This window comes from Cnephaeus nilssonii (assembly GCF_951640355.1).
Source record: "Cnephaeus nilssonii genome assembly, chromosome: 4".
NCBI lineage: Eukaryota > Metazoa > Chordata > Mammalia > Chiroptera > Vespertilionidae > Cnephaeus > Cnephaeus nilssonii.
This window is the reverse complement of record NC_137075.1, coordinates 3664254-3793764: the sequence shown is the minus strand read 5'-3', so window position 1 is coordinate 3793764 and position 129511 is coordinate 3664254. Positions and strand designations below refer to the sequence as shown.

Below are 129511 nucleotides of genomic sequence, written 5' to 3'. Positions count from 1 at the left end.
GTTTACTTCTTGAGAGAGTTAATAAAATAAATCCTGTCTTTAGAAGCCCCATAATACTGGTTATCAGCTGCTGGATAAAGAGGTTCTGGGCCTGAGTGACTTCTACAGCCAGTCCAGACTGCAGCGTCCAGGGAATAGGGTTAATGTTCAGGTGAAATTTTTTTTATCATTTGTATCTTTACACTTTTGTTTTGCTATATAGTTTCTTTTAATCTGGAAAAGTGAAAATAAGATTTTTCTTTCAGCATGTTCAAGTTCATGCCCCAATCTCATTATCACAGAATATGCTAATACACAGTGTGGAAAGTATAAAAATGGGGAGAAAACCCATAGTCACACCTGTAAGTGTTAATTTTTTTTTCCATTTCTTTTTTTTTTTTTAATTTAAATTCTTTATTCTTTAAAGTATTACATAAGTCTCCTTTTTCCCCCATTAACCTCTCCCCAGCCGCCCCCACTCCCCAGCACATGCCCTCACCCCTTCCCTCCCGCCCCCCCATCTGTGTCCATTGGTTATGCTCATATACATACATACAAGTCCTTTGGTTGATCTCTTACCCCCTCTCCCCCGACCTTTCCTCATAGGTTGGACAGTCTGTTCGATGCATCTTTGACTCTGGTTCTGTTTTTGTTCATCAGTTTATGTTGTACATTATATTCCACAAATGAGTGATATTTATCTTTCTCTGATTGGCTTATTTCGCTTAGCATAATACTCTCCAGTTCCATCCATGTTGTTGCAAACGGTAGGAATTCCTCCTTTTCTTACAGCAGCGTAGTATTCCGATGTGTAGGTGTACCATAGTTTTCTAACAGTTGAAATTTTGATGTCTTTTCTCCTAAAACCATTGTAAGGGAATGTTAGTAAATGTTTGGGTAAGATTTTAACAAATAACCTTTTATAAAAGGCTGACTCTACCAAAAAGTTCCCTTCCCCCTATTTTAATAAGTATAAAAGTGAAATAAAGTAAAACAGCATCATGCAACTATTTAATGTGTAGTTAGTAAGCAATAGTTAGGTTTGATACCTCTGCGTGGCAGTTCTTTTCCTCTCATAGTATAACGTCCCAGTCTCCTCTCTTTTTCCTCCAGATTCCTCCAGTGATGAATATCAACATAGTCCTGACCTCATAAATCCTAGAGACTGGGAGGCATTGGGGGGTGGGGGTGGGGGCAGGGGCGGGGTATTAAACAGATTAATCACAGATATAAAAATGTCATGGCAGATTTTAAAAGTTCTGTGAATATACTTATGGTACTGTGAGAAATGGAATGCTATTTAAGTTGAAGCCTAAAGGATTGGGAGTGTTTATATAGGGCTAAAAGGTAATTTCATTTGATTATACTAAAGACTTTTATTTCAAACAAATAAAAAATTGAGAGCTATTTCCCTGGGTGTGGGGAAGGGATTAGGGCAAGGATTTTCCCGTGGTTGGGCCAATACCCTCATGTACTAGAGGGGTTGTGTAACTCTTCCTGGCCCCTATGATTGAGAATCTCAGCAAGTGCAGGACCCTATGCCATATCCCACCTACCAAGGGGAACTCCAGCTAGGAGTCAGTACCTGGAAAAAGACAGGCAACAGCATGGCCAAAGGCAAACCACAGGCTCAAATCCTAAGTACTAGGAACCCACTTTTTCCCCCTTCCTGAGACCCAGAACAGATTAAGAAGATGACCTTTGGAGCTCTGGCCGGTTTTCTCAGTGGTTAGTGTCGTCCCAGGGACCAAAGGGTCGTGGGTTCAATTTCTGGTTAAGGGCATGCATCTCTGTTGCAGGTTCAGTCTCTGGACCTGGTTGAGGCATGTGTGGGAGATGACCAATCCATGTGTCTGTCTGTTTGTCTGTCTCTCTCTCTCTCCCCCTCCCTCCCTCTCCCCCCAGCCCCCCCCCCCCTTCCTCCCACTCTCTAAAAATGAATGGAAAAAATAGCCTCAGGTGAGGATTAACAACAACAAAAGAGATGGCCTCTCTCAGATCCTGGTGAGAAGAAAGGCCCAATGTCCTCACATTTATCACCTCTGTTCTCAGGAGGGCACTAAATCCTGGAGTCTCTCAGGCACCAATGGAGGCAGGGAAACCCCAGCAAGTCTGGGTGGATGGGTGGGTAGATTAGGTTTCTTTAACAAGGGCCCTCCACGAGGGTCCCCTGAATGCCTGTCAATACAGGGCCTGAGAAAGGACGGTGTCACATGATGTTTGGTGCTGATAGACTGCAAGCTACTCTGTACCAGTAGCTGGAGCTGCTGCTGTCAAGCTCATATGGAATCTCTCTGAGGTTATGGATGGTGCTGGAGCCTTGGAAGCAAGGAAGCTGAGAACTTTGCTGCATGATTTCCATTATTTGTACCACTTTGTCCTTGTGTTTTCAAGCAGCAGTCAGCCCCTGCAGCATCCGCAGTTGAATATGTCACCATTTAGGCTGCCTGTGTCTATAAACTCTGTGTAGCTTAAAGGCTGACATCACAAAGCTCAGGTTTCAGGGAGTGCTGGACAGGATGAAGCCAAAGTTGATGTGAATGATGGGGCCTTCTGCGTCCAAAAGGATGTTCCCATTGTGTCTCTTTGACTTGCAGCAGGTAGTCAGCTCAACTTTGCACGAAATTGTGCTGGGCACTAAGGAATGCCTCAGTGGTGTAACTGCCATGCTCCTGCAGGAAGAAATCTGGCAAGGAGGGCTGTCTTTTCTTTGCCTGGTAGATGAGCATTGCTGACCACTAGTCCAATCATGCTACTGTCCACTGAAATCACAGAATCTTGTGTGGCTTGATCCACAGGGGCATTTGCCCCTGTTCCCAAATGGACTGCAGTTGCTTCAACAGCTGGAAGGTCAACAGATCATCTCCCACACTTGACAGTGACTGATAGAACTCCCAGTTAGGGAGATGGCCATAGCGGAAGCCCTCTCTGATCACCTCACTTTTTCCTGCCAGGGCTTTATGAGAGCAACTGTATGTTAACATAAAAAAACCATTGAAACCTGAAAAGAATTTTTGTGAGTTTATTTGAGCCAAACTGTCAACATATGCTGGGAAGCAGAACCTCAACGAATTGAGATAATGCTCCGGAGAATGGCGGGTTACATCTGTATTTATACATTGCAATCAAAGGAGGGACATAGGTGGGTTACATGAAATTCATTGGTGATAGATTAAGGAGGTGGGATAAAGCAAAGCGGTGGGAAACCCCTGGGATTGGATAAAAAGTAAAATTATGGACACATACTTAGATGGGTGCAGGAACAATTAACATGATAAGGAATTTGTGGGATCTGTGCTGGTGCCCAGGCACATTAGATTGTGCCCCAGGGGCTCCAGAAAAGGGGAAGTTACAAGTTACCCAGAGATTTCAAAGGGTATGTTATCATAGATGCAAAAAGACAGATAGGCTCAGTTAAGGTAAAGGTTGACCTTGTCAGTGAAGATACTGGCCTAGGATGTAACTATCCACCATAACTGCTTTTAGTTAAAGTTTAATTTCAGACCATCCTTTGTGGTTACTTTAGGTCTCTGAGTTTGCAAGACTACCATGCAGGCCTCCCCTGAGCAGGTCAGGTCAGCATGTGGCCCCTTTCGTCCACATGTAGAAGGGTCTTATGGGTCTCATTTGAAGGCGGGGGGTGTAAGCCAGCTGTTCTGAAAGGCACTGTCGTATGTACCCTGCTGCAATGAACACCGGCTCCTTGCTGTATTGGATGGTGATACTGTACACGGAAAACACTATCTCAGCTGTTGGTGTGCGTTCTGGGAGCTCCACCTGCAGCTCTCCTATGTTGTCTACTAACCAGGCCTCATTATTCTTTTTCTTTTTTAAAATATATTTTTATTGTTTCAGAGAGGAAGGGAGAGAGAGACAGAAACATCAATGATGAAAATCATTGATCAGCTGCCTCCTGCACAGCCCCTACTGAGAATCAAGCCCAAAACCTGGGCATCTGCCCTGACCAGGAATCTAACCATGACCTCCTGGTTCATAGGTCTACACTCAACCACCAAGCCACACACACTGCCAGGGCTCATCATTCTTTTTTTGTTTTGTTTTGTTAATCTCACCTGAGCATATATTTCCCCCTTTGATATTTAGAGAAAGTGGAAGTGGGGGAGAGATAGAAACATCAATGTGAAAGAGAGAGATCGATTGGTTGCCTCCTGCACATGCCCCAGTCGGAGACTGAGCCTGCAACCCAGGTATGTGCCCTTAACTGGAATCAAACCCTTGACCCTTCTGTCTGAGGGCCAGCACTCTAACCACTGAGCAACCAGTTAGAGCAGGCCTCATCATTCTTGTCATAGTGGGGAACAGTGTTGAAACTGCCTGTCTCCTGCTCATGGGAGATACCGAATTTGGGCAGTTTTCTACAGACTGTGTTCCGGATTCAGTTCTCAGGACTTGGTGGGGACATGGGTGGTGTTGAAGTTTTTGCATTCAAGGACTTCCACATAGTTCAGGTAGGGAGTCTTGTCCTTGGAACTGACAGGATATGCACCATGTGGTGGCCAAAGCTGGTAATGGGCAGCGCCACTCAGGGAGCTTACAGCTGAGCAGGGAGAGCTCTGAGATGAGCCACTGCGTTTTCTGCTCTTTGGAGGAAGGGGCGGGGTTAGGGTGGCGATTGCCATCAGGAATTTGATGAATTCTCAATCAGGAGTCGGTCTGAAAAGCTCATCCTCATTCTCCACTTTGGGTTTGCTGGCATTCATTTCAGATTGCTGCTGACACTTATGCTGGTGGTGGCATCTGACTTAAGACACCAGTGAGCTCTGTTAGAGGGAGACAGCCCTGCCTGTGTCAGGGACTGGACTCAAGGAAGGCGGCTCTCTCAGTGAGCCGGCTTCAGCTCGTCTGAGATCAGCTCCCGTAGCTTGGTCGCACAGGAGTGTTGTTGAGTGGAAATGTGCATATCTGAAGAGTAGGCCCCAAGCAATAGGGCACACTGGAGAGAAATGTTAATGCTCTAACAGCAACAGTGGACTATGTAGGGCTTCATGGCATCATCCATGTCCTCATCCATGTGGATATACATGTTAAGCAACTGGGGCAAATGGAAGTCCATGTCCCTTCAACATCACTCATCATCAGAGCAATGCAAATTAAAACCACAATGAGATATCACTTCACACCTGTCAGAATGGCTACCATCAATAAATCCACAACGGGCAAGTGTTGATGTGGAGAAAAGGGAACCCTTGTGTACTGTTGGTGGGAATGCAGATTGGTGCAGCCACTATGGAAAACAGTATGGAAGGTTCTCAAATTAAAAATGGAACTGCCTTATGACCCAGTAATTCCATTTGTCGGTGTATATCTGAAGAAACCCAAAACACAAAAGAGTATATGCACCCCTATGTTCATTGTAGCACTATTTACAACTAGAGGCCTGGTGCATGAAATTCATGCACCAGAGCAGGGGAGGGGTGTACCTCAGCCTAGCCTGCATCCTCTTGCAATCCAGGACCCCTCAGGGGATGTCAGGCCTAAAACGGCAGTCGGACATCCCTCTCGCAATCTAGGATGCTGCATGCACCATTGATCATACTTTTCGTACAGGATAAAGGCATCTTGCTGTTGTATGGGCAGCTACATTTTTTTGCCCTGATTATAAAAAGTAGTACATAACATGATCCTTCTGAGGCAGTGGTACCATTTCCATCTAGTGGGTGGAAAAACTGAATCAGAAGTTAAGTAGTTGGCTTTGTCACACAGTTATAAGTGTCAGAATCAGGATGACCACAAAATGTGCAAGTCAGAGTCCATGCATGTCATTGCTGCATCATCCTGTTTTTTCAGTTAGAGTAGCCTTGTCAGGTTTTAATTTTTAAATCTAAGAGACTGTTCCCAATATATAGGGTAGAGTCCCTAGACCTGGCTGGCGATCAGGGCCATCTGGGGCGGCTGGCGGACAGGGCGATCTGGTGGGGCCCCTCACCCGCTGGCACCCACCCTGGCTGCCAGCCTGGCGCCGCCCACTGGCCGGCCCCGCCCCCCGATTACCTCTACCAGTCGCCTCCCTATTGGGGTGGGGGCAGACACAACGCAGGAGCTGCCCCCTGGTGGTCAGTGCGCGTCATAGTGACCGGTTGTTCTGCCGGTCATTCGGCCGTTCGGTCGATTTGCATATTAGGGTTTTATTATATAGGACAGCCAAGATATGGAAGCATTCCAAGTGTCCATCAATAGACCAATGGCCCATCAATAGACGAGTGACTATAGAACAGTACATACACTGAGTGGCCAGATTATTATGCTCTCTGAACGCATAATAATCTGGCCACTCAGTATATATATATATGTTTGTGTGTGTGTGTATTGGCGGCCTGGTGCATGAATTCGTGCATGGGTGGGGTCCTGCCAGCCTGGTCAGGGGGAGGGGACATGGCGGTTGGCCGGCCTGCCTGCTGGTCGAACTCCTGGTCGAGGGGACAATTTGCATATTAGCCTTTTATTATATAGGATATACACTGAGTGGCCAGATTATTATGCATTCAGAGATCATAACAATCTGGCTACTCGGTGTATATGCAATGGAATATTACTTGGCCATAAAAAAGAATGAAATCTTACCATTTGTGACAGTATAGGTGAACCTAGAAAGTATTATGCTAAGAGAAAAAAGTCAGAAAAAGACAAGTACCATGTGATTTCACTTATATGTGGACAATATAAAATTGAAACACTGATAGCACAGGAAGTGGACTAGTGGTTGCCAGAGGGGAGGGGAATTGGGGACCTGGGTGAAAGAGGTGAAGGGATTAAGAGGTACAAATTGATAGTTGCAAAATAGTCATGGGGATATAAAGTATAGCATGGAGAATCTATATATATAAAAGCCTAAGCGACTGTTACGACCCGTCACTATGATGCGTACTGACCACCAGGGGGCAGGCGCTCAATACAGGAGCTGCCCCCTGGTGGTCAGTGCACTCCCACAGCCAACCTCCTGCAGTCCCTCCCCCTGGACTGGGCAAGATGGCCCCGATCACCGGCCAGGCTGAGGGACCCCACCCGTGCACAAATCTGTGCATCAGGTCTCTAGTATAGTCAATATTGTGAAAACTATTGTTATTTCAATAACATTGTAATTGAAATATCGGGGGAGAAGCACTTTGTAAAGTATATGATTGTCTAACCACTGTTATGTGCACCAGGAACCAATACAAAATAGTGAAAGTAAACTGTAATTGAAAAAAAAAAAGTTCACATTCTAATTGTGAAAGCAGATGAGCCAGTTGTTGATGTAGGCTTGTAGTCTGGGCTCCTTGGAGTTATCCTACATAATAAAAAGGCAATATGCAAATTGCATCACTCCGCTACGCCCACGATTGGGCCGGCTGGAGGCGCGGGGGGCGGGACTCAGGGTGGCCGATTGGCTGGCGGTAGGAGCGGGGGGGCGGGGACTCGCGAGTCCCCGACTCCCGCTCCTCCCACCGGCCGTTAGGCCAACGCTGCGGAAGGACCCATGGGGCCGGCGGAAGACGCTGGTGGTGGCCGATTGCGTGGCTGCTGGCAGCAGTTTTCCGCCAGCACCAGTTTTCCTCTGGCCACCTGCCGATCGGAGCGCCTCCCGGATCGGAGTTCCTCTCAGGGTAGCCGATCGCGCTGGCGGGAGGCGCTCTGATCGGCGGGTGGCCAGAGGAAAACTGGTGCTGGCGGAAAACTGCTGCCGGCAGCCAGGTGAAAGTCTATTGCACGAAACTTCGTGCAACGGGTTTCTAGTACAGCTATAAAACGGCCATGGACATGTCAGAGTTTTGACTTAGTCTTAGCAGCCAAGATGTTTTGCTGCTGCCTTCTTGCTCTCTTGGCTGGTTGGAGGCCGCAATGGCCCCCATCTCTCTTCCTCCTCTCTTATCTGGGCAGATATATCATTCAGGCAGTAGATCTCACTGTGCACACCATCTGCATTAACCAACTCCAGTGGGATGCCTCTGCTAGAGATAGCCATACCTTCATGCAAAAAGCTTGACCCTCTCCAGCACCTCCTGGCAGGCCTTTTGGCCACTTCAGGTTCAGTTACAATAGGTCTCTGCCCCTCTCCATGATGAGGCTTAGCAAGGAGCCCCCCTTGTTCCCTTGTGGGCCAGGAGTGGGCTCAGCAGTGGGCCTCAGGGGGCAGGCTCCACTACCATATTCCCATAGCCACAGCCAGACTTCGAGCTTAAAAACTCCACAGGACCAACCCCCCTTGAGCAGGTGCTGGTGGTTTGGGTCGCGCTGCCAACACTGCCACCTTAGTGCAGTATTATAAATTCTTATAAACTCAACACTCCACTCTTCATCTGTATCCTCAGTAACCCCAACTCCAAATACTTTGAATCAAATCTCAGGCATCATGTCATTTCATCTGTAAATAAATATACTGGAATATCTAAAAAATACACACACACACACACACACACACACACACACACACACACACTCACCCATGATAAAGACTTAAACTTTAAAAAATAATCCTCAGCCCTGACTGGTTTGGCTAAGTGGATAGAGCGTCAGCCTGTGGACTGAAGGGTCCCAGGTTCGATTCCGGTCAAGGGCATGTGCCTTGGTTGCGGGCACATACCCAATAGGAGGTGTGCAGGAGGCAGCTGATTTATGTTTCTCTCTCATCGATGTTTCTAACTCTCTACCCCTCTCCCTTCCTCTCTGTAAAAAATCAATAAAATATATTAAAAATAAATAAATAAAATAAAAAAGAATCCTCACCTGAGGATATGTTTAAAGAGAGGAAGGGAGGGAGATGATAGATAGATGATGATAGATAGATAGATAGATAGATAGATAGATAGATAGATAGATAGATAGATAGATATAGATAGATATATGATAGATAGATAGATGATAGATACATCAATTGGCTGCCTCCCACATGCACCCCAACCAGGGATGAAAACTGCAATCTAGGTATGTGCCTTGACTGGGAATCTAGTCCACAATCATTTGGTGCACGGGACAAAGCTCCAACCAACTGAACCACCCGAGCATGGCTAAACTTTTTTTAAAGGAAGTTTTGGTTGTGGTCTTTTTTCCTTCAAATAAAAATATCTGCTGGAGGCTAATTACAGCAGGTCATAAATGCAAGAAGTTCATCAAAAGGTTGGTGGACCTTGAGCCTTCAGCAAGGGCTGAAGATACGTATTATTGCCTACTGGAATGGCCAAAAGCATTTCCCCAAACCTGAAAAAGATGCATAAATGATTGCTTGCTGGCCAACAGCTGAACAGCCGAAGGCATTTCCTCTAACCTGACAATGCCTACTGTATACCAAACTTACCTTTGATATGTATATCTACTTTGCTATAGGGCAAAATGTGGGAATAAAAAGAGCCCTGGGTCCGGAGATAGAGAGAACTTGGTTACTAAAGCTAAGCCCTTCTCTGGCTCCCCCATGGGTTACAAATTTATATTATATTTATACTCTCTTTATTAATTTACACACAGCCCTTCGCAGATTCCTGAATGCTTCTAAATGCTGGATATCACCCTGGCATTAAATATCTTTACTAGTTTCTTTTCCATTATAAAGAATATATGCTCATCACCCTGGCATTAAATATCTTTACTAGTTTCTTTTCCATTATAAAGAATATATGCTCATCCTACCTAATAATAGACAAATATGCAAATTGCCCGTACCTTCGCTATGCCCACGATTGGCCAGGAGGCGCGGGGGGGCGGGACTCAGGGTGGCCGGCGGGGCCGATTGGGCCAGCGGAACGCTGAGCTTGCGTCGCCAGTGGCAGCTCAAGCTCAGCGTCTGCGCCATGGCTGTACTGTGGCACAGAAGGGGCCTCTGGGGCAGCGAGCCCATGTCCCGCTGCGGACCATCAAAAGCGGGGGAGCTGGGTGCCTGTCCGCTCAGGCACCAGGCCTTTCAGAAGCCTTCGCCACACCGGAGGCTTCTGAAAGGCCTGGTGCACCAGCGGACAGGCACCCAGCTCCCACGTGATCGAAAGCGAAAGTGTGTAGGGGACTCTACACGTGCATGATTCAATCATGCACTGGGCCTCTAGTCCTATATAATAAAAGGCTAATATGCAAATAGACCAAACGGCGGACCAACTGAACAACCAGTTGCTATGATGTGCACTGACCACCAGGGGGTGCATGTGGTATGTGGCAGATGTCAACAGCAGGCGGCAGAGCATGGAACATGGAGGGTGTTGGCTGCGGTGGGATGGTGGAGCAGGTGAACGGGGGTGCCTAACCAAGGTGGGGTGCTGGTCACTGTCATCGGGGCGAGCCTCTAGCAGTTACTGAAAATTCTTTGCTTTCACATGCCGTGGTCCCACTGGGTGCTCACACCTGCTGTCGGCACCGGCCCCGGCCCTAGCTCCGCTCACACCCGCTGCCGGTGCCCAGCAGTGGCAAGAGTGGGGCTGCAGGCAGACAGGAGACTGGGGGCCACGGTGGGAGGGGTTGGGTGGGGGCATGGAGGATGGGCTGAGACCCGCCCCTGTGTCCACCTCAGCCCCACGACCCACAGTTCCTTCCAGGGTGCATGAATTCGTGCACTGGGCTCCTAGTGAAATAATAAAAGAAAGTACAAGAATAAACACTTGAAATTTCACCACCAATTTATAATCAAGACTATTATTTTGGTGACCATATTTCTAAATGTTTGTTGTGCACATTTAAGTACTTTGCATATAGTTTTACAAACCTGTTTTTCTCCCCTCTGCTTGGTCAAGGCTATTATTTTCTACTAGAGGCTGGGTGCACAAAATTCGTGCACGGGGAGGGGGGTGTGTCCCTCAGCCCAGCCTGCACCCTCTCCAATCTGAGACCCCTCGAGGGATGTCTGACTGCCCGTTTAGGCCCAATCCCGGTAGAATAGGGCCTAAATGGGCAGTCGGACATCCCTCTCACAATCCAGGACTGCTGGCTCCCAACTGCTCACCTGGCTGCCTTCCTGATTGCCCATAACCACTTCTGCCTGCCAGCCTGATCACCCCCTAACCACTCCCCTGCCAGCCTGATTGATGCCTAACTGCTCCCCTGCCAGCCTGGTCACCCCTAACTGCCCTCCCCTGCAGGCCTGGTCCCCACCAACTGCTCTCCCCTGCAGGCCTGGGTTCCCCACCCCAACTGCCCTTCCTTGCAGGCCCAGTCGCCCCCAACTTCCCTCCTCTGCCGGCCTGGTCACCCCTAACTGCCCTCCCCTGCAGGCTTGATCACCCCCAACTGCCCTTCCTTGCAGGCCTGGTCCCTCCCAGCTGCTCTCCCCTGCAGGCCTGGGTACCCCCCCAACTGACCTTCTTTGCAGGCCCAGTCACCCCCAACTTCCCTCCTCTGCCCGCCTGGTCACCCCTAACTGCCCTCCCCTGCTGGCCTGATCGCCCACAACTGCCCTCCCTTGCAGGCCTGGTCCCTCCCAACTGCCCTCCCCTGCTGGCCATCTTGTTGTGGCCTTGTTGTGTCCACATGGGGGTAGGATCTTTGACCACATGGGGGCAGCCATCTTGTGTGTTGGAGTGATGGTTAATCTGCATATTACTCTTTTTTTTAATATGTTTTATTAATTTATTACAGAGAGGGATAGAGAGCCAGAAACATCGATGAGAGAGAAACACCGATCAGCTGCCCCCCGCACACCCCCAACAGGGGTGCGCCCGCAACCAAGGTACACGCCCCTGACCGGAATCGAACCTGGGACCCTTGAGTCCGCAGGCCGACGCTCCATCCACTGAGCCAATCCGGTTTCGGCTGCATATTACTCTTTTATTAGATAGGATAGAGGCCTGATGCATGGGTGGGGGCCAGCTGGTTTGCCCTGAAGGGTGTCCCGGATCAGGGTGGGGGTTCCCTTGGGGCGTGGGGTGACCTGGGAGAGGGGCCTGTGGTGGTTTGCAGGCCGGCCACACCCCCCGAAGACCCAAGCGGAGGCCCTGGTATCTGGGGTTTATTTATCTTCTACAATTGAAACTTTGTAGCCTGGAGCGGAGCCAAGCCTTCTGCTTGCTCCGTGGCGGCAGCCATTTCTGTTGGAATTTATTTATTTTCTATAATTGAAACTTTGTAGCCTTGAGTAGAGGCCTGGGCCTGCCAGGTTGTGTGGAAAGCTTGGCTTCCTCCATCGCCAGGGAAACCCAAGCCTCCCTCCATGGCCGCAGCCATCTTGGTTGGGGTTAATTTGCATACTTGCTCCTGATTGGCTTGTGGGTGTAGTGGAGTGATGGTTAATTTGCATGTTACTCTTTTATTAGATAGGACTAGAGGCCCGGTGCACGAAATTCGTGCACAGGGGGTGGGGAATGTCCCTCAGCCCAGCCTGCACCCTCTCCAATCTGAGACCCCTCAAGGGATGTCCAACTGCTCATTTAGGCCCGATCCCAATTAGGTTAATTTGCATACTCGATAGGATCGGGCCTAAACAGGCAGTGGGACATCCCTCTCACAATCCAGGACTGCTGGCTCCCAACTGCTCATCTGCCTGCCTTCCTGATTGCCCATAACCGCTTCTGCCTGCCAGCCTGATCACCCCTAACCACTCCCTGCTAGCCTGATTGATGCCTAACTGCTTCCCTGCCAGCCTGTTTGCCCCTAACTGCCTTCCCCTTCAGGCCTGGTGCCCCCTAACTGCTCTTCCCTGTGGGCCTGGTCCCACCTAACTGCCCTCCCCTGCAGGCCTGGTCCCCCTCTACTGCTCTTCCCTGCAGGCCTGGGTACCCCCCAACTGCCCTTTCCTGCAGGCCTGGTTACCCCCAACTTCCCTCCTCTGCCCGCCTGGTCACCCCTAACTGCCCTCCCCTGCTGGCCTGATCACCCACAACTGCCCTCCCTTGCAGGCCTGGTCCCTCCCAACTGCCCTCCCCGGCTGGCCATCTTGTGGTGGCCTTTTTGTGTCCACATGGGGGCAGGATCTTTGACCACAAGGTGGCAGCCATCTTGTGTGTTGGAGTAATGGTTAATCTGCATATTACTCTTTTATTAGATAGGATAGAGGCCTGGTGCATGGGTGGGGGCCAGCTGGTTTGCCCTGAAGGGTGTCCTGGATCAGGGTGGGGGTTCTCTTGGGGTGTGGGGTGGCCTGGGCGAGGGGCCTGTGGTGGTTTGCAGGCCAGCCACGCCCCCCGAAGACCCAAGCGGAGGTCCTGGTATCTGGGGTTTATTTATCTTCTATAATTGAAACTTTGTAGCTTGGAGCAGAGCCAAGCCTTCTGCTTGCTCCATGGTGGCAGCCATTTCTGTTGGGATTTATGTATCTTCTATAATTGAAATTTTGTAGCCTGGAGTGGAGGCCTAGGCCGGCCAGGGCTGCAGAAGCTTGGCTTCCTCCATCACCGGGGGCAACCCTAGCCTCCTGCCCTTCCAGCTCCGTGGCTGCCGCCATTTCTGTTTGGATCTATAATTGAAACTTTGTAGCATTGAGTGGAGGCCTAGGCCAGCAAGGGCAGGCGGAAAGCTTGGCTTCCTCCATCACCGGGGAAACCCAAGCCTCCCTCCTGCTCTGTGGCTGCAGCCATCTTGGTTGGGTTTATTTGCATATTTTCTCCTGATTGGCTTGTGGGCGTGGCTTGTGGGTGTAGGGGAGGTAGAGTCAATTTGCATATTACTCTTTTATTAGATCGGATGTTGACAAATGTAAGTCTCCTGCTCTTTAATGGGGCATAGTATTCCATGGTGTGGATATTTCAGTTTGGGTGATGGCTTTTGTAATGATTTGTTTAGTAAGGTAAAATTTCCATGGATTCAAATATGCAAAACTTAAGTGCACAGCTTGAATTCTTACATTTGTAATCTATGGAATCATGAATGGAGAACTTTTAAAAGCCTTTTGTGTGTGTGTGTGTGTGTGTGTGTGTGTGTGTGTGTGTGTGTGTGTGTGAAGATTAAATAAAATTAAGTGAAGTTGTCAGCATACAGCAATGTTCAACAAATGTTAGTTTTTCTGCCATGAATTAAGGGAGTACAAGGCCAAATTATAGGAGGTGGAGAAATTATCTTAGGCAATGAGGGAGGAGGACTCCTGAAGAATGATTAAGTCCCAAGAGAGTGATGGGAAAGATGGTGAGGGTTGAATGAGATTTGGCATTTCTTTTACATGCTGGAGATTTTTACTACGTAACTAGATAGAACTGATAGCTGGAAAATGTTACTGTTTCCTTTGCATCTTAAGTTCTGTTGAGATTTCTAAATTTAGTTTTTACCTAAGTCATTTGTGCTTTTAGAAACAGATGGGTATTATAATTAGTTTTTTGTAAATGCTAACCTTTAAACTCATTAGTTTTTTACAGCAACACCTGAGACTGCAGAAATAAGTGCTGCCTTTTAAATCACATGATATATCTCCTATATCTCTAAGGTAAGGGTTGCAAACTATGGCCCCTGGGCCAAATCTAGCTCACCACCTGTTTTTGTACAGCTGGCAAGCTAAGAATTGTTTTTATATTTTTAATTTATATTTTAAACATCAATAAACAATATTTCATGACATGGGATAACCATATGAAATTCAGAATTTCTTGTCCATATATAAAGTTTTATTGGAACACCAGCTACACATTCATTTGCATATTATCTATGGCTGCTTGTTATTTATTTCTTTATTTTTAATAAATCTTTATTGTTCATATTATTACACTTGTTCCTGTTTTTTCTCCCCATAGCTCCCCTCCACCAGGTTCTCACCCCACCCTCTGCCCTTACCACCCCCCACTGTCCTCATCCATAGGTGTAAGATTTCTGTGCAATCTCTTCCCGCACCCCCACACCCCTTTCCCCCCGAGAATTGTCAGTCCACTCCCTTTCTATGCCCCTGATTCTATTCTATTCACCAGTTTATTCTGTTCCTCAGATTTTTTATTCACTTGATTTTTAGATTCACTTGTTGATAGATATGTATTTGTTGTCACTTTGTTGTTCATAATTTTTATCTTTACCTTTTTCTTCTTCTTCCTCTTATTAAAAATACCCTTCAGCATTTCATATAATACTGGTTTGGTGGTGATGAACTCCTTTAGCTTTTTCTTATCTGTGAAGCTCTTTATCTGACCTTCATTCTAAATGATAGCTTTGCTGGGTAGAGTAATCTTGGTTGTAGGTTCTTACTATTCATCACTTTGAATATTGCTTGCCACTACCTTCTGGCCTGCAAAATTTCTGTTGAGAAATCAGCTGACAGTCGTATGGGTACTCCCTTGTAGGTAACTAACTGTTTTTCTCTTGCTGCTTTTAATATTCTCTCTTTGTCTTTTGCCCTTGGCATTTTAATTATGATGTGTCTTGGTGTGGTCCTCTTTGGATTCCTTTTGTTAGGGGTTCTCTGCACTTCCTGGACTTGTAAGTCTATTTCTTTCACCAGGTGGGGGAAGTTTGCTGTCATTATTTCTTCAAATAGGTTTTCAATATCTTGCTCACTCTCTCTCTTTTTCTGGCACCCCCATAATTCGGATATTGGTACACTTGAAGTTGTCCCAGAGGCTCCTTACACTATCTTCATATTTTTGGATACTTTTTTCTTTTCTGGTTGGGTGTTTTTTGCTCCTTCGTATTTCAAATCTTTGACTTGATTCTTGGGATTCTCTAGTCTGCTGTTGGATCTCTGTATATTATTCTTTATTTCAGTCAGTGTATGCTTAATTTCTAATTGGTCCTTTTTCATATCCTTGAGGGTCTCACTAAATTTCTTGGAGGTTTCTAGAAGATTCTTGAGTAACCTTATAACTGTGGTTTTGAACTCTATATCCAGTAGTTTGCTTTCCTCCATTTCTTTCATTTGTGACCTGTTTCTTTGTCTCCACATTTTGGCTGCTTCCCTGTGTTGATAGAATGGCTTTGTGTGCTAGGTGTCCTATAGGGCCCAGTGGCTCAGCCTCTCTAATTACTTGAGGTGGACACTCTTGGTGCACCCCTTTGTGGGCTGTGTGCACAGTCTTGTTGTAGTTAAGCTTTGATTGCTGTTGGTATCACTGGGAGGAATTGACCACCAGGCCAGTTGTGTCTACAATGGGAGAACATCTGTGCTGGAGACACCCTTATGGGGAAGGGCTTGCTTCAGTGGGACTTTGGCGCTCACTGAGTCTGCCCCAAGTTTGTCTCTTATGGATGTGAAGAGTTGTAATCTGGATGGTCTCACTCTGACCACTAAGTACACTGGCTCTTGGATCTCCAAGGAGGTGCAAAGTCAGCCACTGCCTAAGGCCACCCAGCAGGAGCTACAGAGAGATCTGCAAATTCCTCCTCTTTGTTTGGGGTTTGGGGATGCCCAGATGAGGCCCAGCTGTGAAGCAATGCAAGCTGCTGTCCAGCCTTGGGCCTTCTTTTGGAGGCTCTGGGGCTCTCTGACCCAGCTGCAGATTGTTAGGTTTTAGATTGCAAAAGGCCAGGCCATTCATATGCAAAAGCCTCTGTGCACAGCTTGGGTGGGGTTGTAGATTGGGTGGGGCGGGATCTCAGGGAATCACCAGGGTGGAACAAACAGCAATGGCTGCCTGTCAGCCCTGCCCGAAGAGGTCCCGGGTCTCTGTGTCTCTCAGCACCATGCAGGAACAATGATTGCTACAAGCACCTCTGAGAGAAAGCCGCCCTCATGTTCCGGCCCGATGCCAGACAGTCCAGTTTCTCCCCATATGAGTCTGGGTCCCCAGAGTCTCACCCGGAACTGGAATTCAGAGCAGTCAGGAGCTTGTATCTTCCTCCCAATTGAAAAAAGACAACAGTGTACCCAGTTGTCAGCCCATTTCCGTGTGCGCCTCCGTACCTCCGCACTTCCGCACCTCCTCCCAGTCTCAGTGTGCTTTTCTCTTTCCTTCTAGTTGTATAACTCCCACTCAGCCAGCCTTCCCGTGGTTCCGGATGATATCCATTTTGTCTTTTAGTTGTAGTTTTGATGTGGCTGTACGAGGCAGCAAGTTTAGGTGTTTACCTATGCTGCCATCTTTGATTTTCTATGGCTGCTTTTTAAAAATTATAAAGTACACATAAAATTTACTATCTTAAAATTTAAGTGTACAACTCAGTGGCATTAAGTACGTTCACATTGTTGTGCAATATCTATGGCTGCTTTTGCACTACAATGGCAGAGTCAAGTACTTGGAACAGAAACTGCATGGTCCACAAAGTCAAAAATATTTTTAACCTAGCCATGTATATAAGTTTCCCAACCTCTAATCTTAAATAATAGAAATCATTCTTAGAGCAAGCAAACATCTAAACCACAAGTCAATTACTAAGAGGCAAAGATGACTAGATAAATCTACTGATAAATTTCTTACTCCCATCAAATGCCTATGCATTCTCCACCACCCCACCTCATCCCCTATCCCTGCCATTAAATCAGGTTCGATTGACTCCTTTGCTGTGCTAGAGAAAACAGGTACATCTTTTTGCTTGATGGATTCTAGCTCTACCTAAAGTAAGTAGATAGTAAATATTGTTTGCAATTTTAAAAGGATCCTTCCACAGATCGATAATGGCTTCTCCCCTAACAGAATGGGGTCTCTAGCTTTTTCTTTCCCTATTCTTTATTTTGAACAATTTCAGGCCAATTAATGTTTTGCTATATTTGTTTTATACCTAGTGTATATACACACTTTTCCCCCTCAACTATTTGAAAGTAAGTTGCAGACATGACACTTTATCCCTAAATACTTAAGTAGACATCTAAAAATAAGAACTTTCTCTTTCTGTATAACCACAATTCTGTTAATATGCTTCAGGAAGTTTGGCATAAAATATATACATCTTATTATTTTATTTTGTCTTATTCACCTTTTAAAAAAATCTTTATTGTTGAGAGTATTACAGATGTCCCCCTTTATTTGCCCCATTGCCCCTCTCCACTTGGTTCCTGCCCCGTCCCAGGCCTTCACTACCCTATAGTCTGTGTCCATAGGTAGTACATATCCTATATAATAAAAGCATACTATGCAAATTGTCCCCTTAACCGGGAGTTTATCCTGGTGTTCAACCAGGGGGTGGGACCAGCTGGGGACAGGGAGGGAGGCCCTGGCGGCGGCAGACAGCAGCCGCTAGTGACCCTATCAGTGCACGAATTTTGTGCACTGGGCCTCTAGTATGCATATAAGATCTTTGGTTAATCTCTTCCCACTCCCCACCCTCATTCCTCTGAGATTCATCAGTCTGTTTCCATGTATCTGATTCTATTTTATTCATCAGTTTATTTTGTTCATTAGATTTCTTGTTCAATTTTTTTATTTTTAGATTCAATTGTTGATAGATATGTATTTATTTCCATTTTATTGTTCATACTTTTTATCGTTTTTTATTTTCTAGTCTTTTTTCTCCTTCTTCCTCTTCTTAAAGAATACCCTTCCACATTTCATGTAATACTGGTTTGGTGATGAACTCCTTTAGCTTTTCTTGTCTGTGAAGCTCTTTATCTGACCGTCAATTCTAAATGAGAGCTTTGCTGGGTAGAGTAATCTTGGTTGCAGGTCCTTGCTATTCATCACTTAGAATATTTCTTGCCATTCCCTTCTGGCCTGCAAAATTTCTGTTGAGAAATCAGCTGACAGTCGTATGGGTGCTCCCTTGTAGGTAACTAACTCCTTTTCTCTTGCTGTTTTTAATATTCTCTCTTTGTCTTTGACCTTTGGTATTTTAATTATGATGTGTCTTTGTGTGGACCTCTTTGGGTTCCTCTTGTTTGGGACTGTCTGTGCTTCCTGGACTTTTAAGTCTATTTCTTTCACCAGGTAAGGGAAGTTTTCTGTCATTATTTCTTCAAATTGATTTTCAATATCTTGGTCTCTCTCTTCTCCTTCAAATGTTGGTACATTTGAAGTTGCCCCAGAAGCTCCTTACATTATCTTCATTTTTTAAATTCTTGTTTCTTTTTACTCTTCTGATTGGGTGTCTTTTCCTTCTCATATTTCAAATCATTGATTTGATTTTCAAAATCCTCTAGTCTACTGTTGAATCCCAGTAAATTATTCTCTGTTTCAGTTAGTGTATGCTTAATTTCTGACTGGACCTTTTTCGTGTTTTTGATGTTCTCACTAAGATCCTTGAAAGTCTCTCTAAGTCCCTTGACACTCTCATTAATTCCCCTGAGGCTTTCATTAAATTCCTTGAAACTCTCATTGAGGTCCTTGAATAACCTTATAACTATTGTTTTGAACTCTGTATCCAGTAGTTTGCTTGCTTCTATTTCTTTCATTTGTGACATATTTCTTTGTCTCCACATTTTGGCTGCTTCCCTGCATTTGTTATGTCTCCTGGTATTGGTAGAGTGGCCTTGTGTAGTACGTGTCCTGTAGGGCCCAGTGGCTAAGCCTCCCCAGTCACCTGACCTGAGTACTCTAGGTGTGCCCCTTTGTGGGCTGTATGCACAGTCTTGTTGTAGCTAAGTTTTGATTGCTGTTGGTGTCACTTGGGAGGAATTGTCCTGCAGGCCATTTGGCTGTGAGGACCAGCTGTGCCTGGAATGGAAGAGCTGCTGAGCAGAAGAAACCCCTATGAAGTAGGACTTGCTTCAAGGGGACTTTGGTGCTCACTGAGTCTGCCCCTTGAGTGTGTTGCTTGTGGATGGTGTAGAGTTGTAATCTGCTATGATCTAAAGCTGTTCACTGGGTGCACCGGCCCTGGGGCCTCCAGGGAGATGCAAAGTCAGTCACTGCTTGGGGCCATGTGGCAGGAGCTACAGAGTGATCTGCAGATGGCTGCTACTTGTATTGGGATAGGAAGTGCCCAGGTGAAGCCCAGCTGTGAGGCAAGGCAGGCTGCTGCTAGTGCTGGATCTTGGGCATTTTATTGCTAGATTTGGGACATGCTGATGAAAACTCAGATATGGCTTCCAGTTAGCCTTGCAACAGGGGAGGTCCCAGCACAGGAACAATGACCCCTGTGAACACCCCGTTTGGGAGAAAGCCACCTCTGAGGTCCTACCCTGATGTCAGACAGTCCAGTTCCTTCCCGTATGTCTCTGGATTCCCCCAAAGATTCCACCTGGCATTGGAGCTGAGAGGAAGTGAGACAGTGTAAGTTTGTGTTTGATCCTTTAAGAGGAACAAATTGGACTCCAACAGCCTCCATGTCACTCAGCCACAATCCCCACTGCTTTTTACAGCCCAAATTTATGGGGACTTCTCTTCCCAGCTCTGGAACCCTGGGGTAGGAGTCTGGGTGTGGGTGCTACCCCCTGTTTCTCAAGGGAGGCCTTGGAGATATCCTTCCTGAATAAAAATCCCACATGTGTGTGTCGAACCAACTTGTTCCATGCCTCCGCCCCTCCTACCTGTCTCAATGTGCTTTCTTCTTTACTTCTCTAATTGTAGGACTGCCATTCAGCCAGATTTCAGGTGGTTCTTAATGATGGTTGTTCTGAATTTTACTTATAATTTTGATATGATTGTGGGAGGCAGTGTGTACAAGCATTTACCTATGCTGCCATCTATTTATCCCCTTTTATTTTTCTGAAGAGTCCAAGCCAGTGGTGGTATAACATGCCCTACAATCTGCTTCTGCCTGATAGTTTTATCATGATTAAAATCCATTTAAACATTTTTGGCAAGTATATTACATAGATTTAAAATTCCAATTATATCCCCTCAAGATGTCAGTATGCCCTAGCATCTTTTTATTACATCTACCTATCAGTTTATGGAAGGCAACATAATGTAGCAATAAGGTGGGGAATTGGGGTTTAAATTCAGACCTGTGTTCAAATCCCAATCTACAACCCACATAAGTATGGGTAAATTACCTATCCTTCCTGTGCATTGGTTGTATTATCTGAAAATGGAGCTACCTTGCAGGGTTATAATGAGAATGAAAGATTAATAAGATTAGATTGTAATTATTATAATCATTTTTATAATTGTGGTGCTTGGGGAAATGGTATAAGTCTAGCAATTCATAACCAACATTGTTAGCTGCCACCACAATTTTTCCTCATTGTTTAACTAGATGCCATAGGGTTTATCCTTAGCAGCACATGGAGTCCATTTTCATATTTTGCAAAGGCATTTTTCATTTTGTTCAGTTTTGCATTATTTTCCTTACACTGGGAAAGTGATATGATCTGTGCCAGGCTTGAGTCTCCACTACTGTAGACATTTTAATTCAAAAAGTGTTTTCTTAGAGCAAATGTTATGCTCTAGAAGTAGATTCTGTGCATTTCTCTCTGAAATTTTGGAGGATACTATTTTTATTAGAGTGCTAGGGCTGCCATAACAGAATACCACAGACTAGGTGGCTTAAAGAACAGAAATGTATTTTCTCACAGTTCTAGAGGCTGGAAGTCTAAGATCAAGGCACCAGCAGGATTGGTTTCTGATGCATTCAGTTTGCCTGTCTTGCAGATAGCTGCCTTTTAAAATTTTTTTTATTGTAGAAAGTATTACAGATGATCCCTTTTTCCCCCTGTGGATCCTCCTCCACCCCTCCCCTACTCCCTCCCCAGGCTTTCCCCACACTTTATTTTGTCCATGGGCTATGCATATATGCATATAAGTTCTTTGGTTTATCTCTTCCTGCCCCCTACCCCTGTCCCTCTGAAATATGTCACTCTGTTGCATGCTTCAATGTCTCTGGATCTCTTTAGTTCATCTATTTATTTTGTTCATTAGATTCCACATATAAGTGAGATCATGTGATACTTGTCTTTCTCTGATTGGCTTATCTTGCTTAGCATAAAACTCTCCAGGTCCCTCCATGCTAGCTTAAATGGTAAGAGACCCTTCTTTTTTACAGCTGCACAGTATTCCATTGTGTAAATGTACCACAGTTTTTTATTCCATTTATCTACTGATGGGCACTTAGCTATTGTAAACAATGCTGTTATAAACATAGGGGTGCATATGTCCTTTCTGAATGCTGTTTTGGGATATCATAGAATATCCTATCTAATAAAGAGTGAATATGCTAATTGACCCTCACGCCATCACAAAGATGCCATGCCCACAGCCAATAAGAAGGGATTATGCTAATTGACTGCCCCGCCCTCAAAGATGGCAGCACCCACAGCCACAAGATGGCATCACCCAGTCCCCTCAGCCCCGCTGGGGTGGCTCCATGCACCTGCCTCTGGAGTCCCCCAGTCCCCTCAGCCCCCCAGGGCTGGCCCAAGGTACAGGCAAGCCTCAGGTGGCAGCTGCCCAGCTGCCCAGGGCCGGCCCAAGGTGCAGGCAAGCCTCAAATGGTGGCTGCCCAGCCACCCAGGGCCGCCCGAGGCTCAGGTAACCAGGGATGGCTGAGGCTTGTGCTACCAGCAGTGGCAGCAGCAGAGGTGTGATGGGGCATCGCCTTCCCCTGATCGCCGGGTTGCCTCCCACCCCTGAGGGCTCCCGGACTGTGAGGGGGGAAGGTTGGGCTGAGGGAACCCCCTCCAGTGCATCAATTTTCATGCACCGGGCCTCTAGTATTCCTAGAAGTGGGATCACTGGGTCAAATCCCAGTTCCATTTTTTATTTTGGGGGGAAACTCCATACTGTTTTCCATTAGTAGTTGTACCAGTTTGCATTCCCACCAGCAGTGCACTAAGGTTCCCTTTTCTCCACATCCTCGCCAGCACTTGTTGTTTGTTGATTTATTGATGGTAGCCACTCTGACAGGTGTGAGGTGATACCTCATTGTTTTATTTTTTTAAAATATATTTTATTGATTTTTTACAGAGAGGAAGGGAGAGAGATAGAGAGTTAGAAACATCGATGAGAGAGAAACATCGATCAGCTGCCTCCTGCACACCCTGTACTGGGGATGTGCCCGCAACCAAGGTATATGCCCTTGACTGGAATCAAACCTGGGACCTTTCAGTCCACAGGCTGACGCTCTATCCACTGAGCCAAACCGGTTTCAGCATGATACCTCATTGTTTTAATTTGCATCTCTTATGATCAGTGACTTTGAGCATTTTTTCATATTTCTCTTGGCCATTTGAATGACCTCTTTGTAGAAGTGTCTATTTAGGTCCTTTGCCCATATTTTAATTGGGTTGTTTGTCTTCCCTTTGTTGAGTTGTATGAGTACTTTATATATTTTAGAAATTAACCCCTTATCAGATGTATTACTGACAAATACCTTCTTACATGTGGTGGTTCCCTTTTCAATTTTTTCTTTTTCTTTTTTTCCTTTTCAATTTAATGCTGGTTTCTTTCTTTCTTTTATTATGTTTTTATTGATTTTTTTTTGAGAGAGAGGAAGGCACAGGGATAAAGAGATAGAAATATCAGTGAGAAAGAAATATCATCAGTCAGCTGCCTCCTGCACATCCCCTACTGGGGATCAAGCCTGCAACCCAGGCATGTGCCCCAACTGGGAATCAAATCAGCTACCTCTTGGTTCATGAGTCAATGCTTGACCACTGAGCCACCTGGCCAGACTAATGCTGGATTCTTTTGCTGTGCAGAAGCTTCTTAGTTTGATGTAGTCCCATTTAGTTTTTCCCCTTTGTTTTTCTTGCTCTTGGTGATGTATCTGTAAATTCTGGTACATGAGATGTCTGATATTTTGCTACCTGTTTTCTTCTAGGGTTTTTATGGTTTCACGACTTACATGTAAGTCTTTTATCCATTTTGAGTTTATTCTTGTCTATGGTGTAAGTTAGTGGTCTAGTATCAGTTTTTTGCGTGTACCTGTCAAATTTTTCCAACACCATTTATTGAAGAGACTATCTTTACTTCATTGTATGCTCTTGCCTCCATTGTCAAATATTAATGTAGCATAATGGCTTGGGTCAATTTCTGGGTACTCTGTTCTAATCCACTGATCTATGTGCCTGTTCTTGTGCCAGTACCAGGCAGTTGTGATTACGATGGCATTGTAGTATAACTTAATATCAGGTCTTATGATCCCTCCAATTTTGTTCTGTTTTCTCAAGATTGCTGCGGCTATTCAGGGTCCCTTTTGGTCCCATATGAAGTTTTGGAGTATTTGTTCTAGGTCTGTGAAATATGCCATTGACATTTTAATAGGGAGTGCATTGAATGTATAGATTGCTTTGAGTAGTACAGCCATTTTAATGATGTTAATTCTACCAATCCATGAACACGGTATATTCTTCCACTTGTTTATATCTTCTGTCTCTTTTTTCAACATCCTGTAGTTTTCTGAGTACAGGCCTTTTAACCTCCTTGGTTAAGTTTATTCCTAAGTATCTTAATTTTTTTGTTGCAATGGTAAATGGGATATTTTAAAAAATATATGGAATTCTTCATGAATTTGCATGTCATTGTTGCACAAGGGCCATGCTAATCTTCTCTGTATCATTTAAATGGAACCTTTTAAATATTTTCTCTTTTGGGAGATCATTATTGGTGTATTAAAATGCCATTAATTTCTGGGTGTTAATTTTGTATTCTTCTACATTGCCAAATTCATTTTTTAAATCTGGTAGTTTTGGGGGGCGTCTTTAGGGTTTTCTGTATACAATGGATGCCTACGGCCCCAATTATTTCTTTTTAAGTTCTATCATTGTTCTTGCAACTTTCCCTTTCACCTCACTACTATCAATAAACTTCTTATTGCCCTACCCAGTTTGGCTGAGTAGACAGAGTGTCCGCCTGCGGACTGAAGGATCCCAGGATCGATTCTGGCCAAGGGCACATGCCCGGGTTGTGGTCTGAATCCCCAGTGGGGGGCGTGCAGGAGGCAGCCGATCAATGATTCTCATCATTGATGTTTCTATCTCTCTCCCTCTCCCTTCCTCTCTGAAATCAATAAAAATATATTTTTTTAAAATAAACTTCTTAGGACCTATGGTGAGTTACTATATATTTATTTAATAATAATAAGCAGCAACAACAGCAAAAAAGAAATTCACAGCACAATTTCCTGAAATGTTAACAATGTGAGGGTTAGTGGTAAATTGACTCATACTTGCACATTTTCTCCTGTGTTTGTCACCTGAGATACATATGACTGATCATACAGGTATCAGCATGAAAGTGTTGTTGGGTTAAGAACCAGTTTTTTGTTCGACAAGCAAGACATTTTTTCTATGAACAACTTGGTCAAGAACTGAATTGTTTGAGATGGGTGATGTTCAGCCCTAGCTAGTTTGGCTCAGTGGATAGAGCGTCGGCCTGCAGACTGAAGGGTCCACAGTTCGATTCCAGTCAAGGACACATGCCCAGGTTGCGGGCTAGATCCCCAGTAGGGGGCATGAAGGAGGCAGCTGATCAATTATTCTCATCATTGATGTTTCTATCTTTCTCTCCCTCTCCCTTCCTCTCTGAAATCAATAAAAAAAATTTTTTTAAAAAAGAGAGAGATGGGTGATGTTCAAGAACCGAGGTTTGACTGTTTCAGAAAGAGAAATTAAGATAACAATCCCATATATAGTTGCATCAAAAAGAATACAATATGGGTAGCAGGAGCAGAGCAATGCCTAAATCAAAGGAATTTTTTCCTTTTTCAATCCTCACTCAAGGATATTTTTCCATTGATTTTTAGAGAGCGTGGAAGGGAGGGGGAGAGACTGAAAGAGAGAAACATCAATGTAAACATCGATTGGTGGCACTCTGACCTGGGGCCGGGGATTGGGCCTGAAACCAAGATATGTGCCCTTGGCCTGGAATCGAACCCGGGACCCTTCAATCCAAGGGCTGACTTGCTATCCACTGAACCAAACCAGCCAGGGAAGGAATTTGTTTCTTCAAGCTCTTCTGGCAGTGATTCTGACAGTGACATTGACAGGAAGTTATAGAGGAAAAAGCAAGTTACTTCAGAAAAACCTGTAAAGAAGCAAAAGTCGCCGAAACCGGTTTGGCTCAGTGGATAGAGCGTCGGTCTGTGGACTGGAAGGTCCCAGGTTCGATTCCGGTCAAAGGCATGTACATTGGTTGCGGGCACATCCCCTGGTGGGGGCTGTGCAAGAGGCAGCTGGTCGATGTCTCTCTCTCATCTCATCGATGTTTCTAGCTCTCTATCCCTCTCCCTTCCTCTCTGTGAAAAATCAATAAAATATATTTTAAAAAAAAAAGAAGCAAAAGTCTGGTGAGACTTCAAGAGTCCTATCATCTTTTAAACAAAACAGCAGCAGAAATGATAACATGTTTCAGGTTGGGGAAATGAGGTACATCAACATTCAGGACTTTAAAGGAAAAGTCTTAATTGATATTGGAGAATATTGGGTGGATCTACTAGTAGAAGGTGAATGAAACCATGAAGAAAAGGCATTTCCTTAAATCCAGAGCAATGGAGCCAGGGTTTCTATTTGTCTGCATACTCGCCAGCACTTGTTGTTTGTTGATTTGTTAATAATAGCCATTCTGACAGGTGTGAGATGGTACTTCATTGTTGTTTTGATTTGCATCTCTCGGATAATTAGTGACTTGGAGCATGTTTTCATATGTCTCTTGCCCCTCTTTATGTCCTCTTTCGAAAAGTGTCTACTTAGGTCCTTTGCCCATTTTTTCATTATATTTGTTTATCTTCCTTTTGTTGAGTTGTAGGAGTTCCCTATAAACTTTAGAGATTAACATTGGCAAATATGTTCTCCCATGCAGTGGGCTTCCTTGTTGTTTTGTTGATGGTTTCTTTTGCTGTGCAGAAGCTTTTTATTTTGATGTAGTCCCATTTGTTTATTTTCTCTTTAGTTTCCATTGCCCTAGGAGCTGTATTGGTAAAGATATTGCTACGACATATGTCTGATATTTTGCTGCCTATGGATTCTTCTAAGATTTTTATGGTTTCCCTTCTTATGTTTAAGTCCTTTATCCATTTTTAGTTTATTTTTGTGTATGGTGTAAGTTGGTGATCTAATTTCTTCTTCTTCTTCTTCTTCTTCTTCTTCTTCTTCTTCTTCTTCTTCTTCTTCTTCTTCTTTTTGCATATATCTGTCCAATTTTCCCAACACCATTTATTGGAGAGACTGTCTTGACTCCCATTGTATGCTCCTTTGTCAAATATTAATTGAGCATAATGGCTTGGGTTGATTTCTGGGTTCTCTATTTGGTTCCATTGGTCTATATGTCTCTTCTTGTGCCAATACCAGGCAGTTTTGAGAATAGAGACTTGGTAGTATAGCTTGATATCTGGTATTGTGATCCCTCCAACTTTGTTCTTCTTTCTCAGGATTGCTGTGGCTATTTGGGGTCTTTTCTTATTCCAGATGAATTTTTGGAGAGTTTGTTCTAGGTCTGTGAAATATTCCGTTGGTATCTTAATGGGGATTGCATTGAACCTATAGATTGCTTTGGGTAATACGAACATTTTAATGATGCTGATTCTATCAATCTATGAACACGGTATATTCTTCCAATTGTTTGTCTTCCTCTATCTCTTTTTTAAACATCCTGTAGTTTTCCAAGTATAGGTAGGTCTTTTACTACCTTAGTTAAGTTTATTCCTAGGTATCTTCATTTTTTTGTTGCAATGGTAAATGGGATTGTGTTTTTAGCTTCTCTTTCTGTGAGTTCATTATTGGTGTATAAAAAGCCATAGATTTCTTGGTGTTAATTTTGTATCCTGCTACATTGCTGAATTCATTTATTAAGTCTAGTAGTTTTTTGATGAAGTCTTTGGGATTTTCTATGTAAAATATCATGTCATCTGCGAATAATGAGTTTTACTTCTTCTTTTCCAATTTGGATGCCTTTTATTTCTTCTTCTTGTCTAATTGCTATGGCTAGCACTTTCAGTACTATGTCGAACAGGCGTGGTGAAAGTGGGCATCCTGTCTTGTTCCTGTTCTTAGGGGAAATGGTTTTAGTTTTTGCCCATTGAGTATGATGTTGGCTGTAGGTCTGTCATATATGGCCTTTATTATGTTGAGATATGCTCCCTCTATTCCAACTTTGCTGAGAGTTTTTATCAAAAATGGGTGTTGGATTTTATAGAATGCTTTTTCTTCACCTATGGATATGATCATGTGATTATTGTATTTCAAATTGTGTATGTGATGTAGCACGTTTATTGGTTTGCAAATATTGTACCAGCCTTGAATCCCTGGAATAAATCCCACTTGATCATGGTGTATGATCTTCTATATATATAAAAGCCTAAACAACTGAACAACCGAACGACGGGTCAACTGGTAGCTATGATGCGCACTGACCAACAGGGGGCAGATGCTCAATGCTCCCACAGCGGGAGTGCTGCTCAGCTGACCGACTGGTCCCGGCAGCCCAGCAGCCCAGTGGCAGCCACTCATTCCCTCAATAGTCCTGCAGGACCAATATCCGTAGAACGGACCAGGCACCGACAGACTGGTGCCACCAGCAAGATCCTGACAGTGCCACTGGCCTCCTGGAAGTCTGCCTCGGGAACCACAGCCTCTTCCTCTCCGTAGATGCTCCACAAGGAAGAAATGATATAAAGGCAGCCACCAGGTGTCTCCCAACAATCAGCGCGAACATCAGTAGACGGATCTGGATCCCAGTCCAGCAAGGGTGTCCCTCCGCCCAACCAGAGGGCTGATTGCATCCCAGCCTCCCCAACTCCCCTCAGGATGGGCACCAGATGCAGAGCTCATGGTTGGCGAGCAACGCTGTGGCGGTGCGAGCCTCTCCTGATCAGGACTGACTGGGCGCGAGCCCGCGGCAAGTGCAGTGGAGCTGGGAGCAGCAGGCAGGAGTGGCAGGCGGCATTGGACTGCCAGTTTTCAGCCTAATCCCTGCAGGCCACACCGAGGGACCTCACCCATGCACGAATTCGTGCACCGGGCCTCTAGTTTTAATATATTGCTGGGTGCAATTTGCTAACATTTTGTTGAGGATTTTAGCATCTATGTCATCAGGGATATTGGCCTGTAATTCTCTTTCTTTGTAGTGTCTTTATCTGATTTTGGAATTAGGATAATACTGGCCTCATAAAAAAAGTTTGGAAGTGTTCATTCCTCTTGGCTTTTCTGAAATAGTTTGAGGAATATCGTGTTAGCTCTCCTTTGAATGTTTGGTAAACTCCTCGTGAATCCATCCAGACCTGGGCTTTTGTTTGGTGGGAGTGTTTTGATTACTGCTTCTGTTTCATCGGTTGTTATTGGCCTATTTAGGTTTTCTGATTAATCCTGATTCAGTTTTTGGAGATTATATTTTTCTAGAAATTTGTCTATTTCATCCACATTGTTCAGCTTGTTGGCATATAGTTGTTCACAGTATTGTCTTACAATTGTTTGTATTTCTGTGGTATCCGTGGTTATTTCTCCACTTTTGTTTCCAATTTTACTTATTTGGGTCCTCTCTCTTTGTTTCTTGATGAGTCTGGCTAATGGTTTATCAATTTTGTTTATCCTTTGAAAGAACCAGCTCTTGTTTTCATTGAATATATATATATATATATATATATATATATATATATATATATATAGAGAGAGAGAGAGAGAGAGAGAGAGAGAGTCTCTGTTATTTATTTCTGCTCTTATCTTTATTATATCCTTCCTACTACTTATTCTGGGCTTTTCTTGTTGTTCTCTTTCTAGTTCCTAAAGTTGTAGAGTTAAATAGTTTATTGCTGATTTTTCTTGTTTTAGGAGGTATGCCTGCAGTGCTATGAATTTCCTTCTCAGGACTGCTTTTGCTGTATCCCAGAGATTTTTGGATGTTGTGTATTCCTTTTCATTTGTTTCCAGGAAGTTTTTTATTTCTTTCTTGATCTCGTTGGTAACCCATTCATCCTATCTTACCTAATAATAGATAAACATGTAAATTGACTGTACCTTCACTACGCCCACAGCCAATCAGAGTGACTATGCAAATTAACCCAAAAAAGATGGCAGTTAATTTGCATACATAGGCGCCCAGCGCCTGTGTCCCAGGAACATCCTGGCACCCAGGTCACTGTGAAGTAAGGCCTGGTGCAGGAGCGAACCCCCTGCAATCGATCGCAGGGTAGCTGGGGCTCTGCTCCTGCACAAGGCCGAAAGTGGACCCCCTGCGATCGATTGCAGAGAGCTGGAGGTCCGCTCCTGCTCCAGGCGAAATCTGGAGGCTTTTGGCCTGGTGCAGGAGCGGACCCCTGCAATCGATCGCCTGGGCAGGAGCAGACCCCCTGTGATTGATGGCAGGAGCGGAGCCTGCGATCAGAGGGAGCTGAAGGGCCCCTGCCCAGGCCTAAAGCTTCAGCCAGAGGCTTTAGGCCTGGGCAGGGCCCAGCCCGCGATTGGTGTGAACTATAGAGGAAACACCTTTTCTGACTGCACGTTGGCTAAGCTTCCTGTATGCCACTGGTAATATTCTTAGTAACTTGGGTAATATGAATCCAAAAAGGTGATCTAGGGTTTTTCCACCACACTTTTGGAGAAAAAAACAAAGGTCCGCTGCTGGAGGGCTAAGAAATGTCATATCCTGCCCTAGCTGGTTTGACTCAGTGGATAATGCTTCGGCCTGCAGACAGCAGGGTCTGGGTTCGATTCTGATCAAGGGCATGTACCTAGGTTGCAGGCTCCTCCCTGGCTGGGGCCCAGATCAGGGCTCATGCAGAAGGCAACCAATCAAAGTGTTCCTCTCACTTTGATGTTGCTCTCTGTCTTTCCCTTTCTCTTCCACATTCTCTAAAAGTCAATGGAAACATATCCTCAGGTGATGATTAAAAAAAAAAGAAAGAAAGAAATGCATATCCTATGAAAGACACATCTTGAAAATGCCTAAAGAAAGTTGTCATTTTTTCTTGGTGAAGGGACTGGAGTCCATGTTGATGAAAACAACTTGGTGGCTGTAGTGACTGGCAGTGGCTGCAGCAGTGGGGTGATGGGGCTGCTGCCTTCCCCTGATCAGCCCAGTTGCTTCCCACAAAGGGAGGCCAGACTGCAGCTTAAGCCCGCTCCCCGTGGGGAGAGGGCCTAAGCCGTCAGTAGGACATCCCCTGAGGGCTCCCAGTATGTGAGAGGGGGCAGGATGGGCTGAGGGACCCCCTACCCCCAGTGCACGAATTTCGTGCACCAGGCCCCTAGTCCTATATAATAAAAGGCTAATATGCAAATCAATTGAATGGCAGAATGACTGGTCGCTATGATGTGCACTGACCACCGGGGGCAGACGCTCAATGCAGGATGCTGCCCCCTGGTGGTCAGTGTGCTCCCACAGGGGGAGCACTGCTCAGCCAGAAGCTGGGCTCATGGCAGGCGAGCGCAGCGGCGGTGGCAAGAGACTCTCCCGCCGCCTCCGCAACAGTGCTAAGGACCCCTTGACGGGTATCCGACTGCCAGGAGCAGGCCTAAGCTGGCAGGTGGACATCCCCCGAGGGGTCCCAGACTGTGAGAGGGCGCAGGCTGAACTGAAGGACCCCCTCTCCAGTGCACAAATGTCATGCACTGGGCCTCTAGTTGTTTAATAATATGCTATTTAGCCTTCATGTGTTTTAATGTTTTGGGGTGTTTTTCTGTAGTTGATTTCTTTTTTTTCTTTTTTTTAAGTTTTTGAATGACTCAACAGTTAAGAAACTTTTGAGATATATTCTTCTGTTTGTCTCCAATGTTCAGAAAAAGCCTTGTGTACATGTGATTCTACCATTTGGATTTCTTCCGCCTTCAAAGACAATCAAAGTACCCAAATTCCCCTATCTATTTGAAAATACTAGATGGTATCCCCAAAGTTTTAAAAGCACGCCTGAAGGTACCCCCACCGCTAAGGTGAATGTATCACTTTGCTCATGACTGTGTAAAAATAACACAAAAGGTGCTCAAACTGAAAGGGAATTTTCTGGTTTCAGCTGTGACTCCAGACAGGATCCAAAGAGGAGTTTTGCCATCTCTTCTCTGGGTTTTATGGAGACTTGCTTTATTTACCCTTCTGTGTTAGCCTCTTAAGGCACTCAGTCAACCTTAAAAGGGCACAGGAAAGGGCATATTTTAAAATATATATATTTTATTGATTTTTTACAGAGAGGAAGGGAGAGAGAGAGAGAGAGAGAGAGAGAGAGAGAGAGAGAGAGAGTTAGAAACATCGATGAGAGAGAAACATCGATCAGCTGCCTCTTGCACACCTCCTACTGGGGATGTGCCCGCAACCAAGGCACATGCCCTTGACCGGAATCGAACCTGAGACCCTTGAGTCTGCAGGCCAACGTTCTATCCACTGAGCCAAACCGGTTAGGGCTGTAGTTGATTTCTAATTTCATTCCACTGTGATCTGAGAAGATGCTTGATATGATTTCAATTTTCTTGAACTTGTAGAGACTTGTTTTGTGTCCTAACATGTGGTTTCTCTTTGTGAATGATCCATGTGCACTTGAGAAGAATGTATATTTTGCTGCACTGGGATGAAATGTTCTATAAATGTCTATTAAATCCATCTAATCCTGTGTGTCCTTTAGAGTTTCTGTTTCCTTGTTAAGTTTTTGTCTGTAAGATCTGTCCAGTGAAATCAGAGGGGTATTAAAGTCCCCTACTCTGACTGTAATGTTGTCGACCTCTCCCTTAAAGTCCTCTAAAACTTTTTTTTATATATTAGGTGCTCCTATATTGGGTGCATATGTGTTTACCAGGGTTATATCCTCTTGTTGGATTGATCCCTTTAGTATCATGTAGTGCCCTTTGTTGTCTCTTATGATGACTTTCATTTTAAAGTCTATTTTGTTGGATATGAGTATTGCTACTCCAGCTTTTTTTCTTTTTCAGTTGCATAAAAAAATTTTTCCCATCCCTTCACTTTCATCCTGTGTGTCTTTTGTTTTGAGGTGGGTCTCTTGTAGACACCATATAGTTGGGTCATGTTGTTGTATCCATTCAGCTACCTACGCTTTTTGATTGGAGCATTTAATCCATTTACATTTAGGTGTATTATTGACTAGAGGCCTGGTGCACGAAATTCGTGCACGGGAGGGGGTGTCCCTCAGCCCAGCCTGCACCCTCTCCAATCTGGGAGCCCTCAAGGGATGTCCAACTGCCTGTTTAGGCCCGATCCCAGTCCCTCTCCTAACTGCTCGCCTGCCTGCCTTCCTGATTGCCTCTACCCGCTTCTGCCTGCCAGCCTGATCATCCCCTAACCACTCCCCTGCCAGCCTGATTAATGCCTTACTGCTCCCCTGCCAGCCTCAAAAAGAAAAATAGGGCCAAAACCGGTTTGGCTCAGTGGATAGAGCGTCAGCCTGCGGACTGAAAGGTCCCAGGTTCGATTCCGGTCAAGGGCACATACCTTGGTTGCGGGCACATCCCCAGTAGAGGGTGTGCAAGAGGCAGCTGATCGATGTTTCTCTCTCATCGATGTTTCTAACTCTCTCTCTCTCTCTCTCTCTCTCTCTCTCTCTCTCTCTCTCTCCCTTCCTCTCTGTAAAAAAAATCAATAAAATTTTTTTTTAAAAAAATAGGCTTATGGCAATAAATACATATCTATCAACAATTGAATCTAAAGATCAAAATAAATTAACAAGAAATGTAATGAACAAAATAAAATGATGAATAAAATAGAACCAGAAGCATGGAAGCATGGAGCAGACTGACGAATCTTAGAGAGAAGTAGGGAGAAGGGGTGGGAAGAGATTAACCAAAGATCTTACCTATGGACACAGAAAGTTAGGTGGCGAAGACCTGGGGTGGGGCGGGAACCAGGTGGAAGGGGACATCTGTAATAATCTCAACAATAAAGATTTTTAAAAATTAAAAAGATAAGAATTAGCCCAGCCAGTGTGGCTTAGTGGTTGAGCATTGACCTATGAACCAGGAGGCCCAGTTTGATTCCTGGTCAGAGCACTTGCTGGGGTTTCTGTCTCAACCCACAGTAGGGGACCTGCAGGAGGCAGCCAATCAATGATTCTCTCTCATCATTGATGTTTCTCTCTTCCTCTCCCTTCCTCTGTGAAATCAATAAAAATAATTTTTAAAAATACAAGAAATATGTGTTGAAGACTTAACTACACAAAGGAGGACCAAGATGGCGGCATAGGGTGGACGCCTGATTGTTGCCTACCACAACAATTTTGAAACTACAACTGGAAAACAGAGCAGACACCATCCAGAACCACCGGAGGGCTGGCTGAGCAGATGCTCTACAACTAGAATAAAAGAGAGGGGGAGGCAGGATGATGCTGATGCCGGTGAGCCAAAGATCACACTTTAAGAACTACGGCTCTGGCGACACAATGGCGGCCTGGAACGTGCTCGGCGCAGTTCCCCCAGCGGTCTCCGGCTGAGGGGATGGCTCCACTCACTGCCGAGCACGGACAGACGAGCCCCTGGGAGACATGGGGTGGGAGACTCCGCGTTTGCTGACCTCCGAGTCCTTCGAGAATCTCTGCGCCCCGGAAGCGGCCAGGTGCGCACGCCCAGCAATCGGCCACCACTGCAGACCCGAGCGCCGTTGCAGCGACCTAGGACCAGCCCGCCACCGCGCACCGGGCGCACCGGAGCTTCGTCGAGCCCGCCGCCCAGCGAGTTCCGCGGCAGCCGCCCCGGAGCTTTGAGAAAATGGCCGAAGGAATTGCTGAGAGGGAATTGACCAACAGGAATTGGGATCAAGAAGACGAAGCCCCGCTGGGTCCCGGGTCCGGGTGAGGCCACGTGCCCCTGGGTCCGAGCAAGGCTGGGACCCGGGTCAGGGTGAGGCTGAGTCCCGGGTCCGGGTGAGGCCGCGCGCCCCTGGGTCCGGGAGAGGCCACGCGTCCCTGGGTCCGGGTGAGGCTGGGTCCCGGGCCCGGGTGAGGCCACACGCCCCCGGGTCTGAGTGAGGCCACGCACCCCTGGGTCCAGGTGAGGCCGCGCGCCCCTGGGTCTGGGAGAGGCCACGCGTCCCTGGGTCCGGGTGAAGCTGGATCCCGGGTCCGGGTGAGGCCATACGCCCCTGGGTCCGGGAGAGGCCACGCGCCCCTGGGTCCGGGAGAGGCCACGCGCCCCTGGGTCCGGGAGAGGCCACGCGCCCCTGGGTCCGGGTGAGGCTGGGTCCCAGACCCGGGTGAGGCCGTGCGCCCCTGGGTCCGGGAGAGGCCATGCGCCCTTGCATCCGGGTGAAGCTGGGTCCCGGGCCCGGGTGAGGCTGCGCGCCCCCAGGTCCGGGTGAGGCCGCACGCTCCTGGGTACGGGTGAGGCCACGCGCCCCTGGGTCCGGGTGAGGCTGGATCCCGGGTCCGGGTGAGGCCGCGCGCCCCTGAGTCCGGGTGAGGCCGTGCCCCTGGGTCCGGGCGAGACCAAACCAGAGGGAGTCGGACCTGCATTACCACCATTTGTCCACCATCCAGAACTGAAAAGTCAGTGCTGACATGTACACATAAGGAACTGGTGGACATTGAAATTGGGTCTCAAAAGATCTGTTGGTCCAGAAAGAAACTCACTACAGACTGATTCATTTGCCTGTCAGCATAACTATTATTGCTCGTCTCACATTCAGTTCTTATAAGTATATTTCTAGTAACACATGATCTCACTCATCTAGGGGAAATGATGAACAACATAGACTGATGAACAAGAACAGACCCAGAAACAAGGAGGCACCGACCGGACTGTCGGGCCTCAAAGGGAGGGTAGGGGAGGGTGGGGGTAGGGGGGAGTGATCAACCAAAGGACTTGTGTGCATGCATACGAGCCTAACCAATGGCTAAGGACAACAGGGGGGTGGGGGCATCTGTGGGGAGGGGTGTGGGATGGGAATGGGGGGATGAGGCCAAATATGTGACACCTTAATCAATAAAGAAATTAAAAATATATATATATATATATATATATATATATATATATATATATATATATATATATATGTGTGTGTGTGTGTGTTGGCAAGGATATGGAGAAAAGGGAACTCTCATGCACTGTTGGTGGGAATGTACTTTGGTGCGGCCACTATAGAAAACAGTATAGAACTACTGTATGACCCAGCAATTCCACTTCTGGGTATTTATCCAAAGATAAGGAAATACTGACTCAAAAAGATATATCCACCACTGTGTTTACTGCAGCATTGTTTACAATATAGAAACAACCTAAGTGTTGATTTATGGATAAATGGGGGGAAATTTGTATATATAATATACAACTCAGTCAATAAAATGACATGAATTATTCTTATTTAGCCATGAAAAAAGAATTAAATTTTCCAATCTGTAACAACATGGATGAAACCTGAGGCATTATACAAAGTGAAATAAGTCATATAGAGAAAGACAAATATATGATCTCACTTATATGTATAATGTAAAACACAAAACAAATTCATAGATGCAAAGAACAGATTGGTGGTTGCGGGAAGGAGGAATGGATGAAGGGAATCAAAAGATACAAAAAAATTTTTAATATATTTTTATTGATTTCAGAGAGAAAGGGAGAGGGAGAGAGAGAGATAGAAACATGAATAATGAGAGACAATCATCCCTGCACACCACCCACCGGGGATCAAGCCTGCAACCTGGGCATGTGCCCTGATCAGGAATTGAACACTGATCTCCAAGTTCATAGGTTGATGCTCAACCACTGAGCCATGCCAGCCCGGCAAAAGTTATAAAATTTCAGCTATAAAATAAATACCATGGGATGTAAATGTACAACATAATGACTATAGTTAATAATACTATACTTCATATTTGAAAGTTACTAAGAGAGTAGATCTTAAAAGTCCTTACACAAGAGAAAAAAATAATTTTGTAACTATGTATGATTATGGATGTTAATTAGACTTACTGTGGTGATCATTTTGCAATATATACAAATACTGAGTCATTCTGTTGTATATCTGAAACTAATATAATGTTATATGTCAATTACGCTATCCTAGATAATAAAAGCCCAGCAACCGAACGGTGGAATGACCAGAAAAACCAGTCGCTATGATGCGCACTGACCACCAGGGGGCAGATGCTTAACACAGATGCTGCCCCCTGGTGTCAGTGTGCCCCCACAGTGGGGGCGCCACTCAGCTGCCGGGGATGTGCAGCTGCTCCCACAGCAGGCCAATCCCCCGGCCACGCCCCCCACCAGTGCACGAATCCTGTGAACCTCTCGTACCTCAATAACAAGTATTTCACCACTCTTCCCCATCACTTCCTATGCTTAATCACAGGCACTTCCCAGTGGGCAGCAGAACAGGAATTCTCAACTGATAATGAAGATTCTTCTGTCCCGGGACTAGAGAAAGGTTAGGGAATGGGTAGGATGCCCATGATCTGAAGCCAAAGGTAAAGGATGTGACTGCCCAATGGGAACAGGAGGGCCTGGAAGCCAGGGTGGGAATTTCCCTCCCTCCACTCCATCCTACCCTACCTCCAACAAGGAAGAATAAAAGAAGACTGGGAGTCAAAAAGTAGCAGGCGCCTTCTCTGTCCTGTTCATCGTTAGATCCGTGGGGTCTCACAGAGCACCTGCCCACCTTAGATGAAGGAAGCTTTGCTGAATGGAGGGGCTAAGGCTCTCCAGTCCAGCAGGGTGCCAGCACAGCTGTTCCGGGTAAGGGTCTGAGTAGGTGAGTGAGGAAGAGAGGCTTTGTGCCGTCTACTGTGGCAGTTCTTGTCCTGAAGACTCATCCCCTTGAGCCTAGGCTTTATTCTTTGTTGTTTGTTTTGGGGAGTTGGGAATAATTTATTTTTTCTCCGGTTCCTAGTGGACATCATGTCTTAAACAGAAAAGAGAGCTGTCCAGCCAAGTGAGAGAATAAACATGAAATACTTAGAATACCATGTGAGCTGCGTAAGGTTAAATTTCTTGGTGCCAGTCCAAGCACTTGACAATTTAACCTCATAATACTAGTACATTAGATAGGTATATAATCATCCCCACTTCTCAGCTAAAGGAATGAGACGAGACGTAAGGAGGTTAAATAACTTGATAATAAGTGATAGAGCAAATAAACTGGAGTCAGGGTGCATGTTCAATCACATAGCAATGAACTGAGCACTAACGATGGGAGATTCAGGAGGGGCATGAAGGCGCTCAGACTCTTTTTTGCTACAAGTTCTTGAAGATTTTCTAGCATCAAATAGGTTTTGGTCACATCTTCTTTGGCCTTTGGTGAGGTTCCCATCAGTTTAACAGGCAGCATAGCCATGAGAAAAGCCATTTCTTTGGAGTCTTAGGGAGCTGGATTCAAATTCCAAGTTTACCACTTAACTAGTGAAATTGACCAAATCTAAGCCTTATTGCATAACAGGAGTAACAACCAGCTTCATTGGGAGATCAGAAAAATTAAATATTAAGTTGCATAGCCTGTGACCTATGAACCAGGAGGTCACAGGTCAATTCCTGGTCAGAGCATATGCTCGGGTTGCAGGTTCAATCTCCAGTAGGGGGTGTGTTTCTCTCTCCCTCTCCCTTCCTTTCTGAAATCAATAAAAATATTTTTAAAAATTAAGTTAAACCATATGAAATTACTGTTTCTGGAAGTCAAAACAGAGGTGGAATCTAACAAAATAATTAGCATTCCTTTGTGCCTCTAATTTTTAAAAACTCCAGCTCTAGCCCTAACTGGTTTGGCTCAGTGGATAGAGCGTCGGCCTGTGGACTGAAAGGTCCCAGGTTCGATTCCGGTCAAGGGCATGTACCTTGGTTGAAGGCACATCCCCGGTAGGGGGTGTGCAGGAGGCGGCTGATCGATGTTTCTCTCTCATCGATGTTTCTCTCTATCCCTCTCCCTTCCTCTCTGTAAAAAAATCAATAAAATATATTTTTAAAACTCCAGCTCTAAATTCTTTTCTCCTATGCTGCCTAAGGTATAGTCTAACTCAACTGTTTGTATCATCCTTAGGGCTCAGAAGTTGCATTTGACTCCGAACAGCCTCAGGAGACTCATTAGTTCCTACAAGGATCTGGGACTTCTTTCCAACTAGCTACAACCACATCCCTTGGGGGCCAGAGAAGTCAAGAGCCATTGTGGCACAATAGTAAGAAGCTAGGAAAATTTCTGGGCAAGTAGAAGGGGAAACTGAGAAAATTAACAAGGCCAAACAAGTTTGTGCAGCTTGTAGCCAGCTTGTAGCAAGACCTTACCTTCCCCAACGACACTTGAGAGCAAATGATTAATACCTCTCCTCCCAAACCAAAGAATACAGGAAAGCAGGGAGGGGTTATCTCACCCACTGAACAAAGAAGTCAGCAGTCTTGGGACTTGCCAAGATAAAATCACCAGATGTTCTCATAAATTCTGGGAAAAGCCACAACAAAGTAAAAGGGGGACCTTAAAATTTAGTCTGTTGCCCAAAATATCCAGGCAGGAACCTATAAAAGGGTAAAAACCACTTGAACCCCACGGGGCAGTGTGCTCAGTTTAGCTGAGTGATTGCTTGAGCTATATGCCAAATTTATCCTATATAATAAAAGGCTAATATGCAAATTGTCCCCTCGGGAGTTCAACCGACCTGGAGTTCGACCACTCGCTGACGTGCACTGACCACCAGGGGGTGGTGCGGAACGAAGGAAGGCCCCGGCCAGCAGCCAGGGGCAGGAAGGCCCCATCACTGGCCCTGATTGCCGGCCTAGGGACCCTACCTGTGCACAAATTTCGTGCATCAGGCCTCTAATCTTTAATAGAGTTGCTTGCCTTGCTTCCTTAATAAATTCACTTGCTTTGCTTCAACACTGATGTCTGTCACTCCTTTTAAATCTTTCTTACAGCCCAAAAAGGGATAGCCCTCTCCCTCCCCCTCAGAGGGCTGACCCTTAACCCCAGGGCAGTTCCATGCCCTACCTACCACACAGTCAGCGCACACTTTCACCCTTCTGTCTACAGCCTACTTTACCCTTGTTTGTCGCTGCTGTGGGGTTAGTGAGGTTAGTTCCATTTTCAAAGGTAGAAACTGAGGCCTAAAGAGGGTCTGGCCTCATCCAAGGTCTCAGACAACCCCTGGTGTTGGAAGTAGCGTGATTTTGGCATTAAATCAGCCCAGGCACTGCCTCTAGTTATGACCTCCGCAAGGTCCTTGAATCTCTCTCCGAACTGTTTCCTTTTATGGAGAAAAGCACTAATACTGAAGCATAGTAACCTCCATCTTATATAAAAAAAACTGCTGTTTGAAACTCTCTGCTATTGTTAGATAGTCCCTAGTCCTGTAAACTCTGTCATTATAAACTGTCACTTTAGTCTCTCTCTCTCTCTCTCTCTCTCTCTCTCTCTCCCTCCCCCCCCCCCTCTCTCTCTCTCTCTCCCCTTCCTTTTTCCCTCCCTGACTACTACATCATTGTTCTGTTTTTCCCCTTCCCTTACTTTAAGCTCCACTATTTTTAGTTGGATGTGCAGTGATCAAAGGGGCAGGAATTTTTGTTTGTGCATCAAATCCACTGCAACCATCAGCACCATGTCCAATCTAGCTCCAAAGCCAAGGCTGGCATTTAGAGACTTGGAAGAAACTTTGGGATTGAGGTGTGGTTATATTATGTGTACCGGTTAATGATGTGGATTATTTTCAATAGATGGAGTTACACATATGTTGATATATATGCAATTTGATATGTATGCTATTTTGTTATACTGACAACAAGCTTCAAAACTTCATATGTCAAATTTGCTGAAGGTGTTAACATCATACCGGTAGATATTTTTACACTTAAAAATGTTGAATTTCGTGCCAAAAAAAGAGCATCTGCGGGAAGTTTTCATTCATTACTTTATTTTGAAGAAAAGTGCTGTTGAATACTTCGGGAAGCTTATGGTGAACATGCTCCATCTCAAAATATTTATGAACACTGGTTTAAATGCTTTAAAAGTGATATTTTCGATGTGAAAGACAAACATGTCCAGGTCAAACAAAAAAATTTGAAGACCAACAATGACAAGCATTATTGGATGAAGATGTATATCAAACTCCAAAACAACTTGCAGAAAGATTAAACGTTGCTCAGGAAACAATTTCCGATCATTTACAAGCAATGGGAAAGATTTTAAAGGAAGGAAAATGGGTGCCACATCAACTGAACAAAAGACAAATGGAAAACCGAAAAGTCATCAGTAAAATGTTGCTTCAACGGCACGAAAGAAAGTATTTTTTTTTTGCATTGAATTGTGACTGGCAATGAAAAGTGGATTTATTTTGAGAATCCCAAATGCACAAAATCATGGGTTGATCTAGGTCAACCATCAACATCAACTGCAAGGCCAAATCGCTTTGGAAAGAAGACAATGCTCTGCATTTGGTGGGATCAGAAAGGTATGGTGTATTATGAGCTTCTAAAACCAGGTGAAACCATTAATACTGATCTCTACCAACAACAAATAATCAATTTGAACTATGCTTTGATCGTGAAAGGACCAGAATGTTCCAGAAGACATGGCAAAGTAATTTTGCTTCATGATGACACACTTCAAAATCAGCTGAAGACACGTTAAAAGATCTTGCCTGGGAAGTATTAACCCACCCGCTGTATTCACCAGACCTTGCTCCTTCAGATTACCACTTGTTCCGATCGATAGCACATGCACTTTCTGAGCAGTACTTCAAAACATACAAAGAAATGGAAAATTGAGTCTCTGAATTGTTTGCCTCAATACAAGAAAAGTTCTATTGGGACGGTACCCACAAATTACCTGAAAGATGGGGAAATGTGTAGCTAGCAATGGACATTACTTTAAATAAAGCACTTTTGATGTTTCTCTTGAAAAAAAATAAATAAAAATAAAAAATAAACTGTCACTTTAAGACAGTCTGTTATTCTGTAAAATTACTTTGTTTTTTAATTCAAATAATAGAAAAAGATAAACTTAACTGTCTGACCTTGCAAACTAGCCATCCAATGTAATAGATAATTCCCATATTCTTATGCCAAGTACAAACTCATTCTGTATTCAAGGTTACAACTGCCTGTAACAATAACTCACACAGAGCCCTTTGAAAAGTATAAACACGGGAGACTTCGTCTATGTTGGGGCTCAGAGATTTGGAGAGAGACACCGCCCTCCGGGCCGCGCACAATCAACGACTCCTAGTTAACTGGCTCATAAGGCGTCTTGTATCTCATCCAATGATTTACACAACAATACCTCTGCTCAGACAGTTCTCCGTCCCACCCGGGCTCCCCGGTCCGCGAGGGCTCGGGCTGTGGCCAGGTGACCCGTGACACAGGCGGAGACCACGTGCGCGCAGGGGCTTAAAGGCGCCCCAACGCTCCATAAACATCAACCTTTGGTTTTCACTAGAAACAGAACCAGCAGGACGACCCCAACTTCAGACCGACTGCACGGAGGAACGCGTGGGAAAGGAGGCTGCGATCGCCCCGCCCCGGAAGAGCGGGATGGCCGGGCCACGCCCCCAGGAAGCGGGCCGGAAGCTCTGCGGCACCACCCGGCCTGCTCGCCACCATCTTGTTCAAAGAGGCACCTCCCTCCGTGGTTAGCCATTAGGCGGGGCTAGGCGAGGCCATGGCGGCTGAGGAGCGCGGCGGGCACGCGGCGCGAGCCTCCCCCGGAGCCTGGCCGGGCGGGGCACAGCCCGCGGGGCCGCCCTCCGGGCCGAGGGGCTGCGGGGCCCCCCGCCGGGGGCCGCAGACGCCGGCGGCGGCGGAGAAGCGCGGGCCGTACAGGATGGCGCGCGTGCCTTCCGTTCCAGCCAAGCTGCGTGAGTGCGGCCCACGGGGTCTGCCTGGGCGGTCTGCCTGGGCGGTCTGCCTGGGCGGTCTGCCTGGGCGGTCTGCCTGGGCGGTCTGCCTGGGCGGTCTGCCTGGGCGGTCTGCCTGGGCGGTCTGCCTGGGCGGTCTGCCTGGGCGGTCTGCCTGGGCGGTCTGCCGCGTCCCCCCGGCGGGCCCGGAGCACCCGCCGCCCGCTCCCGGCCCCGGTAATCTGCTCGACCAGAGCGGTTCCTGGCGTTTGGGAGAAACGCCGAGTGGGGAACAGCCGCTAACCTGGGCCCTTTGACTTCCAGAGAAGCACCGGGACCTGGCCACGGCCGCTCTGCGGAGGAAAGGCTTGCTGGGGGCCTCGCCGAAGCGCCCCGACCCTTCAGGGAAAAGGTGTCCGCAGGCGCCCCCCCCCCGCCCCTCCGTGCGAGCAGCTCTCCGAGAGGCTGGGAGAACGGGCTCACGTTTGAGGCCCAGCCCGGATTCCCCTGGCGCCAACCCGTCAGGCTCACTGTTTTAAAATAGGAAGGAAAGGACCTTTTTCTTCTTTATTTCTTTAAGAATGTGATGGTGTCAGGGCAGAGTCAGTCACTGTCAGGTTAGGGAGGAGCGCAGCGGCCGGGGGCCCCGCAGTGCAGACGGGCAGCGGTGCGGGTGCCGCCCTGATGGGTGGCAGCGGGGAGCGGTGTGGGGAGGTGCCTGTGTGACAGGCAGAGGCAGGTCAGGAGCAGAGCCGTTCTTTTTCCATAAGGGAAGGATTCTGGCTTCCCTGTAAATGCTGGTGCTTCACCTGTGCTTGATCTCTTCTCCCATCTTCCCTCAGGTCGGTGAAGTTTAACAAGGGCTATACTGCTCTTAGTCAGAGTCCAGATGAAAACCTGGTGTCCCTCAACTCGGACAGGTGAGTGCTGTCCTTGGGAATACCCCGGGGAGTGACGGGAAAAGCCGCACACCGCTCGGTGCCTTCACTAGGCCCCCCGTCTCCTCCAAGACCCTTCATGCACGGTCCAGGGCTGTCTTCTCTGGAGCACTGTTCCGTCCCTAGGTGGCTTGCTCAGAGGACTCGGGATTCATTAGCTCTTGGATTTGGAACACCAGCCCTGTCTGGAGAAGCCATCTTTCCCTGTGTGTCCTGCACTGTTAGTGACCGTGTCCTGTCCCTGCCGGCACCATTGAAGGAACCACTTGTACACCCAAAGCAAACTCTGGTCTTGAATCCTGTGGTGTGTGGTCTTGACTTCATAAGTACTGCAGACCCTCTTGCATGCTCTTCACCTTGTCCTTTGCAGCGGTGCTTCATAGGCATCCCCCTGAATAACTGTCTTCCTCTTCTCCTAGTGATGGGGAGCTGGAATCCAGATACTCCTCCGGGTATTCCTCTGCAGAGGCAAGTGCAGAGTGCCTTCTTGCGTGGGGCCAGGCATCAGGCAGTGCTACCACCACTGCCAAGTGCTTGTCTAGTGCCTGCTGTATGCACAGCACTATGCCAGACTTCCCATTGGTTCTCCAGTCCACTCTGTCCTCTTCCTACAGCAGAGGTATAGGTGTCTGAGGAGGGCTGTTGAAAATTCAGGAGACCATCGACCCTTAGGGCTGGAAATGGCCTCACACATCTTCTAGTTCAGGCCACCACTGAGAAAAGGAATCCTAGATAAATCCCAGCCAAGTGTTTACCAGCCTCTGCTTGGTTGCTTCTTGTAATCGGGTACTCACTACCTCCGAGAAACCTTGTTGCCCGTCCTCCCTCCAGCCCATATGCACAATTCCTTCTTCATGCGCTCTTAGAGCTAAGTCTTCCTTATTAATTTGAAATGTCTCCTGCACCTGGACTCAGTGGTCCTAAGCCTGCCCTCCAGAGTCACACAGTAATTGTAGTCTCCCTTTTTTTGATAGTCTTTTATCTGACATCAGCATTCCTGCCCCTCCCCTGGCCATCCTCCACCAAGCTCGCTTGCTTCCAGGCCAAACAACCTCTGTTCATCTGTGGGAACTCAGACTGAGATACTCTTGGGCTGGTCTTTTGGATGTGTTTCCACAGTGATTGTCCCAGACAGAAACAAGGGATGTAAAGTTCTGGCATGTGCTTTTGACAGAAGTGAAGTGCGGGGGGCATGACTGTATACCACAGGTATTTCTTCCTTATACTCCTGGAAACCGTTGACTAACCCCAAGTTTCTGCCAAAGAAAATAGAGGCGGTTTTTAAATTGCATCCTCCTTGGATATCTGGGTGCCTAAGATTGTTAAAACTAAGAAAAATCAGCCAAGAACCAGAGAAGTCCTGCACTGTTCCCAGTCTGACTTTCCTTCTGCTCAGAGGAGCTGGTGAAACCAGAAGGACAGGTTCCACTTTGCAGGCATCGAAGGACAGAATGTCTAATGGTAGTACCCACAAAGCAGCTCTGCCCTGTTGTACTGTAACTTACATTCCTTACTGTTCTACCCCACCGTTCCCAGAGTTTTCAGCCTTCACAGGGACCAGTCTGGGTTCCCAGTGGGAATGGTCAGAGCATTGATTTTCAGACATATTCTAGAATCTGGTGTTTACATCCGATTCCTCCATATTGAGTGAGAGAAGCTCCCCTGGGGGTTTGCTCCTGGGTGCCCCTCACTGCTGGCTGAGGCACAGGTAGAAAAAGCTGGCATTTCCACCTGCAGTCGAGGATGTCCGGGGTTGACCTGAGGGTGGAGAATGGACAGGAAGCTCTGTAAAGGGAATGTGAGTCTGCATTGTGGGCAGCAGTTATTTCCGCTTTGCAGGCTGGCTTATAGTTTTCTCTCCTGCTCTTAGCAGGTGAACCAGGATGTGAGCCGCCAGCTGCTCCAGGATGGGTATCACCTGGATGAGATTCCAGATGATGAGGACTTGGACCTCATTCCCCCCAAGCCTATGGCCTCAACGTGCTCCTGCTGCTGGTGCTGTCCTGGGGACTCGTTCTCTTGTACCCTCCAGTAGACATAAGTCCCTGAAACAGGCCCTGCTTGCCATGCCTGCAGATCCTTTTGGGCTCTTCGTAGGTCACAGACTGCATTCCCAGAATCACTTGAGGTGCTGGCCTTCTGGGAAGTCAGTGACCTGTCCTGGTGCTTCTCAGGCCGGAGCCCCCATCTGGGCGATAGGGTAATCTGTGGAATTCTGCTGTTGGAGCAGAGTTTGGTGAAACCATTTAATAAGGGTGGGAATAGAGGAATTCTGATTCTTAGGGTGAGTGACAATGCTGGCTAAGAAAAACACTTGAAGACATCTTGACTATTTGTTGTCATGCTCTTGGGATGGAAAAGAGCTTTTGTGCCCAGATTGTGTTGTGTGGAGGCAGAAATTTGTGGCTTGCAGCTGAGAATCTTAGAAAAAGAATTTATGTGGGACCAGTTCAAGAAATTCCTTAAGCTCTCCTTCCTAGCTCCAAGATGGGTTTGCCCTTCAAGAGAGCATAAAGCTTTGGCCCTCTTCTGGTTGTGCCTGACTGTTGCAAGGAGGATAGCAGCTTGCTTGATGACACAGCAGGTTCCAGAATCCCTGGACCCAGAGCATCCCCAAATGGTCCAACTGTGTGAGTGGGTTTGTCATTCCTTGGTTGCCTTTCTCCACCTTGGTCTTAGCTAGTTTCTTCATCCAGTCTTGGAGCTAAATGTTGGCCCAGAAGCCTGCAGGTTTTGGTCACCAGGAGAGGGAGCTGCAGGGAGCATTCAAGTGTTTCTATTTAATAGCCTTGTAAACTTGAGAAGTAGCAGTGGGTGAGACGTATACTGGCCAAGCTGTGTGTGGGCTCTGACTTAGATGGAGACTCAAAACAGGATGGGGAGTAGGGACCTGTGCCAGCTCCCAAGGCCTCTGCCTGAGGAGATAACCTGCCATTGCAGAGGGCCTCCCGTCAACCCAGTGTGTTCCTCTGACCACAGTGTGGGCCTCACAGTGGATATTCAGGATTGGACTTTGTACAGTAAAGCTCCGCGTGCAACACAGCCTTTCAGCCCCAATGTGAACACAGCAGACACATAATCCCCTCCATGACCCTACTAGACAGCATACCTTGCTAGACCACACGTCTCCCTAGAATTTAGTTTTAGTGTTTTTGTGTTTTGCCTTACCTGGAACCGTGGTGAGAACTGAATGGGAGTGGGCAGGTTTCCTAGCCCAAGGGGTATGATAGTCAGGATTGGATTGTGGGTCCCACATGGGAAAGAGCTTGGTCTCATGACTTATTTGATGCCCTATCACCACTAGGGGTATATGAAGGATGGCATGGACTCTATTTTGCTCTCCTACTACATGAGGTGATTGAAAGACTGAAAATGTCAGATTAAAAGGCCATATTTGGCAGAGGACTAGCCTCATGAGGGTAATCCTATTAGCTTGATGGGCATCTATATTGGTGCTTTTCTCAAATCTCGGAAAGCTGAGAGGAATTCAGTATCTAGGGGGCTGTGGCTAACTTATTCTATAATCTCATAGTGCACACAGCAAGAGAGAGATGGGACGGGGACCAGAGGCACTACTGGGATAAGGGAGGCATATGGTCATTCTGTTCTGGAATGGGGCTCTGCAACTCTACATGGGCTCCCACTTTCTGAGCACTGTGAAAATGCTTGCAGGGAGTGGGGACATCTCCATTCTGAACCCCTTGCCCATCCAGATATATCTAGGCCTTTCTGGCTTCTGCATAGGTGGCAAAATGTACACAAAAGGGCTCAGATGTAGGACAGTGTAAAGGAAGACAGTGGTAACAGGAAACCCAGTGGGGGCCAGAAAGTGGCTGTGGCAGCCAAATGTGGGACACTTTTCTGTGAGGGAGGTGGTTAGGACAGTGGACAGAGTAACCTACGCATTTGGTAATGGCTGGTGCGTGCTGATGGTGGCAACAGGAACCCAAGACCAAGGCCCTCAGGATCATTGTTGCTGTTAACACTAGCATATTTGGCTGCAGTTGTTCCTGAAGAGGATGTTCCAGAGCTGGTTGACCCTGAGTGGGAGGCATTATCTTTGTGGGGAAAGTTGCAGGAACCTGAAATAGGGGCAGTGTGTAGTGAGGCAGGATAGGTATGGTCAGTGGTTTGGGGCCGAAAGGCACCAAGAAGCCCAGTACCAAACAGCCTTATGGAGAGTGCTGGGTGTTCTGTAGGTGGCAGTGCCCTGGGGACGGTGTGTTCAGGCTTTACCTGACTGATGGGAGTGGTGCTCTATGGTGCTACAGAGTACTCTACAGAACTCTTGGCTAAGGTTCCACAGCTCTGTAAGTTTATAATAAATAGAGTCATGCTAGTTGAGCTCTCTGTTGCAATAGGATTTTTAAGAAAGGTCCAGGCCACAGTCATTGCCACTTCTAAATTCTAAAATAAAGAAATATCCAAATAGCCTGGGCAGCGTTGCTCCGTGGTTGAGTGTCAACCTATGAACCAGGAGGTCACAGTTCAATTCCCAGTCAGGGCACATGCCTGGGTTGCGAGCTCCATCCCCAGTGTGGGGCATGCAGGAGGCAGCTGATCAATAATTCTCTCATCATTGATGTTTCTATCTCTCCCTCTCCCATCCTCTCTGAAATAAATAAAAATATAGAAAAGAAAATAAATAGCCTAATAGCCCCAACTGTGACCATTCCTCCTAGGAGCCCCTCTCTGCTCTTCCCAGTAGGCTTTATTTTCAGACCTGCTTCACTGGACACCATGGATGGAATCAGCCTTTGCACATCGCTTCTCTTTAGAATGAACTCCCCTTGACAGACCCTTTTCTTCCCAGGCTTTTTATTTTTTTTAAGCCAAGGACATTTGGGGGCCAAGAAAACCCAGAACAGATTGACCAGAACTTTTTTTGAAAGTAGTTTCCTAGAATTCACTTGAACAGGGAGTCTAGTGTGGGCAATAGCCCAGAAAGATCCTTCTGTGAGAGTCCAAACCCTTACCCACAGGAAGGAACCAACAGCCTGGGTTTCTGCTTAGTCTGGGGTGCTAAGCTCTAAGACTGTTGGTCAGAATCCTCAGTGGCAAAACACAGCTGTGCAGCCTCCTGCAGAAGTGTGTCCCCCTGAGATGGTAGGCACAGGGAGTTATATGCCCTCCTAGGTACTTCCTGCCAGTTTAGAAAAAGTACCTAGGTTGCTCTTCACCAGACGAATTGTATTATCTTGTCCCTGGATCCATAATGACTGACTGTGCTCCAGAGAAGTGGCTAACAAACTTTCTCAGTGAAGGGCCAGTCAGTACTTTGCAGGCTATACACTTTGACATATCTACTCAACTTTGTAACCTGAGAGCAGGCAAGGGAGTATGTAAATGAGTAGGTGTGGCCAAACGTAGCCTGCTGCTTTTAGCAAGCTAATCTCAGCCCAAAGGCCAGCTCAAATCCTTAAGAATCTTGCTCTTTTATACCCACTTTCCACTGTCTGCAAGGCTGAAGGGCCCAAGGCCTGCCTGTAAGCTCTGCATCTGAGGCTGAAGCTGGCCACACCTTCCTATAAAAGTGCTTTAGAGCCCAGCCTACCCACTTCAGAGACGGAAATACCAAAGATTCAGTGCCTCAACACAAGTGATCTTTTAATTGCTTTGACAAAGCAAGAGGGTGACGAGGAACAATACTGGTACTCCTCTGCCACTGAAGAAATGGGCACTCCCAGGGCCAGAACCCTGTTCTTAGAAATCAGTTACTACCCTTTCGCTGTAACTGATGTTGAGCTAACTATAGATTTCACCAACTTGTCTAAAACTGTAGGTAAAATAGCTGCTCTATCCTGCATTGCATTTGTCAGGTGTGGTGAGAATACAAATGGAGTATTGGCCCTTACTCCTCACATGGGCCTCTCCTCCCAGGAAGATGGTTCAGCCTAGGCTTGCTCAGGAGCTCACTGCTCTATACTAGCTCTTCTAGGAAGTACTCAGAGTCCAGAACAGGGAAGGAGTTTGGGCTGGGCCTGAGGAGGTAAAAGTGGCCAGGATTTAGGATGGCTGGGCAGGAGAGCCAGGATGGCTATGGCCTCTACAACAGGCAGCAAGCACGAAATATCAGCAGGTCCTCGGGCACAGTGAGCTTCAGTGAGACACTCTCATTGGCCCCAATGAAGAGCACCCCACCACGCTGCAGGGGGATTTCTGCCTGGGCTGTGGGAGTGCGGGCTGTCACTGTACCCTGCACCATTAAAAGGATGCTGGCGGAGTCCACTGCTGAGACTTTATACTCAGTGACTGAACCAGGGACCTGGGTGGGAAGAAACAAAAGAATGATGTAGCTCAGACTCCGCTCCAACAGCTCACAGGCACAGGACAACCCCAAGGACCGCCTTCTCTCCACTGCTCAGGCTCTTGTCAGCATGGAGGCCTACATCTGGACCCTGGTACAGAGAGGATGGGCAGGCCCTGGGCCATCTCTCACCAAATGAACTTAACAAGAAAAGGAAACCCAGCCCCAAGTATAGCCACAATGTGTCTTTTGCCAGGGTTATCAGGCCCCACAAAAAAAGCCAAGGACACCCACCATGGCCCCTACTCACCTCCATCTTCATAACAGCAAAGTCTGGTACAGGGGGTGCATAGAGAGAAAGGTAGGGGTCTTCCTGACTCCGTTTTGGAGGAAAGAGCCTGTCCTTGCTGGGGCTGGAGGTATAGCTGAGCATTTCACACAGAGTTGGCACATCGATGAACTTTGATGTCAGGCCAGCACGTACTGTGTTGTCTGAACACGCCATGCACTCCACACAGTCTGAGGACAGAATTGTCATATGCTAAGCTGATGAAGGATGCCTGGTGTTTGGCTCTCCAAGGCTGGTCCTTCAAACTTGAGCACTACAAATCCACAGCAGCTAGGTAAAAAATGTGTGAAATGCATTCTCTGGGAGAATAAGCCAAAATGTTGGACACCAAAAACAGATGACAGTTCACCCACTGTTAGGGGTAGTCAGGTTCACCTTTGGGGAGCCACAACCCTCCTCAAACTCTTAATTCTCCCAGAATTCCTGTCCATAAATGGATATAAGGCCAACAATCAAAATGGAGCACCCTTCTGTGGCAACGTGTATTTTAATGTAAAATCCTTGGGTTAATAGGACAAAAATGAAGGCAGTGTGATGCAGGGTAAAGAACAGACTTGATCCAATATGGCCTAGGTTCAATTTGTGGTTCCCACACATTGATAGGGTTTAACATGAGTATCATGACCTCAAGGAGTTGGTATGATGATTCAAGCAGTGTCTGACATCATCTTAGTATTCATCATCCTTACTGGCCTCTTCCCTGCTGACTCCAGGAACTCTGGAACCCTGGGAAGTCAGAACTGGATAGGGCCTTAAAGGTCTCCTCAACCACCCTCTCCGCCATTTGTCTGGATGGGGAAACAGGGCCCAAGGGAAATGGCAGTGGGGCTCACTGCTAAAATGTGGCTCACCTCCTTTCAGGTAGGCATGGGGCACATTGGCCTCAAGAAACATGGCTTCCCCTGGCTTCAGGGTAAGCAGGTTCAGGAAGTAGATGGCAAAGCATCCAATATCACCTGGATACTGCTGGTGCAGCTGCAGTAAGAGCTCCCCACAGATGTCTTCCACATTGTTTCCTGCAGCCACTGAGGATCACAGAGCACCCCAAGAGCATTTAGGTACACTCAGTGGTATTTACAGCCCCACCTTAGAGAGTCAAGTGCCTGCCCACAAGAATCTAAACCAGCCACATGCTCAACCTTTTGGAGACCAGCCTTCCTTGATATTCCAGCTTACACAGATGCCTTTTTTCTGTGTGCCCAGGACCACACTAGGCATTCAAAGATCTGTAGAGTACGCCCTGGCCAAGGTGGCTCAACTGGTTGAACTTCATCCCATGCCTGTTCAATTCCCAGTCAGGGCACAGGCACAGGCTGGGGGCTTGATCCCCAGGAGGGGGCTTGCAGGAGGCAGCCGGTGGATGTTTCTCATCATGTTTCCTTCCCTCCCTCTCTAAAAAGTCAATAAAAACATTTAAAAAAAAGAGAGAGAGCTAGAGTTTGTTTCTCACCCTCAGCACTATTGACAATTTGGGCCAGGTGATTGTTGTGGAGGCTGTCCTGTGCATTGTAGGATGTTTAGCAGCATCCCTGAGTTCTACCCACAAGATACCACTAGCACCTCAACCCAGGTTTTTTGTTTTTTGTTGTGTGTTTTTTTAATCAGAGAGGGAGAGAGAGAGGAACATCAATGATGAAAGAATCATTTATCGGCTGCCTCCTGCACACGCCCCACTGGGGATCGAGCCCGCAACCTGGGCATGTGCCCTTGACCGGAATCTTTCAATCCGCAGGCCGATGCTCTATCCACGGAGCCAAACTGGCTAGGGCTCAACCCAGGGTTTGACAACCAAAACTGTCTCCAGATAATTGCCAGTGTCCCCTAGCTGAGAACCACTGTTCTAGGAACTCAAAATCTAATTAAGCGATAACACAAGAATTCAGCCTTTCCCTTTTTTGGCACTGAAAGTACTGCATCTCAGAAAATTACTCAGTCCCAGGTTGGTCACCCCAGATAGCATGACAAAGAATGCACCAAGGGCCAAAATGTGAGTTCAGCTTGGGCTAGAGTGGTGAGGGAAGATTTTTAGAAATGGGCAGGGAGTGGGGGGTAGCAGCTGAGTTGTCTTTATTGGAGGGGAGGGTATTTGTAAGTAAAAGCAGAGTGTGTCAGTGTCACATGAAGAAACCAGCTGGTCTACATTGGAGGGCTGTTCTGAGTTCATACAGACAGCTGATTGCCTACTATGGGCTAAGCATTTGGAACACAGAAAGGTCAAGGAGACAGGTCTACGACCTGTATTTGCACATGATAATAGACTCACAGGTGTCAAGGGCTATACCTGACATATGAACAGGGTGCTGTGAGATTTCCAGATAGAAGGAATCACTTCTGCTGTGAGTGTAAGAATCCCTAAAGGGACAGGCATGCAAGCAGAGAAAACACACAAAAAAAAAACAACAACAAAAAACAATTGGTAGACTTGGATAAAACAGTTACTTGTGGCTCAAAAGTAGCAGGGGAGCCGAAACCGGTTTGGCTCAGTGGATGGAGCGTCGGCCTGCGGACTGAAGGGTCCCAGGTTCGATTCCGGTCAAGGGCATGTACCTTGGTTGCGGGCACATACCCAGTGGGGGGTGTGCAGGAGGCAGCTGATCGATGTTTCTCTCTCATTGATGTTTCTGACTCTATCCCTCTCCCTTCCTCTCTGTAAAAAATCAATAAAATATATTTTAAAAAAAAAAGTAGCAGGGGAAATGTGTAGAGACAGAATCAGGAGAGTTCTAGGGTTACCTGGAGAAGGAGCTGGGGCCTCATCATGTGCGTCATATAAGCTCGTAGGTGAGAGTCCATTCTGCCTTGTTTTGCACTATTGATTCTCTAACCCAGTGGTCGGCAAACTCATTAGTCAACAGAGCCAAATATCAACAATACGATTGAAATTTCTTTTGAGAGCCGAAAACCGACTTCTGCGCATGGGCCACGAAGTTTCAATCGCACTGTACGTGCGCGCCCGCACGTGGTATTTTGTGGAAGAGCCACACTCAAGGGGCCAAAGAGCCACAAGTGGCTCGTGAGCCGCAGTTTCCTGACCACTGCCCTAACCCAAAGATGACCACACCCACCACAGTCAATTCCTGAACTCTCCTTAATTAGCACAAGGTTGGGCACAGGGCAGGTATTTAAGTTAAGATATATTAATTGAGAGCTCTGAGCATCAGGCCTATAGAGGAGAGAGAAAATCCCCTTCCTTCTTCCTGTTATCTAGCTCCAAAGTGCAAATACATCCATAGCGGGCAGCTGTATGGCTGGGGAAATCTCAGAATTCCTGGGTGAAAAAATCCTAATTGTCTTCCAGGCCGATCTGTCTGCATCCATCTAGAGAAGACAGCCAGTTAGGACCCTGGTCCACAAAGGTTAGAAAAGGAATGCTAAGTCACTGACAGGCCACCTAAGCCGGGCCTGTCTTAGTGTTCCACCTGAGCAAAGGGGCTGAGAACCCTGTCCCCACAGCCCAGGGTGTGCTGGGGACCTAGGACGATGCTGGCCCAGCCCATGGTGACACCCACCTTGCTGGGAGATCCGCTTCACCAGCAGGTTGAGCTGCTCCACCACCAGCTGCTTCTTGCTCTCCATCAGGTGGGAGAAGCCGCTCTGCAGAGCAGAGGCCATGGCCTGGGAGTCGTGGCTCAGGCTCTGCTTTAGCTGGGTTGTTGCATTATCTCCAACGAGGAACTGGAACTCGGGCACTTCTGCAGGAAGGCCAGGCCGGGGCCCATATCAGGAATGGCAAGATGGAACCCACAGAAGTGGGAAGTTGCGGGAGGCCTATCCCATCCCTAACCAAGAAGTCAGGCGGTGCTAAGCAAACTGCAGTGAACCGACTGCTCACCAACCCTCAGCAACCACACTAAGCCTGGTCTCACAGGATTCTCCCAGTGGCTTCAAGAATTCATGAGGCTAACCAGCCTTTCAGTTCCTGTGACATTCAACCTCTGTTCTTGGCCACTGTTCTAGCTCAGCCCTGGGTTGCCCATGTATTCTAGCCCCAATATGCATGCTGTCAGCATTTTGCTCAACCTTACTTGTCAGAAAGGTCACAATTTCCTCAACTGGCCGGAAGCCACATAAGCCCTGAAAGGAGGTGAGGGCAATGGCCATCTCTGGCTTATGGTTGGCATCAGGGTAGTGCTGTGGAGCCTGGAGGTGGAGCTTCTCTGCCAATTCCTGTGGGATGGCCAGGGGAGGAGGAGGAAGGTCAAGGTGCAGCCATCATCTAGCAGGATACCAGTCCCACCCAGGCCTTGCTCCCTACCCTCCCAGGCCCCAGACAGCAGTAGCTTCCTACTTCTAGCAACAAGCCCAATCAAGGCATAATGCAGAAATTCCAGGTTCAGCCAACCCAGGGCAGAGACATGGACCAAATCTGGGGAAGAAATGGGCAGTCTTAAGAGGCCTGGACTGCGAATCAGGAAAGCCAAACACCAAGCCACACTCTGACACTAACAAGCTGTGTGACTTGGGGTAAATCCTCACTTCTCTGGGTCTTACTTTGCTCATCTAGACATGAGGAGTTTGGATAGGCAAATGCTTATGTTACTCATGGGCTTGTTGCAGAAAGACTCCCTGGGGGTGGAGCCCTGCTCTAAAAGGTGAATTCCCTAAAAGAACCAAATAGGAAATGGCTGGGTAAAGTGAGAGAACCCCCCTGGCATAGGCTGGTCAGCTGTGCACTTAGACTTAGCTGCCAGCATGTGTCACCATCACCTGGCCTTGCCGAGTTGCCAGGCCTGGATTTAGCTTTGAGCTGAGGCCTAGCATAGGTAGGGTAAAAGCAGCAGTGAAAGTTGTCAGAAGGGCCGGACTGGTGTGCTCAGTGGTTGAGCATCAACATATGAACCAGGAGGTCACGGTCCCATTCCTGGTCAGGGCACATGCCTAGGTTGCAGGCTCAATCCCCAGTGTGGGGTGTGCAGGAGGCAGCCGATCAATGATTCTCTCTCATCATTGATGTTTCTATCTCTCTCTCCCTCTCCCTTCTCTGAAATCAATATATATTTTAATTAGAGGGCCTTAAAAGTAAGCTTTTCTCTACCCTGATTGTACCCCATTCTGATCCTATACCTTGTTAGGGTGTGCCTGGATGGAGAGGGCTGTTTCAACCGAGAGCACTTTGAAGAGGAAGGGCAGCTTGCCATTAAAGGTGTCCTTGACCTTTGAGCCCAAGCAGTCCTGGTTCTCAGCGATCCACTGGCCTAAGGTCCTCTGAGAGATGCGACTGTCAAGAATCTTGGCATCTCCCCGGGGGTGGGCCCCCATCCACAGCTGGAAAAACAGGAAATTTGGGAGGAAAGAGGGAAAAACATACACCACCAGTTTGCCTGCCCCAATCCCAGAGTTACCCTGTGTTCCCCATAGGGCAGCTGAATCCCGACAGGCCTCCCAGCACTGGGTATAAATGCTCATGCAATCATGGACCTAAAGGGAGGCAGCGGACCCCAGAATACCAGGAGTCAGGAGACCCAGGCTCTCGTCCAGGTTCTGCCTCTAACCAGCTGTGGAGGCTTAGACTAGTTATTTCCTGTCTCTGGGTCTCGGTTTCCTCATCTGTCCAACAAGGAGAATAACACCTGCACTGTCAAGGTCACTAGAAATCTGAGATGCTCAAATAGCTCCATGAGGTGTCAGTATTCATTTATGCCAGTCTCAGATTTAGAGGCTAAAGCCTCCCTATGCTTTGGCTTTTTCTCTACTAAATGGGCAGGAGAAATATATAGTATTTTAGCTTTAATAATGTAAAAAGTGCCCTGACTGGTTTGGCTCAGTGGATAGAGCCTGTGGACTCAAGGGTCCCAGGTTTGATTCCAGTCAAGGGCATGTACCTTGGTTGCAGGCACATACCAGTAGGGAGTGTGCAGGAGGCAGCTGATCGATGTTTCTCTCTCATTGATGTTTCTAACTCTCTATCCCTCTCCCTTCCTCTCTGTAAAAAATCAATAAAATATATATTTTTTAAAATGTAAAAAGTGCCCTGGCCGGTAGCTCATCCCAATTCACCAAGGTTTGTGGGTTTGATCCCCAGTCAAGGCACATACAAGAAGTAACCAATGCCTGGCCGGCATGGCTCAGTGATTGAGTGCCGACCTATGAACCAGGAGTTCACAGTTCCATTCCCAGTAGGTATATGCCTGGGATGTGGGCTCAATCCCCAGTATGGGGCATACAGTAGGCAACTGATGAACAATTCTCTCTCATCATTGATTTCTCTGTCTCTCCCTCTCCTTTACTCTCTGAAATAAAAAAATAAAAAAAAAATCCTATATAATAAAAGGCTAATAGACCAAACAGTGGAACAACCAGTCACTATGACTTGCGCTGACCACCAGGGAGCGTGTGCGGAACATGGCGAGCATTGGCCACAGCGGGATGGTGGAGCAGGTGAGCAGGGGCGCCAGACCAAGGCGGGGCACCGGTCACTGTCACTGGGGCAAGCCTCTGGTGGTTACTGAAAATTCTTTGCTCCCGTGCGCTGTGGTCCGGCCCGGTGCTCGCACCCGCTGCTGGTGCCAGAGCCACCACTCACACCCACTTCCAGCGCCAGCCCTGCTCCCACCTGCAGCTGGTGCCGGAGCCACCACTCGCACCGCTGCTGGTGCCCGCGCCAGTCCCGATCACTTGGCGCCATCAGCTGGTGCAAGCAGCAGCTGCAGGCCCTGACTGCCCCTGAGGGCTTCTCCACCTCCCCCTTCTCCTGAGGGGCGATCGGGGCAGCAGCCGCCACTCACACCTGCTGAAGGCACCGGCCCCACTCACACGCGCTGCCAGCACTGGCCCCAGTTGCTCCACACCGTCAGCAGGTGCGAGTGGGGCCGGCTCCATCAGCGCGTGGGAGCAGCGGCGGTGGGAGCGTGACTGCTGGCAGACGGGACCAGGGCTGTGGTGAGCGGGGCCGGGCGGGGGCACGGAGGATGGGCCGAGACCCGCCCCTGTGCCCATCACAGCCTCGCAGCCCACAGGCCCTTTCAAGGTGCACGAATTCGTGCACTGGACCCCTCTCTCTAAACAATAAATACTTTTTTTAAAAATATATATTTTATTGATTTTTTACAGAGAGGAAAGGAGAGGGATAGAGAGGTAGAAGCATCGATGAGACAGAAACATCGATCAGCTGCCTCCTGCACACCCCCTACTGGGGATGTGCCCGCAACCAAGGTACATGCCCTTGACCGGAATCGAACCTGGGACCTTTCAGTCCGCAGGCCGACGCTCTACCCACTGAGCCAAACCGGTTTCGGCAAATAAATAAATACTTTTTTTGGTTAATCCCCACCTGAGGATGTTTCCCCCATTCATTTTTTCTTTCCCCCATTCATTTTAAGAGAGAGTGGAAAGGAGGGAGAGAGGGAGGAAGGGAGACAGATATCAGTGTGAGAGAGATGGATTGGTCGCCTCCTGCACACACAGGATTGAACCTGCAACCCAGGTACCCGCCCTTGACAGGGACTAGAACCCATGACCTTTTGACCCTTCAGTGTGGGAGCGGGGACCAAGACTCTAACCACTTAGAAACACTGGCCAGGGCAATAAATAATTTTTAATAAAATAAAAATGTAAAAGTCAAAGTAAAAATTTTAATTGTCAAAGAAGCCTGAGTCAGAGTTCTCTGAGGAAGGAAATGCTGGAAACCCCAGCCTATGATGAGAAAACCTTTCTTCTTTTGGTGCCACCACCTGGGGCCATCAACCTGTACCAATCTGAGGAGCCCAGAGGTCCCCTTTCTTTGCAGCTCCCCCTCCCGGGGATCCACGTGTCTGGCCTCCGGTCCTTTGAGTGGAGGAGTCCACGTGGGCTGCCGCTCTCACCTCTGCATACGGCTTGTCCTCTGAGATCCGGGCCAGGGGGTCACTGCTGGCCAGCAGCCGAGCCACTTCACTGTTTGAGCCCATCTTCCCCCAGGCATACTGCTGCACCACACAGGAGAGTGGGAACACTGGGGCACAGACAGAGAGTCAGCTTCCATCCACCCCTGAGGCCTGACTGCTGTCCCGGGGGAACTGGACACGAGCTGAGGGTTTTGTCTGAGGGCAAAGTCCCAGAAGGGGTTTGTAGGTTGTGAGCGGAGACCCTTCTCTGCAGGCCCCAATGTCCCTCGCAAGAGGATCGTCTGCTGACGTGGGCAGGTGGGTGCATCGAGATGGCGGGGAGGGAGAGGAAGAACCCTTTCCCACTGCACGCGGTCTCAAAGCGAGCCTCGTGCGGCCTCTTCCCTAAGACCTTCCTCGAGGGCGGCAGTAACGACTCAGTCCCACCGCAGGTACCCCGCCCCCGCCGACGCCCATCCGTCTTTCCGCCAAGTCCCGAGGGTGGGTTCCACCTGCCCTATCAAGTCCGGAAGGGTCCCCAGGATGCGATCCACACCCTCGCTCTCTGCACCCGGGCGCTAAACCCACCTCGCGGAGAGGCCATCCCGGCAGCACCGGACCTGACTTCTCCCATGTATGCCTTTCCCGGCAGCACCCGCGCGGCCCCTCTGCGCCCAGAGCTTCATGGGATACGTAGTTCCTCTAGAGCGAGAGCCTGGGAGGCGCGGGAGCCCCCTGCGGCCATTCCTGCAATCGCTCTCCCACTCTCCAGTAACCAGGAGACTCCACCAGTTCAGAGGCTTCCAGTCTGCAATCCTTAGGTCTAAGTGTTCATTCGTTCCTCCACTGGACACATTTTTCGAGAACCTGCTAAATGCCAGGACTGTTCAAAGGGCTGGAGATACATCGGAGGACAAGATGCTGATCCTTTTGCCTCTGTAGAGCTTACATTCTTGTGAAGGGGAGACAGTCAAACAAGTATAATAAATAAATAAATAAATAAATAAATAAATAAATAAATAAATAAATCGTACAGTATGTTGAAAAATAAGTGCTACAAAAAGGGGGTGCGTGGCAGTTTGCAGAATTTAAAATGTTGTCTAGGTAAGCCTCATTGAGAAGCTGACATCTAGGCACAAACTTGGAGGTGAGGACAACAGAGTGTTCTGGGCAAAAGAAACAGCTAGAGGGAAGGCCCTAAGGTGGGAACATGGGCATGCTTGGTCATGATGGTAAATACCACATGCAAGGCCCTTAGCCTGTCTGAGCTTCTCTTTCTTCATCTGTAAAAGGGGATAATGCTGGACTGACAGGCTTGTTGGAGGGTCAGATGGGATGATGTGGGATTCAGGAAGGCAGGCAGTTGTGGGGGCTCCTCTCATCCTCCCTGCCCTAAGTTCTATAGGACTCAGAACCCCAGCCCCTCCTCCAGGCTGAACTGCTCACAAGTCACAACACACACACAAGTCAAGGAGAGTCACCAGGAGCCCTGTATGGCAAAGGCTGGCCTGGGCCTTGGAGGTGGAATAAGAACACAGTAGCCAAAGCTCCAGGGAACCTCTTGTGAGGGGCTACAGTCCTGCCTCTGCCTCCCCTACACTGATTCCCACAGCCTCTACCACACACGCCCAGGAAAAGAGGAGTACTGTTCTCTGTTACGTTATATCCATCTGTAAACATCAACCCCCCCCCCCCAACCTGGGGCCCCCTGGCTCAGATAAATCAGCCTGCATTTCAAAGGAAGCATCACCATACACTAAGGAATAATAAAACAGAAAACATAAGAATCATACAAACAGCCCTAGCTGGTTTGGCTCAGTGGATAGAGCGTCGGCCTGAGGACTGAAGGGGCCCAGGAGGCAGCCGATCAATGATTCTCTCTCATCATTGATGTTTCTATCTCTCTCTCCCTTTCCTTCCTCTCTGAAATCAATAAAAATATATATTTTAAAAGAATCATACAAACAGCATAACTCCCCCTAGCCTTTTGCTCAGTGGTTAGAGCATCTGACATTCGGACTGAAGGGTCCTGGGTTCGATTCTGGTCAAGGGCATGAACCTTGGTTGCAGGCTCCTCCCTGGCCTGGGCCCTGGTTGGGGCACATACAGGAGGCAACCAATGGATGTGTTTCTCTCAGATTGATATTTCTGTCTTTCCCTCTCACTTCCACTCTCTCTAAAAATCAGTGGAAAAATATCCTCAGGTGAGGATTAAAAAACAAAACAGAAAAGAGGGATTAGATTAGGCACTGAGGGTTCTTAGAGCACCTCCCACTATGGCCACCACAGAAGACAGAATCACTTCCTCATAGTATTTCTACAGGGAGGGAAGAACTTAGATTGCTGGGACAGAGCCTCCACCCCATGCCGCCCTCCCTACAAACAGAAAAAATATCTATAAGGAAATCTAGGATGTTTAGAGAACCTAGAACCTTTCACCCTTACCTCCTGCTTGTCTATCTCTAGCTGAACTGATCACACTATATTATCCAGTGATGATCTGTTTTCCTCTCTCTTCTCTACTAGACCGTGTGTCTAATTCACCATCACATATCTGCCAGTGCCCAGCTGAGGCTCAAGCTATAATAGCAGCTAACATTTATTTTCATTTCCTTTTTTAAAAATATATTTTTATTGGTTTCAGAGAGGAAGAGAGAGATAGAAACATCAATGATGAGAGAGAACCATTGATCAGAGCCTCCTGCATGCCCCCTACTGGGGATTGAGCCCGAAACCTGGGCATTTGCCCTTGATTGGAATCAAACCTGCAACCCTTCAATCCACAGGCTGACGCTCTATCCACTGAGCCAAACCAGCTAGGGCCAGCTATCATTTATTTTCTACCAAATCCTGTACTAAGCTGCTCTCAAGAATTCTCTCACTTCATTCTCAAGATACCCCTATGGGATAGGTACTGTCATGAGCCCCATTTTACTTTATTTTATTTTATTTTTAATTAAATGAGTTGGAGGTTACTTTTTTTTTCATTTCAATCAATTTTTATTGTTCAGATTATTACAATTGTTCCTCTTTCCCCCCCCATAGCTCCCCTCCACCCAGTTCCCACCCCACCCTCTGCCCTTACCCACCCCCCACTGTCCTCATCCATAGTGTACGATTTTTGTCCAGTCTCTTCCCGCACGTCCCACACCCCTTTCCCCCTGAGAATTGTCAGTCCACTCCCTTTCTATGCCCCTGATTCTATTATATTCACCAGTTTATTCTGTTCATCAGATTTTTATTCACTTGATTTTTAGATTCACTTGTTGATAGATATGTATGTGTTGTTCATAATTTTTATCTTTACCTTTTTCTTCTTCTTCCTCTTCTTAAAGAATACCTTTCAGCATTTCATATAATACTGGTTTGGCGGTGATAAACTCCTTTAGCTTTTTCTTATCTGTGAAGCTCTTTATCTGACCTTCAATTCTGAATGATAGCTTTGCTGGGTAGAGTAATCTTGGTTGTAAGTTCTTGCTATTCATCACTTTGAATATTTCTTGCCATTCTCGTCTGGCCTGCATAGTTTCTGTTGAGAAATCAGCTGACAATCAAATTGATGCTCCCTTGTAGGTAACTGCTTTTCTCTTGCTGCTTTTAATATTCTCTCTTTGTCTTTTGATGAGCCCCATTTTAGAGATGAGAAAAATGGATCTTGAAGAGATGAAGTAAATGGTCCAAGAACATAGAGTTCTGGTCTACTATACCTCCTCCCTTGTTGAATATGTGAATTAATAAATAAATGCATGATGTATCTTTCACAGGAAAGTGGACAGATCCCAGGAGAGTTCAAAGACAGATAAGTGGGCCAGCTCTACACAAGTTCCATTCTTTCTTCACCAGTCCACCATTATACTAGGTTGGGCAGACAAGGAGGCAGGATAGCCTCATGTTGTATAGACTGTTTTCTCAGGCTGCAGACAGCAAATATCTCTGTATGCTTCCTGTGATATTATCTATATACTAGAGGCCCAGTGAATGAATTCGTGCACAGGTGGGGTCCCTAGCCCTGGCTGGCGATCAGGGCTGATCAATTGGGTCCTGCCGGCTGGGGGGAGAGATAGGGGAGGGACTACGGGCCTATCGGGACCTGCTGGCTGGGGGGAAGAACAGGGCATGGGAGGTTGGCTGTAGGCCCCAAGAAGGAAGCTGGCCCTTAGCACCACTGGGAAAGGGGCTGAGTTCACCACCACCCACCTCAGGTTCCCTGTCCCAGCCCAGGGCCCGAAGGCCCCGGCGGGGTCGGGAGAGGAGGCGATGTTTGCTGGAGAGAGCACGGAAGGACTGGATGCTGAACACCAACACCAGTGCCCCGCCACTGCACAGTTCCCCGCCTCCCCCCTTCCCTCCGTGGTGGACAGGCGGTGGGCGGGTGGTGGGCCGATTAGGGCCTGCTGGCCCGGGGCGGGGGGAGAGGAATGGGGTGCAGGTGGTTGGCTGTGGGGCCTGAGGAGGGAGTTGTCCCTCGGCCCCCCTGGGAACGGGGCTGTGTCTGCCGCCAAGCATCCCCGGTTCCCCATCTCAGCCGGGGGCCCAAAGGCCCTGGCAGGGTCGGGAGAAGAAGTGACAGTCGCCAGACTGGGCACAGAAGGACCGGATGCCAGACGCCAATGCCGCTGGCCGGCCACAGGTGGTTGGCTGTGGGAGTGCACTGACCTCCAGGGGGCAGCTCCTGTGTTGAGCGTCTGCCCCCTGGTGGTCAGTGCGTGTCATAGTGATTGGTTGACCAGTTGTTCCTGTTGTTCTGGTCGTTCGGTTGTAACGGTAGCTTAGGCTGTTATATATCTATATATAAAACCCTAACATGCAAATAGACCGAATGGCGGAACAACTGAACAAGTGAACAACCGGTCGCTATGATGTGCGCTGACCACCAGGGGATGCATGCGAAACATGGTGGGCGGTGGCCGCAGAAGGATGGTGGAGCAGGTGAGCGGGGACACCAGACCAAGGCGGGGTGCCAGTTGCTGTCATTGGGACGAGCCTTTGGTGGTTACTGAAAATTCTTTGCTCCTGCATCTCGCCTGGCGCTCGCACTCATGGCTGGCGCCAGAGCCACCACTCATATCCGCTGTCATCCCCGATTGCCCCCAAGGGCTTCTCCACCTCCCCCTGCTCCTGAAGGGCGATTGGGGCAGCAGCCGCCACTCGCACCCCCTGACAGCGCTGGCCCCACTCGCACCTGCTGCTGGCGCTGGCCCCAATTGCTCCGCACCGTCAGTGGGTGCGAGTGGGGCCGGCCCTTTCAGCACATGGGAGTGGTGGTGGCAGGAGCGAGTCTGCTGGCAGACAGGGGATTGGGGGCCACGGCGGGAGGGGCCAGGCAGGGGCACGGAGGTGGGCTGAGACCCGCCCCTGTGCCCACCACAGCCTCAGGGCCACAGTTCCTTTCAAGGTGCACAGATTCATGCACTGGGTCCCTAGTATAGATATAAAAGCCTAAGTGACCCTTCGACTGTTTAACCGTTCACTATGATGCGCACTGACCACCAGGGGGCAGACACTCAAAGCACAGGCATGGAAACATGGAACAGACTGATGAAGGGGGAGGGTGGGAAGAGATTAACCAAAGATCTTATATGCATACTAGAGGCCCGGTGGGGTCCCTTGGCCTGGACTGCAAGGATTGGGCCAAAACCGGCAGTCTAACATCCCCCAAGGAGTCCCAGATTGTGAGAGGGCGCAGACCAGGCCGAGGGACCCCACTGGTGCATGAATCCGTGCACCAGGCCTCTAGTGATATAATAAACAGCTCCTGTCCAGAACTCCTAAAACCTTTGTAATTTTCTAAGCAATAAAAGTGCTAGGGGCATCTTTTTGTTCTAAAGTTTAGTCTTTGACCATGGTTTCTGAGGCAGAGCTCCTAAATCCCTTGAATTTCCTGGGCAATTGGAGCACTTTTTGTCCTAATGAGGCAACTCTTGGTGGGCTTCTGGGTAGCCTCAGGATGTGGTTGGTCACCAGAAAGAACAAGCCTTGATCAGAAGCTTGAAACTTTCCACCCTACCTTCTCTCTTCCAGGGAGGAGAGAGGAGAGAGATTGAGTTAACTATCAATTATGACCATGCCTATGGGATGTAGTCTCTCTTGGGAAAGCTTCCAGGTTGGTGAATACATCCACCCCAACTCCATCGGCACAGAAGCACCTGCACTCAGGACCCAGACTTCACCCTATGTATCTCTTCAACTAGCTGTTTATCTGTATCCTTTGTCATACCCTTTATTATATAAGAAACCAGTAAACGTGTTTCTCTGAGTTCTGGAAGCAGTTCTAAATTATTGACCCTGCCGAGGGGTTCACGGGAACCCTGATTTACAGAAGCACAGGTGACAATCTGAGACTTGCAATTGCCATCTGAAGTGGGGACAGTCTTGTGGGACTTAGCCCTTAACTTGTGGGATCTGATGCTAAACTCACTCCAGGTAGGTAGTATCCGAACTGAATTGAATGACCACAGCTGTGTCAGAGAATTGGTTAGTATGGCAAAAACTAAACAAAACCTGTGTCTGGTCCCAGAAGTATTCTGTATGAGTAGTAAAGGAGAAAAACAAGAGTCTTTCCTTACAGTATCCTTGGAAGGGTGGCTGTGTGTGTGTGTGTGTGTGTGGGGGGGGGGGGGTTAGGGTAGTTTCTAAGGGGACACAAACCTGGATTCCTTTCCATTCTCCCACTTGAGGACATTTCCTGGAGAAAAGTTCAGCTGGTCCCTAAAAATAGTTGGTATTTAGACAGGGGAGAGCAAGGTAAGTGGATGAGGGAAATAGTAAATATTTACTAAATGCCTATCGTGTGCTGGTACTGTTAGTGCCAGAAATACAACAGTGAGCAAAACAGACCCTACTCCTGCCCCTGTGTAGCTTACGATCTAGTGGGAGAGACAGGCACAAATAAATAACCACCTATACACGTATGTACTTACAATCTGCAATAGGTTTTATGAAGTAAAAGTAGAGGCTAATAATGAGTTTATGCGTGGGGAAGGGGGCTGATCCAACCTACAGTGTGAAGAGAGGCCACTCCTAAGGGGCATCTGAGCTTGAATTTGAAGGATACTAGGAGTTAACTAGGTGACGATGAGGGCATGAGCTAAGAGCATACTAGGAAGCAGGGACATCTGGTGCAAAGGCCCTGAGGCAGGGGAAAATAAGGGAAGTCTGAGGAACTGAAAAGCCACTAGGAGGACTGAAATGCATGGGGGTGGGCAAAAGAAGGGGTAGGAACAAGAGGCCAAATTAAGAGTTTGGGCCTTTATGTAAAATAACTGAAGAATTTTCAACATAAAGTTCCATAATAATTTTGTCCCCTTTAAATAGATCTCTGGTTACAACATGAACAAAAGACCAATGAGCAGCCCTGCACTAGTCCAGAGTAAGGAATGGTAGTGGCTGCATTAGGTGGTAGCAGAGATGAACCAAGCAGGTGTGCTTCCCAAACCTGCCCTCCAGGGAAGTGAAAGAGTTGTTTCCGGCTCCCCTTACAGGAGTTTACTTGGAAAGTTTATATTGTGGAGTTCCCAACACAAATCTCGATGCCGTCAGACAGAGAAGCCGCGGGGAATGGCTCCCCAGTTCCGGGACGCGGAAGCGCGGGCAGCAGGAAGAAGCTGCAGGCAGAGGCGGGCAGGGCAGGAGGGCGGAGCGGGCCTCTGTTACGTGCGGGATCACGCCCCTGGGGCGGGCGCTGCGCCTGCGCCGGAACGGCCGTCTCGCTCCCGGAAGTGGAGGGTCTGACAGGAGAAAGCCGCTGGGTCTCGGCGCCCGGAGGCAGGAACGCTCGCGAATCTCGCCCGTCAGCCCCCGACTACCATGTCAGCCTTCGACACCAACCCCTTCGCGGACCCAATGGACGTGAACCCCTTCCAGGTAGAGCTTCTTACGTCGCTCTCCCCAGGGCCGAAGGCCACCACCCGGGCCTTTTTCGCCAGTGCCCGGAGACGTGGCGTGGGAGGGACGGGCCGACTGCCCAATGGGAGAGCGGGCTCTCCAGGCTGGCCTATCGTGGCGCGTGTGGGGCGGTACCCGCAGCAGGTGGACGGCCCGAGGGGCTGGGCGCCGGTGGCCGGGGCGGAGGTGGGACCCTCTGGCTTCCCCGACAAAGCCCCCTGGCCGGGCTCCCGGGAGGGGGGCTGGAGCAGACCGGAGGTTCCCCCAGCGTCAGAGGAAGGACTGCACTTACCACCCGTGCTCGGTGAAGTGTGACCACCGCAGTCCCGCAGGCTTGGTTCGAGTCACGCGAGGAGAGGGGTGACCGCAGCTTGGTGAAGAGGTGGGAGGCTTAGTGGGGCGGAGAAATGTGGAAATCCCAAGGCAACCCTGTCTCCTCTCCCCCAGCAGCCCAACGAGCGTTTACGGTATAAGAGGACCCCAGAGATTTGTCAGGAAGGGAAAGCTAGGGAGAGAGTGATAGGCTGAAATATGGCCTTGATAAGAATGACACTTTGGCCCGGCCAGTGTGGCTCAGTGGTTGACCATCGGACCCAGCACCAGGAGGTCACCGGTTCGATTCTCATTGGGGCGCATGCCTGGCCTGCGGGCTCCATCCCCGGTGGGGGGTGGTCAGGAGGCAGCCTACCAATGTTGATGTTTCTCTCTCATCCAGGTGTCTATCTCTCTTTCCCTCTCCCTCTCTCTAAAATCAATAAAAACATTTTTAAAAAAGAAGTACACGTTGGCCAAGAGTCTGCTTTGGACTGAATTGGCTAGACAGGAGAGCCCAGGTTAGGGCGGGAAGAGAAGCGAGAGAGCTCTGAGGGTGTTGGTGTTGGTCTGATGGACCTGCATGTGGTGGCAGGGTGGCTGAGATGCAGTGACCTATGAGTTGGCCTCACATTTCAATCAAACGAGGGGGGAAGAAACAGTCTTCCTACTTAACGCCAAAACTTTCCCGCCCTTGAGCCAAGGGGCCAGGGCACTGTTTCCATAATGAAATGCTGGGTCTCCTGTTAGTGCCCAAGCTCCTGTGCCTCTTGCTTTCTGTCTGCTTAAAACCTGTTCTAGGAAACCGTGCTTGTGTTCGCTGGTGATTTACCAGCCCTGAGGTTTCTGCCCGGCGAGGGTGTCCCCAGGCACGTTAACCCATCCTGCTTGGGCTTTGGTCGTTGTCAGCCTCCTGCACGTGCGGGGGAAGTTTTTGGAGGCTTTCCCACCTTGAGTCTCCTCAAGGGTCAAAGCCACCCCAAAAGAGACGAGAACAAAATTACTGTACATGGTTAGGAGACTGAACATTTTATGCTTCTTTCATGGTCTCAAGGTGACGTAGCCAATGGGAATCCTCAAGACAATTTGTTGACGTGTTCTTTGTAAAATCAGGGAATTCTTGTAGCTTAATGCTTCTTGACAGGACCTTTAGCAAGGACCTTGTCTCTTACGTAATTCAGTCACCTCTGTTAGTTGAGTAAAGAAAGAACACTTGGCCTTAGCCCGTTTGGTTCAGTGAATAGAGCATCAGTCTGGGCACCAAAGAGTCGCAGGTTCAATTCAGGGTCAGGGCTCATGCAGGAGGCAACCGATTGAAGTGTTTCTAATCACATCGATGTTTCTTTCTGTCTTTCCTTCTCTCTCCTACTCGCCCTAAAAAAAATCAATGGAAAAATATCCTCAGTGAGGATTAACAAAAAAAGAAAGAAAAAGAATATTTGCATTTTATTTGCCAGTGTCTTCTGGTAACTGTTTTTGTTTGCTTTAATTACAAAACTGCTGTATAATACTGGAGTTTGAGTTTTCATAAAGATCTAGTAGGCTTTTGGTTTGTGTGCTGTGTAATCATTTGCTTTTTTTTTTTTGTCCTGTCAGAAACAAATAAAATGTCTGTTGCTGTCTGACAGAGGTGGTCAGCTTGTCCCCACTGCTAGTAGTGGCAAGCTAGTTGGCCTGAGTTCAGCTTTGTGTTAGTACTAGCTGGAAAGTATTAAACTACATCTTCAGCCCCAGAAATGATTGTGCAAACTGTGGAAGAAGAAACGTCTGCATTCAAGCAAGACAATCTGTCCATCAGGCAGTCCCAGAATGTGGCAGGACAGGAAACAGCTGTGGGCCTGTGAAGAGCAACATCTGGTTGGGGAATCCTTTGAAGGAAGAAGAGAGTTGGGTGGCTATGACTCTTCTCCATACTCTGGGCTGGTTTTCCCCCTTGGTGCACCGTTGTGTGGGGAGAAGGAGCTTTGGAAGGGAGGCCCCAAGCTCCTCCTGAGCTGCTCTCCCTCTCTCTGTAACGGCGGCATCTGGTTCCACGACTGCCAGGGCCGGGACAGCGGAGGGCGCAGCCTTTGGGTGACAGGGCGTGAGCCCAGCTTCATTTACCCATGGTGTTGGCCCAGAACTCCGGAGTGATAGAGTCCTTTTTTCTATCACTTGATGGTGGGTTGTGAAAATATATTTAGCATTCAGAGTCCATGGTGGACTATTAAAGCTGGGAATATCCTCAGAAGTCTGTTTTAACCCCTTCAGTTTAGAGATGAGAAAACCAAGAACCCAATGAGGATGGGACATGTCTGAGTCACTGGCTAATTTGCAGCAGGAAGGAGCCCAGACCTGGATCTGATTCCCAGAACAGTGCTGTTTTAAAGGTTTTTAAAGCTCAGATATTGTCCTAACCTGCTCTGGGGTTATTTAGGCCAGCCAAGAAAAAACTGTTATATCATCACCACCGCCACCATTCTTAAAATGAGAGTACTGCCCGGCTGGTGTGGCTCAGTGGTTGAGCACTGACCCGTGAACCAAGAGTTCCCTGGTTCGATTCCCTGTCATGTGCCCTGCCCGGGTTTCGGGCTCAACGCCAATAGGGGGCATGCAAAAGGCAGCCAATTGCTGTTTCTCATCGATGTTTCTATCTCTCTATCCCTCTCCCTTCCTCTCTAAAATCAATAAAAAAACATTTTACAAAATGAGAGTACTGATAGGGGTGAAAGTAACAAATTAGCATTAGCAAGGCTATTTTTTCCTCCAGTGTGTGTGGCTGGAATAATTGCCTTATGCTTTTTAAGACAGTACTTTTTTAAAAAATATTTTTAAATAGATTTCAGAGAAGAAGGGAGAGGGAGAAAGAGATAGAAACATCAATGATGAGAGAGAATCATTGATCAGCCATCTCCTGCACGCCCTGCATCGAGCTGGCAACCCAGGAATTGAACTGTGACCTCTTGGTTCATAGGTTGATGCTCAACCATGCCAGCTGGGCAAGACAGTACTTTTAAAGTAGTGTATGTTCTGAGTAATAAGTTTTTTGGAATCACTACATATTCCTATTTTTCTTGAAGATTGATAAGGCTTGTTAATTTGTTAAAGGCTCTGAGAAATCCTCAACTTTGACCCAACATTTCTCAAAGTTATTAAACCATTGAATCCTTTTTCTGCTAACTTTTGTAATATCTCATGAAACTTCCAATTCTCCTTTAAGTTGACTTTCTTACCCATGTTCATATATATATATATATATATATATATATATATATATATATATATATTTTTTTTTTTAAATTGATTTCAGAGAGGAATGGAGAGGGAGGGAGAAATAGAAACATCAATGATGATGAGAGAGAGAATCATTGTTCGGCTGCCTCCTGCACATCCCCTACTGAAGATCAAGATCACAACCTGGGCATGTGCCCTGACTGGGAATCAAATTGTGACCTCCTGGTTCATAGGTGGAACCACTGAGCCATGCTGGCCAGACCTTACCCATGTTCTTTATCCACCCCCTACTCCGATCCCTGCCCCACTCTGTGGGCGTGGCCTTTTATGACCTCTTCCTTGTGCATGGCATAGTTATAACTGGAATTATTAGCAAACTTCCTGCAAAGACAGAGCCGTGAAAGGAAAGCTGTCACAGAGTGCAGCTGAGGGTTTACTGAACTTGTGGGAGGAAGCAGGAAACTGCCAGCCCAGTGTTGCTCATTTCACAACCTCCAGTGGCACTCCGTAACCCCTCTATTAACCATGGTGCATCTGCCTTGTACTCTCTGGAGATGCTGGTCCTGCTTTGGACTCTTTCCAGTGTATCTGCTCCTAAAAGCTTCTCAGTCTTGTCATGGTGATGAGGAGGTAAAGGGCTAAAAAGGTAGGCAGTGCACTGTTCATTTGATTTTTCAGCAGTCCACTAACAAGCAGGTCACCCAGGCACACGACAGCGTTGCTTTCCTCCTTGGTGTTTCGGCCAGGCTACCCTGGTGGCCCACATTGATCTAAAGGAGGGGAGTGGACCAGCGGGTGGTACTGAATAGAGAAAGCCTTTAGGTCTTCATGAGTTTCCAAATCACACAATTTATCACTTTCACATGTTGCCTCTTTGCAGTTAAAAGATAATCTCAGTGGTGTGGCTGCTTCCTGAGGATTTAAAACAATTCTCTCCGTGGGAAGAAAAAGTGGTGACAGAAATGCGATTTGGGTGTAAACAAAGTTACACGAGGTTCTTTGCACAGACACTGATGGTTTGCTGCTTTCCAGAGAGGGTAGGCTCCAGCTTGACTCTGACTCTGGGAATTCTCAAAACCACCAAATGGACATGGTAGGACTTTCCTTTTTTTTTTTTTTTTTTAATATATATATTTTATTGATTTTTTACAGAGAGGAAGAGAGAGGGATAGAGAGCTAGAAACATCGATGAGAGAGAAACATCGACCAGCCGCCTCCTGCACACCTCCTACCGGGGATGTGCCCGCAACCAATGTACATGCCCTTGACCGGAATCGAACCTGGGACCCCTCAGTCCGCAGGCCGACGCTCTATCCACTGAGCCAAACCGGTTTTGGCGATGGTAGGACTTTCCTGTGGGACAGGAGAATTATCTCAAGAACTTTATCTTATACATTTAGAAGTGTCCTGGAGTTCTGTCCTTGACTTTTTTCTCACTGTATACTTCTATGAGTAATTTCTTCCATTTGCATGGCTTCAGAATAGCATTCACATAACAACAATCCCAGATCTAGTACTTTATCTAGCTCTCACTTAACTCCTGAGCTTCAAACCAGTATTCAGCTTTCACCTGGACATTTCCAACCATTCCAACCAGTTATATTGCATATGTATCTCCATTTTGACCCAGTATCTTCTCAGATCTTCTTCCTGCTCCCACACATCCACGCCTGAAAAACCTGTTCCTTTTGTCCTGTGATCACGTACCATGCTCAGTGGTCGCCCTGTTCCCCAGTTACCCAAGCTGGCAACTCAACTCCTTCCTTTCCCTTCCCTGCCTCCTCCTCTCTTGCTCTGTAGTAATGCCATATCCCTACCAATCCAGAGAGTGCCCAACCCTGTGGCATCTACCTGAAAAGGGTCTCTGGGGTCTATCCCTCTTCTCTAGTCCCCAGCTGTCATACTTTAGTTCCGTCCCCACCATCACCCATGTGAACTCTTGTGTCCCAGCCAGTCTTCCCGGCATCCTTCCTCCAGCATTGCAGTCCCCACTGCTGGCAGAGGCGATCCTGGCGATCCCTGCTCACAGTCTCCAGTTTTCCTCTATTGCCCATAGGGGAAAGTCCAAACTCCTGCAGCCTGGCCCTCCCCCTTCTTCAGGTTGGTTCCCTGGTGCGCCTGGCTGTTCTCTGTACACACACCACTCCACAGCCCTCAGAACCTTCTCCTGTTCCCTGAACGCATGCAAGCTGTTTTTAAAGGTGCCAAGTCCCTGCAAATGCTATTTTTGCCTTGCCCTTTAGTGCTTGCTAAATTTCTTTCATTTCTCAACTGAGATGCCACCTCAGTAGAGCCTTTTTTATTTCTTTTAAACGGTAGTTTAGCCTGACTGACATGGCTCAGTGGTTGAGCGTCGACCTATAAACCAGGAGATCACGGTTATTCTCAGTCAGCACATGACCGGGTTATGGCTCTATCCCCAGTGTGGGGCGTGCAGGAGGCAGCCGATCAATGATTCTCTCTCATCATTGATGTTTCTATCTCTCTCTCCCTCTCCCTTTCTCTCTGAAATTAATAAAAATAAAAATAAAAAAGAATATTGATTTTTAGAGAGAGAGTAAGGGAGAGGAAAAGAAAAACATCAATGTGAGAGCACAATATAGATAGGCTGCCTCCTGCACACCCTGTACTGCATGTAATCAAACCGGCACAGTGACACCCAACCAACTGAGCCACATGCTCCAGGGGCCAGGAGGCCAGGGCAGTAAAGCCTTTCTTGACTTTTGCAGATAGCTTAGTCCCTCCCTTCTCTGTGATTCCCTTGCATCTGCCCTCACCTTGTTACAGCACTGACCATGTGCTATCTCTGCCCTGGCTTCTGTTTTGTGCTCTGTACTGTTTGCTTCTTTTTTTTAATGTGAGGGACGGCATGCACATCATATATATATATATATATATATATATATATATATATATATATAATTGATTTTTTTTTACAGAGAGGAAGGGAGAGGGATAGAGAGTTAGAAACATCGATGAGAGAGAAACATCAATCAGCTGCCTCCTGCACACCTCCTACTGGGGATGTGCCCGCAGCCAAGGTACATGCCCTTGACTGGAGTCAAACCCGGGACCCTTCAGTCCACAGGCCGATGTTCTATCCACTGAGCCACACCGGGTAGGGCACTATTTGCTTCTTGAAGGCAAGAACCAGTGTTTTTCCTTGGTGTCCTCACCCTGTGCTTGGTGTGGAATGGTTTGTACTGTAGCAACAGACAGAGGTGAAGGCAATGATGAGTGGCACAGTTTGACTGAGAATGGACTGTGCTGAGAGAGGTGCTGTGCCAGGTCATGGGGCCTCCAAGTCAGGCCTGGCGGCTCAGACTCACTGTCTGTGGCAGGGAGGTAGGCCTAGGATCACTCAGGCTCTTTTTAAAAATACGTGTTTCCCTAAAATAAAAATAATAATCACATTATGGAAAATAAAATTAAGGCATCCATATTTCTACCAGTCTTTTGCAACTATTGTTATTTTGATGTTTTCCTGCCAGTCTCTTTTCATGAGTACTTTGGACAAAATGTATTGCTGTATTGCTCCCTATGTTCATAGCTTTAATTAAAAAAAAAAAAAAAAAAAATATATATATATATATATATATATGTTTTTATTGATTTGAGAGGGAGAGAGAGAAACATTTATCGGCTGCCTCCTGCACGCTCCCTACTGGAAATTGAGTCTGCAACCCGGGCATGAGCCCTGACCAGGAGCCACATGACCTGTTGGTGTATGGGACGACATTCAACCTACTGAGCCACACTGGCTAGGGCCACTGCTGTAATTTTCAATGGCTGCTTAGGCCATTAAGGGAATGGGTACCAAAACATGCTTGTGTTTAGTTTTTTTTAATTATTATTATTTTAAATATATTTTTATTGATTTCAGAGAGGAAGGAAGAGGGAGAGAGAGATAGAAACATCCATGATGGGAGAGAATCATGGATGGGTTGCCTCCTGCAAGTCCCCCATTGGGGATCGAGCCCACAACCTGGGCATGTGCCCTTGACCGAAATCGAACCTGGGACCTTTCAGTTCGCAGGCCGATGCTCTATCCACTGAGCCAAACTGGCTAGGGCATGCTTGTGTTTACTGTCATTAGATATTTAAGTTGTTTTCTGATTTTTTCTACTATTGTAAATACTGGTGCAATAAATGTTTTTGCAGATACAGATTTTTATGTGTTTTTGTCATATTTCCTTAGGATGAATTCTTAGGTCCTTGGTCAAAGTACCAAGGTTAACTGTGGCTCTTGGTACACTTGGGACCCAGCCAGCCTGTCTGGGAGTGGTTGCTTTTCTTGTTCTGTGACAGCCTCTAAAGCAAATAGGACTTCGCAGAGCTTCTACAGTATTGGAGACTCCATGCCTCCCAGATAGAATGGTGGAGTGTTTTTTAGCCCATAAGGTATTTAATGTTTATTTGGAGCCAGAACTAAACCCCACATTTGGGTTTATTGGGTAGAGTGTAAGGTGGGAAAACAGGAAAAGTTCCAGAGAGCTAGCTCCCAGCAGGACACGTGAGCCACGTGGGAAGGCATGGCCAAACCACTGAACACCAGAGTGTGTTTCGAGGCCCCTCCTGGAAGAGCTGTAGCCTAACTCTGCCTCTTTGCTCTTGGGTCCCTCGCACCCTGGTGACATGGAAGTGTTCCCCTGCCCCAGAGCTGTGGTGAGCCTCACTCACTGGGCCTTTGCTCACCTTTTCCCCTCTCTTGGAACCCTGCCTTCCTCAAAGCCCTGCCTGGACCTTTCTTCTCCTCCCTTCCTGTCTTCATTCTGCCCTGGGTTCTTGTGCTCGTCTCAGCTACCAGATCGTGGACTCCAGAAGGCAAGAGCTATGCCTTGTTCATCTTAGTGTGCACCTTATGTTAACGGAATGAAAAGAACTGCGTTCAGGAGCATTTTATTTGTTATAAATTAAGTAAAAGGCATTAGTCAGTCCAGGGCCTTTGGCACTGAGGGAGTTTTAGGTTACTTCTTTGTAGGTGAAACTTAGCTCTCACTATCCTCTTACTTATTTATTTGTTTGTTTGTTTATTTATTTTTAAAATATATTTTTATTGATTTCAGAGAAGAAGGGAGAGGGAGAGAGATATAGAAACATCAATGATAAGAGAGAAACATTGATCGGCTGCCTCCTGCATGCCCCCCACTGGGGACCGAGCCCCCATGTCCCCCACTGGGGACCGAGCCCGCAACCTGAGCATGTGCCCTTGACCAGAATCAAACCTGGGACCCGGACCCTTTAGTCCGCAGGCCGATGCTCTATCCGCTGAGCCAAACCAGCTAGGGCTCACTATCCTTTTAAATAACTACTTGACCCACTTATGAATTAGTTAATGCTCCGTGAGTGGAAAAGAAGATTGCTGTTGTTGACTTCTTATTTGTGACTCAGAGTAAAAGCTGAGGATCCTCATTCAGGCCAGTCAGTGTGGTTCTTAGTCACAAGACTCTCTGCATGTGTCCTACAAAGGGAGTTTCCCAAGAAGGACTTCTCTGAGGCCTGGGAATCAAGAAATGAGCAGAAGCAGTTATCCCGGTCGCTCACAGGGCCCGTGTCAGTGTCCTTCCAGAGTGGGGTTCATTCCACCACACATCGATGGAGCACCTTCCATTTGTCCGGCGCTGTACCAGGCTTTGGGGGTGCATCACTAAACAAGGTAGAACTGGGTCTTTCCCTCCCAGGGTTACCACTTTTGCCTTTGGAGACAGACAACCTTGGCTTCAGAGGCAGGTTCAGCACTACTTCTGAAATCTTGGTCGAGCTGCTTCCCCTCTCTGAGTGGAGGCTTTCTCCAGCTGCAAACTGTACATACTCCTCCCGCACAGGGTGGTCGTGAGGTGGAATGAGGAGGAGAGGGTGTAGCTTTTCTTAGCCAGGGATCCTTAGCTGAGCCACAGGACACAGAAATTGATTGACTGTTTTCTCCATTCTCTCAAGGATGGAATATAACCAGGATGGTTCACGATGCACAGGAGAGAAGTCAAGTCATTGCAGACAGTGGATGCCTTAGGGTAGTGGGGCTTAATTCTCTTGAGGAACCAGGTTGAAAGAAGCTAGTAGAACCTTCTTTTTGGATGGCTTGACACAGTGGCCAGTTCTGGGGTGACTGGAATTTCACAGTAGCATCCTGGTGTGGTAAGCCTGGCACATAGTGGACACTCAGTAAATGTCAGCTCCCTTCCTCAGTCCCTCCTCCCTACCTCTATCCCTGGGCCTCAGCTTCTCTTGAAGCCACCCACAACTTTCAGAAGAGCCCAGGTCTCCTCAGATGGGAAGTATCCTTGTCTCCCAGAGTGTCCCTGTTCCAGGCTCCTCTTCCCAGGCAAGGTGTTTCTCGGCCCCAGGCTGCTGGGATGCAGGTGCTCCTCCTCTGTGCCCTAGCATTTGGGCAGCGCCTCCTAGAGAAAGCGGAGGGCCTACAACATGCAGCACTTATTCTCAGACATTACTTGAGCTTCTGCTCTACACAGACCCTTCACCAAGCACTAGGAAGCCAGAGTATGAACTAGACACCTGGCTGCAGAATTTACAGCCTATTAATGGAGACAGGATTTGTTTATGGTGACCTATTGTCTTTTTCCATATAGAAAAATTAGGGGGTTCCATGGGGCCTATTTAATGTTAAGATTGTGTTTAAAAATCCAACCTATGGAGGCTTCCTGGTGGAGGTGAGGCTGGGCTGGAAAGACAGGAGCATCTGGATGAGTAGTGAGGGATGGGGGTGAGGTGTGCAGACAGGGGAGCCTAGGTGAGGCCTGTACAGGGTCCTTGATAGAGTCCAGCGGCAGTCTGCTTACACTTCACAGCTGTTTCTCCCCAAACCCAGGCATTGTGTTGAGCTGGACCCGAGCTCCATACCTCTATGTATGGAGAAGGGGGAGTGTGTAGGAGCTCTGCTGGGTGAGGGGCAGGATGAAGACAGACTGGCCTCAAGTCAGCAGAAAGGCTGCTTGGGTGAAGAGGGTGGCTGGGAGCCTGTGCAGGTCCTAGGCCCGAAGGGCTGGCCTTGGCAGAGATCAGATGGGAAAGGGAAGATTAAAAGGTTAGGATAAGCTGTGTTCTGAGGATCTTTTTGTATTTTTTTTTTTAAAGAATCGAGAGAAAAAATAACCAAAAACATTTCTCTGGCTTTTTATCTGAGCCCTTTATATCTCTTTATTAGGTGTACCGATTAATAATGGTGGATTTTGTAATCAAAGAAAACAATAATTTCAAGAGAAACACCAAAAGTGCTTTATTCAAAGTAATGTCCATCGCTAGCTACACATTTCCCCCATCTTTCAGGTAATTTGTGGATACCGTCCCAATAGAACTTTTCTTGTTTTGAGGCAAACCACTCAGAGACCCAATTTCCCACTTCTTCGTACGTTTTGAAGTGCTGCTCAGAAAGTACGTGTGCCATCGATCGGAACAAGTGGTAATCTGAAGGAGCAAGGTCTGGTGAATAGGGCGAGTGGGTTAATACTTCCCAGGCAAGATCTTTTAACGTGTCTTTAACTGGTTTTGAAGTGTGTGATGGTGCGTCATCATGAAGCAAAATTACTTTGCCGTGTCTTCTGGCACATTCTGGTAGTTTCATGATCAAAGCGTAGTTCAAATTGATTATTTGTTGTCAGTAGTGATCAGTATTAACGGTTTCACCTGGTTTTATTTTTTTTTTAATTTTTATTTTATTTTTATTTTATTTTTTTAAATTACTTTATTGATTAAGGTATCACATATTTGTCATCAACCCCCTCCGCCCCCCGTTCCCTTCCCAAACCCCCCCACACGCAAGACCCCCTCCCCCTGTTGTCCGTGATCACTGGTTAGGCTCATATGCAAGCACACAAGTCCTTTGGTTGATCTATCTCCCTTGTCCCCACCCTCCCCTACCTTCCCTCTGAGGTCTGACAGTCTGATCAATGCTGTTCTTGTTCTTCAGTCTATGTTGTTCATCTTTTCCCCTAGATGAGTGAGCTCATGTGATACTAGGAATACACTTATAGGAACCGAAAATGAGACAAGCAATAATAGTTATGCTGAGAGGCAAATGAATCAGTCTATAGTGAGTTTCTTTCTGGGCCAACAGTTCTTTTGAGTCCCGGTTTCTATGTCCAACAGTTGTTAATGTGTTCATAACAGCAATGATATTTCAGTTCTGGATGGTGGACAAATGGTGGTATTGCAGGTCCGACCCTCTCTGGTTTGGATCTGGGCAATCTGCAGTGACGCATATCTGCTGACTGCTAGTATGGCAAGGCATCGTCAGCGTCTTCCATCTCTGGACTGTTTCTCTTCTGACTTCATGGCTGGAGCACTCCTGTCAATTCCTCTCTGTTGCAGGAATCCACATGTCTCGGAGTTGTTTTCTGAAAATATACAAACATATTCTCGACCAAAAGTTAATAAAGAAATATTTTCTATAAATTTTACTTGCGATCCTTTTTCATTTTTTTGCCCAAATGATTTTCCTTTGGCTTGTTTTGACACCATGTATGTTTTACCTGGGTGACTTGCTGTTAGCATTACAAATGAAAGTTAATTTTCTAAAGTAAAAATTTTCTAGATGTAATTTATTTGCAGGATATTTTTCCTTACATGATATTCTTCTACTATCCCCCCTTTTTTGGTTTAAATATTGGGAGGCTTTTGGAAATTTTATGCTGTAATCTTGATAGCTTTTAAATTTTACTTTTTCGGACTAAAATGTGACTGCTTTAGGTTCATTATATGTTACGCAATTTTACCATGAGATGAACTACCAATAAAAATTTTAGTTAACACTTTAGGAACAGCTTTTTTGTCCAGTACAATTGATTTTTCTAGAGTATTTGCTTATTTTGATTGGCCAATTTAAATTAGTCTGAAAACGTGACTACTATTTTACTGTCAAATTTAATACTCTAACAACCATCTTGTTTTACCCTGTAATTATTAGTGGAAAGGATTATTTGCCTTCTTGAGTAGGCCCTGAGCATTCCTGGTGCTAGGCTGGATTTAGATATCCTAGACCCCAGTTCCCTGGATCATGGGTGCAAGACATCTCCATCAAGTCTTGTTGCAGTGAGAGGGCATCTGCTGTCGGCCAAGTCTCTGTTACCTGGGTCCCGATTTGAGCTGGGCATGTGAAGCTGAGCAGCCATGGGGGCAGGAGATCTCCTTCAGCAGGGGTGAGGGTTCAGGCCCCTGCAAACTTGGGGGGGGGGTGAAGGTCTGTGCCCCACCTCTGTTGACCCCCAAGTTCTCTCCTGATGGCCCCTGGCACCTGGTTTTAGAAGCTCATAATACACCACACCTTCCTGATTCCACCAAACGCAGAGCATTGTCTTCTTTCCGAAGTGATTTGGCCTTGCAGTCGATGTTGATGGTTGACCTGGATCAACCCATGATTTTGTGCATTTGGGATTCTCAAAATAAATCCACTTTTCATCGCCAGTCACAATTCGATGCAAAAAGGACTTACTTTCGTGTCATTGAAGCAACATTTTGCTGATGACTTTTCGGTTTTCCATTTGTCTTTCGTTCAGTTGATGTGGCACCCATTTTCCTTCCTTTAAAATCTTTCCCATTGCTTGTAAATGATCAGAAATTGTTTGCGAGCAACGTTTAATCTTTCTGCAAGTTGTTTTTGAGTTTGACATGCATCTTTATCCAATAATGCTTGTAATTGGTCTTCAAACTTTTTCGGTTGACCTGGACATTCTTTGTCTTTCACATCGAAATCATCACTTTTATAGCATTTAAACCAGCGTTCAAAGTATCTTGAGATGGAGCATGTTCACCATAAGCTTCCTGAAGTATATGATAACTTTTTCTTCAAAATAAAGTAATGAATTAAAACTTCCCACAAATGTCTTTTTTTGGGGGGCACGAAATTTGACATTTTTAAGCGTAAAAATATCTGATGTTAACACCTTCAGCAAATTTGATATATGAAGTTTTGAAGCTTGTTGTCACTACATCGAAATAGCATACATATCAAATCGCATATATATCGACATATGTGTTACTCCATCTATTGGACAAAATCCGCATTATTAACCAGTACAACTAAGCATGCTTGACTTAATCAGTCAGCACTGGCACCTGGCAGCACGCTTTTGTTCTAAGACCCGGAGCTGTCCTTTAAAAATAAGAGGAATAAAATAATGAATAAAACATTACAGAAAGGTTATAAAGTGAAAATCTCCACCCATACCACCTCTTCACCCCCACCCCCATCATAAAACCCTACTCCCTGGAGGGAAATACTAGGAACCGTTATGAATCTGTGAAGGGCACTAACAAGAACACATTTCGTATTGATTCCCAGGCCTCAGTGTGTAAAGCTTGCTTTATATCTTCTGGAAAGTCATCTGGGCTGAACCCCTCCTTTTCCAGAAAGAGGAAAGAGATTGCACTCCGTGTGGCAGGGGCCGGGCACGGAGTCTTCAGAAGAGGCTGTTCAGAGCACTAGGCAGGGCCATCAGCGGCCTCACTTAGCCGGCCCCTGGGATTGCCTGCTGGCCCCGAGCTGGTTATGTCCCTTCTCCTTCTCCTCAGCATCTAATGGCTCTTTTTACCTCCTCAGGATCCCTCTGTGACCCAGCTGACCAGTGCTCCACAAGGTGGCCTGGCTGAATTCAACCCCTTCTCAGAGGTTGGTGAGCATGTCCTCTTTAGGAGTCCCTGGGTCCTCTGGGTGGTGCTGGGCCCTCTGGGGCAAGGAGCCTTGGCAAGACTGAGTGTTCTGAGAATCTGCAAGTTCTCAAAGGGACAATCTTTTTGTGTTGTTGTTGTTTTAAATATGTTTTATTTATTTTAGAGAGAGAGGGAGAGAGATGGAAACATCAATGATGAGAAAGAAACATTTGATTGGCTGCCTCCTGTGCACTCCCTACCGGGGATTGAGTCTGAAACCCGGGCATGTGCCCTGACCGGGAATCTAACCGTGACATCCTGGTTCATGGGTTGATGATGTTTAACCACTGAGCCACAGAGGCCGGGCTCAAAGGGACAGTCTTTTTTTTTTTTTTTTTAATATATCTTTATTGATTTCAGAGAGGAAGGGAGAGGGAGAGAGAGATAGAAACATCCATGATGAGAGAGAATCATTGATCAGCTGCCTCCTGCACACCGCCTATGAGGGATCGAGCCTGCAACCCAGGCATGTGCCCTTGACCGGAATCAAACCTGTGACTCTTTAGTCTGCAGGCTGACACTCTATCCGCTGAGCCAAACCAGCTAGGGCTCAAAGGGATAGTCTTAACATGAACTTGAGGGGTGGGGGTAAGATGAGGAAGCCACCAATTCTCCTCTTAGGGTCCATGATCTGGGCTCCTCCTGAAGAAGGCAGGGCAGGCAGTTCCAGGAGCTCTGGACCCAAAAGGCCAGGTTAGGCATCACACTGCTCAGAGCCTGAGGCTTGTTAGCTGAAAAGCTACAGAGGGAGGCCCAGAGGGAGTACTCCTCATAGGCAGGGGCATATCACCTCCCTGTTGGGGTTTGCCTCCCACATGGCCAACTAATGGCGTCCCACTCATCTCACTCCTTTAATCTGTCCCAAGCATACAAATGCAGCAACAACGGTTCCTGTCACCCAGGCCCCTGGGCCCTCGCAGCCAGCAGTTCTCCAGCCCTCAGTGGAACCAACCCAGCCAACCCCCCAGGTACTGTTGACAAAGATCCCTTTGCCTCTCCTTTCCAGAAAGGGAAGCACCCAGACTAGTAGCTGACTCCTGATATCGGGGTGGGCAGGGGGTCTTATTCTCTGGCTTCCCTTCAAGGGCCCTCTTAATAATCTCTTTAGAGTTTGTCACTTGCATGTGGAGGGTCTGCTCACATAAACCCTCACCCCCCACCTCACTGTTGGCACCAAAAAATAAGCCCTACTCACTAGGCTGGGCTTCTGGGTGTCTTCAGACAGAGCATTGCCGCTCATGCCGTTCCAGATCCACCTGAGGCCTTTTTTTACTCAGGGCCCGAAAAACATCTCTTTTTTCCTAACCTTATTTATTCCTACCTTCCTTCTTCTTTTTCTTGGTCCCTTCACCAAATACCATGAATCTTGTCTGCTTGGTATCCAACCCTCCGTCCCTTGCCTCATTGTTTACCCCATGCTCCTCACTGCCCCTGGTGAGCAGTGGAGTTGTATGTTGCAGCTCCTCCTTAGACAGGCCAGCAAGTTCCTGCCTACCAGTTTCCTGGCAGTGAGCGAGCTCTCAGAGAGGCAGATGCTACTAGGAGGAGATAGTATTCTCAGAGACAGCTACATGCGAAAGCTTCCAAAGGTAGGCAACGTATAGGTGAGCGTGAGTGAGGGCAAGGTGCCTGGACTCTAGTGGGCCCCAGGCTGCTCCTGTCATTTGGCCAGACTTAATCTGAAAGTGCTGTCCCTGCATGGAATCCTGGAATCCTGGGATCCTGGGCCCCACCCACGGCCCTAGAATCCTGTGAGGCAAGGCTTAGAGGCAGAGGAGACTTTCTTGTTCAGCTGGGTGGTGGGTCCTGGGTCCAGCTCAACTGAAGTCACAGACTTGGGGAAATAGGCTAAGACCCTCACCGTGGTCAATTCTGGTCCTGCTTCTACCTCTAGTGCCTGAAATTTACCTCCTGAAGGTAGCCTTAGCTCTTTGGAGAACTCATTTTGGAGTGATAGAGAACACACATGTGCACATATGCCTGGCTTATCATCCTGTGAGATGACCAGTTTGGTATTTGCTCCCTAAAAGGGACTGTAGACTTCTGGAGGAACTGGGCTCTGGGCTGGAACTCTGGACCCAGCTCTGCTCAGCCTCACGTAGAGTCCTCTGGCTGCTTCCCTCCGAGGCGTTGCTTTGCCTGGAGAGGGGTAAAGCTTGGACTGCACACCATCAAAGCCAGGCGGAGCAGGGCCAACCCAAAGGGCAGTCCTGGGATGTAGCCAGTAACAGGTCCGGTGGACCTCGGAGCAGTTCCTGGGAATGGAGCAGGTGCAGGTGCTTGAATATACATCCCTCTGGTTCCAGGTACACAGAGTGTGGCCTCAAATGCTCCCCCATCCCACTCACTAGCAGGTTTGCACTGTTTCCCTTCACACACACACCCTCCAGGCTTTTCAAGTGAGGCTTAGGTCTCTGGGTTTCTGACTACAAGACAGTCTGTTGTGATGCCTTTTGCCCTTTGCTATCACCCCAAAGGTCAACTTGGCCTAGACTACAGTATGGAGGATGGTTCTCCTATCTCAAGTTTCAGAATGAAGGGGAGAGGAGAACCCTGATAATGGGAAAGGGGCCACAGAGGTGTTTTAAGAGCAGTAGGGGACAGGTCCCTTGGCCTCTCGTTGGTGGTCTCAGGTGCCCAAGACATTGGAGGGGGTGGGACTACCCTTGGAACTCCCAGCTGGCTCTCCCTGCATGGGGCATGGGCCCTGTGACTTCCTGTCAGGCCAACACTGTTCCCCTGTCTCTTGTGTTTGGTTGCCTTCCACTTCCCTTTTCGCTCCAGGCTGTGGCCTCTGCAGCCCAGGCAAGCCTCCTCCGGCAGCAGGAAGAGCTGGACAGGAAAGCAGCCGAGCTAGAACGAAAGGAACGGGAGTTGCAGAACACTGTGGCCAACTTACACGGTAAGGGAGGCCACACTAGGTCCTGGGTTCCCGTCCTGGTGCAGGAGAGTTCCCTCAGCCTGCTTGTTCCTGGGGCAGCCTCAGCTCTTTGCCGAGCTCCTGGTCATCTTAGAATGGTGTTGGTCCTGGGGGGAGCAGTAAGTGGGAGTCAGGAAACCTGTAGTGTAACCTTAATGGGTGCAAATTATTTCTGCATTCCTTTCCAGCTGTAAAATTAATTGATAAGAGTGGGGGCATTGGCCCACGATTCCTTGGTTATAGGCTGTTCAAAAAAATAATCACTTAGGCCAGTGGTCGGCAAACCGTGGCTCTCGAGCCACATGCAGCTCTTTGGCCCCTTGAGTGTGGCTCTTTCACAAAATACCACGTGCGGGCGCACATGTACAGTGCGATTGAAACTTTGTGGCCCATGCGCAGAAGTCGGTTTTCGGCTCTCAGAAGAAATTTCAGTCGTTGTGCTGTTGGTATTTGGCTCTGCTGACTGAGTTTGCCGACCACTGGGTTAGGCTGTCTAGCTCTGTGTTTCCCAGTACATTTGGGGTCCATTATCTTGCACTGAGAGTGTGGGTGTTTATGTCCCATCATCCTTTTCCCTTCCCACTTTATATCCATGAATACCCTGAACCCCACTTGTCGATGCCCCTTTGGGGGTCCTGAATTGTCCCATAAGCTGGTCCTCATCTTATCATCTCCTTCTACACAGTGAGAGAGAACAATTGGCCGCCTTTGCCCTTGTGGTGCCCTGTCAAGCCCTGCTTCTATCAGGACTTCTCCACAGAGATCCCTGCTGACTACCAGCGAATATGCAAGATGCTCTACTATCTCTGGATGTGTGAGTCCAGCTCCTGTGCTTCTGGGCTTAGGGCTGAATGGTCTGTGTCTTGAGAGCCTTGTCTGTGCTCTGGCTGCGCCTCCCTGGCAGACTCCAGCCTTTCTCAGCACTGGTTGGGCTGGGTGGGGATCTTTGCCCACATAGTTGGCCCTCTGAAGACTGCTTCCTGTCATAGGAACCTCCCCTCAAGGGCGAGTCCAGACCATGAATCAAGTAGGGTGAGACAATGGGGGGAGGGGGGTGGGGTGATGACAAATATGTGATACCTTAATCAATAAAGTAATTTAAAAAATAAATAAATAAATAAATAAATAAATAAGTAGGGTGAGACTAGCTGGAGACTTCTGAGTTGGAGCTCATTGCACTAGAAGGTTCTCCTTAGGTGGAGGCTTCCCCTCCCCACAGACCCCTGGGCTCCCAGGAGTGAGGATAAAGGACTCCCTGTTGCTAACCTGTGGACCATCCAGGGCCAGGGAAAAGAGTTGCTTAGAGAAGGATTCCATTCCCCAAGGACTCCATTCCCCTTCGATACCTGGGCTCTCCCATCACCTCTTAGGAGCTTGGTTTGGTCCCTGGTTTTGAGGTCCCAGAAAAGCAAGGACGGGAGCTAGCCCTGCTTGGGTACAGATCGAGGTCCTTTACTTTTGCTGCAGCTGCCCTGACAGCATGGACCTCGTCTCCTCTCTAGGGATAGTTTGCCACATCCGGGAGCCCTCAGCCACCTGGCACCAGCCCACGTCTGTCTCCCCCCTCTTCCACAGTGCATTCAGTGACTCTGTTTCTGAACCTGCTTGCCTGCCTGGCCTGGTTCTTAGTCGACAACAGCAAGGGAGTAGACTTCGGCCTCTCAATCCTGTGGTTTGTGATCTTCACCCCCTGTGCCTTCCTTTGTTGGTACCGACCCATCTATAAGGCCTTCAGGTGAGTGGGGCTGGAACAAGGGGGGAGTATATGGCTGGCATCCCAGGGAGCAAGCCAAGGCCATGAGCCCTAGGATCCCATTCCAGTCAGAGCGGAATAGATAATGGGAAGTTCACTTCCCATTCCCACCCACAGCCAGAGCTGGCAGGGACCAGGGCCATCGGACCAGGAAAGGAGACCGGAGAGGGGAGCAGGAGCCTTACTTGCCCTTCCGCTGCACCCAGTCTGTTGGGTGCAGGAGGGTCTCAGCCACCGGGAAGAGGGCGGAGCTTCCTCAGCTCCCTGCCAAGGCTCTAGGGCCGCGATTTTCAACCGGTGTGCTGCAAGAATTTAAAAGCATGCGGTACCTGACTCTTTCCCTTAGATGGTCAAATTAAAACATGGCAGCAGCAAACACAGTAGCTGTCAGTGTGACTGAATCAAAAGTATACCTATTTTTGTCAGATTGGCAAAAGATATATTTTTGTTGTGCCACAGAATTTTAGTAGTTTATGTGTGCCATGAGATGAAAAAGTTGAAAATTGTTGCTCTAGGGCAGTGCCCGGCAAACCGCGGCTCGCGAGCCACATGCAGCTCTTTGGCCCCTTGAGTGTGGCTCTTCCACAAAATACCACGTGCGGGCGCGCACGTACAGTGCGATTGAAACTTCGTGGCCCATGCGCAGAAGTCGGTTTTCGGCTCTCAAAAGAAATTTCAATCGTTGCACTGTTGATATTTGGCTCTGTTGACTAATGAGTTTGCCGACCATTGCTCTAGGGTATTCTATGATAGGGTCAGACTCTAAGATACGCTTTTAATAGCTTATTCCTCCATGCTTACTTATGCCCCTCCCCCTACTTTCCTAGTAACTATGGAGCATCGCTGAATGCCAATATTTGACCAGCTGACCTAGAATAGATTCTGTGGACTTTAGTGGATCCACTTTACAGACCCTTAGGGCTTTTGGAATTGTGCCTCAGAGCTGATGCTTTTCAGGGCTGGGATGCACTCAGCAGGGAGGACGTGAACCCTCACTGTATTCTAGCCCTCAAGGACAGGAAATGGAGGTGCTCAAAACACCAGTTTTATCTAGTGTCTTCTACTTCCCAAATACCTTTTCTGCCACTCAGGCCTACAGTTTTATTATTAGAGGTTTATACCTTTGGCTTAGATTTTCTTCCCTGTTATGAAATGCAGATAAGTACTCCAGGAGATGGACTTTTATACTCTTTATATTGTCCTTTGGTTAAGCAACTTTACTAGCTCTTTGAGGACGGGATCAAGCATTGTCCCCTTAAATTGGAAGGCAGTGAAAGGCAAGCCCTTTCTGATTATAGTTTGTGGGTCTTTGTAGACCAGGCGTCCTCAAACTACAGCCTGCGGGCCACATGCAGGTGTTTTTGCCGTTTTATTTTTTTACTTCAAAATAAGATATGTGCAGTGTGCATAGGAATTTGTTCATAGTTTTTTTTTAAACTATAGCCCGGCCCTCCAACGGTCTGAGGGACAGTGAACTGGCCCCCCGTTTAAAAAGTTTGAGGACCCCTGTTGTAGACAGTGCTCTGTTTACTCTCCCATTCTGCCTCATGGCTTCTAGTGAGGAGGAATGTCAGACCATGTGAGGAATGTTGTGGAATGAGTCCCAAGCCCTTTTGTGACTTCTGGTTTCCCCCTTCTCTCCACAGGTCTGACAACTCTTTCAGCTTCTTCGTGTTCTTCTTTGTATTTTTTTGTCAAATAGGGATCTATGTCATCCAGTTGGTCGGCATCCCTAGCCTGGGAGACAGGTGAGACCTGGGGCATTACAGAGGGAACTATGCTTTGGAGGCTCAACTCAGCCTCTCTCGCCCTATTTGCCAGCCTCGGAGGGCCCCTCTTCCACCATCGCAGGAAGAGTGGTAACTGGGCCAGCTTGTATCTGTCTTCAGGCCCCCTCTCCAGTTCTTTACCAGTAGCCACTCACTGTCTTGCCTTGTTCACCACTTTCTGGGGTGTTGTGGGTGAACATGGCTTGAATCCTTAGGCTACCTGGCTGTGTCCTACATGGGATTACAGCCTCTTTTTCTCTTGTCACACCCTCCTAGAAGCTGGTGGTACTTCCACAGGTTCCACACATGCCCTTAGGTTTGGGCATCTGCTGATGGATGCCCTGGTCTTTGTAGACTCTGAGCTGTGACTTTCCTGGAGGCCCTGTCACCTCAGGAGATGGAGCCCTAGCCTTTCCTGGGTGGCTCCTCTGGCGGCTCCCTCGGAGCAGACAGCTGGCTTGAGTTCCCTCGGTGCTACAGTCCTCCACTCCATATTAGTTTCAGGAAGAAAAGCCGATGGTTGATGTTTTCCTTTCTGCCTCAGTGCACAGGGAACATTACAGAAAGGTCAGCCGGCACTTGGCTAAGAGCCTGAGCCTGGAAGGGCTGCACTATTTTGGTCCCATCTCTCCAGTGGAGCTGGCAAGTACAGAGCAGTAGGGAGGGGGCTGAGTCACCTTGAACTCAGAGCCAAGTGCACACTGCCTTCCCGCCACCCCTCTTCCTTCTCACCATGTTGATAGCCTATCCCCTTTTGTCTTTCTATGGTGACCCAATTACATTACTCATTCCCCTAAGTGAGATCCTGGTAGAAAGGCTAGATTAATAACAGCTGTTTGCACCCAGTCAGGGATGACTGTAACCTTCACTGCTCTGCCTAGGCCAGTGGTCAGCGAACCGCGGCTCGCGAGCCACATGTGGCTCTTTGGCCCCTTGAGTGTGGCTCTTCCACAAAATACCACGTGTGGGCACGCACATATAGTGCGATTGAAACTTCGTGGCCCATGCGCAGAAGTCGGTTTTCGGCTCTCAAAAGAAATTTCAGTCGTTGTACTGTTGGTATTTGGCTCTGTTGACTAGAGTTTGCCGACCACTGGCCTAGGCCTAGCTGGATGAGTTCTGCAGCCTCCAGCCTCCCAATACCTTTCTCATCTCACCTCCTAACACTCTGTTTTGATTGTAAAATACACATAACATAAAATACACCATTTTATGTACCACTTAAACCATTTTAAAAGATACCTCTGTTTTCTTCTAAGTTTTATAGTTTGAGTTATTATTAGGTCATTGATCCATTTTGAATTAATTTTTGAAATAAGGAGTCCAACTTAATTGTTTTCCGTGTGGATATCCAGTTGTCCCAGCACCAGTTTTTAATGAGTTATTTTTAAAAAATCTTCATTGTTGAAAGTATTGCATCCACCCCCTCCAGCCTACCCCCACCCCACCACCCCAAGCCCTTATTGTCTGCATCTATGGGTTACACTTATATGCATACAAGGTTGATTACCTCCCACCCACACACGCTTCCCCGCCTTCCCTCTGAGATTCCCCACTCTGTTCCATGCTTCCATGTCTCTGGATCCATTCTGTTCATTAGTTTATTTTGTTAAGTAGATTCCATATATCATGTGATACTTGTCTTTCTCTGACTGACTTATTTCACTTAGCATGATACTCTCCAGGTCCTTCCATTGCTGTCTCAAAGGGTAAGAGATTCTTTTTTTTTTACAGCTGCATAGTATTCCATGGTATAAATTTACCACAGCTTTTTTATCCACTCATCCATTAATGGGCACTTGGGCTGTTGCCAGATCTTAGCTATTCTTTCTGATTGGTGTTTCCGGTTTCTTAGGACATATTCCTAGAAGTGGGATCACTGGGTCATATGGCAGTTCCATATGAGGAAACTCCATACTGTTTTCCACAGTGGCTGCACCAGTCTGCATTCCCACCCGCAGTGTACTAGGGTTTCCTTTTCTCCACATACTCACCAGCACTTGTCATTTGTTGATTTGTTGATGACAGCCATTCTGACAGGTGTAAGGTGATACCTCATTGTCATTTTAATTTACATCTCTCTGATGATCTTTGAGGATTTTTTCATAGGTCTTTTGGCCATCTGTATATCCACTTTGGAGAAGTGTTTAGGTCCTTTGCCCATTTTTTAATTGGATCACTGTCTTCCTTTTGTTAAGTTGTAGGAGTTCCTTATATATTTTGGATATTAACCCTTTATCAGATGTATAATTGCCAAATATGTTTTCCCATACAATGGGCCTCTTTTCGTTTTGTTGATGGTTTATTTATTTTTTAAATTGATTTCAGAGAGGAAGGGAGAGAGAGAGAGAGAAAAAAAACACATCAATAATGAGAGAGAGTCATTGATCAGCTGCCTTCTGCATGTCTCCTACTGGGGATCAAGCTGCAACCAGGGCATGTGCCCTTGAGTGGACTTGAACCTGGGACCCTTCAGTCTGCAGGCTGATGCTGTATTCTAAGCCAAACTAGCTAGGGCTGTTGATGGTTTCTTTTGCTGTGCAGAAGCTTTTTATTTTGATGTAGTGCCATTTGTTTATTTTTTCCTTAATTTCCTTTGCCGTAGGAGACATATCCATAAACATATTGCTGTGAGAGATGTCTGAGATTTTGGTGCCTATGGTTTCTTCTAGGACTTTTATGGTTTCATGTCTTACTTTTAAGTCTTTTTACCCATTTTGAGTTTTTATTCTTGTATATGGTATAAGTTGGTGGTCTAGTTTCATTTTTTTTGCATATACCTACCCAATTTTCCCCGACATTACTTATTGAAGAGACTGTCTTGACTCCATTGTATGCTCTTGCTTCCTTTGTCAAGTATTAATTGAGTGTAATGGCTTGGGTTGATTTCTGGAGTCTTTGTTCTGTTCCATTGATCTATATGCCTCTTCTTGTGCCAGTACCAGGCTATTGTGATTAGGGTGGCATTGTAGTGTAACTTGATATCTGGTATTGTGATTCCTCCAACTTTGTTCTTCTTTCTCAAGATTGCTGCAGCTATTCGGAGTCTTTTGGTTCCATATAAATTTTTGGAGTATTTGTTCTACAACTGTGAGATATGCTGTTGGTATTTTAATAGGGATTGCATTGAATCTGCAGATTGCCTTGGGTAGTATGGACATTTAAATGATGTTAATTCTACCAGTCCACGAACACGGAATATTCTTTCACTTGTTTATATCTTCTTCTATCTTTTTTTTTCAATGTCCTATAGTTTTCTGAGAACAGGTCTTTTGCCTCCTTGGTTAAGTTTATTCCTAAGTATCTTAATTTTTTTGTTGCAATTGTAAATGGGAGTGTTTGCTTAGTTTCTCTTGCTGAGAATTTATTATTGATGTATAAAAAAGCCATCAATTTTTGGGTGTTGATTTTGTATCCTGCTACATTGCCAAATTCATTTATTAAATTTAGTAGTGTTTTTGTGGAGTCTTTAGGATTTTTCTATGTACAATATCATGTCATCTGTGAATAATGGGAGTTTTACTTCCTCCTTTCCAATTTGGATGCCTTTTATTTCTTCTTCTTGTCTGATTGCTGTGGCTAAGACTTCCAGTACTATCCTATATAATAAAAGGCTAATAAGCAAATCGACCAAATGGGGGAATGACTGGTCGCTATGACGTGCACTGACCACCAGGGGGCAGACGCTTAACACAGGAGCTGCCCCCTGGTGGTCAGTGCATTTCCACAGGGGGAGCACCGCTCAGCCAGAGCCAGCGTGCGCACAGCTGGCGAGCACAGCAGCGGTGGCGGGGGAGGCAGCACTAAGGAGCGGTGAGCCCGGCTTCTGGCTGAGTGGCATTCCCAGCAGGTGGACATCCACCGAGGGGTCCCAGACTGTGAGAGGGTGGTGCAGGCTGGGCCGAGGGACACCACCCCACCCCTCTAGTGTTGAATAAGAGTGGTGAAAGCAGACATCCCTGTCTTGTTCCTCTTAGGGGAAATGGTTTTAGTTTTTGCCCAATGAGTATGATGTTCACTGTAGGTTTGTCATATTAGGCCTTTATCATGTTGAGCTATGCTTCCTCTACTTCCACGTTGCTGAGAGTTTTTATCAAAAAATGGGTGTTGGATTTTGTTGAATGCCTTTTCTGAGTCTATTGATATGATCATGTGATTTTTGTCTTTCAATTTGTTTATGTGCTGTATCACGTTTATTGGTTTGCTAATATTGTACCAGCCTTGCATCCCTGGAATAAATCCCACTTGGTCAATGGTGTATGATCTTTTTAATATATTGCTGGATGCAATTTGCTAATATTTTGTTGAGGATTTTAGCATCTATGTTCATCAGGGATATTGGCCTATAATTTTCTTTCTTTGTAGTGTCTTTATCCAGTTTTGGAATTAGGGTAATGCTGGCCTCATAAAAAGAGCTTGGAAGTGTTCCTTCCTCTTGGATTTTTTGGAATAGCTTGAGGAGTATAGGTATTAGTTCTTTGAATGTTTGGTAAAATTCCCCTGTGAAGCCATCTGGACCTGGGTTTTTGTTTGCTGGGAGTTTTTTAAGTTACTGCTTCTATTTCAGTTGTTATTGGCCTATTCAGGTTTTCTGATTTTCCTGATTCAGTTTTGGGAGAGTGTGTTTTTTTAAGGAATTTTTCCATTTCATCCACATTGTCCAGCTTGGTGGCATAGTTTTTTGAGTGGTTATGATATGTCTGGGTGTGGGCCTGTTTGGGTTCATAGTTTTTTCTTACAATCCTTTGTATTTCTGTGGTGTCAGTGGTTACTTCTCTACTTTTGTTTATGGTTTTATTTATTTGGGTCCAGTCTCTTTGTTTCTTGATGAGTCTGACTAACAGTTCATCAGTTCTGTTTATCCTTTCAAAGAACCAGCCTTTGGTTACATTGATTTTTTTATATTGTTTTTTTTTTAGTCTCTGTGTCATTTATTTCTACTCTAATCTTTATTATTTCCTTCCTCCTACTTACTTTGGGTTTTTCTTGTTGTTCTCTGTCTAGTTCTTTAAGTTGTAGGATTAAATAGTTTATTATTAATTTTTACTGTTTTTTTGATGTAGGCTTTTAGTGCTATGACTTCCCTTTCTGGACTCCTTTTGCTGTCCCAGAGATTTTGGGTTGTTATGTGATCACTTTCATTTGTTTCCAGGAAGTTTTTTCTTTCTTTCTTGATCTTGTTGGTAACCCATTCATTGTTTAATAACATGCTATTTAGCCTCCATGTGTTTGAATGTTTTGGGTGTTTTTACTGTAATTGGTTTCTAATTTCATTCCACTGTGATCTGAAAAGATGCTTGATATGATTTCAATCTTCTTGAACTTGTAGAGACTTGTTTTGTGTCCTAACATGTGGTCTATATTGGTGAATGATCCATGTGCACTTGAGAAGAATGTATATTCTGCAGCTTTGGGGTGAAATGTTCTATAAATGTCAACTCCATCTGATACAGTCTAACCTTTAGAATCACTATTTCCTTGTTAATTTTTTAAAAAAATACATTTCACTGATTTTTTTACAGAGAGGAGGAGAGAGGGATAGAGAGTTAGAAACATCGATGAGAGAGAAACATCGATCAGCTGCCTCCTGCACACCCCCCACTGGTGATGCGCCCGCAACCAAGGTACATGCCCTTGACCGGAATCGAACCCGGGACCCTTGAGTCCGCAGGCCGACGCTCCATCCACTGAGCCAAACCGGTTTCGGCTCCTTGTTAATTTTTTGTCTGGAAAATCTATCCAGTGAAGTCAGCGGGGTGTTGAAGTCCCCTACTATGACTGTATTGTCAATTTCTCCCTTAAAGTCCTCTAGAAGTTTTTTTATATATTAGGTGCTCCTATATTGGGTGCATATGTTTCCCAGAATTATATCCTCTTGTTGGATTGATCCCTTTAGTATTATGTAGTGACCTTTGTTGTCTGTTGTGATGGCCTTCATTTTGAAGTCTATTTTGTCATATGAGTATTGCTACACAGCTCTTTTTTTTCTTTTCCATTTGCATGGAAAAGTTTTTTTCATCCCTTCACTCTCATCCTTTTGTTCTGAGGTGGGTCTCTTGTAGACAGCATATAGTTGGGTCATGTTTTTGTATCCATTCAGCTACCCTGTGTCTTTTGATTGGAGCATTTAATCCATTTACATTTAAGATTATTGATAGGTATTTCTTTATTGCCATTTTAATTCTGTATGGCTAAGTTTCTCTATTTTTCTTCTTATTACAGCAATCCCTTTAGCATTTCTTGTAATGCTGGCTTGGTGGTGATGAACTCCTTTAGCCTTTTTTTTTGTCTGGGAAGCTCTTTATGTGATTGTCTATTTTGAATGATAGCCTTGCTGGATATAGTAATCTTGGTTTCAGATCCTTGCTTTCCATTACCTTAAGTATTTATGCCATTCCCTTTTGGACTGTAGAGTTTCTGATGAGAAATCAGGAGTCAGTCTTATGGAAGCTCCTTTGTAAGTAATAGTTTGCTTTTCTCTTGCTGTCTTTAAGATTCTCTCTTTGTCTTTAATTTTTGGCATTTTAATTATGATGTGTCTGGGTGTGGGCCTGTTTGGGTTCTTTTTACTTTTGACTCTCTGTGCCTCCTGAACTCATGTGACTTTTCCCTTTACCAGGTTAGGGAAGTTTTCTGCACTTATTTCTTCAAACACATTCTCTATCCCTTCCTCCCTTTCTGCCTCTTCTGGCACACCTGCTATTTGAATATTGTTAGGTTTAATGTTGTTCCACATCTCCCTTAAGCTGTCCTCTTGTTCTTTTAATTGTTTTTTTCTTTTTGGTTCTCTGGTTGAGTGATTTTTTCAACCCTGTCTTCTAATTCACTGATTCAATCATCAGCTTTCCCTAATCTGCTGTGTATTCCTTCCAATGTGTTTTTTTTAAGTTTTATAAGATTTTTTTAGAAGTGAAAATTTTTTTTCAAGAAAAACTATTTTAAATATAAAAATTTTGAACATAAAAGCCAATGTGGGGAGAAATCAAGATGGCGGCATAGGTAAACACCTAAACTGCTGCCTCGCACAACAGTTTCTAAACTACAACTAAAAGACAAAACAAACATCATCGAGAACCACAGGAAGGCTGGCTGAGTGGAAATTCTACAACTAGAAGGAGAGAGAAAAGCACACTGAAACTCATAGGAGCTGCAGAAGGCAGAGGTACGGAGGTGCACACACGAAGAGGGCTGGCAACTGAGTACGCTGCTGGCTTTCTCAATCGAGAGGGAAACAAAAGCTCCCTACTGCTCTGAACTCCAGTTCCAGGCGAGACTCTGGGGACCCAGACTCATTCGGGGAGAAACTGGATTGTCGGGCAGCAGGCGAAACTCAAGGGCGGCTTTCTCTCAGAGGTGCTTGCAGTGATTACCGCGGGACACTGAGACCCAGGGGCCTCTTAGGGCAGGGCTGATGGGAAGCCATTGCTGTCTACTCCGCCCTGAGACTCCGCCCCATCCAAGCTGAACACAGAGGCTTTTGCAAGTCTTGTCTCATAAGGTGTCTCCAGCACAGAAGTTCTCCCAGCATAGACACAGCTGATCCTCACAGCCAATTGGCCTGGAGGTCAATTCCTCCCAGTGATACCAACAATAATCAAGGCTTAACTACAACAAGACTGTGCCCACAGCCCACAAAGGGGTGCACCAAGAGTGTCCACCTCAGGTAACTGGGGAGGCTGAGCCACTGGGCCCTATAGGACACATAGCACACAAAGCCACTCTACCAACTCAGGGAAGCAGCCAAAATGCGGAGACAAAGAAATAGGTCACAAATGAAAGAAATGGAGGAAAGCAAATGACTGGATATAGAGTTGAAAACCATGGTTATAAGGTTTTTTAAGAATTTTCTAGAAAAGGCCGATAAATTTAGCGAGACCCTTGAGGATATGAAAAAGGACCAACTAGAAATTAAGCATACACTGACTGAAATAAAAAATAATATTCAGAGATCCAACAGCAGACTAGAGGATTGCAAGAATCAAGTCAAAGATTTGAAATACAAAGAAGCAAAAAACACCCAACTGGAAAAGCAAAATGAAAAAAGAATCCAAAAATATGAAGATAGTGTAAGGAGCCTCTGGGACAACTTCAAGCGTACCAACATCCGAATAATGGGGGTGCCAGTAAAAGAGAAAGAGCAAGATACTGAAAACCTATTTGAAGAAATAATGACAGAAAACTTCCCCCACCTGGTGAAAGAAATAGACTTATAAGTCCAGGAAGCACAGAGAACCCCAAACAAAAGAAATCCAAAGAGGACCACACCAAGACACATCATAATTAAAATGCCAAGAGCAAAAGACAAAGAATATTAAAAGCAGCAAGAGAAAAACAGTTAGTTACCTACAAGGGAACACCCATACGATTGTCAGCCGATTTCTCAACAGAAACTATGCAGGCCAGATGGGAGTGGCAAAAAATATTCAAAGTGATGAATAGCAAGAATCTACAACCAAGATTACTCTACCCAGCAAAGCTATCATTCAGAATTGAAGGTGAATTAAAGAGCTTCACAGATAAGAAAAAGCTAAAAGAGTTCAGGACCGCCAAACCAGTATTATATGAAATGCTAAAAGGTATTCTTTAAGAAGAGGAAGAAGAAGAAAAAGGTAGAGATAAAAGTTATGAACAACAAATACATATCTATCAACAAATGAATCTAAAAATCAAGTGAATAAAAAATCTGATGAACAGAATAAACTGGTGAATATAATAGAATCAGGGGCATAGAAAGGGAGTGGACTGATAATTCTCAGGGGGGAAGGGGTATGTGCGGGGGTGCGGGAAGAGACTGGACAAAAATCATACACCTGTGGATAAGGACAGTGCGGGGGCAAGGGCAGAGGGTGGGGTAGGAACCAGGTGGAGGGGACCTATGGGGGGAAAAAGAGGAACAATTGTAATAATCTGAACAATAAAGATTTATTAAAAAAATAAAATAAAAACCAATGTGTTTTCTGTTTGTGCTATGTCATTCTTTATTTCTGTTTTTACAGTTACTATATCTTTTCTCATGTTGTTGATCATTTTTACCACCATTATTCTGAACTCTATGTCAAATAAATTTCTTATATCCATTTCATTTATCTCTTCTTGAGAATTCTCTTGTTCTTTCATTTGTGGGTTGTTTCTTTGTTTCCTCATTTTGACTGCTTGTTTGGGTTTGTGACTCTGTATTAGGTAGATCTGCTACACCTCTCAATCTCTAGTGCAGGACAGTGTCAAACGCTGTTTGTAACTAATTAGATCAGGCAAAGACTCAAAGCTTCCAGAGACCCCTCTGCCTACAGCCTGATAGGATTCTGTCTTGAATAGCCCTCAGGCAATTGTCCACAGGTGTAGTGAGTTTTTTCAATGGGGGGGGGCAATTGCTTCTGCCTAGAGGCTAATTGTTATTCTTAGTCTCTAAATGGGCCTCAGAAACACCCTGGGCAAGGTGTTTTCCAATACAGTGGTTCAGCTGTCTTCCCCCCAGGCAAAGCTGCCTGTATAGCAAAGATCTGTACCAGTTTTCTTAAAAAAAAAAAAAAAAAAAGATTTTGAGAGAGAGAAGAGGGAAACATCAATAGGAGGGAAACATTGATCAGCTCCCTCCTACACGCCTCCTTCCAGGTATGGAGCTTATAACCTGGGCATGTGCCCTGACTGTGAATCAAACCGGTAACCTTTTGGTGCATGGGGTCATGCTCAACCTACTTAGCCACACTGGCCAGGGCCCAGCATCATTTGCTGAAGAGACTATTCTTTCTTCATTGAGTGGTCTTGGCACCTTGTGAAAACCAGTAGATGGTAGATGTGTGGGTTTGTTTCTGGGCTCTTATTTCTGTTCCATCAACCTCTATATTGTATATGTCTGTCCATGCCAGTACCACACTGTTTTGATAACTGCAGCTTGGTAGTAAGTTTTTTTAACTCATGAAGTGTGAGGATATTTCCTTGTATAGATGAGAAAGCTGGAGCTCAGGAAGGAGACATGTTTGCAGGCAGAGGGGCCTGTCCCTGTGCCCCAGTGGGAAGAGCTGAGGTGATAGGATGAATGCAGTTCGTTGGCCAGTAGTTCTCTTTCCAGAGGGTGGTCCCTCAGGAATGATCAGCCATACTTTCCATATCCCCCCACACCCCCAAAACAGCAGGGAAAGTGCTGTTCCTGACTGAGGGCATCAGCCACATCCCTTCCAGACCTCACATGCCCCTCGTGGGCAGTGGAGAAAAGCCCCTCATGGGACTTCTGGGGCCCAGTTCTACTATACCCTCTCACCTCTTCTTCCTTTTGTAGTGGTTGGATTGCAGCCCTGTCTACGCTGAAGCAAGACTTGGCTGTGTCGATCATCATGATGGTGGTGGCTGGCTTCTTCACACTCTGTGCCGTGCTCTCACTCTTCCTTCTAAAGCGGGTGAGTGGTGGGTGCCGGACCAACAGCTAAACTGAGGGTGCAGGCACCTCTCTCCAGCCTTGCCATGGGAGTGTTCATCACTACAGTAGTTGGGACTCCTGAGTCCCCGAATGTCCAGTGCCTTTCTCCAAGGCTCTGGGTGGGAGGTCAGGCAGGCGTGGGTTTCTTGGGGGCCTACAGGACAGGCTTCTCTCACCACAGCCTTTTCCCCCAGGTGCACTCTCTGTACCGCCGGACTGGGGCCAGCTTCCAGCAGGCTCAAGAGGAATTTTCCCAGGGCATCTTCAGCAACAGGACCTTCCGCAGTGCTGCCTCATCTGCGGCCCGAGGAGCCTTCCAAGGGAATTAGTCCTGACTCTCCTCCCTGTGCCCCAGCCTTCTTTCCTGCCTGCCTTCTGAGCTGCACTTTCCGTGGGTGCCTTAAGCAGTGCTATGGCCAGCACAGACCTGGGAGGGTCTTGCTGTGGCTCTTCCTCCTTCCTCAGCAACCAGCTCTCCCTTCCACCCGAAGGAAGGGGCGGAGGGACAGGAACTTTTTTACACAAGAGAAAAGAAAAAACACACACAAAGTTTTCCTTCTCTGGTGGTTTGGTAGGATTCTTTTGTCTCTCTGAAGCAGTGGGACTGAAGTTCTCTTTTCCCTACACACACACACACACACACACACACACACACACACACACACACACACACATACACACACACACCACATGCACATATGTACACACTTGGGATCACTGGCCAACCTAGGCCCACCCCAGTGGGAGTTGCATTTCTGCCGGGGTCCTGGGCCTCCACTCATCCCCTAGAAACCTGGCCTGAATCTGGCTTCACAGCCACAGCCTGTGGCTTCCATAGTCCTGCCCTCCCCTCCCTTCCTGCTGGGCTGGGCTGACCTCCCAAGGGCTCACCTTTACTAGTAGATGAGCTATGGCCTGGGCTGGTGGATAGCTCTGTTCCCCCAGATCACTCTGGACAGGTCTCTGGGCTTCCAGAGCCTCTGGCTGATTTCTTAGCCTCTTCCCTGCCTCATGTTTCTCACAAACAGATTCATAGCCCTGTCGGCCCCCTGCACCTTCCAGCTGTGGGCAGCACCCTGTGCCATCTGGGCCCTCCCTGAGCCCTCCCCTCCTTATACTTACTGAATGTGCATTGGGGTTGGTTGGGATCTGGGGATGGGCAGGAACAGAGGACAACCCGAGTTGTCCTGCCCAGCCTTTAACAGTCTCCTAGGAGGAGTGTGTGTGACTGTCCTAGTGTGGGTTGTTTGTCCCTGTTTTGATTTCCTCTTCTCCTGGGGGACAGCTGTGCTCTGCCTTGGCCTCACATTCTAACCCTCTGTTCCCACATCAGCAATATCTAGCTTGTATGACTCTTAGGAAGGGCAGGTCAGATCAGTTCAGAACGGAATCCTTCAGGCTGGTCTGATGAGCCTGAGTTCCAGACTCATCCTCCAGGGTTCTCCCATACCCCGAGTAGGAGTAGAGTCTAGGTCACCTTCCACTGGTCCTAGGTATTCCCCAGGAGGTGTCTCACTGTGATGAGCACCTAAGAGTCTACCATTAACACCTGCACCCTACCCTGCAGAGGCTGTAGGGATGGATACACCTGGAGTTAGCTGTGGACTGAGGGAACTTCTCAAAAAGCAGGCCAATCCAGCGGCAGCCCTGTCTACAGCCCACTCCACTCCAGAGCCACTGAATGATGATTTAATGACAGTGACCAAGGTTTTGTAAATTCCTTTCTGGTATTTTTTTTCTCCATGTACAAATGTATATGTTGTTTCAGTTTTGTGCTTAAATAAAGACATTTTCAGACAACACTGGTTCTAATGTCTGCTGGACTTGGGCGGATGTGGGTGGCCCACAGGAGTAGGGGCCGAAGTGCTCTATAGGTGTGAGGGGTCAGTCAACATGCTGCCCCCCGCTCCCTGGCTGGTCTGTGACAGGCTAAGCCTCTCACCCCTGGGGAAAGTCCCTTCCTGAGATAACTATTGGCCTCTTCTATTATACGTTTTCTTTTTAATTAAAAAAAAAAAATTCTCGCCCTAACCAGTTTGGCTCAGTGGATAGAGCGTCCGCCTGCGGACTGAAGGGTCCCAGGTTCGATTACAGTCAAGGGCATGTACCTTGGTTGCAGGCACATCCCCAGTAGGTGTGCAGGAGGCAGCTGGTCAATGTTTCTCTCTCATCGATGTTTCTAACTATCCCTCTCCCTTCCTCTCTGTAAAAAAAAATCAATAAAATATATTTTAAAAATTCTCACAGATTTTATTGATTTGAGAAACAGATTTGTTGTTCCACTTATTTATGTATTCACTAGAGGCCCGTTGCATGAAATTTATGCACTGGGGGTGGAGGGGGATCTCTCAGCCCTGCCTGCACCCTCTTGCCATCTGGGAGCCCTCAGGGGATGTCTGACTGATGGCTTAGGTGGGGAGTGGGCCTAAGCTGACAGTTGGACATCCTTAGCACTGCTACTGAGCCCGGCTCCCTGTGGGAGCACACTGACCACCAGGGGGCAGCTCCTGCATTGACCATCTGCCCCCTGGTGGTCAGTGCATGTCAAAGCGACTGGTTGGTCCACTGTAGCGACATCCCCTGAGGGTTCCCAGATTGTGAGAGGGCACAAGCCAGGCTGAGGGATTCCAGCCATGTATGATCAGGACGGGAGGGATGCGGGAGGTTGGGAGGGCTCCAAGGTGTATCCGGCCTGTCTCACTCAGTCCTGATCAGCAGCAAGCTAACCTACTGGTCAGAGCATGTGCCCCCTGGTGGTCAATGCACATCATAGTGAGCAGTTGAGTGGCCTTAGCATATCATTAGCATATTATGCTTTGATTGGTTGAATGGCTGACCTGACGATGGGACACTTAGCATATTAGGCTTTTATTATATAGGATTGGTTGATGTATGTGCCCTGACTGGGGATGTCTGCAACCTTAGCACATGTCCCAGTAATTCCACTTTCAGAGCTGCTGGTCTTGGGAGGAGGGGCCTCTTTGAATCCCCTGCCCCCTCACCCTTCTTGATCCTCACGTGGGTGATCTCTAAGATCCTAACAAGCCCGGATGTGACTCCTGATGACCTCGTGTGCTGGTCTCTAGTTTAAGGTGACCAGATTTTAACATTGGTAAAGCAGGACACCATTGACGGGGGGGGGGGGGGGGTCTTGATTAAAAATTTGGTCTATATGGAGCAACAAAAATTTTCATAGAACGCAAAAATAGTATTGTAATATATTTTTTAAAATTTCAACATAAGTACAATTTACAAATATAATAAAAAATTATGTATAGCATTATTTTATTCTTTGGCATATTTCTCATTTGAGTGAATTTTTTTTAGTAGATTGCTGTCGTTGTTTAAAAGGTCATGAATTTGCCGTAACGTAAGTCATAAGTGTCACTTTCAAGGCCGGCGCTAGACTTTTTGCCGCCATTATAAAATATAAATAATACGAGTACTGTCTGCTAAATTCAAGAAAATTTATGTATTTATGAAATAAATAAATAAATTACTTACCTAAATTATCTGAATAGCTGATTTGTAATGACATCACTTGTTTAACTAGCTTACTAGCACGCAGTACGATGTGTATCGTCTGAGAGACAGTTACAAAATGTTTTCGTCGTTGCCAATCCCCAAAAATGCCATTGTTCATTAAGTCCAAACAATGGTGGTCGAATTCTAACAACTGATCAATAATGCGAACTTTGATAAGCAGTTCTCGATAATCAGTTCTCAACAATTATTTGTTATTATTAAAGTTTAACATTATAAAATTAACAAAAATAACATAAAACTCATATCCTGGCTAAATAGCCACATGGCCGCCGAAAACCGTTTAATTCCCTTCCCGTTCTCCCGCCGTTCCCTAGCTTGTCGTGCATTCTTTCCAAAAGTCGGGACTTCTTTAAAACGCCGCGGGACGTGGGACAAATTGTTAAAAAGCGGGCCGTCCGGTCACCTTACCCTAGTTCCTCCCTTGGGCCCGCTGGGGCCTCACATCCCCAGCGGGATCTTGCAGATCATGTGACTTCTGGGCTGACGGAGGCCGAGGAGGGGTGGGCAGCGCCTTTGGGCGGGGAGCCTGGCCCCGCCCCCGCGCTGCACTTCCGGCGGCGCGCGCTCTTCCGCTCTTCGCGCTGGACTGGCCGGAACCCGCAAGGGAAGCCGGAAGCGCCTGGTGGCTGGCGCGAGGTGGTCAGGATGGCGGGGTCCAGCTGGGGCCCCCCGCGGCTGGAGGGCTTCATCCTCACCGAGCGCCTGGGCAGTGGCACGTACGCCACGGTGTACAAGGCCTACGCCAAGGTGGGGAGGCGGGGCCGGGATCGGGCTTCGGAACTGCCGAGAGCCAGGCCTGTGCCCGCTAACCCCGAGCGAGCCCCGGCGGGTGGCAGGCTGGGAGACCAGGGAGGTTAGGGCCTGAGAGCAGTTGTCCCCATCTGGTGTTCCGTGGACGAGGTGGGAGCTGACGGACCCCCCTGGGTCTTTACAACAAACACGTACACACAAACACGTACACACACCTGTGTTCTGTTTGGAGATGCAGGTGGAGACCTGGATGGAGCCTCGTGTCAGTGGCTTAAGAATAGGCTCAAAACTGGTGGGCTGGGAGGAATCTTGGACAGGGTTCTGGAAGGCTGGACCCACTTAGGAAGCCATGTGGGCAGTTCTAGAACACGAAATGAATGACATGCCTTAGTGGGAGCACTCTAGAAGGGCTCCCGGGACTAAGGGAAGCGAGGGTTTAAGAACACCAGGCTGGGCGGGGAGGCCAGAATTCCGTAATCAGGGGTTCCCATTAGCCTGAGAAGGGGAGGGTTGGATGCTGGTGTGAGTGGGTAAGCCCAGTGAGGGGGAGGAGGGTAGAGGGAATCGGAGCCTTTCTGGCCAGGCATGGGCCCTGGCTCGCTCAAGGTAGAGCCCTCAAATGTCCTGCCTCCATAGAAGGACACTCGAGAGGTGGTAGCCATAAAATGTGTGGCGAAGAAGAGCCTGAACAAGGCATCGGTGGAGAACCTCCTGACAGAGATTGAAATCCTCAAGGGCATTCGACACCCCCACATCGTCCAGCTGAAAGACTTCCAGGTGCGGGCGTGGCTCGCCCACCTGCAAAGGAGACTGGAGAAGAGACACTCGCTTCAAGTTGCCTCTTTGTCTCTAACCACAGTGGGACAGTGACAACATCTACCTCATCATGGAGTTCTGCGCAGGAGGTGACCTGTCTCGCTTCATCCGTACCCGCCGGATTCTACCTGAGAAGGTGGCTCGTGTCTTCATGCAGCAGTTGGGTAAAAACCTCTGACCCCAGACTTCCCATGATCTCTGTCCTCCCTCTGCACTCTTAGCAGTTGCCTCCTTTCCCAGCTTGGATTTGTAGGCCCTGTCTTTGCCATGTGCCCATCCCTAGCTTAAGGCTGTTACTAGAGAAAGGTAGGAGCCTTAAGCTGTAAGAAGTCCAGATTTTCTACATGCGGAACATAATGGAAAGACCTTGTAGGACACATCAGGGCCCACTGGGGTGTATCTAAGTGCTTTACCAAAAGAAAGAGCAGAAGTCGAAAGGGCTGGGGCACCCAGGGAGGCTTCTAGGAGGAGGGAGACTTGCAGAGGAGCCCAGGGAGGAAAGATGGCCCTGGGGGTGGGAGTGGGGTGCTCTTGTGTAAAGCATTCAGAAGACCAGCCAGGCCAGAAATGGGGTCATGCAGGCTTGGAGAAGCAGATGTGCGTCAGGGAAGGCGAGAGGCAGCTGGGAGATGGGTCCCTCTGACCTGTTTTCTCTGCATGTGTCCCGTTCCCCAGCTAGTGCCCTGCAGTTTCTGCACGAACGAAACATATCTCACCTGGATCTGAAGCCACAGAACATTCTGCTGAGCTCCTTGGAGAAGCCCCACCTTAAACTGGCAGGTGTGAGTCTGGAACAGCAGGGGAAAGCTGGGCCTGGATCTCCACAACAATCTGTGAGCGGTTCTGGGTCCTTAGAACTGGATGGAGCTTCACGGTTTGGAGGGTGGGTGTGCACTCAGCAGCCCTGGTTCTTGTGGAGCCCTCTATTGAGTCACCAAACAGCAACAGGCTGGGAGATCCAGAAATGGGCCCCATCGCCAAAAGGTAGGGCCTTTCTCAGGCCATCCACACCCGACTCCAGCAGCGTAATGCTGGGCTCCGGGCCAGGACTTGGTAGGTCACCAGAATTGAAGCTCAAGCTGTAAACTCAACCTGCAGCAGTGTGGGAGGGTGTGAGGTGGGGGAGGGGTGGTTGTGGTCCATGATAGGATTTGGAAAAGAAATTGGCTTGAGGCTGCAGAGGGTATAATCTGAGCTTGGTGGGACAGTGAGGGAGGGTTCTAACTCCTAGTGGGCCATTATCTTCATAGCTGGTGTGAGCAGGGTGGGCTTCCTGGAAAAGTACCTGAGGGGGGCTGTGTGTGATGGGAGGATTTATGCCCCCCCGAAAGATGCAGGAGGGTGTTCGAGGTTAATAGTTAGCTAAGCCTGGGAAGTAGAATTGATCCTGGTGAAGCTGGAAGGTGGGGCGGAGTCCTGTGCTGGAGCTCGGGGTAAGGCTGGGATTTGAGCCCTGCCGCCTGGCCTCTTGCCTGCAGACTTCGGCTTCTCACAGCACATGTCCCCGTGGGATGAGAAGCACGTGCTCCGTGGCTCCCCTCTCTACATGGCCCCTGAGATGGTGTGTCAGCGGCAGTACGATGCCCGTGTGGACCTCTGGTCCGTGGGGGTCATTCTGTATGGTGAGAGCTCTGTCCCCTGCCCCACGCTGAGGCCTGCACTGTGTGTCCTCGGGCGTGCCTCCCTGGTCACTCCGAAGGGCTTTAATGAGAAGGCTGACTTGAATGGCCCTGAGCCCCTGCTCTGGGGGTTATCAGCCCTCCCAGGAGTGGGCCAGGCCAGGCTGCACCCTGTCCCTCCCAGCTTGCCCTCTGCCTCCCTCCACAGAAGCCCTCTTCGGGCAGCCCCCCTTTGCCTCCAGGTCGTTCACAGAGCTGGAAGAGAAGATCCGGAGTAATCGGGTCATCGAGGTGGGTCCTGCAGGGCCTCAGCATCCTGCTGTGGGACAGCGGGAGTCAGAGCCCTCAGGTTGGAGACCTCACTATCCCTGCACAGGCTGGCTGTGGGCTCTAGGGACCTTGTGGTGCTGGGCATGCTTGAAGCTCCATTCAGCTCTAGGGACCTAGATCAGCCCACAGATGGTTGTGTAGACCCAGGCCCAGGCTTCCCAAAAGCATAAGCCAGGCGGGGAGAACCCGAATTAGGATTCTTCGACAGCTCAGGGCTCCAGGGAGGGCGTGGGCAGGAGGCTCGGCTCTCAGATTCTTCACCTGTCAGACGGTTACCTCTGGGACATACCAGGACAGGGTGGGGGAGGTTCTGGAGCCCAGTGTGACCTGTCCCCCACCCTCCCCTCAGCTTCCCCTTCGGCCCCAGCTCTCCCCAGACTGCCAGGACCTGCTGCGGCAGCTCCTAGAGCGGGACCCTGGTCGTCGCATCTCCTTCCAGGATTTCTTTGCCCACCCCTGGGTGGACCTGGACCACATGCCCCGTGAGGAGAGCCTGGCACGAGCAGTGAGCAGGCTACGAGGGGTGGGCTGGGGTGAAGCAGGTTGGGGGTAAATAGGGGGCTTGCCCCTCAGGGGGATGAGGGTGGGCTCAGGGGGCCTGCTGTTCCCACTTTATGGTGAGCAGAGGGGTGGGCATGACCCTGATCTGCCCGTCCTCCAGACCATCCTGGTGGTGCAGGCTGTGCAGAAGGACCAGGAGGGGGACGCTGCAGCTGCCTTATCGCTCTACTGCAAGGCCCTGGACTTCTTCGTGCCTGCCCTGCGCTGTAAGTGCATGGAGCCCTGGGGGTGGCAGGGGTGGTCGGCCATAGCTGCTGTGGATGGATTCCAGAAGCGTGTCCCCATCCATAATTTTATGGGAGACAAGGCAGAGGATAAATCTAGAACTTAGTGCTTTGGAGGATTCTAGAGGGTTTGGTGTGGGACAAGGTCCTCATATAAACCACCACTGTTTGCAGACGAAGTGGATACACAGCGGAAGGAGGCAATTAAGGCAAAGGTGGGTGAGCAAGTCCCCTGCAGGAAACTGATGAGGGGTCCTGGGGCTGCCTGAGACTGGCTCTCTTAGAGCCGGGACTTCCTGTCCTGGGAAGGGGTCAGGCTGGCTCCTGACATTACAGCTTGGGACGTCACTGAGGGCCTAGAGGGAGAACTGGATGTGGATGCTGGCGAGGGAGGCCGGGTGGGACAGCCCCTCCGCAGCTCCTCATGCTCCTGCAGGTGCGACAGTACGTGTCCCGGGCTGAGGAGCTCAAGGCCATCGTGTCCTCCTCCAATCAGGCCCTGCTGAGGCAGGGGGCCTCGGCCGGAGTCCTGCTCAGAGGTAGGCCCCGCTCCTGACTGACCACCAGGCCCCAAGCGGCTTGGGGTCGGCTCCCTGAGATGAGAAAACAAGCTGCTCCCCTCACCCTGAGCCTTTGCCCTTCGTCCCAGAGATGGCTCGGGACAAGCCGCGCCTCCTGGCTGCTCTGGAAGTGGCTTCGGCTGCTGTGGCCAAGGTTTGTATCCAGTGGGAGGGGTCCGGGTGGGGCAGGGAGGGATCTAGATCATGACCTAAATGACTGGTGTCTCTGTGGCTGCAGGAGGAGGAAGCTGGCGGGGAGCAGGACGCCCTGGACCTGTACCAGCACAGCCTGGGGGAGCTGCTGCTGCTGCTGGCAGGTGAGGCCCGCACCACCCCACTCCCTGCCTCCCTGCGGCCCTGCCCTTAGCACTCGCCTCCCTCTTTCTGCAGGGGAGCCCCCAGGCCGGAGGCGGGAGCTGCTGCACACCGAGGTGCCCACCGTGGTTGGGTGGGTTGTGGGGGCTTCATCTTCCCCTTTGACCCTCCTTCCATCTGGGAGGACCTCCTTGGGTTCCCTTGGGGTGTTTTAAGTCTGGGGGTCAGACCTTACAGACCTGATAGGTTGTTGGCCCCATGCAGTTCCTAGGGGCTAGGAGCTCAGGTCAGGCCGTGGGACAGGCAGGATCCGGGGACCCAGCAACAGAAAATGGGCTGGGCCACTTTAGTCAGGAAGGCTTTCTGGAGGAGGGAGCAGACAGAGGACTCAGAATGCAGTTGTTCTGGGCAGAGGGTTCTAGAGCAGCAGGAGTGAGGAGGGTCTCGCTCTGAGGGCCCCACCCCCACCCCCATGGGCACGTATGTCTTCCCATGGCAGGTACAGAATCTCATGGCTCGAGCTGAATACCTGAAAGAGCAAATCAAGGTGAGCACATGAGGGGGTCCCACTGGGGCAAGGCTATGTGGTTTCTGCTCCTCTGCTTGTAGCTGTCTGTCCCGCCCTTTCCCCTGTGTGTGTCTCCCTTTCTGGGTTCCATCTGCAGGCCTCTCCACTCCGTCTCTGTCTTTCACTCCCAGTTGCTCAGGGACTGTTGATGCGGCTCCTTTGCCTGCCCCAGGCTTCCTGTCACCTTGGTGCTGCTTTTTTGTCCCACAGATGAGGGAGTCTCACTGGGAAGCTGAGACCCTGGACAAGGAGGGGCTGTCGGAGTCTGTTCGGAGCTGTGAGTCCTGCCAGGGTCCCGCCTTCTGCCCAAGGAGGAGTGAAGGCCAAGGGCAGCCCTGGATTCTTCCTCTTTTGCCAGAGACCTGACACTGACCCCTCTCCCTTACCCTCCGCAGCTTGCACCCTGCAGTGACCGCAGAAAGATGACTGGACAGACCATGGGCCACCTGAAGTTGGGGGACACACCAGGCTGATGCCCAGAATTCTGTGGCCCTCTGCACCATGGCCGAGTAGCCTTCCTGGATGGGCAACTCTGCGACCACCTTCAGGATGCTCTCCGCCCCACAAAGGCTCTGATGGCGCAGCCCTTGTATGGGCTGGGAGCACTGGGTCTGGCCCCAGGGGAGGGAGCAGGCCTCTGAGAGAAGAGTGTCTCCTGTGCCGTTGGTTAACAGGTGACTGCTGGACCCTGAGACTGTCAGTTTAGGGCATCAAGGCTCTGTTTTGCTCTCAGAAGCAAAACCTGCTCAGATGTAGCCTGTGCCCATCCCTTTCCTTCCTGGGAGCCCTTATTTCAACTCACCTCTATCCTCGCAGGGCACCAGGGCGCTCAGGGACCCCTCAGGGACCACCCGCCCATGGTCTGCACTCGGCCCCGCAGAACACCAGTCATCTTGGAAGCTGATGTCTGTCTACCCTCAGTATTTTAAGTTAATCCTGCAAGCCGTGAAAAGAATCTATGTCGTAGGGTGGGGCAAAGTGAAGAAACTCATGCCTGTCCCTGCCCTGCCCCAGAGGGATGAGGGAAGGGTCCCTAACCCTCACTCCTCCAGCCTTCATCTCTAGGGAACACCTTATTTCCTGCAGAGCTGGTCCTGGCCTGGAACAAGGAGGCATGGCGCCTGCCCTCTCCTCAGGTTCTGGAGACTCACTAGCCCAGGAGACATTTCAGGGCTGATGTGGCTGCCACCCCAGCATGTGCCCTGGGCAAGCACCTTTCCTCTCTGGGCCTGGGTCTTCCCAGCTCCATTGGTGTTGCTATTACCTCCGATCCCCCGCCCCCATGTGGGCTTTTAGGAGTACCAAGAGACTTTCATCTGGAGAACAGTGTGTATACCTGGAGTTGTTTGGGGATTTGTTTTTAAAACTCTGGCTGTGGGTGATTTCTAACCTTTTCACCCTTCAGTGCCTCCTGGGGCAAGGGTCGTCTTTTCTGCCCTATCAGAGGCCAGTATGAAGTGTATCATTTATTGTTTCCCTATTAAATTATTTTCTGAACTTGTGATTCTTTTCTTGCCCTGAAGAAGAGAAGGAGTAAGTCAAGGCGGGCAGCCCCTTTTCCTTGTCTAGTGCTATAGGGACCCCAGGAATAACAGGGTGACCTGAGGGAGGGCTGGGGAAGGCCACAGGGTGGGGGGGGGGGGGGTGAGAGCCACACCTGCCTCCTGCTCTCAGGCCCCAGGAGAGTCAGGCTGACCAGCTGCTGTTCCTGCCCACCACCTAAGGGACTGGTGGGAAGGGGACAGGCACAGGCCTAGGTGCCAGGCATGCCCCTCCTCTGCACTGGAGAAGGGTGCACTCCATGGGAGGAGCACAGTCCCGTAAACCCTCTGTGCTCTGCGCTGCACACGCCCTGCCCCACACAGGATCCCTGGCCTCCCAACCCTCTTTCCCTTGGGCCAGAGAATGAGCAGGGTTGGGGCATAGGGCATTCTCTAGGGTATCTTATACTCAGCCCTCCAGGAACCCCAAAAGCTGGGGTAATTCCCAGCAGTCCCTACCCCACCCGTAAGGTCTTGGTCTTTTTATTTTTTATTGATTTCAGAGAGGAAGGGTGAGGGAGAGAGAGAAACATCAATGATGAGAGATAATCATTGACCGGCTGCCTCCTTCATGCCCCCTACCGTGGATCGAACCTGCAACCCAGGCATGTGCCCTTGACCGGAATCGAACCTGGGACCTTTCAGTCTGCAGTCTGATGCTCTATCCATTGAGCCAAACCAGCTAGGGCAAGGTCTTGGTCTTAACAGCACTTAGAAGCAGCTTTGGGGACTTAGGGGATAGGAAGCCCCTCCCCCGGCTGTGAGGGGCAATGGAGAGCAGTGGTCCAGAAGGCAGGAGGCGAGGCTAAAATCCGGCTCTGCCTCTTGACCAAGAGACCCATTGACGAACCGAGTGATCTTCAACCCCTTTCATCTCATGGCACACATAAACTGATGACTACAGTTCTGCAGCACAGCAAAAATATCTGTGCTGATCTGACCAAAAAATAGGTGTAATTTTGATTCATTTACACCAGGTGGCTATTGTCTTTTTTTAATTTGACAACCTAAGGAAAAAGAGATCAGTGCCCCGGTACTGGTTTTGCGTATTTTAAAAATGATTGCTGCACACAGGTTGAAAAGAGCTGGACGGGCCATTTCTCAGAAAACTAGGATGAAGTGAAGTGCCCTGTGGACCTCTCTAAGACTGTAATGAGTTACTAGCCTGACACACAGTAAGAGTCAGTAAACTATTATTTTCAGGTGTAGGGAGAGAAATGTACTTCAGATTATCTTTGGGGGTGGGCTGGACAAAAAAAGCCTCAGTAAGGAAAAGGAGGGAAAGGAAGGAAGGGGATGAATGGAGCTGGTTATGGGGGTGAATGGAGAAGACTGAATGGGAAGGAGAGACTGATTGGCTAGGATGATGGGATGGAGGGGTTGCCTACAGGTCCCAATTATTTCCGATATCTACATTGACTACCTGCCAACAGGCACTGGACACGTGGGACTGTGGGGGGATTGGGCCCTCTCTGGGCAGAGTGTTTCGATGCCTCCACGCTGGTCCTATATTCGGGCCACCTGCCAAGGCGGGAAACAGCCCAGCCAGAGAGCTAAGGTAGGGAGGAGGGGGGTGCACTCTCTAGGGCTCCCTTCGAATGGCAGAGACATATGAGGAACAAGCCAATCTGCTTTTTAAAAAAGATTTTCTCTCTAGGGGTAGGAGTTGTTTCTGCCTCTCATCTTTAATACTTTGAAAATGCCCAAAGCAGGGCAGACATTTCCTCAGCATCAGGGCGCCTCACCCTGCCTGTCCTCCCACCTCCACTCAGTCCCCCAAGTCCAAAGCCAGTACTGGACCAAGCTGGGGGAGCACCTGGGCCTGGGACCCACTGTCTCCCATGTGACCAGCCCTGGGGACAGGACAGCAGATGGGCCTTGGGCAGATGGAGGGACCCAGGTCCCTGTGCCCAGCCTGCCCCTTTTTGGCTAACGGGAGATTCGGAAGGTCATTGACCCGTGGATCCTGCAAGCCGGCGAGGAGGACTCTTATCCCCGAAGACCACTGAGGCTGGGCACGCTTTCCTCAGAGTAGCTCGCACCCATACTTATCCACTTGGAATATCACAGACATGCAAACACTGACAGGCCGCAGGCCTCAAGCACATACACAAACACCGAAAGCCACGTCCAAGCTCACAGATCCATGCAGATTCCATGCAGACTCTGCTCATGCTCACACACATAGGCACGTCCCTGCTGAGCAAGGCTAAGGCAGCCTCAGTGCGCTGCTCCCCCGCCCAGCTCACCCGGCCGCTGCGCTCCTGGAGCCTCACATGGATTCTGGGAACAGCTATGCCTGGGGGGTACTGGACTAGAGGCAGGTAGCAGGCTTTGTGGCTTTCTTCCAGTCCCCTCACATGTGGTTCCCCACCCCAAGCAGCCTCAGGCGTCAGCTGGACCAATAGGCTCTGCCAGCAGCTCTGGCGCAGCACACATTCCCCCAGATGTTCCCAGCTCGCTTGCTGGGAGCCTCCAGGATCTGAGGGTGGACCATGGCCACTGGGGGAAGGGGGAGCCTCCCAACTCCAAACCCTGTCACCATCCTCCCCAAGTCCACCCTGGGGCCAGATGGCCTCTGGACAGTCACTTGAGATCTGCACCCCTCTCCCTCTGGGAACTGGGCCTGAGCTATCTGGATGGGTGGAAGGAGACCTGAGTGGAGCAGGGACCAGAGCTTGCCACCAATCCCCTGAAATCCCCCATGTCATGGGGCTAGAGAACCTAAGGGTGAGGGTGAGGGGGAGCAGACTGGCCATCTTTGCTGTCACTCTCTTCCTGAAAGAGTAGTGGTGAGGGGGTGCGGCGGGGGTGGTGGTGGTGGTGGAGGAACTGTCTCATCACCTTTCAACATTTCCTGTATCTTCAGACTGCCTGCAAAGGTGAGAAGGACAGCGAGAAGGATGAAAGAAAGAGAACAGGAGGGAGATGAAGAGAGGAACTGGGGAGGTAAATGCTTTGCTCTAAACTATGGGGCCTTATTGGTGGGATTTTAATCACTGTGAATAGGGAAGTTCTGGTAGCAGGTGGCTTTCTTTGTTGTCCTCATATAATACCAGGTGGACTAGTCATGGAGCAAGTGATTATCTAAATAAATGGGAGTAGAAACAGGATGTGAAGAGGGCGTCCTCAGTAGGCCCCAAGGGCTTGGAAATGAGGCAGGTGGGTGTAAGATAGGTATGAACCAGGAATGAGCAGAGGGCAGGGACATAGATGAGAGGGGCATGGACTGCCAGAGAAGCCAGAGAGTAGGGGAAGGAAGGGGGAGGGGAGGCAGGGGGAGGCCAGCAGAGCTTGGGACCCCTCAGTCTGCTTTCCTTGCCCATTTTAGCCTGAGCAATGGAGCTGGTTCCTGCTACCTCAGAGCCTCTTCCCCCCAATTCCAGGAACATGCAGACAGATCAGGGCTTCTTAGGGTTTCCAGCCTGTGAGGAGAAAACCAGTGTTGGGGCTCAACCTCCTCCCTGACTCCAGAGTCCAGCCATTCTGTTGGGTGAGGGTTCAGTGAACACTAACCCTAGCCTCCTCACAGCCATGTCCCCCTGCCTCTTTCACCCTTGGTCCTGTAAACCACTGGGGTAAAGGGGTCTGCCCAACCCCATTAGACAGGAGGCCCCTGGAAGGTGGAATACTGACACGGGCCTTGCTGCATTTAAAGAATGATTTATCATTTATTGATATAGCCTATCATGTGCCCAGTGCCCATGTCCCCACACACACACAGCCTGCGGCCCGGGTTGGGTCTCCTCCAGCTTCAGGAAGGTCAGGAGGGGTTTTTGTCCAGTGACAACTTGGGGACAGCCTAGGGCCGTGGTCGGCAAACTGCAGCTCACGAGCCACATGTGGCTCTTTGGCCCCTTGAGTGTGGCTCTTCCACAAAATACCACGGCCTGGGCGAGTCTATTTTGAAGAAGTGGCGTTAGAAGAAGTTTAAGTTTAAAAAATTTGGCTCTCAAAAGAAATTTCAATCGTTGTACTGTTGATATTTGGCTCTGTGGACCAATGAGTTTGCCGACCACGGGTCTAGGGGATGCTCAAGAAGGACCTAGCGTGACAGTCACAACAGCACTGCCCCGATTCTGGGTCTGTGTCCTGCCCTGTTCGCACCCTCCTAATTCTTCATCCTCTCGTCTCTCTTCCACCTGACATCCCCCACATCACCTATCGCACAGGTTTTATGTGCCTTGTTCTTATTTTGCAAAGGAGGCCCTAATGGAAACTTTGCCTTGAAATCAAACCCTCCTATGGCCGTTCCGCCTGTAAGTCTTCTCCACAAGCTGGTGCCAGGGCTGGGGTGGGGGAGGTGTTGATACCTCGTTCCTGTTCAGGCCCCTGGGATGGCCTGCTGGTTGGTTCCCTGGACACTATATAGGTGAGCATGATGATATTTGGGCTCTTCAGTTATTTTAAAGAATGAGTCATCATTTATTGATATGGCCTATCATGTGCCCAGTGCTTTACAAATGGTCACCCTTTGAAACATGTATTGTTATTTTTTTGATGGGGGGCTCTTCATTTTACAGGGGAGAAAACAGGCTCAGAGAGGGAAAGGGACCTGTTCAAAGTCACACAGCAGTGCCAGGGCTGGAATGCAGTTGTCCTGCCTTCTTTTTGTCATACCTTCCATCTCCAAGGTGAGGAGGGGGTATAGGCACAGTTGCCAGAGACAGCTGTGGTTGATTTGTGGCCTCTCCTGTGGTTTCAGGTAACACCCCAGAGGCCCTGCCCACCCAGCTGGCTGCCACATTCTCCTCGAAGCCCAGAGTCTGGACCTGGTGCTTGGTAATGCAGGGAGACCCCTGTCCTTGCCCAGGGCCCTGAGAGGGTAGAGCTTGAGCACTGTATAGGGGCTAGTGCCCCATATGAGGCTGTGGGGAAGAGACAGAGGGCACCACTCCAAGGAAGGATTGGGGGGTCTGTGAACACAAAGACTCTTAGAGGTCAGTAAGAAGTGGGAAGATAAGCAGGTCATTTGGAATTTTTATTTTTCACTGAGCTGAGTGAGGAGATCCAACTATGGAATCCAGAGAGAGAGAGAGAGAGAGTCCTACAGGAAGAAAACAGAAATAGGCCAGGCCCTGGGCGTGGCTCAGAGAAGGCCTGGAACTGCCTGGGCTACTGTTCGGTGCCAGCTTCATCCTTGGCACTTAGTCCCTCCCATGGCATCACTCAGCTGCCAAAAGCCAGAGCCCACGGTGGCAACTGCTTGATGCTATACCTGCAGCTGCTGCCCTGCCCGAGGAGAGGTGTGGGCTGACTTCGAGGGGCCAGGGAGGCCAAGCTAGAAAGAACCTTAAAAATCCCCGAGTTCATCCTCATTTTATAGATGATGAAATGAGGCCCAGAAAGAACAACGGATTTCAAGGAAAATGAATGTCGAGACTCAAACTCAACTGTTGTCTGTTGAGTTTGTCTGCCGAAAGCCCTCTCTAAGCATATCTGAGTGTTGGTGCCCGAGGCACCAGGGGGTTGGCTTGTGTATGTGTGTCTGTGTGTGGCAGGATGCAGCTGTGGTGTCTGCTCCTGCACATGCCAAGGTCTCTGTGTCCCTCTGTGTGTCTCTAAGGGTGCACCCATGTGCAGGAATTTGGGGTCACGGAGAGAGAAGGTCAGTTGGGCCTATTCCTACAATCTTGGGAGGCTTCCCAGGCTGAGTAGGGAGGGTGAGACCTGAAGGGTAGGGGGAGAATGGGGACTTTGCTCCCAGAGGAGAGGGAGAGAAGGCAGGCTGGAGCAGACAAGGGTCCTGGGACTAGCTTGGTGCAGGGGCAATGAAGACAAGGTGGGGTATCGGTCCATGGAAGTTGAGGCATGCTCTTAGCACTCATGTGGGCCCAGCCCTCTGATCACCCCAGTGAGCAACCCCAGGGGAAGTAGTCACATGATGTGGCACTTCTCAGCTGATTGCTTGAGGTTCCCCAGTGTGGCTTGAGCTTTGTCCTTGAGGGAGCCAAGGTCTAAGCCAGGAAGGCTGGCCAGCTGCCCGAGGACTGAAGTCCTCTCTTCCTCCTCCTCCGTGTCCTCCTCAATCATCTTGGCCAGCTCCCGGGGCAGCTCCAAGTCTCCACCTGCCATCTGGATCTGGCTCTCATCTGTCTCATTCTGAAGAGAAGGGAGGGTTGGGCTGGAGTTGGAGATCTGCGGGACCCCAAGCTGAGGGTGTAGGGAGGAGCCTGGACTGGGTTCCAGGCTCTTAGGTTCTTGAGCCCCATGTTCCAGTGAGCTCAGCCCCCTCCCCCACATCCCAGGATCAAGCTTTTGACATTTGTATTTTTATACCACTTTACTTCACTCTGAGATACTGAAGGGGATACAAAAGAAGAAAACCTAGGAGTCAAACTGTTACAGTTAGTCATATATTGACTATTGTTAACTACACTGAAGGACATTACCAATAATAGTGGTGGGTACCATTCATCAAACATTTTTATATGGCTGATATTGAGCTGTGTGCTTTTAATTCTCACAATGACCCTGCAAGATAATTATTGTTTTCTCCATTTTACAAATAAGGAAATTGAGGCTCAGATAATTTAAATAAGTAACTTGTTCCTGGTCATACAACTTGGAAGTGGGACAGCTACATTTAAACGTATGTCACTGCTACCAACATCTGTGCTCTCTTTGCAAGGCACCTACTAATGTCATTGCACTTCTCTATCCCTTTGGGGGCCCTGGGGCTCTCTATGTTATGTCCTACTCAGTCACAGCCAAGTCTTCCCTCTGCTACTGGACTCAGAGTTCCCTAATGAAAGCTGTGTCTCTTACATGCTTAATGCAAGCATTTGAGGAATGACTCCATTCCTAGCTATGTTTAACTCAGTTACTTCCCAGAAAGGCAAACTTTCTGGACCTGTTTTCCCTCTGAGATACTTCTAAAAGGCTGGGGCCCTGTGGGGAGTCAGAGGTAGCCAGAGGCTCAGGAAATATTTGTTGAATGAGTGGATGTGAGATTCACACATCTGATCTTCCAATTCAGGTGGAAGATCAAGGTCGGTATACTGTAGCACTGTTTCTGTTTCTCCTTAGAGTCTATCATAGTTCTGGCCACTTGGAGTAGTTTGTGCCTTAGTCCTCTCCTTAGGCAACAGGAGTAGAACACTTACAGCCCATCTGGGCTGCAGTGCATAGAGGAGGCATCCTCCTGGCTGCTTGGCCAACCAAGGAGTTACTCTGCTGTCTGCCGACAGACCCATGCTCTGAAAAGCAGCCAGGGGCCTGGAGGAGGCTCAGCATTCACAAGCTTGGGCACCATCACTCACTGATTGTATGATCTTAGCCAAGTCCTTTAATCTATCTGAGTCTCAGTTTCCTTATTTGTAGATGTGGGTGATTGCTCCCTAGAGGAATGACTAGGAGGTTAGGTAAGGGTGTGAAGGTAGCTCAGATGGTGCTACCTTCTCTCTCCCATCCCACCTTGCCCGGGTGTTCAAAAGCCTCAAGAGTAAAGTCTATTGCCTTCCAACTCTTCATCTGCTTGGGCCTGACTTGTATTGGGGGAGTGTAGGTTGAAGGGCAGAAGGGGCCTGAACTGGCTCCAGAAACACAAACCTATCAGTCTCTGGAGGACTGGACAATCCCTCCTTGCCAAATCCTAGGCTTAGGCAGGCTCCAGTTAAGGAGTAAAGGAGTGAAAGAATAAATGATCTCACCAAGCTTTCCATGAGTCTTAGGAGCTGAGAGTCATGGCTCCCAGAGTGGGGCAAAGGAGTCCAGGGCCCGGGGCTCAGGGGCCTGGATGTGTCTTGAAGCCCTATCTCCAAAGCTTACCTTGGGCAGCCGGTATTTGTCTCGGAAGTGGCTCCGTAGCATGGCCCGCTCTGCCTTCCTCTGCGTGAACTGTGTGTCACGTTCCATCCTGCAGGGGCACAGGCCAGAGTCATTGCCAGCACTAAAGAGCTGGGCACCGGTGGGCCTGTATGTCAGGAGGGTGCTTGGACCTGGCAACTGCCTGTTGCTCTTTATGGCCTAGCCCCCCATCACAGGGCCCTTTCTAGTCTCCACACATGCCTCTGGACAGAGCTATGGGAGGGAGGTCATTCTGGCTGCCTAATATATGTCCCTCTAAGCCTCAGACTCATTGGGTCTTTTCCCTTCCTGGCAGGTTACTTGGAGTGTGTGTGTGGGTGTGTGTGTGTGGTGGTGGTGGTTGGGGGGGAGTATTCGAATCAGACTTGGTTTCATATCTGGCTCTATTACCACTTTTGTTATGGATATGTCTTTGGGTAAGTCACTTACCTTCCTCTTTTGTAGAATGGGGATAAGATTTTGCAATTCACAAAACTGCTATCAGCTGAAATAATTATAGCTAACAGTTAATGATTTACCACGTTCTAGGTGCTGTGCTAAGCAGTTTACATTAAGTAATTTAATCCTCATAAATATAAGGCATGCTTTATAGTTATCATCCTCGCTTTACAGAAGAGAAAACCAAGGAACAGAAAGGTTAAGTAAATTACCTAAAATCACTCAGCTATAAAGAAGCAAAGCCAGGATCTGACACAAGCAGCTCTGGAGTCTAGCCCTAACTCCACTCCAGCTGTCTCTCTGTCCCAGCATTGTCCAAACATCAGTGGACTCAATATCTACGAGTGCCCCCATCTCAGGATCTGTCTCCCTGACTCTGAGCCCCCCTCAGCTGCACTGCTTTTCTCAGAGCCTCAGGCTCAGAAGAGCTCCATTTGGAAGACCCAGACATTGGGACCAGATCGGATTAAAGGATTACTGGTTTCATCAGAAATGCACGTGCCCCACCCGGTCCCAGACCCCTATCGCCCCTGCCCCCACTTCCTCTGGACCTAATGTGAAGCTGGGGCGAGGTCCTGGGTTTGAAATGTTGTGGGTGGGGGTGGCAGAGGGCAACCTACAGGTGCACACCCCAGCCTCTGACCTGTCTAGAAAAGCAGGGGAAGGGACTGGGATGTGAGACTACCCTAGAGGTGGGCCGGACAGCTGGAGGACGGAGTGTGGGAGAGGGTCCTGGGAGGTGGGAAGGGATCTCACTCACTTCTCTTCCACCAGTTGCTTCTGATACTCCTCATACTCCTCTTGGCTCATGCCCTGTGCTTGGGCGGCGGACTTGTCCCCGTCCCCCTTGTCTTCGCCGCCACTCAGGCTCCCGGTGAAGTTCTTCAGCTGGCTGCCCACCATGGTCTTTACCATGAACGCCATGGCCTTCGCTGGCCCGGGCACGGGGCCCGTCTGCGCCTACTTCAGCACTAGGTCTCACGGACAGCTCCCGCTGCAGGCCAGCACCCCACTCTGAGCCGCCTGCTGCTCGCTCTCCACCCCGGCCCCGCCCCCATCTCGCAAACCGCTCCTCACCGGGGGTGGGGGGCATGCACGGGGCTGAGGAGACTGGACCACGTGCCCGCTCTGCACTCCCGCCTCTCCCACGTGCCTCCTTCAACTCCAAGCCCTGACCAGCACAGCTGACAACGGATTAGGGTCTTTGGGCATGGGGTCGCTCCTTAGGGGAATGGGCTATGCTGATATGTGCCCCGGAACCTGGGAACCTGGCTCCCTATGACCCCCAGAGAGTTGCAGCCAGGGGCAAAAATCCAGCCCTGGGCCCTACCCCTACTTCTCCCCAACCTGCTGCCCCAGCAGCTGCGTGAAGAGCTTCACACAGGGAAAGGGAGGGAGACCAGAAAGTGGGGAGACCCAATTATGGCTCCATGGGTTGCCTCACAGAGTTCTCCATCATGTGCCTGCCCCTCTGACCCCCTGGAACTGAAGGGAATTGGGAGAGAGAGAGTTGTTCATGGTGATGCTGGCGGGGTTGAATTTGTTCTGGTGAATTTGGGGACAGAATTTTACACAGTTGTGACCCCCTCTCCCTCCACAGTCCCGGTTCAAGATCTGTGTGGTATCCAGGCTTTTTGTATTCAAGCCAACTCTTGGCCTCCTGGGCTGCTTGAAGCCCACTCCCAGCTACATCTCTAGAGGAGGTAGAAAAGAAAGCCTTCAGAGACATAAAGGCAAACCTGGAAGGTAAATGAGCATATCAGAGCTTAGAGAGAGGGAAATCACCTGTAATAAGGTTGGGCTCCCCAAACGCTGGGAGGGTAGGAGTTGGGCGCCCGGAGGGAAGGTACTGGCTAGCTCTACACCCCTAGACACCATCCACTTCCCAGTGAAGAGAAGCGGACGCTCCTTCCGGGCTGTGAGGTAGGTCACACATGCAAGCATGCTTGGGGGAGAGGGGCTGCCTCCTCAGAGCCCCAGGACCCCAAGGGTGCACGTACAGGACTCGGGAAGGCTGCACACTGTCCTGAAAGCGATTGCTCAGTCCTGCCTGCTGCCGGGGAGAGGAGAAGCTTACTTGAGCCTCTCCCTTCGGGGCTTTTGAGAGCAGGTTCCTTACACTTATTACACTCACTGCACCACAGTCTCCCCTGGTCTGGGAACTTCGATGGCTCCTTTGGTCGGCTCTATCAGAAACACACTGTCCCTCTGGCATTCAAGGCCTGTCTATCCAAGTGGTTCCAGCCTTATGGCCACCATTGCCGTCCTATGTGACATAGAAGCCTGTCATCATTCCACCTCACTATTCCACTCAAAATACTATTGCTCTTCTCCTCACCAGTACATCGTCCCCTCTCAACTCTGCTCCCCCCCCCCCCCCTACACACACACATGCTTTTATTTCTTAATGGGTGTTCATCCTGCTAAGTATCTAGCAACCAATGGATGACAGCAGTCTGATTTCCAGGGGGGCTGAAAGCATTCCGATCCTGCACCATTCCTGTCCCTTGTCCCTCGTCCTGCAGCCTCTGAAGTGCTCCAGCTTGTCCCTCCTGCGGAGCCAGACGCTGGCTGCCCGGCGCTGCTGCAGAAGTTCGCGCCCACCGGGTCAGGCTGGGCGAGGGCTCCTTGGGGCGGCTCCTGAGCCGCATCTGCTCCAAGCCCTCGTGAGGGGAGGCCGCGAGCCACTCGTGCTGCCGGGTCTCCATCCTGACGTGACCAGCGGCGGGCGGCGGGCGGCGGCTCGGGAGAGTCGGGGAGCGGGACGCCGAGGACGAGCGGGCGGGCGGGAGAAGGAAGGGGCGGGCGGGAGCGCGGGGCGCACGGCCGGGAGGGAGGGGCGGCGCCGGAGGAGAGAGGAGGGAGTGGGGCGGGCGAGGTCGGGGAGGGAGTGGGGAGTCGGGGAGGGAGGGGCGCCTGCTCCGCGAAGGCAGAAGCGCGGGTGAGAGCGGAGGGGCCGCGGTACCCCCGCCGCCGCGGTCCGGGCGTGCGCTCCGCGCGCCGGCTGCTTGCGGCGCCGCCTGCGACTCTGCTTTTAAAGCTCCGCACACTTCACCGCTCCTCCAGGACCACCTCCCCCACTGATGCTTCTTGTCTTGAAATTCCACCGACAAAAGCTGTCAATCCTATTCCTGAGCCTTTTAGCACACCCTACATCTCTAAATGCTTCACTCACTCAACCAACACCCACCGAGCAGAAATAGTGACCTCCGCCCAACCTTTGCGGCTTTTTAAATATATTTTTTATTGATTACAGAGAAGAAGGGAGATGGAGAGAGAGATAGAAACATCAATGACAAGAGTCGCTGATCAGCTGCCCCACACTGGGGATCAAGCCCGCAAACCCTGGCCGGGAATTGAACCATGACCTCCTGGTTCATAGGCTCGGCAACCTTTGTGATTCTTTTTGCCCATTTTCACAATTTGGTCCCAGCCTTTGCTATGATAGTACTGAACTTGCCACTTTTTCTCCAAAATATTGTGTTCTTTCATGCTTCCATGCCTTTTCTCATGCTGTTTCCTCTATAATGATGACTTTACTCATCCGGTTGGAAAACTAGTTGCCTGATGACCCATATCAAAGATCCCTTCTAGGCCAATTCCCTGATCTCCCTAAGCTGAGTCAAATGCTTTTTTTGTACTGTTATATGGCCCCTGAGCTTCCTGCCATCATGGTACTGACCACATAGGGTGTGAGTGTCAGGGACTTGTCAGTTTCTCACACTGGAGAGAGATTATTGTGGGGGCAGGATCTAGATGGGACCAGTGGCTGAGCACGTGGTTAGTATGCCTGTTGAAAATATTGCCAGCAGCTAGAACAGGCAAGTGGGTCTTAATGCTCCCCCTCTCAAATCAAATCATTATGCCCAGAACCAAGCCAGGTAGGTGTGGAAAGTTCTGCCTATAGGAAGGCCCACTTGAAGTGCACATAGACGAAGAAAAAGGAAGGTGAGGAGGAAGAACAGGAAGATGCTGGTCAGGGTTCCTTGGCTGCCGCTTTCTGAAAGGGGAAGGTCTGAGGTCCTGGATCAGCTTCTTACTCAGGAGGGAGGAGCCCTGGAATCCGGGCCATTGTGGGTTCTGTTTCTCTCTCTCAGGCTTGGCGTGCTATGGTTTTCATCCAGGGCACTTGGAGGGGGGCAGAGTGCAAAGCTGCCTCCCCACAGCTCCATGTCTCCATCTGTGGGAACAGCTGGGAAGGCCTGGGGCCTGGGATCATCAGGGGACCAATGGTTCTTGAGATGAGAGCGAGCGAGAAATAGAGAGCAAAAGACAGGGTGGATGGTCAAGGGCAAGGGAAAGAGCAAGAAGGGGCAGGGGTTTGGGGAGGAGCAGGCTGCTCTGAGTGATCTAGGCCATAGCCCGCTCCCATTTCTCTGCTAGTCACTGAGGGGGTTGGGCCAGGTGGTCTCCAGAGCCTGCGGACACTGAGTCGGTGAGACTCTCCAGAGAGCAGGCAGGGCAGAGAGAAGATGAGATGTGTCCCGCGTGCATGTGTGCATGGCACACACAGATACAGACACGGGTTTACCTTCCAAGGGTTCAAGGAGGGGAGGATTAAGACAAGACAGCCTGGGGCTCAGAAGTATTGGAAGAAGGAGCTGAGCCTGGATCTCATGGATGGAACCCCCATGGTTCCCCTTCCTTCCCCCTTATTCCTGGGCCCAAAGGTCCTTCTGCAGGAGGCTCAGGATCTGAGCCAGCTCTAAGATGATGCTTGATGCCCACAGGCAGGTAGAAGACCTGGGCTCTTGAAGCCATGTGGGTTACTGCCTCCCAGTGGGGAGTAGAAACCAAGGCAGAGGACTCATTACCCATTTTGGTCCCATCCAAATTGCCTAACCATTTCTCATAATTCCCAGAGGCAGCACCTGGGTGGGGAACAGGCACCATCTATAGGGCCCCTTCTTGTGGGCTGTTCTTACCCCAAACCTCCTTTCTGGTTCCCAAGACAGCTTCAGCTCAGCGAAGGATCCCCCTAAAGCTACCTGTCTCAACCCCAGGCTCCCTGGGCTCCGCCTTCCATCCCTAGCCCTCAGGAGATTTAGCTCTTTTCCCTGGTCCCTTCTTCCCACTCCCAGTCTAGACAGCGGGGGGGGGGGGGGGGGGGGGGGGACAGGGATCGGGCTGCAGCCATAGCATCCAGCCTAAAGCCTCCCTCCTCCCTGGTATCAAGGTAAACCCCTGTTCCCAGGGCTCTATGGGTAGCTCTAGAGACCTGTCCTAGAGTGGGATGCTGTGAGACGGGAGGGGGCAAAAGGAAGTCAGGGACCTCCTACCATCAATGGCCCGATCTTGGTTGTGCTTCCTCCAAGAACCCCATCAAAATGTCCCCTCCTTCCAGGAGCTCAGATTTACTACCCCTCCCTAGGGTGAGAATGTCCAGTGGGGTGTTGGTGGAATGGGTCTTCTCTTTCCTCCACCCTCATGACCCCTCCTAGTCCTGTGCCCTTACCTCATCTCATACAGGCTTTGGAGAAGAGTCCACTACTGTCCACAAAACAGGGCGCCGACCCTGGCAGAGGCCTGCAGGAAAGCAAGCCTCTTCTCTAGGGTCCAGGACACAGCCCCTCTGCTCTCAGAGCCCACCTTTCTAGGGCACTACAGCCCTCTTCCTTCTAGAGGCCTTACCAGATTACCTGACCCCTCGTTTGGACACATCCAATTTATCTGACCCCTGTCTCTCTCAGCTCTTGGATTCCCCATCCTCTCAAAACCCTCTCCCAGAGTATGGTCCTCCCCCACCTCCCCAGACAGTGGTCACTCCTGGGGTTTCTCATAACCCCTCCACTTTCTAGAAATGGTTCTGCCCCTGAAGGAGCAGAGGCCCAGTTCAGTCCTCTCTCCCCCCCCCCCCCTCCCGCCTTCTCCTGGGACACAGTCCAAACTGTGGCCAGTGCCAGTCAACTCAAGCTCAATGCTTGAACCCCTGTCTTGCCGAGTGGCCTAGAGAGATTGCCTCTCGGGGGTGGGTAGAATCTGGCAGGAAGGATCCTGGGCCTGGAAATAGGAGTAGAGAGGCCTAGCCTTGGAGTGTGGTGCCACTCCAGTAGCCCAGCCTCAGATGCTCTGGCCTGAGGACACAGAGTCAAACCTTGAGCTACCAGAGCCCAGCAAAACCCACAGGAATCACTGGCCTCTTCTGCCCAGTATCTAACACCTGGGCTGGTTCAACTCTCAGGCCTCAGGCTGGGCAGGCCACGGGGAGAAGCCAGGATGGCAGTGGAGGAGATGAAACGAGGACTCTGGTACTTCTGAGCATTAAGCAAGTCATATGTGAATCAAGTCACATGTGGAACTACATGCAAATTAGAACCCAGTCTACTTTTGTTACTTGTCTAAGGACCTACCTCCAAATACCTGGCATCTCCTCTCTCCAGTCCCAGCTGTGTGGCTCCTTGGGCATTTGCTTGTGCTGTTACCCTCCTGCTAATCCCTGCCTGGCGAGTCCATCCCATCCTGTGACCTGCAGCATTTCACCCTTGCCCTCCTTTCCCTCCAGACCTTGAAGGACAATAGTTCCCAACTATAGTGCTTGCTCCTCTTTCAGGACACAGGGAGCCCCCTGGTGCCATGGGGCCCAGTGCCTAGGGAGCTCAGCTTCTTCAGGCCTGCATGGATGTTTCAGGGGCCACTCACCCGGCTCCTTCAGGCCTGGCCTGACCTAGCGATCCAGCTGCTTCTTCCATTGCCTCTCAGCCTGGGCCAAGTGGTCAGAGAGACCCTGCAGGATCTTCTTGTGTCTGTTCAGTGTCTCCTCCAGGTCAATCCCCTGGGGATTGGTGCAGAGCTGGGACAGCCAGACAGCTGGGTGGGACAACAGATCCTATCTATGGGGGCTTTTTGGAGAGGGGGACAGAAGGCATGGCTTCTGCCTCCAAAACTCCCCTGGAAAGATGTGTCTGGGTGGTGGAGTGGGAATAGGAGAGAGCATCTAGGCCCCAGGGACTGCTTAGATATAGCCTCTATCTCCCCATTGGTAAAAGGACTCCTGATTGGAAGGGAAGAGGACCCTATGATACTCAAATGGGCCCCTTCCCTACCTGCCTGCTCCCTGGGCCCCTACCCTCTTCCTGGTCTTTGGAGTTCAGCTTTGGAATCCTGTCTTCCCTGGTGCCCAGGGCCAGCCTTGCCTGCAGCCCTTCCGGCTGCCCTGGGTGGTTAGGACCCCTTCTTTGTGCTCCCACAGCCTTCAGCCAGCCTGCGAGGTCCCTGAGGACAAGGCCTGGCTCTAGGTCACCTCTGATCCCAGCACGGCCCAGCACAACGCCCAGCCTGAGCAAAGCTCAGAGAGCAGGAAGAGATAATGGTTGGATGGCAGGTCTGTTGGCACCATGACATGAGCAGAAGCATCTGGGGAGGGAAGGAGTTCCTGAGCTGCCTCTCCCCCAGCGCTGCCCCCGATGTGGGCCCGTGGCTGATATCACCTCTGGACCTTTCAGACTGAAGGTCAGATAGGACAAGACATCATGGCCATCGGGAAAAGGGGACAGAGAAGGAGGGGAAGGCCTCCCACCCCCAGCAGCCTACTCACTCAGTCCTCACCTCCCAGGCTCCATTGTATTTCAGGCAGGCAAGAGATCTGTGTGTCCTTAGGCAGCGCTGACCCTTGTCTGGCTTATCTCATAAGAAAGGTATGAGGGTCAGACAAGCAGATGGGTGATCTGTGAGGGTCGACGTCCCCCCACCAGCAGAGTTGGGCCCCCAGTGAGGAGGAAAATTAGAGCCAAGGAAGCAGACTGAACCACACACTAAGGCCCCAGGGAGCTACTGACCAAAGCAGCCACATGGTGGCTACCTCCTCAAAATGGCTCTGACCACGCCACTTTCCTCGGAAACCAATGACTCCCCAGTGCCCAGAGTCTAAAGGCTGAAGTCTTGGCATTCACGAACTCCCACCGTCTGATTGCACCAACTATGGGTCCCTCCATGGACTCTCCATTATATCCTTTGCTCCTTTTCCCTGAACATCCTCATGGCTCTCCCTCTTCCACTTGCCCCACAGCTCCCAGCAAGGGGCACTTATGGGGCCAACACTGGGATAAAAGCTTCTTGTGGTTTATCCTATTCGAGACTTTCAACAACTCTGCAAGGCAGGCAGGGAGGACTTGTGATTTGCCCAGGCCACACAGCGAGGAAGTGGCTGGCAACACACCCAGTGCTCCTTCGAAGGTGTGCTCAGGTGGCTCATAAGGCACGCTCCTCTGCTCTCAGCTGCCAGGGTTCTGGTGGCTGCTGAGACCCCAAAGAAACTTCCAGGAGCCAAAAGCAGGGGTCCCACATCAATGCAGACCAAATCCAGGTCTCTGGGAGTGTTCAAGGACACCTGAGGGGCACGGAAGGAGTTGAGCACCTTACAGATGGGGCCCCCTCCTCTTTGCTTGTGGCAGGAAAAAATATCCCCAAATCTGAGTGTCTGGGTCCCCTGGCCCTAAAGGGGGGCAGGCAGCCACAGGGCTTGGTGTCAGAAGGGCATGGAGCGGTTTGCACACCTGGTCTCATGTTAGCCCTCACAGGTATGTGCTTTGGGCCAGTTAGGATTCTGTTGTAGGGAGGAGGATCCATGTATGTGCTGCTCATATGTTCCAGGGGCCCTGCATGGTGTCAGGCACAATCAGTTGAGGCCACGAACAGCAGATCACACAGCATCTTTGTAGCTCTGAGCCCTGTAATCTGCACACCCTGTTTGTCTGCAGGACCTGCAAAAGCAAAAGAAGCCGTGTGTGCTCATGGGCTGACTCTGCTCCCAGTAGGCGAGCTGTGCTTTGAAAGGGTATGGCCGATTCCGGAAGTCGTGGTAACGAGAGCCCAGCACCCAGCTGGCTCCATCTCTGCGGGGACTTAGAGTCCAGCAGGGCCACACAGGACCCAGGGACTGGACAGTGGGGGTGGTCTCAGAGGCCATTCTTTCCAGGACGGCTGTGCCACTTGCCCCACCTAGATGACCTGCTGGGACATGTCCCTGTGGTCTAGCTTGAGTCTCCCTTGCTGTAGTCTACTCCTTAGCAGAAGAGGGAGAGGCAGGAGAACGATCCCTGCCTAGCAGAGTACAGGGACGTGGAACTTACAGAAGAGGTCCAAGTTCTTTCTGGGACTCTTTCCCAGGGGGACAGAGGCTGGACCCAACGTGGAGTTTTGCCCTCAGTCCCCCAGGCCCACCACCTCCTCCCACCGTCCCTCGCTCTTTCCTTTCCTTAAACCCCAAGTCCCCCTTTGCCTCTGGGTAGGGCCTCTCTTTCCTGTCCCGCTGCCAAGCTTGGACTGTAGCAGGACAGACGACACGAGATGTCTCCTAAAGGACAAGGACAATGCGACCAGCTTGCCCGTCCCGCAGGGCTGTGCGGCAGGCTCTGCGCGTTAGGAAAGGGTGTTGAGCCTGCGAGGCCCTGAGTTTCTCTGGGCACACAGGCCACAGTGCTGCCCACAGCACAATGCCTGCCATTGCCACTTCAGGGGAAGGTGACACAGAGCAGAGCGAAGCCAGCTCCAAGCAACCACCTGCATATGCCTCCTACCTGTGACCATGAGCAAGTCACCTCACTTTCCAAACTCCCACCTCCTCACCTTTAAAATGAGAATATTAATCAAAACTACCTCATAGCGTTGTATGAGGGTTAACCAGACAATGAACGGGGCGGGGCCTGGCATACAGGAAGCTCTGCTCCGTAAACGTCAGCAATTATTCCGGTGGTTACGAGCTAAGGGGTGTTTGCTGAGAGACACTGGTGAACTGGCCCAGCTACTGAGGAGGCAGTGGGCTGGAGAGGGAGGGGAAGCCACATCATCTGGAGAAAGGGAAGGGCATAGATAGGCAGCTGGCACAGGGAGAGGGTGTGGACCATCCATAGGCAATTCTGGCCTCAGATCTCAGGTCAGTACACAGCTGTGTAACCTCAGGCAAGTCACTTCACCTCTCTGGGCCTCAATATATTCACCTGTAATTGGGGACTAACAATCCCCACTTCTCAAGAAGGTTTTGCATCAGATGAGATGACGTGAGAGAAAACACTCAGAGCAGGCCTCACCTGCATCATTTCACTACCCCCACTGATCTGGAGCTGCTGGGTTGAATGAACAGGGGACTCTCTGGGGTGGTTCCCAGGAAGAACAAGCAAACTCTGCTCCTGGGCCCAGAGGAGGCACAGCTGGGACTGAGTGGGAGGGAGTCCCAGGGAGGCACTATCTTTGAGCTCTCAGCTCAGATGGGCAAGGAAAACATAGCCCTAGAAGGGGTAGGCTCTTGTCAGAGGCTGGGGCAGGGACACGAGTGGGCAGTGTGGATACAGCCCAGGAATGGGAGTAGGTGTCAGTCCAGACAGGCCTACAGGGGATGTGCTCGTCACTGGTCAGCGCATGGATGACAGGGCTATCCATGCGCTGACCAGTGGGCACAGGAGGGGGGTGTAGGTGTGGGCAGGCAGAAGACCATTCCTCACCTGGGTATCCTGGGATGAGGAGTCGAAGAGGATCCCAATGTCATTCCTCAAGGCAGGCTCCGCCAGGACAGAGCTGACTTGGCCCCTGCTCTTGGCCCCTGGGTGTACCACACAGTCTGTGGGTCCCCAGCTGCTCAACTTCCCTGTGGGACACTGGGACCGCGGGCTCACCACCCACCTGCCTGGCTCACCCTCTCTGCTGGGGGCCACTCACCATGACCTGGGCTCCCTGGCGCCCTGGCCCAGTCACCCTCATCTGCATGTCCACCTGCCAGCCAGAGAAGAGGACAGGGCCCTGCTCTGCAATGCACCACTTCAGTTCCACACGCATGGGGCCAGCGCACTTCCTCTGGATGGTATCTGTGACCAGGGCAAGTCAGGGCCTGGGTCCCACCTTCCCTTCCTCCCCATTATGCTCTCTCATTGGCCTGGCTGGGCTCTGGGAGAGGGAAGCAGGTAACATCAAGGCTTGCCATGAAATACCAGGCTGGCTGGTCAGACACAGGAATCCACTGAAGAAGTGGGCATTGGAGCCTAGCACGGGGCAGGGCAACGCATGCCAGACCATGGAGAGCACCTTGCCTGCCTTCTCACTGAGCTCACCACAGGTCTGTGCAGTCTGTCTTATCAGACCACATTTTACAGATGAGAAAACCGAGGCTCAGAAAAGTTAAGGAATTAAGTGGATTGGAACTCAGCTCCATCTCACTCCAAAATACAAGCTTTTTCCACCAGGAGAGAGCTTGGTGTCTAACCCTTTCTGTTTCTCAGAGGAGGAAACTAAGGCCCTGTGAGCGAAAGGGCATGTCTGTGACCAGAGGACACAGGAGAGCACTCTGAGAGAATTAACCTGTGGAGGACTCCGGTGTGCCCAGTGAGACTGGGGGCGGGTGGGGCTTCCTGGTGGGGGAGTTAAAGGGGGAGCAAAAGAAGGTGAGAAAAACATGAAAGCAAAGGTAGAATTAGCCTGCAAGATTGAGAAGGAAGGGGGAAGGATGGAGTGTATATATGTGAGAATTATCATTGGTGGAGGTGAGGGGGATGAAGGAGCCCTATTAAAACGGAAGGAAGGGGAGAGAAACTGAGACAGGATTGGCCGGAACCAGGGAAAGGGAGGTCAGAGACCCCACCCCAGCTGGCTCCCCACCCTTCCATCCTGCTAGACTGGAACCAGGCCCAGGTCCCAGTCCCTGCCAGGACTTTCTAGAGATGTTATTCCAGCCTCTTAGCTTGGCAAAGGCCAGGGCTGGGGGCAGGGAAGCTCAGAGGCTGCAAGGCCAGAAATCCTGGGGCCCTTGGAAGCCACCACTGCCTCTGAAGTGACTTGCAGGAGGCAAGGGTTGCTCACTGTGACTACACGCATGCCTCGCGCCTTCTGTGGACTGTTCATGGAACTGTGAGCTCCTTGCGTCTGATGCAGCCCTTATCTTGGAGCTGGGCCCAGAGGGACATGGGGAGGGAGTCCAATAAAAAGATCAATGAATGAATAAATGGACCATGTGCATACCCTGGGTAATTTGTTCCTCCACATGGCCTGAGACACCCCAAACTTAGCAAGGCCCACAGCGGTGAGTGTGGTATAGGCCCTGGCACCCTGGCCCTGAGGCAGAGCCTGGCTTGGTGCTATGAGAAACGGCCACTCCTTTGCTTGCCTCTTGGTGCTTCTGTGAGCAGGAGCCAAGACCCTGAGCTAGGAGCGGTCATCTTAAAGGGACATTTGTTCTGGTCTCAGGAATAGTGCTGTTTTTCAGAAGTTACATCTCATAGACACAGAAACACACAATGGGTACTTCTGTTTGCTTTGCCTGCTAGGCAGCTCTGGACCAGATTCATGGCCCAACTCTGAAGGGTATGCAGATCTTGGTATAACCTGGGCAGACCTATGTTTTGGTAACAAGCCATCTTCCTGAACTCATTTTATGTCTCAGCCCCAACCACAAGCCTCACTCTTCTTGCTCACTCCTAGTTAAAACTCCTGCCTAGTGCATAGGTCCTTGTAAGCCCTCAAAAATCCTATTGAACATTGGATCGAAGAGAGCCTTTTCGTAGGTCCGGGTTTGGGAGGCCCTGAACAGACTTGTGGGTAAGATGTTCTCACACCTGCTTCACCAGCACACATACAGGGCAGAGCTGGTGTCTCTCGGCAAAACCGCCAGCCAGGAAGAGCCTTCCTCCAGGCAGCCCCCTAGTTCTCCTGGACGCCGATAGGCACAACAGCGTGGAGCTAGGTGAGTAGAGGTTTGTGCTCATCCAAGTTGCCTTGTGTCTCTGTGTCTGGGACTCGGCATGTGTGTGAGTGTGTGTGTGTGTGTGTGTGTGTGTGTGTGTGCGTGTGTTCATGAGTCTAAGAGGGAGGGGTTAGGGGTGTGGGAGGGTCCTCCAAAAAAAGGCAGAAGGTGAGAAACCCTAGGGCAGAGAAGGAAAGAGGCAGAGAGGAGAAACTGAGGCTGGTGGATAGCGCTTTGATGTGGTGGGTGGAACAGGAGACAAGTCTGGGAGGGGTCTTGGGTCCCTGGCACCGCCTGCCCCAGGCCTGGACCATCGTGGGCAGAGGCTGGTATTGCAGACCCACTCCTCTCCACGTCACAGCCCCCCCTAGTGGTCGGCTGCTTCAGCACTCTGAGGAACCCTGCGCATGGCTGGTCCCCTCCCATCCCTCACCCCATGGTGGCTCCAGAGTGGTATCCCAGATCCAGGCAACGCTAACCTTGGTCCTTGGAAGCTCAGATGTACTCAAACTTTCACTGAGGAGGATGGCACCCCTCCGGGCTGTGGGGGGCAGGGGCAGGAGGAAGAGAAGGCAGAGCCGGGGATCAGGGCCACTGACCACAGGTGCTGTAAAAAGACCTGGTGTCTGGGCCCAGGGCGGATCCCTACCTGGGAGGCCGGGGATGGGCAGGTGGGAAGGAACCGGATACTGGCTTTTGGAACTCCACTCTCCCTCCCTCCCCTCACAGACATTCTGTTCCTTCCGGGCCTGGTCTCAGGCCCTGCCCCTCCCTCACATGGCCAGCCTGAGCTCTGCCCCTGCTCCTAGGTTCAGGCCATCTTTCCACCTTCCCTCAGCTCCCCCATCTGAGGGCCTTAGAGATCACGGGGACAAGCCCGCCCTTCAGCAGCCCTGCTCTCTCCTCTTGGCTCAGGAAGGCTTCCAGGTGCGACCTGCTGTCTGCCCCGCAGGTGCATGTCCTGACTGTGTGGCCAGCATCCACCCCATCCTTCCCTCTTCACCTCATGCTCAGCTCTCTCCCAGATTCCCAAAGGCTCAGGCCTCCAAGCAGCCTGGTTTTCTCAACAAATAAACTACATGAAAACAGAGACAGATGCAGTATGTAAACCTTGTCTGAAGCCTAGTTTTAACCAACTAAGAAGGCGGTGGGGGGTAAGTGAGGCAATTGGGGAGATTTGGACGATGGATATCGAATTAAATTAAGAAATTATTGTTAATTTTTTGGAGTAATA

The 129511-nt window shown here is 48.9% G+C and overlaps 6 protein-coding genes, 1 long non-coding RNA gene and 1 pseudogene across 22 annotated transcripts; 3 read left to right on the top strand and 5 right to left on the bottom strand.

Annotated features, from left to right (window-relative positions):
- Positions 1-1901: 1901 nt before the first annotated feature.
- LOC307097587 (phosphatidylinositol 4-kinase beta-like) lies at positions 1902-7950 on the bottom strand (annotated as a pseudogene). Its single transcript has 4 exons — positions 7945-7950; positions 7203-7267; positions 4339-5057; positions 1902-2949 (listed from the first exon to the last, which is right to left on the bottom strand). The product of its transcript is annotated as a phosphatidylinositol 4-kinase beta-like (transcript).
- Positions 7951-41415: 33465 nt separating this feature from the next.
- FAM219B (family with sequence similarity 219 member B) lies at positions 41416-45534 on the top strand. 6 transcript variants are annotated; one of them, XM_079768071.1, is made up of 6 exons: positions 41416-42294; positions 42598-42685; positions 43116-43193; positions 43338-43515; positions 43631-43679; positions 45085-45173. In XM_079768071.1, exons 1-5 carry the CDS (start codon positions 42099-42101, stop codon positions 43631-43633), a joined length of 543 nt encoding a protein of 180 aa, XP_079624197.1. In that variant the 5' UTR covers positions 41416-42098; the 3' UTR covers positions 43634-43679; positions 45085-45173. The 6 variants fall into 6 exon arrangements, with proteins under 6 accessions (XP_079624197.1, XP_079624196.1, XP_079624193.1 ...); XM_079768070.1 differs by having other exon boundaries at positions 45082-45133; XM_079768067.1 differs by lacking the exon at positions 43631-43679 and having other exon boundaries at positions 41422-42294; positions 45085-45534.
- Positions 45535-48868: 3334 nt separating this feature from the next.
- MPI (mannose phosphate isomerase) lies at positions 48869-58289 on the bottom strand. 5 transcript variants are annotated; one of them, XM_079768062.1, is made up of 8 exons: positions 58198-58289; positions 57610-57737; positions 54872-55072; positions 53833-53974; positions 53317-53499; positions 50659-50832; positions 49769-49977; positions 48869-49476 (listed from the first exon to the last, which is right to left on the bottom strand). In XM_079768062.1, exons 1-8 carry the CDS (start codon positions 58241-58243, stop codon positions 49258-49260), a joined length of 1302 nt encoding a protein of 433 aa, XP_079624188.1. In that variant the 5' UTR covers positions 58244-58289; the 3' UTR covers positions 48869-49257. The 5 variants fall into 5 exon arrangements, with proteins under 5 accessions (XP_079624188.1, XP_079624187.1, XP_079624189.1 ...); XM_079768061.1 differs by having other exon boundaries at positions 49397-49977; XM_079768065.1 differs by lacking the exon at positions 48869-49476 and having other exon boundaries at positions 49840-50077.
- Positions 58290-65314: 7025 nt separating this feature from the next.
- SCAMP2 (secretory carrier membrane protein 2) lies at positions 65315-97192 on the top strand. 2 transcript variants are annotated; one of them, XM_079768143.1, is made up of 10 exons: positions 65315-65472; positions 79571-79639; positions 80547-80648; positions 81141-81269; positions 82465-82582; positions 83286-83414; positions 84176-84335; positions 86000-86101; positions 96399-96516; positions 96731-97192. In XM_079768143.1, the coding sequence occupies exons 1-10, from the start codon at positions 65416-65418 to the stop codon at positions 96863-96865; spliced, it is 1119 nt and encodes a 372-aa protein (XP_079624269.1). In that variant the 5' UTR covers positions 65315-65415; the 3' UTR covers positions 96866-97192. The 2 variants fall into 2 exon arrangements, with proteins under 2 accessions (XP_079624269.1, XP_079624268.1); XM_079768142.1 differs by lacking the exon at positions 81141-81269.
- Positions 97114-97332, bottom strand: LOC307097899. 2 transcript variants are annotated; one of them, XR_013813389.1, is made up of 2 exons: positions 97192-97332; positions 97114-97157 (listed from the first exon to the last, which is right to left on the bottom strand). It is a non-coding gene; the product is annotated as an uncharacterized lncRNA (long non-coding RNA). The 2 variants fall into 2 exon arrangements; XR_013813390.1 differs by having other exon boundaries at positions 97188-97326.
- A 3344-nt stretch (positions 97333-100676) lies between these two features.
- Positions 100677-107322, top strand: ULK3 (unc-51 like kinase 3). 4 transcript variants are annotated; one of them, XR_013813380.1, is made up of 16 exons: positions 100677-100829; positions 101469-101609; positions 101692-101812; positions 102324-102428; positions 103127-103270; positions 103476-103558; positions 103947-104102; positions 104259-104364; positions 104557-104597; positions 104819-104921; positions 105032-105096; positions 105181-105259; positions 105333-105390; positions 105757-105804; positions 106036-106102; positions 106221-107322. XR_013813380.1 is itself a non-coding variant. In XM_079767980.1 (16 exons), exons 1-16 carry the CDS (start codon positions 100728-100730, stop codon positions 106235-106237), a joined length of 1329 nt encoding a protein of 442 aa, XP_079624106.1. In that variant the 5' UTR covers positions 100677-100727; the 3' UTR covers positions 106238-107322. The 4 variants fall into 4 exon arrangements, 3 of the variants coding, with proteins under 3 accessions (XP_079624106.1, XP_079624105.1, XP_079624107.1); XM_079767980.1 differs by having other exon boundaries at positions 104037-104102; positions 105333-105373; XM_079767979.1 differs by having other exon boundaries at positions 105333-105373.
- A 5921-nt stretch (positions 107323-113243) lies between these two features.
- On the bottom strand, positions 113244-116537 carry CPLX3 (complexin 3; the record flags this gene model as incomplete). Its single annotated transcript, XM_079768979.1, has 3 exons — positions 113244-113468; positions 115137-115224; positions 116374-116537. 3 exons carry the CDS (start codon positions 116535-116537, stop codon positions 113244-113246), a joined length of 477 nt encoding a protein of 158 aa, XP_079625105.1.
- A 3690-nt stretch (positions 116538-120227) lies between these two features.
- On the bottom strand, positions 120228-126380 carry LMAN1L (lectin, mannose binding 1 like; the record flags this gene model as incomplete). Its single annotated transcript, XM_079767690.1, is given in 7 exon segments — positions 120228-120280; positions 120283-120323; positions 120325-120386; positions 123769-123939; positions 124128-124207; positions 124353-124444; positions 126241-126380. Coding segments are annotated over 7 exon segments (639 nt in total).
- Between the last annotated feature and the right edge of the window lie 3131 nt (positions 126381-129511).

Excerpts from the sequence above, each read along its gene's own strand:
- FAM219B (XM_079768066.1), top strand. The coding sequence starts at position 42,099 with ATGGCGGCTGAGGAGCGCGGCGGGCACGCGGCGCGAGCCTCCCCCGGA. Across the intron at positions 42,295-42,597 it reads TTCCGTTCCAGCCAAGCTGC|AGAAGCACCGGGACCTGGCC; the intron begins GTGAGTGCGGCC and ends TTTGACTTCCAG. Across the intron at positions 43,194-43,337 it reads GTGTCCCTCAACTCGGACAG|GTGGCTTGCTCAGAGGACTC; the intron begins GTGAGTGCTGTC and ends TTCCGTCCCTAG.
- MPI (XM_079768061.1), bottom strand. The coding sequence starts at position 58,243 with ATGGGAGAAGTCAGGTCCGGTGCTGCCGGGATGGCCTCTCCGCGAG. Across the intron at positions 57,738-58,197 it reads CGGGATGGCCTCTCCGCGAG|TGTTCCCACTCTCCTGTGTG; the intron begins GTGGGTTTAGCG and ends TCTGTGCCCCAG. Across the intron at positions 53,975-54,871 it reads TCCAGGCACACCCTAACAAG|GAATTGGCAGAGAAGCTCCA; the intron begins GTATAGGATCAG and ends GCCATCCCACAG.
- SCAMP2 (XM_079768143.1), top strand. The coding sequence starts at position 65,416 with ATGTCAGCCTTCGACACCAACCCCTTCGCGGACCCAATGGACGTGAAC. Across the intron at positions 65,473-79,570 it reads TGGACGTGAACCCCTTCCAG|GATCCCTCTGTGACCCAGCT; the intron begins GTAGAGCTTCTT and ends TTACCTCCTCAG. Across the intron at positions 86,102-96,398 it reads ATCCCTAGCCTGGGAGACAG|TGGTTGGATTGCAGCCCTGT; the intron begins GTGAGACCTGGG and ends TTCCTTTTGTAG.
- ULK3 (XM_079767979.1), top strand. The coding sequence starts at position 100,728 with ATGGCGGGGTCCAGCTGGGGCCCCCCGCGGCTGGAGGGCTTCATCCTC. Across the intron at positions 103,271-103,475 it reads CGTGGGGGTCATTCTGTATG|AAGCCCTCTTCGGGCAGCCC; the intron begins GTGAGAGCTCTG and ends CTCCCTCCACAG. Across the intron at positions 105,805-106,035 it reads ACCTGAAAGAGCAAATCAAG|ATGAGGGAGTCTCACTGGGA; the intron begins GTGAGCACATGA and ends TTTGTCCCACAG.